General features: G+C 48.2%; 3 protein-coding genes across 17 annotated transcripts; 1 reads left to right on the top strand and 2 right to left on the bottom strand.

Annotated features, from left to right (window-relative positions):
* Positions 1-4,228: 4,228 nt before the first annotated feature.
* Positions 4,229-31,787, bottom strand: Adprhl1 (ADP-ribosylhydrolase like 1). The gene is made up of 8 exons (XM_075986206.1): positions 31,468-31,787; positions 26,660-26,824; positions 23,872-23,997; positions 23,328-23,468; positions 20,554-20,681; positions 20,296-20,428; positions 19,591-19,744; positions 4,229-8,830 (listed from the first exon to the last, which is right to left on the bottom strand). The coding sequence occupies exons 1-8, from the start codon at positions 31,676-31,678 to the stop codon at positions 4,336-4,338; spliced, it is 5,553 nt and encodes a 1,850-aa protein (XP_075842321.1). The 5' UTR covers positions 31,679-31,787; the 3' UTR covers positions 4,229-4,335.
* A 1,739-nt stretch (positions 31,788-33,526) lies between these two features.
* On the bottom strand, positions 33,527-55,030 carry Dcun1d2 (defective in cullin neddylation 1 domain containing 2). Of its 5 annotated transcripts, none has more exons than XM_075986221.1 (7): positions 54,904-55,030; positions 50,363-50,579; positions 46,240-46,408; positions 42,351-42,481; positions 38,823-38,905; positions 36,465-36,561; positions 33,527-35,512 (listed from the first exon to the last, which is right to left on the bottom strand). In XM_075986221.1, the coding sequence occupies exons 1-7, from the start codon at positions 54,904-54,906 to the stop codon at positions 35,433-35,435; spliced, it is 780 nt and encodes a 259-aa protein (XP_075842336.1). In that variant the 5' UTR covers positions 54,907-55,030; the 3' UTR covers positions 33,527-35,432. The 5 variants fall into 5 exon arrangements, with proteins under 5 accessions (XP_075842336.1, XP_075842335.1, XP_075842338.1 ...); XM_075986220.1 differs by lacking the exon at positions 54,904-55,030 and adding an exon at positions 54,877-54,897; XM_075986223.1 differs by lacking the exon at positions 54,904-55,030 and adding an exon at positions 54,354-54,578.
* A 143-nt stretch (positions 55,031-55,173) lies between these two features.
* Slc9d1 (solute carrier family 9 member D1) lies at positions 55,174-94,680 on the top strand. Of its 11 annotated transcripts, none has more exons than XM_075986215.1 (16): positions 55,174-55,475; positions 55,770-55,890; positions 58,538-58,649; positions 60,226-60,384; positions 61,174-61,689; positions 62,277-62,456; positions 64,634-64,825; positions 65,723-65,851; positions 68,648-68,740; positions 75,004-75,190; positions 80,616-80,733; positions 82,711-82,906; positions 90,338-90,488; positions 91,069-91,148; positions 93,093-93,242; positions 94,044-94,680. In XM_075986215.1, exons 5-16 carry the CDS (start codon positions 61,246-61,248, stop codon positions 94,155-94,157), a joined length of 2,034 nt encoding a protein of 677 aa, XP_075842330.1. In that variant the 5' UTR covers positions 55,174-55,475; positions 55,770-55,890; positions 58,538-58,649; positions 60,226-60,384; positions 61,174-61,245; the 3' UTR covers positions 94,158-94,680. The 11 variants fall into 11 exon arrangements, with proteins under 11 accessions (XP_075842330.1, XP_075842322.1, XP_075842329.1 ...); XM_075986208.1 differs by having other exon boundaries at positions 55,272-55,475; positions 80,613-80,733; XM_075986217.1 differs by having other exon boundaries at positions 55,272-55,475; positions 55,770-55,868.
* Positions 94,681-107,829: the final 13,149 nt, after the last annotated feature.

Consider the following 107,829-nt stretch of genomic DNA (forward strand, 5'->3'; position numbering starts at 1 on the left):
GGAGAGGGAGCAAAGAGCCTTAGTCAGTGAGGTCTCTAGACAGATCCAGGGAAGATCCTGGGATGGATTTGTGCCATGTACTGCACCCCCGTGTCTGTGCTCTGTGCGCTGGCACCCAGTTCACGAGCTTTGAGCAAGGGGGCTGGAGGTTAAAATACACAGACACACACAGACAGAGAGATAGCGACACGGGTCACCCTTGAATTCCCCCAAGAATGCCCCCTTTATTGTGTTCAGGGGCAGATTATATAGAGATAGCCACACCCCAGCCAAACCCACCAGAAACCACTCTCCTGCCATCAGGAACTCCCGAAGGTCTCGTGCTCAGAGCAGTTGTAGGCACTTAGATCAGGGGAAAACAAGAAACTCGGGATCTGGGGTCTCATTGCTCCCAACAGATTTGCTCTTCTTCCCCAGAACATGCTGAGGGCTTTTCTTCCTACACGTGGCATGTCTGGACAGAGCCTCCATCCCTGCTGACCTGGTGCCAATATACCATGGAGTTGCTCATTCCATGCACAGCCCAGGCTTTGCCCTGCTGCGTTTTCTCCTCCCTTCATGGCTACTTACTACATGACGCGCCTGTGAGCACACCCAACGGTAAGTAAGAATTGCGTTGCTGTGGTCCACTTTATGCATAGAGCTCATCAGAGTGTCACAGATTGGCGGGAGGCTTGAGGCCCTTCTCTCCCCTGCTGGCAGTTGGTGCCTGCTTGTCTCAGAACTCTGAGAATTAGAAGGTTGCAGCCAGTCTCCTAGGCCACTGAGCTCACCATCGAGATCTGGGATAAAACCGGACTCTCTGAACATGGCGGACAATGAGGGCTGATGAGAAGCCAAGGACAATGGCACTGGGTTTTGATCCTACTTCATGTTCTGGCTTTGTGGGAGCCTAGCCAGTTTGGATGCTCACCTTCCTAGACCTGGATGGAGGGGGGAGGACCTTGGACTTTCCACAGGGCAGGGAACACTGACTGCTGTTCAGACTGGAGAGGGAGGGGGAGAGGAGTGGGGGGAGGGGGAGAGGAGTGGGAGGAGGCGGAAATTTTTTTTTCAATAAAAAAAGGAATAAAAAAGAAAAAATATAATATAAATAAATAGATATTAAATTAAAAAAAAAGAGAGATCTCAAACTCCCAGAACATTCATTAGATAAGGTGCTGTGTCCTGAATCAGCAGGAGAGCACCTTGGGAGGAGGGTTATGCTAGAGTAGCCTGAAGACTATGCCTCCCTGGAGTGCCAGCCTATGGGAAAAAGGGCAGGGATTTCTATGACCAGGGTCTTAAAAAAATCAGTCTTGTGCCAAATCCATTTCTTTCTTTCTTCCTTTCTTTCCTTTCTTTCCTTCCTTCCTTCCTTCCTTCCTTCCTTCTTTCTTTCTTTCTTTCTTTCTTTCTTTCTTTCTTTCTTTCTTTCTTTCTTTCTTAACTTTTCTCTATGCAGGCGTCCCTTTCTACAGAGTTTAAAACTTTCATTTTCTCACTGTGGAGGTGGCATACGCCTTTAATCCCAGCACTCGGGAAGCAGAGGCAGTCGGATCTCTGTGACTTTGAGCCGGACCAGGTCAAAAAAAGTGCACACATAAACGAGATATATAGACTATAATAGGAAATACAATTTATTTCCTTTTACAAAATTCCAGCTATACAATGTTAGTACAGATTCAAATGAAACCATATAACAAAAATATTTTTTCTGATTAATCCATTTCAGAGTCTTTATATACAAAGAAGGATAGAAACAAACTTAGTAGGTAGTCATGGGTTGATACATAGCTAAAATGGCATCTTTGACTAGAAGAATTGGTGGTGTTGACTCTGCCCAATTCTGAGAGTGACATGCCCGGGGAGCGTCTTACCCAGTGCAGTGTCTGCTGGCGGGCCGTATAGCATGTATCTGCTGGGCTCACTCACCAGCTGTCCTCCCTGGGCTGCAGGTCTGTGAATGCCTTGAGAGCCTGCAGCAGGGCGTGAACGGATGAGTGGCTCCTGTACCTTAAATCACCTGATGAATTAGGAGCTGAAATAAGTGGTTTTTAAAATCTGGATCTTACGCACACCATCTTAGGTCTCGGTTGTTCCCCACCTAGGACAACAGTCTGCCTGACAGACACCGCAATGAACTGTCTGCTGACCGGGTTTAGGCTTGGCAGTGGGGACTTGCCCTAATTTCAACTAGAACCATATCAAATTGCTCACAGCCTTCCTGAACACCGGGCAGAGCTGTGTCACCCTTGGCCTAAAGGCACAGGTGACTTCACAGAGGCTATGTGACCACTGGGGGGACAGGCTGACCATCCTGTGGTACCTGCAAGGGTCCTGCTTATGACCTTACTTGCCCCCTCATCACAACTTCCAGGCCTGTTTAAAGATCGCAGGAGGGAAAGTGCTTACTCTTTTTTGTAAAAGTACTCCATCTGAAAACCAAACCAATGAACAAAAGCCTTCAGCAAAGTCCTGTTACTGATGCTTTTCAGAGGGATGCCCTTTGAGCACGCAATGTTTATCTTCTCTGTCTCTCATGCTTTTTATCAAATATCATCTCATGTCCTTTGTGGAACAAAGCATATAATGAAAGAAAACAAGTAAATTGGTTTTGTACCTGTCTGGTGGGAGACAGCCAAACCTGGGCACTTCAAGGTTTATGGCCATTGCCCACCTCCGTGGCCATCCCTGGTGTGTGCAGATCTTGTTGATAACTCGGAAAGGGCTCACAGGAGCTCTGTGGCCTCCACTGGGACCACACCCACCCTCGTGTCTCACAGCTCTTAGGAGCTAGCCTCACAGAGACTCTGGGTAGGGGATTATTGCACCCTGTAGCTCCATGCACCCCCCCAATATTGGCTGAGCTTGAAAAACCAAGTCAAGGCATCTATCTCCTCAGGACCCAGGATATGGGGGATGACCCCAGGGTGGAACACAAAGGGGCACTGCTCTGTGTTCAGGAAATAAATGTACCCCTGTAACTTCAGCAAAGGCTCATGAAAGGGGAGAGGAGGAGCCCTGCCCCTACAAGGGGAGCACTGAGATCACTACACAAAAACCTGGCACTTTCTGCCTGATTAGCGGCTCAGGTTCCCATGCAATGGCCCATTTGTCCACTCAAGTGTCCCTGAGCTGGGTTGGGGACACCCACACTCAGCCTCCTCAGGGATAGGACAGGACTTTCTTGTTGTGGATATTTGCGTTAGAAAACAACGGAAGTTCCAGAGGCTAGAGAACCCTCTCCAGAGTAGGGAAAGGCTTCTAGGGAATTTCTCAGTTGTACAGAAAGCAAACAGCAAGTCTCCAAAGGGCAGTCCAGGAAATCATCACTCAAAGGAGAGCATTCTGGGATCTTGATCACCACCTTGGCTTTTCTGCGGTTCTGTGGTGCGTAGGGCATCCCCACAGGTCAGGGGGCATGGCGGCCAGAGCTTGAAGAGGTGCACACTGCTCGTATGTGTGACATGGACACACGCAAGGGGTGGTCTGGAAACTGAAAGTTGTAATGAAAACGACGCTGAGCAGTGTTGCGACAACTGACTGTCCCCATCCTCATATACCTCAGGATAGCAAACATTCCAGACAGAAAGGCCGTCAGCAGCTGCAAACTGGACTCCTGTGCAGCTTGGCCAACAGCAGGATGGGAGAGTTGCTTCGTGAATCCCACTAGGGAAGCTAGGCCGTCACCGTGACAGTAGAAGTGACAGTGTTTTTATCACCGCCCAGTTCTAAACAAAAGCGTGCTTGGAACTGTGTGTCTCACATCAACAATGGGACAGGCTCTGGTGACTCCTGGTGGTCGCCTCTCCTGACGTCTGCTGAAGGGAAAAGCCAGTCTGTGACCCCACGTCTGCCTGCTGTAATCAGCAGGCCTCTGGCACCAGCTTAGAGTGGAACATGTCGTGGCAAGCATTGCTCTTGCCACATATGTGAGGTTTAGGACATAGGTCATGTGTTATAGGTCACAGGCACTGAATTTTGATGGTAGGCAGGGTCATAGTTGGGAAGCTCTGGGGAGCAGAGGACCAGAGAGCAGCCCATGACTCTGATCTTTCCTCTGCCAAGACAGGAGTGAGTGTGCTGTATTCTCCAAGTCACGGTGCTGGTCAAACACCGCAAGGGCCTGTGAGAGCAACGGGCCACAGCCAGCCTTGGACAGCTGATGTCTTCCTCATTCTAAGAAGCCTCGCAGCTTCTTTGAACACGGGCAAGCACCAGCCGTGTGCATCTCCAGAATTAGTTCATGTAAAGTGAGAGAAAACAGGGGAAGCTAGTATCTGCATTCTCTCTGCAGGGGATGCTCAAAGTCGCGTTCATTTGGAGACAAGCATGTTGGCTCCACGTGAGTCCTCACTTTGGGGGCTCAGAGGTATCACTGGCCCTGAGGACTGTAGGCCTAAAGGACAGCTCGAAGGCTTTCTGGTCCCTGAAGCTTTGGGCACGGTATTTTGCAAAGTGCACCGACCTGTGATGCCTGTGGTCCGATAGGTCTTTTTCTGCCCTAGGGGCATTTGGGGAGCCAGACTGGGCAAGGGTTTGGAAGAGCGGTTGGCTCCCAGCATTAGATGCGAGCCAGGGAGAGTTATCTGCTGTGTCGAGGGAACAGACTGTGGTCCTGCTTCCAGCCAAGGACTGGCCTTCTTGGGGTAGGTGCAGGACACCTAGGCTTTGCTGACTGCCGAGGATGGGGTCCACACTTGGAGGCTCCCCACCTGAGCCAGCAGTGGGTACTTCTTCAGGTGTACTCTCGGATTGTCCCCAGGCCTGAGGTACTGGCTGGCTGGCCTGTCCCTGACTCTGGGTTTGTTTCTGCATAGGCAGACCACAAGGCTCCCTCGGGTTCCCTGGGGTGGCTTTGTCAGCCTGAAGGCTGTCTCCTTGAGTTGGACTCCTTTCCTGCCTCCCCAGTGGTCCCAGGGGATGCTCCTGACCCCTGTTCCTGTGCCAGCTGGGACTCTCTTCCGTTGGAATCTTTCTGTTCCCTACTAGGTCCTGAGAAGCCCATGCTTCTTCATGAGGCTCTGCCACACACAGCACATCAGGCTGTCCAGTTTGGTGTAATCTTGAATGCCCTGTACCAGCTACCTCTGATCCAAGGTGACTCTGTGGCCTACCCATGTCCCTCTGGGTTGGGAGACTCTCTTTGGCTTCCCTTCCCAAGCCTTTTGCCTGGAGTCCAGACTTGTGCTCTGCCTTCTGGGTGAGGATAGGGGACTCTGGACCATAGGCTGGCACCACCTGCCTGGTCTCCCCCTTTGACGCTGGCCTTAGAGGGTGCATAGGGGAGTGTGCTTCTCCACACAAGTGTTCTCTCTCAGGGGACCTCCTGTCCAGGTCCTGTTGGCCCACAGGGAGCAGTTGTGAGTGGCCCAGAGACTTCTGTGGTCTTGGGGATGTTATGCTCTCTGTGGCTGTAATTTTGTTCTCTCTATCTGAACTGCTTCTCCTCAGTGCTGGCTCACTTGAAACACTTGGCAGAGACTCAATCGGCACGGGGCAGGAAACTGCAGCTTCCGCAGGCTGAACAGCCAGGGCTGCCGCCATGAGGAGGTGGCTCTGCACCGTGTCTTTGGAGATGCTTCCTTCAGTGGCTCTACTCTCATCCTTTAGGGAGCTGCTTGATACCAAAGGATGGCTGCTGGATTTTTGTGTTTTCTTGTCTTTGTAGTCCTGGACACTAGCAGACCATGGCATTGTCTTGTTTTCAGGCCTTTGTGTACCATCCTGGCCATCACCGACCCATGCTGTCTTCTTGGGCTCAGTGTCTTGGGTACCATCTGCTTGTGGCATTATCTTGTATTTAGTATCCTGGGTACCACCTGACTGTGATGTTACCTTCTGACTAGGGTTTTGGGCATTACCTGTCCATACGGTTGTTTTGTGTTTAGCATTTTGGGTATCGCCCGTCAGTGATACTTCCTTGTCTTCAGGGTCCTGGGCACTGCGTGGCTGTGGTGTTATCTTTTGTTCATCATCCTGGGTACCACCTGGCCATAGTGTCACCTGTTTAGTGCCTTGAGTACTATCTTGCTGTAGTGTTGTCTTGTGTTCAACATTCTGGGTACCACTGGGCCTTGGTGCTGTCTTGTGCTTAGTCTCCTGGGAAGTACCTGGATGTGGCGCTGTGTTGGGCTCAGCATCCTGGCAAACATGTGGCTGTAGTTTCAGCTTGTGTGCCTTGTTTTGGGCTCCACTTGCCAATGACGGTGGCTTGTGTTTAATATCTTGGGCACCACTTGTCTGTGGCAGTTTCTTGTGATCAGCATCCTTGGAGTAACCCATATGTGGTATTACCTTGTGTTCAGCATCCTTGGAATCACCCGTATGTGGTATTGTCTTGTATTCAGCATCCTTGGAGTCTCCCATATGTGGTATTGTCTTGTGTTCAGCATCCTTGGAGTCTCCCGTATGTGGTACTGTCTTGTGTTCAGCATCCTTGGAGTCACCCGTATGTGGTACTGTCTTGTGTTCAGCATCCTTGGAGTCACCCGTATGTGGTATTGTTTTGTGTTCAGCATCCTTGGAGTCACCCGTATGTGGTATTGTCTTGTGTTCAGTGTCTTGAGCACCAGCTGACCATGCTATGATCTTGTATTCAGGGTTCTGGGTACCACTTGGTTGTGGTACTGTAAGACCAGTGACAGTCCCTATAGCTGCCACCTCCCCAGAGGCTTGGATACTTGTAACAGGCTGTTTATCTAATGCAGACTGGTTGTTACTGCCCAAATCACTGCTGATGTTTTCCTGAGTGATGCTTGGGGGTGAAGCCGAATTGTTCGGGGGCCCTCTGCACTCTTTCTGCCCAAGCTGGATGTTCTTGCTTAATGCTATAGAACTCTCGGGCTTTGCACAGTCCTGAGGTGACACCAGCACTGTGGGGGACACCCCCTGCTGGAGGCCAGAGGCTGAGCTGGTGCCCACTCCTGCATATCGTCCCCCAACAGTGGGATGACTTGAGGTGCCATGGCTAGTGGTAGGGGCTTCCTGTGACTCTGGACATAGATGCCTTTCCCTGTTGAGGTCAGAGATGTTCTCCTCTGAAGAGCCACCGCACTCCCCGAGGTCCCGTGACTCCTCAAGGGCGTGGTTTTTCTCTATTCCACCAGGAAAGGATTTCGAAGGAATTGGAATTAGGAACACCTGTGAGGCATCACCATCCGCATGGGTGTCATCTCTTACGTCTTCCTGGTGTCCACCTTCCGCCGCAGGCTGGGGACTCCCTGGCCTCCCACAGGGTTGGCTCAATATTGTTGGGGCCTGGGAACCCCTCCTGTCCTCATTCACAGCGGAAAACGCTGTTTCTTTATTTTCAGTCCTCTCCTCTCCTCTCAGAACCTGAGAATGATTGTCTTCGTGACTCGTCGCATGTTGCAGGGGCCCAGAGGAAGCAGGCATTTCGTGAACGACAGGAAGCTGTACTGTTATCTGTGGAGACTTGATGGAGGGTTGTGCCCGTCGCTCAGCCTGGACCGCTAAAGGGGCTAGGAAGGGGACCTGTGACACTGCCTCCTCTTCCGGCAGGTGCCTCTGGATGGCAAAGAAGGGCTCTCTTTCTGAGCCTGAAGGTGTCCTTTCTTCTTCATCCTCGGAGCTGTACACAGTCATAGTGATTTCAGGGGTCTCTCCTATGTCATCCTCCACTCCCTGGGTGCCAGTTGCCACCTCCTGTGTGCTGGGCTCTGCTGTTCTGTCCTTCTCGACTATGGCAGTATCTCTGGAGCTGTCTAGTCCAGGTGGGGACAATGCCGGTATATAGCCAGGCAGGGCCTGGCCTTTGGTAGGCATGCCAGAGAAATCCGTGTTCACACCCACATGACTATCCACACAAGTCACTGCCTGGGACACTGAGGACTTTAATTGTTCCTGGTGCTCCTTGTTCATGAGTCCTGGTGATTTGTTTCCTCTGGGTTCCAGGTTTTCTGTGTCAGAGGACATGACGTTTTCTCCAGTGGGCCAACGTCTGGACTCCGCGTGACTAAGTTTTGCACAATGGGACAACCAACTCTGGGGGCTGCAGACAATGGTGGCAATGCTGAGGGCTGGCAGGGGCTCAGCTGTGCAGGCCAGAAACCGGGCAGGGGGAGTTCTGGTACAGCTGGTCGCCATGGTGGCTATGTGGAGGACCCGCACCTGTGGCCTGTGCTCTTTCTTCTTCTGTAGGCTCTTGCTCTTCCGTCCTTCCCTGTGCAGGGGCAACACCCCAGCCTCTGAGTGCAGGCAGCCGCTCTGCTCAAATCTTTCTCTCAGCTTGGAGAGGATGGAGCTCCGGCCCACAATCCGCGGCAGGAGGCCCCTGGCAGCTCCAGGCCGCTGGGCAGGGGGCTTCTGGCGTTCCTCTTTCTCCTTAGCTTCCTTCTCCTCTGCAGCCAAGAACTTCTTCAGGATGTTTTTTACAGTGTTCTTCCCGCTCGAGGGGCTCCACCTCGGCTTCTCACTGCTTGGGGTCCTCTGGCTGGCACCGTTGGCTCCTTCCTTGGACTTTTCTAAGAGCTTGTTGATAGTGGCGTTTACAAAACTTTTACCAGGTCCTTGCTTGTCTTTGGAGATCAGCCGGCCCACTTCCCGGGTCTTCTTGAGGTGGGGTTCCCGGCCGGTGCCCATGAACTTAGCCTGTAGAAGCTGGAACCGTGTGGGTCTCCGGCCCATGTCTTGGAGTTGGGATGGGCGGTTGGCCCCAGTTGCTTTGTTTTCTGCCTTCTGGGGTCCATCTTCCCTGTCCAAGACATAAAGCAGGAGGCTGTTGAGGAGGTTGCGGGCTGCCTCGTCACAGGTCCTGCTGATCTTCTTCTTCAGGGTCTGCGAGTCCATGGCCCTCTTCTCTCGGAAAATCTTGTTGTTCTTGGAGCTGTAGGAAAACAAACAAAAAATTAAAAAAAAAACAATGGTCACATATTTTATTGTTAATTTTGAAAGATTACTCTTTTTCTTTTTGTTTTTTCTAGACAGGGTTTCTCTGTGTAACAGTTCTGACTGTCCTGAAATTCACTTCATAGACCAGGCTGGACTTGAACTCACAGAGACCCACCTGCCTCTGCCTCCCCAGTGCTGGGATTCAAGGTGTGCACCTCCACTGCCCGGCTGAAAGATTCCTCTGATCCTGGTTAGTTTTATGTCACCTTGGCACACCTGATAGGAAGGGGTCTCGATTGAATAACATAGGCTGTAGGCAGGCAAATCTACCGGGCATTTTAGTGATTGATGGGGGGAGAGCCCACCCCATTGTGAGTGGTGCTGCCCCTGGGCTGCTGGTCCTGGCTTCTATTAAAATAAACAAGAGCAAGAAATGAGGAGCAGCCCCAGTAAGAGTACATTAGCAGCACACCTTCATGGCTTCTGCATCAGCTCCTGCCTCCAGGTTCCTGCCCTGACTTCCTTAGACAAGGACACTGCTGAGGAAGCCTAAGCCTAATGAGCCCCCCTCTCCTGCCCCCGCCAAGCTGTTCTGGTCATGGTGTTTCATCACAGCTAAGTCAGCATCAGAGCCCCTGGAGGACCCTGGGGCTGGTTCTCAGGAGTCAGGTCCTATTGGGGCTGATCTGGGACAAGGAGGCGCTCTCCACGCCTGAGACCGGCATGCACTGGGAGAACTGACATAGAAATAGGGGTATTAAACAAGAGCTGCGTGGTGAACACTCCCAAAGCCTCTGGGGTGTGAGTAAGCACGGCCCACGGCAATGACCACAGGGTAAAAATAACTAGCCTAAGTAGCAACTGTGCCGTACACCACCAAGAACGCTATTGTTCTGAGTAATCAGGACACGGAGGCCAATCCTGCCCACCAGGAAGCGGCTGCTCTGTCTCCTTGCAGAGTAAACCAATCCTGTGGCAGCCCCAACACTCCCTTAGGCCCCGAGTGGCCTGTTTCGGAGTTGAGAAGACAGCAGACTCAGAGCTCAGGCTCGTCCCTGTGACAACTGGGTGTCACGGTCCTGCTTGCCTGGTCTGTCTCCCATCCAGATGGCCTGTGGACACGTCTCTCCAGACTCATCTGGTCACCCGTGGAAGATGCCCTGGTGGAGAGAGACCTCCTTTCACCGGAGGGGGCTCACCCTCCTCGGATAGCATTGGCAGAGAGATTCTTGGGGGTCTGTGCTCCCTGCAAAGCCATCTGTGTGTCTTCACAGCTGTAGAGGGAATGGGGCGGGGGTGGGGCTGGCTATGTGCCGCCTCTGGGCTTGAGGGGATCTGTGCACAGATGCATGTGTGTGAGGGGGTCCTAGATCTCCAGCCTCTCAGGTAAGACGGTGCTGTCTTGGGTGTGGCTTAGTTTTAGTTGTGGGTGGCATTTCTTCCTTTCCCAGGGCATTTGGGAACTGACCATGAGGTCATAAACTTCTACATCTCAGGGTTGGCTTTTGTCAGCTGCCTAGATACAAGCTTCTGTCTGGATATCTTGGGTCACACAGGCACACTGCATGCCTATGAACTAAGCCCTTAGACCCCAAATTCCTCCTCCTATTAATCATGCCCCTTGGGCACACAGGAGCCTTCTTGGCTCATGCTCCCTACAGCCACTGGGCCCTACAGCTTTAAGACGTGTCAGACTGTCACTGGCTCCAGGAATCATTCCCCGCCCCTCTTTCAGGCTTGCCTGCCTCACATGCACACAACTGAACCTGACAGCCAACAGTGTCCATGCTCTTGATGGCCATAGGCCACATGACCAGAATCCTCCACTGCCGGCCACACCCGGTAGCCTCTGCTCGTCTTGGCTACTCTTTGTGCTGTCCTGAGGACAACATCATCTCCCATCCACTTGCCCTAGACTGGGTACCGTCACACCTTTCCTATGTTGTCCTTCTTGGGCCACCATCCTCTGTGGGTCTGGTTTCAGGATGTACCCACAGTTCCATTATGAGTACCAGCACATAGGATCTCAAGTGGGGCTTGGAACCCAGCACAGGCTGAGTTCACACATGGGCAATGACAAATTCCATACCCTCCAGCAGGGTCTGGACTGGCCTATACACACTTCACTAAACAGTCTCCAGGAGCAGCTTAGCAATTAGCACTACCAGCTCCCAACTAGGTGCCCCACACCGGGCCACAAGAGTTCCCAGGAGCCACAGAGCCTGTGGAGACATGGAGGTCTTGCTCCCCAGGCCTGGGATGCAGATAAACTCACCTGGCTCAGTGCTGTGAAGAAGCTCAAAGGGCCTGTGTACCTGCTTGGAGCTTTGTGGTCATACAGTTTGTGAGGCCAGCTAGGCTATTTCAACTGTCTTAACGACTTCTCAGGTGAGTCATTGCGATGACTGAAATAACCATGCTGATGACAGGGAGCGAAGATATTCTGACTGACTGACTAAAGGCCACGAGCCCAACCACGCAGGGCACTGAGTATCATTCCCAAGTTCCTCTGCCTGAGCCCATGCTCTAAAGGGAGACATGAGAAACCCAGCTGGCATTAACTGTCCAGCTTCTCCCACCACAGAAGGGATGATGTAGCCTCTCCACATGCCCCATGCCAGGGTTCCACACTGCCTTCTGCTCTGGGTAGGCAGGACACTTTTGGGGAGGCTTGCCAAGTCTCCTTAGATCAAGAGAGTTAGCGTGTCTAAACGCAGCTTGGCTGTCTGGGCCCAAGCCATGCACATCCCATGTTAGCAGCCAGCACATGGCCAAGGTGCTGCCCAACAGCTCATCACCTGCTCATCACCAGGGACCAACACTTGAGGCCACTTGCGGCCTTCGGCCTGACTTCTTCGGCAGACACGGAAAGGGGATTTAGCTAGCAGCTCTGGGTGGAGTCTTACAAGGTTCCTCAAAGCTCCCACGATAATCTCAGGTGTTTTCATTCAGGCAGACACTTTCCTAAGGGTTATGAGCCAGGATTAGCAGATTAGAGCAGGTACTTAAGTTCTTTTCTGGTGGGCTACACTGTGGCCCTGTCACACCGTGGCCCTCACTCCGTGACCTTCACTCTGTGGCCGTGTCATGCTGTGGCCCTGTCATGCCGTAGACCTACAGCAGGAGAAGGTGTCTGCATTGTAAATGAGGAATAAAGGGGGCTTTCACAGCTCACTCCAATCAGTCAAAATTGTGTTTAACAATCATTATTAACCAAAATTTCTTCTTTTGTGTAAATCTCTCTCTGCTTAGCATCCCTCAGGCCATGCACTGTGGCATGAGTGAGCTTCTGTCCTCTTCTGGACCCTGGCTTTCATGTTCTCCCAACTTTTGGCAGGTACAAGGTGACGAAGAAAGCCTCAGGAAATAAAATTCTGGCCCCGCATCACCTTGAGATCTTTGCTTTCAGTTCATCTGCCTGAGGCATTCTGTCCTTGAAACAGCTTGTGCCAGGCCCTCAGGGCGATTGCAAGCACCCCACAGCTGCTCCCTAGCACTTCCTCAAGATAACCTGTCACTGCGGGACCACTGAGTTCCTGGTGCGATTCTAAGAGACATTCTATTTCTACCCACAAGCCCCTAATGCAACAAAAGCTTCATGTGGAGGAAGTTTGTTTTCTCTTCCACTTCACTCCAGTGCCCACAAAGGTCCCAGCATGAGGGCCAGCCTTGGCAGACGCCTGTGGATGGAGTGGTGAGGCCCCTGTAGATACCTGGCTCACCTGGCTCTGTGAGGCCACTGCAAGCGGCCTCTGGGCCAGCCCCTTCTACCCCTCTGCTCCCCTTGCTCCAGTGCCAGCCTACGGATCTGTTTCCTCCCTGGCAGTGTAGCTTCCCTCTCCCCTGGCAAGCTGCTGCCCACCCTCCAGAGACATTTCACTTCAGGGCCCCTCTCAAGGTGTCAGTCCTAGCTGTGAGCCCTATGCCACAATCCTCAGGAGATTTCTCTGTGCTCTGTCTCTTGAGGTCCACGCTATCTCTTGTGGTGTCCTCCCACCCACCCCAGTTCAGAGCCGCTGGTACCTCTGGCTTAATCTATGCCAGAACATTCCAGCATCCTCACACTCATACTGAAGGCCCAGGATAGCTTGTGGGGGCCTTGTGCTGCCCGTGTGAGACACTCTGCTCAGTGGCAGTGTGTAGACAAGACTAAGCCCATTTTCCACATCCCTGAGGTACTTGGATGAGCTGTAGAGGCTGGCCCAGGATGGAACAGAATCTTCCCCTCCATGGCCAACACAAACAGGAGACCCATAAACCTTCCTAATTTAGGCATCAATAGCAGGCAGGCAAGGTCATTTGGAAGGGAGACTGGACAATCATCTTAGGACACACCCAGTCTGCTCAGTCCTAAGGAATGCCACCAACACGACTTTTACTGAAGACAGAGGACAACAGACCTCAAGCCCAGCCTTGGGTCAGTCCAATTCCTCATCAGCTATGACCAGTAGAGTCTCATTGGGCTGCCCCATAGTCAGGGGCTATGCCAGGGTCACTGGCCTCTGCTCTGAGCATTCTCTGGCAGAGAGTGCTCCTCTGCCTCAGTGGCCTTGCCTGAGCAGTGTCTGGTCATCAAGCAAGGCACCCACACAGGGACTTTCGGTGCTGTGTAGTCCTGATCAACTTCCGCGGACTGATAACCATCTGTCTCGAGGGCCCGGTTCCCGAGCCAGTGACCAAGGGCTCTGTATGCAACTGCCAAGTTAGACTTAGAGGAGAGACGCAATGCAGCTTCATTTTTACTTTTTATAAGTGAGATTGCACTCTGATTTTCAGGTTCTCTTGGGATGGAACCTACCCAGGGCCTCGTGTTTCCTAGGTATGCACTCTGCTACTGAGCTACGCTCAGTCCACTAAGACTGGTTTTATTAATAATGGGGCCTTTTAAAGTGGAGATTCTGATATGTTACTAGCAGGTCTAATGTTAGGTTTATGAATGATGAAAACCATATCTCTAAGAGAACGAGTACTTTCCAAACAACCCAGAAGACCCAGTGAGGGATTCAGGGGGAGTGTCTGTGAGATGCTCCGTGTCACTGTTCCAGGATGAACCATGGAGCCAGTGTTAGTCTTGCCTGTTGCCTGTCATCTGTAAACTCACAGTAACAGTGACTACTGTCCAGGGGAGCTCTGCAGTAGATATGTGCTGACTTCTGTCCTTTGTGCAACTGGGTGGCTATGGCTGGAATCCTGAATCGGAATCTGTATGTCAGTGCTATCCTAGAATAGGCTTGTCTCTAGATTGATGGTTGGTTGCCTTGGTCATGGGGGCCCTGCTATTGCACTTGGGTTCAACATGTGTGGCTATAGGTGTGATAGATCAGTGTCTGGTCATCAGGCTGTGAGGGACAGAGGACAGCCATCACCTGGGTTGAGGAATATTACTCTGTAGACAGACAGCTACTGCATCGTGCTGCTTTGGAGAGCCTGTGGCAGGTGAAGGGCTGAGAGTAGACACGGGCGAGCAGGTTCCTGACCTCTGTGTGGTGAGGATGTGGCACAGAGAAGTAAATTAAAAGGGGCCGTGGTGAGACAATCGGCAAGCTGTAGAACATAAACCATCATAGTATTTCAGAGTAGCGTGCTAGTACACAGGACATCAGAATTCTAGCCAGGCCAGCCCTTCTGATTTATGGTGGTGAGAGAAGAACATGCTTGTTCAGAAAATTCATGAAAACATTTATGACAAAAAAAAATAAGGACACAGTTTGAGGTTTGTTAAGAGGTTCAGAAAAAATGTATGTGTGTCTGTCTCTGTGTATCTCTGCATCTGTGTGTCTCTGTAGCTGTGTCTCTGTGGCTTTCTCTCTCTCTCTCTCTCTTTCTCTCTCTGAGATAGTTCTCACTTTGTAGCCAAAGCTAGCTAGCCTAGAACTTACTCTTCAGGCTGGACTCAAATTTGTGGTGATCCTCCTGGATTAGCCTCTCAAGAACTGAAATTATAGGTGTGACCCACCACACCTGGCTTTAAAAACACATTTGAAATCCTCTGGGGCCAGACATGACAGTGTACATCTGTCGTCCAGGTCCTCAGGAGGTGGAGGCTGGAAGATTGTGATTTTGAGGGCAGTTTGGGTTTGAGAACTTATCTCAAAAAGAGGGAGAAAAGAAAGGAGGCAGGGAGGGAGGAAAGATTGACTTGAAAACAATCAAGATAGGGCATGAGAAACAAAAGCATAAAGTCAGGCTGTAAGAAGAGGGAGTCAAGGACGCTGATTACACCACGGGGCCTGAGAGGGTTTCAGAGCTTCCTCGGGCTTTGGGGTGAGCGCTGTGGAGGTAGATGCTCTCCAAGTTGGCACTACCAGGACTGCTAGTCATGAGCCCAAGGAAGAGGGAAGTGGTCCTGAGTGACACCCCACAGGAATCGTGGGAGGGCGAGTAGATGTGGCCCAAAGGGTCATGTAAGAGGCTCTGATTTGGGGGCCACCTCCTCTGGCCTTAAGACAATCGCAAAAGACTTAAAGACAAGTAAGTCTGTGGTGAACTCAGCATGACATTCAGGACAAAGTCAGAGCTCCGTGCACTGGTGGCCGTGCTTTCTATAACACTGGTCTCTTATTTATGATGTGGCCACCTGAGGGTGTGAGCCCCCACTTTCATACCCACAACAATTCTTTATTTAGAACATTCGGAGTGGTCTCTCAACTTATTTCTATTTAACAGGGACACATAAATTAGCCCGGATCAGTTTTAACATTAAAGAGGTAATGCTAGCTCAATGACCTAAAAGACATTTCCAGCCTAACAGAATATTTGGGGTGGATTTTAATGATGGAGATTTTAATCAGACATTCGAATTGAGCATCAGATTAGACATTTTCAGGGTTTTCCACCCACATTCAAGCCCGGGGCACTGGTCCATCAGGCCATGCTCTCGGCCTGCCCTCCAGGAAGGGGAGGCTATGAGAGGCGCAGAGGCCACCTGGGCCGGGAGCAGAGCAAAAAGTGTGGCTTGTCACACTGGATTTAAGCTCCTCTGACTGCTCCGTCCCAAGGGAGACCCTCTGGTCTCTACAGCCTGGATCTCTAGCCTGCAAACAGGCTCACCAACGCTACCGACCTCATGGAAAGCCTGGATTAAGGGAAGTTCATGCTCAGCAGTAGGAGCTGTTATTACCGCGAGACTGGGAAAGCCAGGCACCAAAACAGAGCTGCAGCTCAGCTGGCATTTGGCTGAACTCCGCCTGTGAGTCATAAAGGGGTATTTGAACCTGGGGCTACATAAGTTTTGCCAGTTGTCTCGTTTGTTGTTGGTTTTTATTTTCCATCCAAGATGGGGTCTTGCCCTGTAGCTCTGGTTTTGTACCAGCTGTATAGCTATGGCTGTCCTCAAACTTGTGATCCTCCTGCCTCTGCCTCCAAAGGACTGATATTATGAGTGTTTACCATTGCCACATGCATAAGAATCTAATTTTGTCAATCTCCGAGGAGTCTGTCATCTTGTCTAGCTGACTTACTCCCACCAAGTGTTAGAAAGGAATGGCGTCCATAATGCCCACCTCTTATCTGGCTTTCAGATATAAAAACCTTGGAAAAATGATTTCAAATATAAATGAAGGACCTTGGGTTGGGGTTATGGCTCAGTGATAGAGCACTTAGCTAGCCCTGGCCTTGGTTCTCTCTCCACCATGTGCTCTTTCTCTCTGTGTTTCTCTGTCTCCAGAGATTTTAGGGAAATGAATCTAAATTAACCTGAATTCTAGACCTTGTGTCTCCTGACCAGCCTTGTCCTTATGATACACATTCCTCTTTTGGGAACACGGCTCTCTGCTGGGAAGCCACAGCACAAGTTCACATATGTTCTTGAGAACACACAGGATCATTCTGGACATTTGCTTCTCAGTCTCAGCCCCAGATTCAGCTCACATGCCCACGCCTCTAGACCAACAGAGGGTGCTTGCCCTTGGTTTAGGCAGAGAACGGCACCGAAGGTTACAGCCATGACCCACACTTTTCTGTAAGTCACCCCAGTTTGTCACCCAGGCATAAGAAACACCGATCCCTCTGAAATCTAATGTGCAGATGTGTGACCTTGTGTGTGGGCCCCACACCAGCTGAAGTGGGCACATGACGCTTAGTCTAAAGTACAGTGCCTGCAAGGAGAGCTTGTTCCTCACTCCAAGGATAAAACTAGGGGACAAGAAAACATTGCCTGTGCCACAATTTCAGAACTAGGAAAGGAAAGTAGACATCCTAGGATGAAACACGGCTTCCTGCGCTACCTGTAGGGATGAATTTGCTCGTACAAGAGATGCAGAAGACTGAGTGAACCAGAAGGATCCGAGTCTGAGACCATCCTCACATACACAGTAAAATCCTATCTCAATGAAACAAAACAAGAATATGAACAGCATAACTGGGGGTGGTGGCTCCTTTAATTTCAGGAGGCAGAAGCAGACAGATATCTGTTCGTGTTCTAGGTTAGCCAGGGCTATGTATGACCCTTTCTTGAAACAAAAAACAAATGAACAGAAAAGCCACAACAATCTAAGATTCAGTTCAGCTCTGAGTAGATGAACTATGACATACTTATCCCGTGGAGGACCAGTTGGAATGTGTATATGTACACTCTCATGCATACATGAAGATAGACTGATAAGCCATGTTAGTGGGAAAAGCCAGGAGCAAGGGTGTACATATACAGCTACTCTAATCCTTTGTATGGTAGGAATCAGGTATACACAGCACACGTGTACACGTATGCCCTCCCTATATGCAATACTGATAGATCCAGAGGAAAATTCTGGCAGGATGCATAAGAAATGAACTGGGCTCAGAAGTTTGGGGAGATCGTGTCTCCTACATGCCACCGTTCAACAGTACCTGAGTCCTGAGGCTCTGTGTGCACAGCACGCCTGTGCTCAGAACAAAGCCAGCTAGCATCACGTGTCTAGCAGGGGATGCTGGCCCAGCCACTGCCATCCAGGCTTGCACTGAACCTTTCGGGGCTGCATTTATCTGTCATGGGAATACGAAACTGGGGGGCATTGATAACAAGTCTGCGGATTTCACTCTAGTTCAGGCTTTCTAATTCATCATTACTTTGTAAATTCCTGATTCTTACTTACAGAGGACCAGTAGTGAATAAGATGGAGCCCATGCAGGCCTCCACCCTAAACTACTGTACACACGCTGCTTATCGGGGCCACTTTTCTGCACCAAGGACAGAGACAGGAGAGGCCACCTTCAGGGTAAGGCCACCAGGGACAGGAGGGTGCTCTTCAAAATGCCAAGTGTGCTTATCTAGGGAAAGCTCCATCTTACCGCACCCCAGCAGGGTTTATTTTCCCGAGGGAATTTCCGTTAATTCTCATCCATTGCTTTGGGCTGCTTAGGCAGCAGAGTGGAAGTAGATAACGCACGGTTTCCCCCTTATCTGTCGCTCTGTTCCTGGTCAGTAAGCGTGTTAGTTTAGTTATTGTTCAGTACCCAGAAGCAAACGACACACATGTACATACACATATGCACAGACGCATGCACACGCACAACCTGCTCAGTGCTGGACACCAAAGATCTGAGCACCGTATAACTCTACTCTTCCCTCTGGGACAATAACTACGATGCCCCAGACATGCCTGGGACTGAGGAAGAAGAAACAAGGTACCCAGGACAGAGCAACCTCAGAAGTCTTAACACATCACTGAGCCTGTGCCAGCGGCCTGAAGTCACTTGTCCTACTGTCTGTTTGGACACCTTATCACAGAGGAGAAGAGACACATTACCATCTTGCATTCAACCATCCCATGGAAGCACGTGAGACCCATAGAGAATTTGCATTCTAGAACCTGTGCAGTTTCCACAGATGAAGGTTTTCCGCCCTAGCTCTTCCCCAGGCAGAGCTTCCAGGGGCCTCACCGGCTTCTCACTGCAAAGAGCCTTGGCTCTCCTCAGAGACAACACAGCACCAATAAGAAGGGCCCAGACCTGCTGCCCAGGCCCAGCACCAGCCATCTGGTCAACAGTGGCTGGCTTCGTACTGGTCACTCACTGAGAAAAACCCATGTCAAGCCATGGTTGTAACAGGAGCCTGTGACCACCTCCCCTATACTCCCAGCTAACCCCTCCTGGGGAGCCTCCGTGGAACAGGACACGGTGGCCGGAGACTTCCTCCTACATGGATCTAACCCACCAAGAGGAAGATGCGGCATGTGGCACAGGAAGTCAGCTCCTGCCCGACTAGTGACTAGAACACGGCAAGCAGGCTGAACGACCGCTTTGGGTACATCCTGAAGCCACCGAGGGTCTCTACTCGGAGGCACAGACACATCTGCCTACTGAAGAGCGATGCCCACCTCACAGTGTGCCAGGGGGCAGCAGGGAGAAATACATAGCCAGGCAGCAGGAAAGACCAAGGAAGGCTCTCAAACGGAGGGCCATGGCTGTTAGTGTCGTTCACGCAGGTGAACAAGGAGCACCAGGTTTGGGGCAGAATAAAATACACCAATTGTCCAGAGACAGCTTGTCACCGAGCGTCTGGAGGTTTGTGTGCAGCAAACCAAAGGCATTGGCAGCTCTGTGCCAGGCTTCAGAGAGGGTGAGGAAAAACATTCTCTTAGGACAAACAATGTATTTTATATAGCAAACAGGGTTTGGAACTGGAGGGGAAAGTTACAGTGGAATTATGGTCCGGGAGGCATGTGTTCCTGTGTGGACACAGCACACGTGTGTACCCTTTCCTAAGGGAGGCTCCAAGTCTGAGCCTGGACAGCTACGGGCTGCCCTCTGGGAGGGGAAATGGCAGAAACACTTTACTTTTCTTCTGTGGACAGGCGGTGCAGGGCTGTGCCCAAGTCTTCTAGTCTGTCTTTGTGCTCCAGTTCCTGGTACAAGCCCCTTGGAACACTGGCCAGGCCGTGCAGCAACCCGAACAGGCAGCCAGCGATTGCCCCCGTGGCTCCGCTCTCACCTGGAACGGCAAACAAATGACGAGGCTGATGCCTACCTCCCGGCCCCAGCAGAGCTCCACAAACACAGGGCTCACTAGTGTCATAACCCACACCCACGCAGCTCCATTTGTTGTCGAGAGTGGGGGCCACCAGGGGACAATGGGCCTCAGGAGGAGAAGCATTTCACCCAGACCCAGGAAGCTCGCTCTAAAATGCCGCGGCTTTGTGCGGGCTATAGAACTGCAGGGGAGCGGGGGAGCCTGTGTCACAGGGTGGAGGGAAACCTGCCAGCTCTGAGTGAGCAGCTGGAAAGAGAAGAGTCCCTGCACCTGGTCACTGTCCTTCCGACAGTGGTCACCCGTGAGACCGGCAGGCTTGTGGGCCACACCAAAGTATGTTACTGCGACCGTATCTATGTCCCTGATGTTGTACATGGATGGTGATCAGAGACTCCAGAGGCCTGTGTTCCAGGTCTGTGGCTGAAGCCCTTGTCTGTGGACCCTAATCACCGAGAAGTGCTCCAGGGCTTCGTACCTTCTGGAAGTATCCACCACAGAGGAGGGCATCTTACCTCCGTGAAACATGGCTCGCTGGCACAGCTCTGTCCAGTTGTTCCCTGCACCAAGGAGGGCATCGTAGGCTATCATGGGGGCATCATGGCCGCGCCGTCCCCCTCGGCCTTCTGAGCTCCACTTCTTGTATGTCTGAAGAGAACTGTGGGTCAGTGTGTGTCCAGCAAAAGATCCATGCCCACCCCTGTGGCTGCCGTCCACCCACCAGCCTTGTTCACTTGCCCATGGAGCACAGGCTATCCCAGGGCTGGACTTACCTTGTCTCGCTCTTCTGCATCGTAGTTGCCAGGGAAGGTGGCTTTGTTCTCTGTTTCTTCACTGATTTTTCTTTCCTCCAGATAAAACTGCCATTTTGCTTCGAAGTAAAACCAGTGCTCTTGGTACTCTAGGTGCAAGCACAGAGTAGGAGGGTTGAGGGCACCTGGTGGAGGTAGGCACGGGGACGGGGGAGGCAGGCAGTGCCTTCTCCCCGCTGAGGGTGTGGGGGATGGAGTGCCTGTGCCATGATAGGTGTGGCTGCTTCCAACAGTAGCGCAGAAGATGGGGAGGAGGCAGAACAGTGCCCGGGTTATTTCACTGCTCTCTAAAGCAGAAAGTGGTCACAGGACAATTATGAATTCATAATTGTAATTAATTAGGTCTGGAGATGTAGCCCGGGGTTAAGAGCGCTTGCCTAGCATGCATAAGACACTGAAAAGAAAAGAAAAACAAAGAAAGCCCCCAAACTAAAGAAACCCAGAAACCCAAAGCCAAATCAACAGGGAATTCTGTGTTTTACTTAGCTTAAATCTGGACCTGCACAGTAAGGGGGGAAGTTTTGTTATTACTGATAGTCTGAAACCCAAGCCGCAAGGAAACTGCAGCACCTCTGGCTGGCGCATCAGATGAGGAGGGCACTGGCTGGGCAGTGGCCAGCAGCCACTCATCCTACAGATGACCAAGCCCTCTGCAGCCTTGGAGCAGCAGGAAATGACGGTGCCTGCTCTAGAAGGGTGACAGCTTGTCTCCCCCTGGAGGCAACAGAGGATAGGGACTGCCTTTAGGGGTGGTAAGGTCTGGGGGACAAAGCCCAGGATAGCGATCTAGACCCTATTTTCTGTCTATGGCTGGACAGCCGAGAGCAGAGGACAGAGCAGAGAGAGTAAAGGGCTATGGGGGCCGGAGCGGGGCAGCGGCGAGCAGATGCTGCAGCAGAGAAGCCAGGAGGTGCTGGGACAGTTTCTCTCACTAGCATATTGGAATTCTGGACCTGCTGGGCTTCACAAAGTTGAAGTACTGCCTGTTTGAATACCACTAAAGGCAAAACACCTGTGTGGGGCAGCACCGCCTGCCTCTACCCAGGGAGCAGGTGAGAGCAGCTAGGCAGGGAGATTTTCAGACCCAGAACCCCTTAGAGAGGGAGCTCCAGGGGATGCTCTCCAAGGATGTTTACAGAACAACACTTTTTGGGTGAACTTAGGTTCTGTTGAAAGTTATTTCTAAGGAGCTCCTAAAACTAGTTAAGCAAACTTAAAATCAAACAGACACAACAGGACTGTTTCTCCGGGGTCACCTCCCAGAGAGAGTCAAGTCCTCAGATCTTCCGGAAGCGAACTCTGTTCTCAGGTTCATGCCCTCATGGATGGCATACCTGAAAAATAACCACCCGGGTTCTGGAGTCCTGGGGTGTTCCCTAGCAGTATGAATGCTGTGTTGTAAGGGTCTGCTCTATCATAGTAAGTGTCTTCCAGTCTTGGGGGGCATCTGGTGACCCTGCTCAGAAGAGAGAAACAGCCCGCTGGCTGTAGGCAGCATTGGGGGACCTTCAGGGGACATCAAAGTCCATTTGAGACAGAGGGACCAGGGAATGATGGCTTAAACTAAGCAAAAATAAATGCAATAAATGTCGTGTCGAGGCCAAGCAAGCGATGGACAGGCAGTTCAGAGATGAGCTAGCTAGGATTCCCGGCACCACCCGGTAAGCCCAATTTCCTCCAGTGCTGAGGCCAAGTGGCTGTCCTCCTGTGTGTTATGTGTCCTTGTAAAGTTGTTCTGGAATCCTCTAGAACATGCCCCCTCCCCCATCTTGCGGTGACTTTGACGTGACTCTTGGAACTGTCCAAGAGTCATTCGGCTTCAGGCCGCTTTGGAGGGCAGTAGCCTTGGCCCTAGGTTCACCCCCTCCCTTCTTTCAGAACACCCTGGAGGGCTTATTTTAGAACGTTTACTCCCACTTAGGTGCACAGCAGGACACGTGGGGCCACCTGCGCTGCCCACTCACACGCATCTCCCTTAGAGTGGAGAACGGCATGGGGTAAGAGGGTCTTCCATATACTCTGTGATGTGGGGAGCGAGCCCTGAGTTTTCTGGTCCTGCACTGGGCTCCTGCATCTGTATCTATGGCTACCGCACAGCACCTCCGAGTAAAGTGGGGGAGGGTGGGATATACTTTGCTGCTTTCGCGCCCTAACCCTGGAAGCCGTAGTGCATCCAGGACTTTTGAGTAACAGACTGACCATGCCCACTAGGTGACAGGCTCTGGGTTAACAAGGGCAATGGGAACTGTGGGGATACATGCCTTTGGTGGTCTCTGGGGACGCATGACACGGGGATCCATCTTGGTACAGATGGAAGTGTGTGGCACGGATGCATCTCTTTGGTTAAGTACAGGCTAGGGTGGGGCTGTGTAAAATGTAGGGGCAATGCATTCCTCTATGAAGGCAGAGACAGTTCTCGGTCACACTAGACACTTGGTGTCAGCTTGGAGCTGTGGAAGGTGTGGGTGTCTTAGAGACCTCAAGCTACTGGGGAAGAAGCCACGCGTGTGGCTGTGTTTCTCCCTGAGGTCCTGGTACCATTCGGAGCAGGTGTCTGCCCTTGGCCAAGTGAGGACGGTTGCGAAGTCAGATCTTCGCTTACTGACTGAGGGCTTCTCCAGGCATTGCCTTTGGTTGAGCACCTAGAGCTTCTGTGCAGCTGGTGCAAGACTTGGTGAAACATGAGCATATGTGCTTTGGGCAAGTGGGAAGCAGGGGCAGGAAGCCAGGCTCACCTGCCATGTGCCGGATGGTCTTCCTGCAGTACTCCTCAGCCAGCGGGACTGCCTTCAGCATATCTCTTCCCCATTGTACAAGGGGCTTTCCTTGTACTGCGTAGGAGGCGAACAGAGCAGTGCACAGGGACCCAAGGAAACCTGGAGGGTGGGGGAAAGAGAGGGACAGCTGTCACCTGGGCCAGGGGCTTTCGAGTCCAAACACCAACCCCAGAGCTGTGAGCTCTGCTTCTTCTCTCTGCATAAGAGGTGAGACGCTCATCTTTCCAGGACTGCTACAGGACCTAGATATTAAGAGGAGAAGCATAGGCCAGGCCATGGAGAAGGGCAGGAGCCCATAGTACTGATTGGCACCTACTTAGACTAGAGTCCAGCTTCCCATCAAGATCCACACCTCTCTTTTGCTCTGCCATGTATGATACAGGAATGATGAGAATTCTCCCCCTCGTGTCGTCTCTCTAACATGGCCACACTTAGTGACAATCCTGTTTCCAAGGGGAACATCATCCTAACAGGATCCATGCCCGTCCGGTACTCGCTTTACCTGTGGGATGGTTGTGGGTCATTCTACCGCACTCAATACTGACTTCAACAAGGGTCTCCAGCCGGCCTGGCTTCCAGTACCGCATCCCGATGCACATTGCTTTAGTGGCAGCTCCAAACCCCGAACCTAAATGGGTGATAGACACCTGAATTCAGGTTTGCCCCCAAAACCCCGAACCTAAATGGGTGATAGACACCTGAATTCAGGTTTGCCCCCAAAACCCCGAACCTAAATGGGTGATAGACACCTGAATTCAGGTTTGCCTCCAAAACCCCGAACCTAAATGGGTGATAGACACCTGAATTCAGGTTTGCCCCCAAAACCCCGAACCTAAATGGGTGATAGACACCTGAATTCAGGTTTGCCCCCAAAACCCCGAACCTAAATGGGTGATAGACACCTGAATTCAGGTTTGCCCCCAATAGCCCCTGGAAGTCCAGCATTCCTGATTCCTAAAGTACAAGGTTTAGGTAACTACATGCCATTAGAATATCATTAAATGAGTAAACAATTAACACCGCCCCCAATCCCAGACAAAAGAAAAAGAGATCTATGGGTCAGGTTGCAAGAAAGTGGAGTTATTTAACCCTGACAATGGGCTTTCTCTTGATCCCCAGTAGGATCATAATGCGTGTCTATTGGGGAATCTCAGAAGCAGCGTTGAACCAGATATGACTGCTTCCTCCAGTCTTCCCTTTCTCCCTCTTTTCCTTCCTTCATTCCTCTTTTGGAAAACAGAGTTTGGTTACATAGCCACTGTTCCTGGGAACTTTTTTCTTTAAAAACAGTGTCATTCAGTCACAAGTGACAGAGAGTCCTCTGCTGGCCTCCTTGGGCACTCCACATATGCCATGCACTTCCATACAAGACACTAATTTTCTTTATTTCTGATGTCAAGGCTCTCTCCTCTCTCTCTCTCTCCCTCCCTCCCTCCCTCCCTCCCTCCCTCTCCCTCTCCCTCTCCCTCTCTCCCTTTCCTTCTCTCTCTTTTGAAACAGGGTTTCTCTGTGTAGTCCTGGCTGTCCTAGAACTGGCTTTGTACACCAGGCTGGCCTTGAACTCACAGAGATCTGCCTGCCTCTGCCTCCCAAGTGCTGAGATTAAAGGCGTGCACCACCACTGCCTGGTCCTCTCTACTCTCTTTTGTGAAGTTTCCTGTATGCACACTCTATGAACTCTCTCCATGTACACTATGGAAAAGATGTAGTGGACTAGTTAGAATCTTGTTTTTTTTTTTTTGTTTGTTTGGTTGGATTTTCTGAGACAGGGTTTCTCTGTGTACCTTTCGAGCCTGTCCTGGAACTCACTCTGTAGACCAGGCTGGCCTCGAACTCTCAGAGATCTGCCTACCTCTGCATCCCGAGTGCGGGGATTAAAGGTGTGCGCCACTGTCACCCAGCAGAATCTGTTTTTTGTTTGTTTGGTGTGTTTTCACCAGTCCACAGTGGAGAATTTCCACCCCAGCACACTGAGCTACCTCATTCTTTTAAGCAGCTACACAGCATTCCACCGTGTAGCTGTGCAGTTAACTTTCCCATTCTCTTTCTGAGACGCCAAGCTGCTTCCAGGTTTTTGCTGGTACAAATGATGATGCCGAGGGTCATCCGCATACACACGCTTCTGAGCATTTGCTTTAGTGTATTGTCATTATGGGTCTTTAAGACTTTTAGAAGAAGAATATCAGACCAGGAGGCATTGCCATTCAATAGTCTTCCTGGTTGGTAGTTATGATGGTCAATTTTAATTGTCAATGAGATACAATCCAGGATAACCTGGAAAGAGTCTCAGTGAGGGACTGTCTACTTTGGGCTGGTTTATGGGCGTATCTTTGGGGTTGGTCTTAGCTAAGTTAATTGATGTGGGAAGACCCAGTCCACCGTTTACAGCATCGTTCCTAGTCAGGGGGTCCTGAACATTTAGAAGCGGAGAAATCAAGCTAAGGTAAGCAAGCAAGCAAATAGGCATACATGTATTTCTCTCTGCATTTGACTGTGTGATTGGCTGATTAAAGTTCCTGCCTTGAGTTCTCCGTAAAGGCAGGCTATAACAGAACTGTTTTTTTAAAAAATCAAAGTAGCAGAAGTGAAACTAGAAGAAAAGTCCTGTTACACCCGCTTAAACTGCTCTTGGTAGTGACATGCTTCTACCTGTTCAAATGATCTCTCCTGCTGGTAACAGCTACATACACTTCTCCTGTTGTACCTTCTACTGCACCTGCCTACCTGGGGTTTCAGAGCAGCTGACCTGGTCTTTCCTGTGCTCTGTGGCTCCCGTGCCCTTCAGGGCATCCCAGGAACTACCTCTGCTGTTTGGGAAGAGTGAGTGAGCCCAGGTCCCCAGACTGATGGAGCTGGAGAGGGGGCTGAGAGCCGTGGCACCCACACTGCAACATGTCCACTCTGCCCCCTTTCAGGATAAATGCAGGGCAGTGGTTTTCCTATTCTTCAGGGGTACTAGGAGAAGGGCCAGCAGGGGAGGGGAGGCTCCTGTGTGGAGAGCTGGGGCTGCCTGTGTGCTGCACTCCGTGAACACAGATGGCACTTCTTACTAAATATAGGCTTCAAGCAAAGGCAGAGGAGAATATCCCTTAAAGTAAACTGTGGTGGATAACAAAAACCCCTCTGTGGACAGTGTCTTTAACAGATGTGCAAGCAGGCAGGGCTGGCTGACAAGGGGATGCCCTGCCTGTCGAAGAATTTGATTCCAGACATATGGGGATGCTACGATAGCACCCACACTGGCACCCAAGGTCCCTAACAGCAGCTCTGTGAACAGAAAGCTGTCTGACCCTTTTCACTGAAGGGCGTATGCCAGGCGAGGAGGTAGTTATCTGGCTTCAGCTGCGAGCAGCCCTCGATAGTGGAAGGGTCTGGCCGATGTTCCGTGAGCTTCTCCACGGTCTCCACGTAGCGCTTTACCATCTCACGGTACAGGTCATCCAGGCACCAGTAGTCTGTGGGGGAAGGGGTGGGGACAGATTCAGTGAGGGTGGAAAGTGGGGGTGCTGGGCATGGGAACAGCTTCCATTGGTGGCAAGGATGCACCAGTGTGCTTAGAGCAGAAAGTCTGGTGACTGCACAGCTGCCTGGCTGCATTTTAGACTGTAGCAGACCATTGCTCCTAGTCTGGTTGTCTTGGCGTTTCTATGGCTGTGAAGAGACACCATGACCACGGCAACTCTTATAAAAGAAAACACTTTATTGTGGAGGCTCAGGACATCACCATCGTGGTAGGACATGGCAGTGTGCAGGCAGACATGGTGCTGGAGAGGTAGTTTCGAGGCAACAGGAAGTGAACTGAGTGTCACACTGAGTGAAACTTGAGCAAAGGAGACCTCAAAGCCCCCCCCCCACTGCAGTGACACACTTCCTCTGACAAGGCCACACCTCCTAGTAGTAACACTCCTTTTGGGGGCCATTTTCTTCCAAACCACCACACTGGTGTCCTGAGAGTCGAGGGAACACCTACCACCCTCATTTTCACTAGTGGTTTTGTCCACTCAGAACAAACTACGTCACGCTACACTATGCACAGCAGTAGCCTCACTGACCTGGAGGGACACCAGGTGACAGGGTGATCCCACTGAGCTCCAGCTCCCACCACCCCCTTGGGAAACCCAGGCTCTATGTGGCTGTTACTGCCAAGCTGTGCCTTGCTCCCTTCAAGTGTGTTTGGGAGACCAGAAGGGGTCAAGCCCCTGAAGGTCATGAGCCACTGGGGGTGAGAAGAACTAGTCTGTACTGAGCATCTGCCTTTGGCCAGCACGGGGCCTGGCCCGCCTCTCCTTCATGAATAGCCGTTGTTTTCTCCAGGAAGACTCTTTGCCTGACTAGAGCTGATGGGTGCTGACTGCAAAGCCAGAGTTTTGCTCACTAAATTAATCCACAGACAAAGGCCACACACACCCAGACTGTGGAGGCCGGAGTGCTTGATCCTCTGGAGAGCAGGCCATAGTTCAGATGCCCAGTGAACATGAGGGTGGTGCTTTCCCCTGCCCTCTCTCATGGCCACCAGCGGTTTTCATCCTTTGTCAAAGCTGCACTCAGGATGGAGAAGTGCCTTTAGGAGACAACCACTGGCCCTTTTGTGGCCACGGGTGACCCGTCTTTGTTGAGGGTTGGGTGGCAAGAGACGAATGGGGCATGGCGAGGGGCTGGTGACCCTGCTCCAGAGAAGAGCAGGCTGGAAACCTCAGACTCCTTGTTGCCGGGAGAAGTGAAGTACCCGGCACAATTGCTCCCTGCCCTATCGGGAGCAGAGCCGCTTAGCCACAGCTGTGGGCTCCTGGAGAATGAACCTTTCTCCCATGCTGCCCTCGGTGCCCCTGGAATGGAGGTAGCCCTGCTGTTCTTCTTCCTCTAGGGCCCATGCCTAGCTTGGAACTGGGACAGGAGAAGATGGGCAGAACTTTGTTTGGGAGGAGGGAGTGTCACATGTTCCAGCCAGGCTTCTTGCGGCAACCCTACAGGAATAAAATTAGCTTCATCTGCCTGCAAACCCCTGCTGGGAGGCAGGACCTGTGCCTGGCCAGGTTGCTGGTGAAGCCACAGCATCTGGCACTGATTCTCCAGGGCTATCTGCTTACCGACGGCAGTGTCCCCTCCATCCTGGCAGCCCAGGCCTCTCCAAGTCCTCTAAAACAATGATAAGGCCAGATACCACAAAATCTCTGCCTTCGACTGTAACCGAGCTTTTCCAGAGTAAGAAAGGTCTATAAAAATCCAACACCCTGATCTGACTGCTACAGTCCTCTCCCTACCTCCCTATCCATCCTGTAAGTCAGTTTAGAAAACTGGCCAGCAGCTCTCAACCGACCTTATGAGATATATATATAGCAAAACGCCATGGTCTTGAAGTAAAATACCTATATATAGGTTGCATCCTCCTTCTCTCCCCCTGGCTCTGACCTGTGTCTGCTCTAACTCTATCTCAGCTGTCAGAGTCCCTGAAAGGAAGAGAAGGAGCAGGCCTGGTGCACCCTTATCCTGCTGGTCTCAGGTTCCTTGTAGGCTGTACACCGAGACACTTCCTGCCCCTTCCCCTCCCTGCCTTGCTGATTGGCCCTGGCAGTCAACAATCAGCCAAAATCGCTCCCCCCAGTGGCATAAAATCATCTAGAGTCCCGACCCCAGCCTGGTGGCCGAGCACCACTGGGCACCTCATCCTGTGGCTCTGTTTGACTCCCGCAGCCACAAGGGTTTTAAGGAGCAGGGATGTGAGCACCCCACTGCTTTCCTAGGCTCAGCAGCAGCTGGCAGGAATGTGGAGCTGGATGCCTGAGCCCTGGAGCAAATGGTCCTGAGATGAGCCACACTCAGAGCCTGGTGTGACTGCCCATGCTCACTAGACGTTCACCTGGTGAGATGAAGTCACTCAGTCTTTGCACTCCTGTGTGAGGAGCAGCACTACCAACAGGTTTTGTAGGCTCTGCCTTTGTTTCTGCTCTCATGTCCTGAATGTCACACACTGCCCCTGAATGGGCTGTGGCCAGTGGTGGCAGCTAAGCCATGGCTTGTAGACTGCATCGCCATTGCTGGGTGATGGAATCACGAGTGACACTTGTTTAAATACGCCAAGAGGGGTCCCACTCTGGGAAGCAGGCCACAATAAACAGGCAGTGGGCAGGGGCTGCAAAGAGTTGTGCCTACCATTAGTCGGATGGTAGCCCCTAAAGTGGGCTACAATTGCGAAAAACTGGGCTGTTTCAAGTCAAAACCTCGAGTTTAAGTGAGCAGGGGAAAAAGTGCTTTGTGTCTAGAGCCACAGTTCTCAGCCTTCCTAAAGCTGCTACCCCTCATGTTATGGTGACCCCCAACCTTAAAATTATTATAGTCCATTACTATAATTTTGCTACTGTTATGAATCATAGTTTAAATTTCCAATATGCAAGATGGTCTTAGGCAACCCCTGTGAAAGGGTCATTTGATCTCCAAAGGGGATACAACCCACAGGTTGATAACCTCTGATCTATAGGATTGACTAAGGGGGTATTCAACAAGTGTTTTCTTATGACCTACAATGAGAGGCCATAACAGGGCACAACATAGAAACACATGCTTGGTACTCCTGGTGACTGGCAGGGAGGCTCACCTCTTCCTCAGAAAGCCAAACCAAACCAAACCAAAAAACCAATGCTGCAAAATGATCCAAACCTTGCTAAATATGCATACTTCATCTTGAGTTGACTTTGGTCCATCGATCTAATCCCAAGTACTCTGTGCCATTACACAGGGCCTGCCTGTATCAGGGGCTCTCAGAGGAAGCCCCAGAGACAGACACGGTCCTAGCACTCTGCACTCACACACAGAACACCCATCAGAACTGAGCACAGACAAGGACCTTGATGTGGCTGTGCAGAAGTGTCTACACAGCACTGGGGGAGCAGAGGCATCTACACAGTACCAGGGGAGCAAATGTCAGGAGAAAGTACTGACTGCAGTTTTGATGGAAAAGTCATGCTCTCCTGAGGTTGTGAGCCATGGTGGGCTCTGAGCTGTAATACTGACTACAAAGGCACACAAGTATGACCAAAAATATCAGAAGAAATAAACACTTGGAATCCAAAAACTTTTAAGACCCCAAACAATGTTTTACTACTTCACATACGGCGATGCTGTATCGTACCGCGATAGGCTTTACTTTTCCCCTAGTTACTCAGGGGCTAGCTGATGAGATTCCTATACAGTGATGGCAGAATCCATAAATACTTGGATTCCATAATTATACTCACTCAGAAAGATGCTTCACCACTTCAAGAGGCTGTGATACCATATCTTATCAACGGGCTTCAGTTCTATTTAGGGACGTGACATTGGTGGCATTCCTATACAGTGACCACAGAACTAAGCTGAGCATGTTCACGACAGAAGAGCAGAATGGTGAATGCAAAAGTGAGATCTGTTGGCTTAACTGCTGCCCTCAGACCTTCATTTTGCAATGATGGCTATCAGACCTGCAGGACATTAGCACACCCTGCACAGGAAGGACACACTATGTTTGTATATGTACTATTCTCGGAAATATATGTAACGTCTTGTTGATCTTAGCACTGACCTGCTCCTAGCTGAACACTTGCTCTCCTGTATCCAAATTACTCTTTCTTATAACATTTACACATAAACAATGTCTAAACTGAATAGCTCGGATGGATATTTTAACCTTAATTATTTGGAACCAAGATGCAACCCCAAATTTCAAGCTGGATAAGTATTCTTTTGTAGTAGATTTAGAACAAGACACCTCATCCTTTACAGCTAGAACCTTTGCCTGTGCTCGGCCCCCAGATCTGCTCCCAGAGGCTTGCTTGTGGTGCAACAGCAGAAACAAGGGGAAGTTGCTCTTTAGAATCTGGAGTTTAATCATCTGTGAAACGCTGCTGTCCCCAAAGACATACAGGAGAAACATGACCTGCTGCCTGTCAGGCTCCAGGTCTCTGGTGGAGATTAAATCACCAGCTTCAGCAGCAGTGTCAGGTAACATGGGGCACCAAGCACTCCCTTCAAGGTTCCTGGTGCTGGTTTGTCATCAACACGGGAAGCCACACACCCGTCTTTCTACCCCAGCGCACCTGGGGCAGAGTATGCCCATCAGTCCTACCTGTGGTGAGGGCCTCGGCCGTTGCCATGTGCATGATGGTGTTGTCACTCACTGGCCACTTTCCAGGCGACAGCACAAGGCTGTCCAGTCCCCCAGTCTTTTGCAGCTCCTCCTGGATTGAGCCTAAAGCACTGTTCTCCCTGCAGACGTTCCCATAGCCGAGTGCATCACCGACACCCCCCAACAACATCGCAGCCTTGAACTTCTCCATCTTAGAAGGTGACTCTTCTCAGGCTGCAGCTGCCTTTGTCCCTTCCTGGCCAACCTTAGCCAGCCTGGCTGACATTTATAGTGGTCATTGTATCACCATCCAGCACTCTCCTTCTCTGCCTTGGCAGGTGGCACCAATGAGATAAAGCTCTGAGCTCACCACGTGGGAGCTGTTTGGACTGGTTCTCCAGCAAGGGAGCCTGCTGGCGCAGGTCCACACCCCAGCCGCTCAGAGCCCTGGAGCAGTGCTACTGGGTCAGCTCCTTGATGGTATGCGGCCCCTGCAGGCAAGGAGGTGCATGTCACGATGTGAACATTGCTGCCCCATCTTTGCCATCTGCTCTGCCCCATCTTCAAATAGCATTCATCTCGCCATTACCTAATACATTACTAGTGGCCCCCTTTTATCTGCCCTCTTTCACTCAGAATAATGTTGCGATACATCCATTGTAGTTTTGTGTTTAGAAACTTTTCTGATTATAACATTGGGAGGGCTGTGGGAGCAGCACCATGATAGAGCTATTACCTGGTGTACATGAGGCCCTTGGTTGGATCTTCGGCACTATAAAAAAAAAGTCATGAAAGGAAAGTTTAGAAGATGTAGCCCTCCTAACTCCAATGAAGAAATATGATTTTACATTTTCTTTCTTTCTTTTCTTTTTTTTTGGGGGGGGGGGTTTCAAGACAGGGTTTCTCTGTGGCTTTGGTGCCTGTCCTGGAACTAGCTCTTGTAGACCAGGCTGGTCTCGAACTCACAGAGATCCACCTGCCTCTGCCTCCCAAGTGCTGGGATTAGAGGCGTGCGCCACCACCGCCCGGGCATGATTTCACATTTTCGTGTCCAGCAAAGGGCTCCAGTGCTTGGCTTTAGAGTGGCGCGTGTCTCGGCAAGTGTGGTGAAATCTGGTTATGCCACCTCAAGCTTCATGTTGTAAACAATCCTGCCTGCTCGTGGAATTATTAACTAATATAAGGCTGGGTAGGGTATACTTTATAAAGCCAGGGCTCTTGGTTTGAAATGAACTTGGAGGATGGGCACCTCCCTATTCTCTCTCAAGCACAAACCCTGCAGCCACTGACCCCAGCTGGCCCTCCTATGATCTGGTCTGCCACACCCAGAATGGGCAGGGGGCCACATGGGCTTAAATACAACTGGTAAGAACTTTGGTGTGTAGCAAGCTGCATTTCCTGCAGGCACAAGTCTCAGTCGGAAGCAACCCCTCAAAACCAGGATGTATATGGTTCCCATGGAAGCCAAACAGTAGGAGCAGGCAACAGACAGCCACCCACTTCAGGTAGACGGAGCTAAGCCGGAGACTCAGGGAGAGGAACTTGGTTAAGGATGTTTGGGAACTTCCACAGTATTTGTCTATCTGATACTCGTTCAGAAGCCTCCTGTTACAGGGTGCTAGACACAGCAACAGGCCCTTGAGGAGCTCTCCCTCTGTGCCCAGAGCATCGAGTTCAGGACGCACTGAACATAAACTAACAACACTGCACCCGTATGGCTTAGATAGCGACGATGTTGGCTGTTCTGGAATGCCTGGCAGGTACCAAGTGGGGCAGATTATATGCATTTCTTAAACCTGCTGTGTTTGGCAAACGTGTTTTAAACATAATTATGGCTCTACTGGTATACCGATGTGCCACACATCCAGCATATTGTCCTGAGACAGAGACCCAGACAAACGAAGCTGTCTCCAATACACTCATTTGCCTGGTGAGGTGTTAGAGGCAGTGTGGCCAAGGGTTTGCTACAGGGGGCCTTTCTGCTTGTCCAAGCCGAAGACCAGGGCCTTGATGTGCACAGGAAGGTATCTGTGCAACTGAGAACAAAGGACACACAACACCAGGGAAAATACTTTATTTACTATTTCTCAAGTTTTCAGCGTTTTTGTTACATGCGCAGTTCAAGTGTAAATGATGGAACCGAAAGCACAGTTCTTTGAAAAGCCTTCATCAGTTACTAGTGCATCACAGCCTACTGACAATCCCATAGAATCGAAAATTTTAAAGTTACGTTTATTTATTTAATTTGTTGTGGAAGTACATGTGTGTGTAGGGGGAATACATGCATTTCATGGCACATGTGTGGAGTCGGTGCTCTCCTTCCACCATGTGGCTCCCAGGGATTGAACTCGGGTTGTCAGGCTAGGCAGCATGTGCCTTAGTCTGCTGAGTCCTATCGCTGGTCTTCCTGAAGAATTTTAAATCTTAAAAATAATAGTGTATTGCAGACCTTCAGAATTTAGTTATTTGTACCCATAAATCTCTCCAAACAGAGGTTATCTATATGTCAGGAACCCACAAAGCCTGGAAGGCTACTTTGTTTTCCAGGTTTCCGTTAAGTTAGTTTGGTTACATACACTCTCAAAGATGCCCCAGTTGTCCCTTTTACGGACCTGCGTAGACAGGTCACTAGATGTCACCTCACACGGTGAGGGTTGGCTTTGTGGAGACTGGTCTCCTGTCCCAATTCGCCATTGCCTCTGTGAGACCCGTCCACCGTCAACAGTCCATCTCACTGTAGGGCACACAAGCTGCTTCCTAAGTCAGGAGCATGTCCCATCACAGAAGCCACCACAACAGAACGCTTTCTGCATATAGGCATTTGGCCAATTCCCCATCCTGAAGTGGGCCCAGCATATCTGCTCCATGGCCACGCTGTAGGCTGGGCAGCAAGGCACGCTTGTGACACCAAGTCTTGGCAAGTGTGAGGTAGGGTCGGCACAGTGATGTTCAAAGCTTAACACCAGATGAGCGGTCGGTATCCAGGCCCTCCATGCCTGTGTGCACGAGGGGATCTTGAGCAGATAAACACCAGAAAGACAGTGACACGGTGCAGTCCCATGGTGCAGACAAATGAGGCGGAGGCTTTGTGGGTAGACGCTTTCGGATGATTTGTGTTTTTGCTTCCAAATGCATATGGCTATCCAAGGGCTGGACACTGGGCACTGAAGACATTATAGACAGGTGAAGGGAACCAGTGCATTGATTTGTAAATCTAATTCATCACTCAAAAAGAAGTATTTCTCATGGAAAAATGTCCTTTTAAATATAATAAAATATATTAAAAAAATAAGAAACTTCTCAGGAGGCAGCATCCAGGCCTAATAATCATAACCTTATTAGAAGTAAAACAGGCCCGGCAGCTTGTAAACAGTGTGAAATGGACCTGCTGGACTCCATCCTGCGCCATCCCTGTGCAAACTGCAACAATGTCTTCTAGAGAAAATAAAACAGAGTATCTAGTAAATCTAGAGACTTGATAATTCAGAACTATCAATCTTGAATACCAAGATTAAAAGCAGTAGGCTCTCTGGAAAGGCTGTCTTCATCAGGGTCGCTTCTGACAGCTTGGACTGGTGAGAAGACACACCGTTCCGAGGACACGGATGCTATTTTGAGGCATAATTACAACGTGATTCCACAGCCTTGGAAACCGCTGGTGCTCACCTTCACAGCGTGAACTGAACTGCATGCTCTCAGCCCTGCCAACAGGTTCTAAGCTGCTCTCTGTAAAGGCATGCATGCAGGCGGCTCCTAAAGCAACAGCTCTGACGACACGTCCCTAACTTCCTGAGGAGTTTCTTGGTTCCTACGCGGCAGCCGCAACAGCCTTTAAGCGGAGTAAGGATTTGTTTCATGAATGGACGAGGAAGACTTCTGAAGTCAGCAACAAGTGCACACAGCAACCAACCCGGGTGTCTCATTCGGGATCCGGCTCATCTTACCCTCCATCTAGATGGCTTTGCTTAGAAAGGGCGGCGCTTCCCACCCGTGACTACTGGTCGCGCATATTCTACAAAGTCATCTATGAGAACAGGCCAGGCTCCTGAAGGAAAACAAACAGATTTTTAAAATAAGTCTTAGAGCAGTATTTTATATGAAAAATATTCTTCCCCCAATTCTATCACCTAAAGAACCAAACAATCTGAAGCTTACGCAGCCTGCATCTGATCAAATGACTCAGTTCTGCTGCTCCAGGAAGTAGGGTCAGAGAGCGGTGGGGGTGATGGCCTTGAGACCACAGTCCCACTGCCTGGGCCTACAAGGTGGCCTCTCAGGCCTCAGCCAGTTTATGGGCAGTCAGAACCCGCTGACTGGGAATAGGAATAAACGGACCCACTGCTTCCTAGGGGCCAAGGAACATTCCCCTTCGCCATGGGCGTTCCTTCTCTGGCTCCTCACCAGACTCCCCAGCCTACCAGGGGCAGGGCACCCGGGCTCACATGGATCCTCTGGCAGCACTGGCCGCCTCGCAAGCTAGCTGTTTTTACCAGGGACAGTTATGGTTCCTGAGAACCAAGCTGTCTACCGTCAGCTATTCCTTCCTTTACACAAGAAGCATTCATTAGGTGTTTGGTATGAGTTGGGCACTGTACTAAGTGTAGAGGACACAGAAGGGAGGGACAGGACATGAACTGGATGCTGTTAGCTACAGGGTAACATGCCACAAGGCATGAGGAGTAAAGGGAAGACTAGCTGCCAGGACCAGGCCTTGCTCAGGGAGCAGTGCTACTCTATGGGAGGACTTAACTGTTTCTAGTGTGGGGTTCCCTGGCATTAGGGGGAATATGCAGACTTATGGTAACATCTCCAGTCATCCTAACCAGGTTTTATGTCGTTCTAGAAGCTGACAAGGAAGTCAGTCATTATCTATCCCCATGGGTGGGTGACCCTTCTGGGTTGGTGTCTGTCCCTCACTCTGGAGGTGGTCCATTAGGCATCCACAGGTGTGAGCATCTCTGGTAACCCTCTGAAGTCAGTCCTACAACTTCTAGTACCTTCTTCATCGTAGTTAGACAAATCATCCGCAATCATGTTTCCAAAATCTAGGAGGAGGTTCCAAGTGTCCCTGGGAATTGATCGTTTGTGGTGCTCCTAATATAGAAGAGAAAGACATCCACCAGGTTAAGGTTCAATCGGTTTGGGCACACTGCCTTAGCAAGGGGTCCTCCTCAGCGTGACGAGGGGCATGGATTCACAACTAAAAGTAATAGTCCCTCAGAGCAACCGGATGTGCTGTGTGCCGAAGTCCAAATAAAGAGTACTGATGTACTTTAAAATATTAAAATTACATATTCCTGTCTGGTCAGATAGAAGGCCAGTCCTTCCCACTCCCCTAAGCCTGTTCAGAAACGACGCAGGAAGACGTGGAGTCCCATTTCTACTTATCTTATTTCCTCATGTTTGTATTTCTATATATCAAGTATTTCTCGAATGGGATGAGATAATTATCTAAAAATATCTTTGTTACTCAATATTCCAGGTATATCACAAACATGGAGACTAATATGATGACTGTACCACAGAAAGGCAAGTTCTGGGGCAAAGCCGGGCCTCCGTGGCTCCTGTATCCACCAGCTCTCGCCTCACCTACAAAAGAACCCGTTCCCTTGAACTTAACACAACACGCCAGCTTTTACATGCCAATACATGCACGTAACATAAAGAGCTTCTATACTTGCTATGTGCGAATGCTATCATTAAATTTTTTCCCATTTATTTCTACACATGTGCATAGGTCAGAGGACATTTTGTGGGGGGGGACTGGGGGTCAGTTCTCTCCTTCCACTGTTTAGGTTCTAGGATCAAACTCCGGTCATGGGACTTGGTGGCTGCTACCCTTATCAGCTGAGCCATCTTGCCTGGCCTTGTCTTGTACCTTTATTTTTTTTGAAGCCTGTTTATTTATTAACTTTATTCTTCATATAGTATATTATGACATCAACTGCTGGACTGTCAGTGGTTTTTACAGTTTGTTCCTCCGCCAGCTGACACGGCGATCTCTGGGGAAATACTCTCATCTTTAACAGTCTTCCCATCGGTCGTGCTGCATGTGTTCTAACACTCTGCGGACTCCATGATGTGCTAGCACCTTCTTACTTCTGCACGCATGGCTGTGGAGGCCTCTGGACAATGTCCCATAATTTTGGGTGTAACCAAGAGATGAGAACCTGGTGAAATAGGCCAGTAATCCTAGATACTTAGTAGGTTAGACTGGAAGATCCCAAGTTCAGGGCTCCTTGACCTCAGCAAGACCATGCCTCAAACACGAAGGGAACCGGGGATGGAGTTCACTTGTAGAACACCTGTCTAGCATGCAGGAGGCTGCAGGCTCCATCCCAAGGAAGAACTGGGCATTGCTTTGTCAACACCGAACATTCTATAAGTAACATGACATAGGATGGGATGAGCCCTTGACATGAACGTTCCCAGGCCACTAAGACAGGGCTTGGTCTCCCCAGGCCACACTCGCGACTGCTATCACTAAAGAAATTGAGGCACGTAGAAGCAATATGCGCAAGGCCACAATCTTGCCCATGGCTGAGCAGGGTGCATGCCAGCTGGGGTCACAGATAGAGAAGAGGAGGGGTGTGCCCAGTCCGGCCACAGGGTGTGCTGTGGGAAGTGTGACCTTCTTTGATGGATGTGACAGTGTGGAAGGTCTGGGTATCTCTGCTGTCCCCAGGACCATCTTTTGTGGCTCCAGGACATTCTTCTCACTTCCGATAGCTCACAACTAACCTGGCTGTTCCACAATACAGGCTCCAGCACAGCCACAATGTCGTCCTCACCGTACCCTACAAAAGCCTCCTGTTCATCTTGTGTGTGGGCAGAAGAGATTACAGACATATACGATGGCTAGGGCACCTCTAGACAAGACCTGGTCCACACTCTAGAGTGCAGAGCAGTGTGCAACGAGTGTGAGCTGACATCAGCTATATGCTGACTGACAACATTCTAGAAAAAGTAGCTGTGTAGAGAAGAGCCTTGGAGCAGTTTCCACCAGCAGCTCTCCACTGCTGTGCTGCGGCATTCGGCAAGTAGTTAATCTGTGCAGCTGGCCTGATGTCTGAATGCCTGTATAATCATATTTTAATCAGATGCCTGCATTCAGTCTTAGCATTTTATTTATCTATTTGGTTACTTACTTATTTTGAGACACAATCTCACTATGTAGCCCAGGCTGGCCAGGAGCCCACTATGTAGATCAGGCTTGAACTCACAGAGATCCACCTGATCTTACCCTCCTGAGTTCTGGGATTAAAGCGTGTACTCCTATGCAGGGCCCAGGCCTTAGCATTTTAAATAAAAGAAACTTCTCAATTGGGCACACAAGGCAAGAAACAGTCACTTACCAGCAGAAATGTGTTCCAAAGATCTAAAAATTTAAACCTTCCAGACAATACTAACTTCCAATATGCAACAGCCATTTCTAAATCTGTCAGAGAGAAATGGGAGTGGGGGAGAAAGAGGGAGGAAGGGAAGGAGAGGGAGGGAGGGACAAAGGGGGAGAGAGAGAGAGAGAGAGGGATTGATTAATAAATCAGTCTTCTGTTCTATGGGATAAAAACAATTATTGGCAGCCTTACCCAATCTCTACACAGTGTTTCTGGAAATGCCATGTAATCTAACTCTATGAACCCGAGGAAGTTCCTTAGGCAGCACGTGTGTATTATTTGGACTTGCAAGCAGCTGCCCCCAGTTAACCAGTTCTGGAGACTTGCATTCCCCGTGTATCAGACTTAACCGCCTGATCCAGTCTATTACTACTATTAGCATACATCATTTATTCAAAAAGTAGGCCACTGCCATTTCCAAGGGAAGAGCTGAAAATTAAAGGACCCATTTAGAAGGGAGGGATCGGTTTTCTCCAGCAGACTTGTCTCATGGTCGTGTACACCTCGACAGATTGAGCTGTCTCAGAACTACCTGATCCACAAGCAAACTGCACAGCCTAAGGACCCTGAATTTCTCACTGCACAGTTAAGACAGATTTCTGCATATAGAGAAAACTATTCACTACTACACAGTTAGTAAAAATTTAGGTTATTTATCAATCAAAGCCTATTTCCTCTCCCTCAACCAGAAGACGGTGATACTTCACCATTCTGAAGCAAATCTACACTGTAAGGTTCATCTTAAAGCTGTGTATTTCATGGAACCCGAGGGCTGGGTTTCAGAAGGCTCTGGGACAGACTCTCCAGAGTTTTTTGGGAATAGCTGTCTACTCCCTGCTCGCTGTAAACGAGAGCTTTTAGTACCTTCTTCTTACATGCTAGAAGCAGCAGGCCTATCTCTAAGCCCATTTTAATCCTGATGAATACTCCTCACCAGAGGCAATAAAAAGACAGCTATGCTGAAATAATCTCCGAATTACATTTCTGCATGTATGTCAGATAGAGATATGCGAGAAGCAGATCCACAACTATATTAAGGACACAGATTAGCATAAATACGAAATCCACAAAGAAGCACTTTTCAAGACTTTCTCCTGAATCTGGTTTGATCCCACCTGGAGGAAAAGTATTGATGCCACTGCTCCAAGTTGAGCTGACCATTACTAACACTAATGAGCTAGAGACGAATGGCTAGTGACCAACGGTGAATAGGACGGTTATTCGGTTATTCCCTGTGGGCTTACAGGGTATGCTGCAGGTCTGATCCGTCCTAAGCACCCTGGAGTCACCATGGAAAGGAGCAAGTCAGAGAGGTCCAATCATGGCGTGTGGAGGGCTTGCTAGGCCTTACCTATGGGACCCGCAGTGTAAGGCTAAGACGATTAGTCTTGTCCTGCTTCTAAGTCTACATCCTTATCCCTTAGGAAGGACATTAAGTGAGATCTAGAGTCAACTCATCTTAATGATGTAAAGCGCTCACACTGGGAAATGGAGGCGAACCTGAGGAGGAAAGGAAAATAAAGTTTTATGGCATACTTTAGAATCTAGTTGCGTCTGGGTTAGCGTTGGTCCTAGAACCCTTCTTATAAATAAAGTACCTCACACGGACGTTCATGAGTTACATGACCTTAAAGTGAAAGTACACATTTCCAACATTTAATATGCCTCTGCAAAAAATGTCCGGCTATCCAAGTGAGCTTGGGCCGTTTGCAGAATAAGTACAAACTTCTCAAACAGCAAACTTTGAGACTGAAATCAGGGGCCATAGTTACTCTGTAATGAGAATGTTTGGCATCAATTTTTTCTCAATGTAAAAAGTCCATTTCGTGATTAAGAAAATGCTAGTAGGCACTGGGCGGTGCTGGCGCACACCATTAATCCCAGCACTCAGGAGGCAGAGGCAGGCAGATCTCTGTGAGTTCGAGGCCAGCCTGGTCTACAAGAGCGAGTTCCAGGACAGGCTCCAAAACTACAGAGAAACCCTGCCTTGAAAAACAAAAACAAACAAAAAACCAAAACAAAACATAAAAGAAAAAAGAAAATGCTAGAAAGCAAGGCTAGTTAGAATCACACATGCAATGTTCCGCTTGACAAAGCAGCCTCTGTTCAGGAAGAAAATAGCTAGTTAGTATGAAACCTTATTTCCTCAAAGTCAAGGTTCTCAGAGCTCACCGACTTCAGATGGCAGTCAGCATGAACTCACCTAAGTTTCCACATCACAACAAAGCACCACACTGAGGTGCAGCTCAGCAGCCGAGTACTCACCCTAGTGTGTGTGAGGCTCTGTGTACAAACACAGGAGCAAGCACATGTGTGTTCCTGCATGCGTGTGCGCACACATACAAACATACCCCCCCAAAAAAGCCTAATTACATCTTTGTGTTGCCAGAAGGCTTTTCTGCATCTCCCTGCTCCCACTGCACGAGTTTCTCTACACCCTTAGCTCCCACAGCCACTTAGGAAATAACCACTCTGAGGCTTACTATCAGCTACAATTGTTTTGCCAATGTCTTTCATACTGGCTAGTTCTAACTACTGAATTAACCCATTTCTATACATCTGTGTATTGCCACTGGCTTACCAGTGAGGCACGTTACTCCTTCAGCAGCTGTGTGGTGTCTCCTCGACTCCGCCCACTCTCTCTCTCTCTCTATCTTTGTTTGAACTTCCCACCTAGTTTTACTGTTAAGCCATTGGCTAAAACAGCTTTATTCATCAACCAACAAAAGCAACACATATACAGAAGGACATCCCACATCATCCTAGCTGAGATTAACTGTCTGCTGAGTACAAAATGAGGAGCCGTTGCACAAGCATGTGGTGGTAGAACAGGTGCACCATGCAGGCTTCCGCCCGTCTGCGTCACAGCCCTTTCTAACTCCCTATGTAGAGTTCAGTCCGCTCTGTTACTGCCTCTGTGCCAATTTTATCTTCTAAACATTCCTTCTAACACGTAAGAGGTTTCACAAAAATACACAAGGCCTTTTACAAAGTCCAGGCAAGTCATTGTAGGTTGATACGGATTCTTCTTAGGAGGAAACAAGCCAGAAATAAGCCAGTACTCAGATGCAGAACTAAATAAAACCCCCAATAAATCAAAACCTCGGACTGAAATTTTCAGCTATGCTTCCCAGACGTGCACATCTGCAGTGAAGCACGAGTGGGATTGCACAGCTCTGGGAGGAGCGGCGATGAGGTGTGGGACACAGCAGAGCCGGCAGAGCCACCACGCGGAGGACAAGCCCCCAACACTCAGAGATAACGGGAAACACAAAGCAGTTCGCATTTCAAATTTAAAACATTTATATTTGGAAGCCAAGAGACATTCTCAAGTGATATTTCCAGTTACATGAGAACAAAGTGGAACAGAGAACCTAAGAGACAGCACCGTCATGGCTGTCTGTCAGTCTGCTGGAATTCCGCTGATTCTGTGCACATACAACAGGACTCAGATGGGCACCTTGCAATCCTGGAGTTCATACTCACCTAAACCCTTCTGCCCAGGGTTCTTGGCGAAGGTGAAGGTGAACTGGTAAAAGTCTTTAAACTTGGCCGAGTCCTTAAGCTCTTGTTCCAGTCTGGGAAGAAGAGCTTTCAGCTTCTCTGTGCTGTCACACCTGCGACGACAGAGAAGCTTGTTACTTGCCACCTGCCTGTCCAGCGTTCCTCATCTCCCAGGTTCCCTTACGATGCTATAAAGATCAAGTAGCTGTCGAGCTGCGGCAACACTGAGGCCTCTGGCTGTGCACGCTGAACGCGTGAAAGGACGGCATGTGCTGTTTGTCTGCTTGTTTTTTTTTTTTTTTTTGAGACAGGGTTTCTCTGTGGAGCCTAGTCCTGGAACTCACTCTGTAGACCAGGCTCACTTCAAACTCAAAGATCCGCCTGCCTCTTCCTCCTGAGTTCTGGGATTCTACCTGGTGGTATGGGCTGCTAAGTCAGGAAAAACAAAATTGTGGGGGGCTGGAGAGATGGCTCAGCGGTTAAGAGCATTGCCTGCTCTTCCAAAGGTCCTGAGTTCAATTCCCAGCAACCACATGGTGGCTTACAACCATCTGTAATGAGGTCTGGTGCCCTCTTCTGGCATGCAGGCATACACACAGACAGAACATCGTATATATAATAAATAAATAAATAATCAAAATTGTGTCCTGTCCAGAGCAAGGCCAAGTGAGGTGGCTCAGGGACAAGATGCAGAGTCCACGTTTATTCACTGACCATGAAACTGGGAGCCCCTGTCAGCCTGGGCCATTGCCACCAATGCGCTGCATTGCTTAAGCATTTAACATTAACTGTAGCAAGTTCAGTCTGAAACAGCCAGGTGTTAAAAAACCTGTTTCATTTTGGCGTTTTAAACCAGCCTTTCTATGTAGTCCTGGCTGTCCTGGAACTCACTGGGCAAATCAGGCTGGTTTCGAACCCACAGAAATCCACCTGCCTCTGCCTTCCCAGTGCTGCAATTAAAGGGGTGCACCACCTTGCCCAGGCTGTATTGTTTTAAAGATTAGTTTTCCTCTAAAAAGACAATCACCTTTAAAACCAGCAATCAGCCTGGGCTGGGGTGTGGCTCTGCAGTAGAGGGCTTGCCTACTATAAGTCGGCCCTGGACTCCATCCCCAGCTCTGTAAAACAAAACAGACAAAAAGCCCCCAGACATAAAACAATCCCAAAACACCTCAGTAAAAATATTAATTGTTCTTTAAGGCATAAATGTGGAGCAGCGAAACGAATTGGTCTATTTTGCTTCAACTGTCCAACAGGGAACAGAGTAAGAATGGTACTCAACCACTTATCCAAGGTGTGCTTTAATCTAAGGAAGACAAACTGGAGGAAGTCCTACCGCTCCCAGACTATCCACTATTCCACACCCTTATGGGATGTGCACAAATGCAGTCGACTCCCGTTGGTGACCACATGCCCCGGGCACCACCTCCAGGTAGCACAGCTGAGCGGCAGGCACCCAGGTCCACAGAGGCTGAGCACTTCCCCTCTGGAGAGGCGGAGCCCACTCTCTTGTTCTTCTAGCTCTACCACCCTGACAGCACTGCTATACCCTGGAGCTCGACAAAAACGTGAACTCACGCTGTTTCGTGCCTGGTCTTTTGGCCTACATCATGTGTGAGGTTCATCCTGAGGTGTGTGCAGATACAATTCAGTCATTGCCTTTGTCATAGGACTCATAAGTATGTAATTTATAGAACATACTGATAGTGATTTTCTTATCACAAGAAATGCTGTTAGCATTTCTACACACGCAGCCTGAGCACACGTGAACACACTTCTCTCTAGGCGTGTCACTGGGAGAAGCAGAGTCAGTTGTTGGGGACAACTTTACAGGCTTTCAGTTGCAATGAGCCATGGAATCATTAATTAATCAGCCTCGTTTCACAAAGTCAACCCATCAGAGTCAGGGACTCTGTATTGGAGATTAGGCCAAGATGCAAGGCATATTGGAATTACTGCCTTGTGAATAAAGTGGCTGTTTCTTGAGATAGATTTCTCTGTAGTTTATCCCTACCTGTTACAAATTTAGGACTTACCCCCACAGTTCAGCACTATTTGATCATTTTACTGGGCACGATTTCCCCTATGCATTTGGGGTTTACTGATTACCTCCCCTAGCTATGTGTGAAAACAGTCTCAGTCAAGAAACCTGCTTCCACTACCAGGTCTCTCTTTCTTTCTTCAGTGTAAACATGGAGATCTGCCTTCCTGCAATTATATTTATTGTCAGTGTGCTGGGTCCAGGAAAAAGCATTCCATTTAAGACATTCCCAGACATCAAAGGACATAGCTGTTGATTCATAGCTTCTCAAACAGAAAAAATAAGCACCTGACTTATAGATAAGGAAAGCAACGACCTTAAACTAACCTCGCATTAAAAGAGCCCTAACTCCTCACCTCATCTCCATCTCAGTCTACTGATAATCTGAGTTCAGGAGATTTACTGCCCGTCTTTCACTCTGAGGAAAAATAACTAATCATCAACCCACAGCCCGGAGGAAGACAAACTTCCACTGGCACCTCTGATAGGCATCAAGCCCCAGATCTGATCATTTAGAGGTTTGAGTCTCCTCCTTGTTTCAACCGCTTAGAGTAAATGGTGTAAAACTTCAGATCTAAAAGTCCCTTAGAGCTTGCAACATTTGGGAAAAGTGCTAACGGACCAAGGGCCATAAACTGCCCTTGTCTGTGTACTGGAGTTGCCTGGTTACTCTCTGTGCCTGCAAGATTTTGAGGGTCTTTATAGCTGGGTAAGAACAAGGAGAGTTAGCAGAAGCTGGAGCAGAAGTTGGAGCAGAAGTGTCCCAGAAATCAGCAGCTAGGAAAATGGAGAGGAAAAAGAATGTAGCAGAGAATTGGAATGGAAATTAGAACTGAGACAGAGAATTGGAGCTAAGAAATTATACAGTTAGGACAGAAGAATTAGAAGAGACATCCTGAGGAAGAATTGTGTGTGTGTGTTCATTTGTTTCTCCCCTCAGATCCCCTTAGTCATTTTTCCTTTGCTGGCTGTGGCGCTTTAGCTGAACCTTGAAGGGTCTGAGGGGCGGGTACCCCAAAGAACCCTGTTTTTCAGCAACTCAAAACACTGACTCTGAAGTATCAACAGCGAATGAGAGAGTCAGAAATGTCAGCAAGGGGAACAAGTTGGCCTTTATACAACCTCACAAAGCAGTTCATAAGTTTAGCAATTAAAAGGTTATTTTTGTTGGGCATTTTCATTTATTCTGTGTCACATCTGCTAAACGAGCAACATCTGAAGTCATTAATCCTAACTCTGTTAGGCAGAATAAAGAAACAAAAACCAAAATGGTATTATTTTATTAGCATTTAATACAACCACATAAGAAATTATATATTCAGTACAAAAATGAGTGGTTAAAAATTTTACCCTGCTATTATTCACTGTTAATTCAAACTTGGAAGAATATTTGTTTTAAAATTTTAGACTTTATTTTTAGTAATTTAAATTATGCATGTGTGCATGAGCACACAATTGTGTATATATGCATGCATGTATGCAGATACCAGAAGAGGCCAAAGGGGTCAGATCCTCTAGAGCCTGAGTTACAAGCCGTGGATGTGAACCAGCTGACAGGGGTGCTGGGAACTGAACTATGGCCTCTGCCAGTAGTGCAAGTTCTTAACCACTGAGCCATCTCCTCCCCAATGGAAGGAAAATTTTAAGTTTAAAGAATAAGAAGATTTAATGTGAGTAAAGATAGTAGAAGAAAACCTGAGTCTGAAAGGATACTGAAGGCTTATAATACACAAAGAAAGTGCACGTATATGAAATTAGGATTTGTAAGTGGTTGAAAAATGATCTAAGTAACTTTCCTTCTGAAAAGTTTAAAATGAGAAATTTACTTACCCCAGCTCTGTCATGCCATCCACAAATTCCTTTTTGCTAAATTCACATTGAGTGGCAGCCCTGAACTTCCATGCTACGACCAAAACGCTAATACTGGCAGGGTCCAGGTTCAAATCGTCACAGAACTGCTGGATCCCATCAACTCCGATTTTATTTTCATCCTGTGGGTCTGTTGTTAAAATTGGGGGGGGGGAACATCATACTACATTGAAAAGCAATCCTAAAATAGCTTGTTAGAATCATACTATATCATACAGTTCTATCAAGTATTTCAGTCACACCAGTCAGTGAACAACCATTTTCTATTAAGTATGAAATAAATACAGAGAGTTAAAAATCTATCCAGAAAACAGTTCATCCTTAACATCTAGAAAGAAGACTGAAACTCTTGTAAAGAGATGTCATCATTAAGAATTAATTTAAAGGCTGAGCACAATCTCAGGCAGGAATGCTTGCATGGTGTGCTTGAGGCCCTGGGTTCTAACATCAATACAGGAAAACTAAAACCAAAGCCAAAACTCTGTTTAACTTCCAGCCGAGGACGAAGCTATGTAGTGGAGACTTGCTCCACGTGGGCACACATGCTGTGGGTTTATCTCAGTTCAGACTCTGGAGAACGGAGGGAAGGGAAATAAGAGTGCTCACAATTCTGCCAAGGCAAAAGCGATTGGTTTTCTTTATAAGTAATTTCATTTGCTAGCTTCAATGTGTTGGGAGCTATAGATCCTTGGCCCCTTGACTTTCTTTGCCTGCAGCTGCTCTGAGCACAAGACCCTGATGGCAGGCTGATGAAGCCACTGCTGAAAGATCCCGAGAGTTGGGCATGGCTAAGGATCCCTATATAAGCTGCCCCTGAGCACAGTAAAGGGGGATTGGCATTCTTGTAACAAGGATGACCCATGTCCGCGTCTGTGTCTCTCTCTCTGTGTCTCTATGTGTTTCTAAGTCTCCAGTCCAGTTCCTGGCTCGAGCATTAGTCCTGTAGTGGCATGGGCGCTACAGGACAGTACAGGACCATTTGGAGTGTCGGTTCCTCTGGAACTGGAATTACAAAGGGTTGTGAATTACCACATAGATACTGGGAACCAAATTCCAGTCCTCTGTAATTCAGCAAGTGTTCTAGCTGCTGAGCTGTTCCTCCAACCCCAGCATCTTACCTCTTACATAAGATCTCTGAGCCTGAGCTTGCAGTGTGATGCTTTGGCTATATTCTCTGGCTAGTGAGCCCCTGGGACCCAGCTGTGTCTACTCTCCTGGGAGTGGAGTTACCGGCATGTGTCTCCACACTCAGCTTTTTTTTTTTTTTTTGGTTTTTCGAGACAGGGTTTCTCTGTAGCTTTGGAGCCTGTCCTGGGACTCCCTTTGTAGACCAGGCTGGCCTCGAACTCACAGAGATCCGCCTGCCTCTGCCTCCCGAGTGCTGGGATTACAGGCGTGCGCCACCACCGCCCGGCTCACACTCAGCTTTTATGTGGGTGCTGAGGATCTGAACTCAGGTCCTCATGCTTGGACAGTAAGTCCTTGGCAGCTCTCCAGCCCTACCTCTACTCTAAATGATACCCCTGCTGTCTTTTGAGATAGGGTTGTGTTGTGGATCCCAGGCTTGCCTTGAATTTGCAGCAATTCTCTTGCCTCAGCTTCCCAAGTCCTGGGATATACCATGGTGACCAACAGCAAAGAAAAATTGATGACACAAATGAAATTAATAAAACCAGACATCTTTCTAATTGTATTATACGTGGAGTAACCCTCTCCATGCTTATGGGACAAAAGGCCTATTAAAAACCAAACAAAACCAATAAAAACCCCTGCCTCAGCCTTAACAGAGAGCATTTTGGGAAAAATGCATTCACAGGTACAGCACGGCTGAAACAGTAGCCTGCAAAGCCCTGCTGGACATCCTCAGCATGCACAGAACAGGGACTGAGGGGTGAGGTGAAGGATGGCGACTCCTTCCCTCATCTCCAGCCTCTCTGCTAAGGAGAGTGGACTCTAGAACTACACACAAGGAGGAGGCGTCTGGGTCTTTGCTGCTCGTTCACCAGCATCACCCGTGTGCCCGTCCACCAGCATCACCCGTGTGCCCGTCCACCAGCATCACCCGTGCTCCCCGTCCACCAGCATCACCCGTATCTCCTTGTCCACCAGCATCACCCGTGTGCCCGTCCACCAGCATCACCCGTGTGCCCATCCACCAGCATCACCCGTGTGCCCGTCCACCAGCATCACCCGTGCTCCTCGTCCACCAGCATCACCCGTGCTCCTCGTCCACCAGCATCACCCGTGTGCCCGTCCACCAGCATCACCCGTGTGCTCCTCATCCACCAGCATCCCCCGTGTGCCCGTCCACCAGCATCCCCCGTGTGCCCGTCCACCAGCATCCCCCGTGTGCCCGTCCACCAGCATCACCCGTATCTCCTCGTCCACCAGCATCACCCGTATCTCCTCGTCCACCAGCATCACCCGTATCTCCTCGTCCACCAGCATCACCCGTGTGCCCATCCACCAGCATCACCCGTGTGCCCATCCACCAGTATCACCCGTGTGCCCGTCCACCAGCATCACCCGTGTGCCCGTCCACCAGCATCACCCGTATCTCCTCGTCCACCAGCATCACCCGTATCTCCTCGTCCACCAGCATCATCTGTGTGCCCATCCACCAGCATCACCCGTGTGCCCATCCACCAGCATCACCCGTGTGCCCGTCCACCAGCATCACCCGTGTGCCCGTCCACCAGCATCACCCGTATCTCCTCGTCCACCAGCATCACCCGTATCTCCTCGTCCACCAGCATCACCCGTATCTCCTCGTCCACCAGCATCACCCGTATCTCCTCGTCCACCAGCATCACCCGTGTGCCCATCCACCAGCATCACCCGTGTGCCCATCCACCAGTATCACCCGTGTGCCCGTCCACCAGCATCACCCGTGTGCCCGTCCACCAGCATCACCCGTATCTCCTCGTCCACCAGCATCACCCGTATCTCCTCGTCCACCAGCATCATCTGTGTGCCCATCCACCAGCATCACCCGTGTGCCCATCCACCAGCATCACCCGTGTGCCCGTCCACCAGCATCACCCGTGTGCCCGTCCACCAGCATCACCCGTATCTCCTCGTCCACCAGCATCACCCGTATCTCCTCGTCCACCAGCATCACCCGTATCTCCTCGTCCACCAGCATCACCCGTGTGCCCATCCACCAGCATCACCCGTATCTCCTCGTCCACCAGCATCACCCGTATCTCCTCGTCCACCAGCATCACCCGTATCTCCTCGTCCACCAGCATCACCCGTATCTCCTCGTCCACCAGCATCACCCGTATCTCCTCGTCCACCAGCATCACCCGTGTGCCCGTCCACCAGCATCACCCGTATCTCCTCGTCCACCAGCATCACCCGTATCTCCTCGTCCACCAGCATCACCCGTATCTCCTCGTCCACCAGCATCACCCGTATCTCCTCGTCCACCAGCATCACCCGTGTGCCCATCTACCAGCATCACCCGTGTGCTCATCCACCAGCATCACCCGTGTGCTCATCCACCAGCATCACCCGTGTGCCCGTCCACCAGCATCACCCGTGTGCCCATCCACCAGCATCACCCGTATCTCCTCGTCCACCAGCATCACCCGTGTGCCCATCCACCAGCATCACCCGTGTGCTCATCCACCAGCATCACCCGTGTGCTCATCCACCAGCATCACCCGTATCTCCTCGTCCACCAGCATCACCCGTGTGCCCGTCCACCAGCATCACCCGTATCTCCTCGTCCACCAGCATCACCCGTATCTCCTCGTCCACCAGCATCACCCGTATCTCCTCGTCCACCAGCATCACCCGTATCTCCTCGTCCACCAGCATCACCCGTGTGCCCATCCACCAGCATCACCCGTATCTCCTCGTCCACCAGCATCACCCGTATCTCCCCGTCCACCAGCATCACCCGTGTGCTCATCCACCAGCATCACCCGTGTCCCACCCACCAGCATCACCCGTGTGCTCATCCACCAGCATCACCCGTGTGCCCATCCACCAGCATCACCCGTGTGCTCATCCACTACCATCATCCGAGATGCGCACTACAGCGTTTGGTTGGCTTTGCTGCCATTGTACCCCTTACCTTTGTACCTGCCATAGAGCTGCTCCAGTTTCTTCTGGTCCACCGTGCTCTTCATAGACTCTCGGTGGAACGCCTCTGGGTTTTGGAAGAAACTGTCTGTAGCCTCATCTAGTTTCCACTCATTCTGTGTCAGGCAGTAGATGGCAGTTTTCTCGCTAGCTTGTGTGCATGCCATGAACTGGCGGACTTTGTCCTTCTGAGTTGATTTAAGTTTATGCTTTGGGATGAAAACAAAAAGGTGGGAAAACCAATGAATCCATGGTTGCTCGGCTTTGATTCTTTGTTTTTGTTTTGTTTTTTGAGACAGGGTTTTACTGTGTAGCTCTGGCTGTCCTGAAACTTACTTTGTAGTCCAGCCTGGCCTTAAACTCACAGAGATCCACCTGCTACTGTCTCCTGTGCGCTGGGACTAAAGGCGTGCGTCATCACCACATGGCATACGTCTATTTTTACATTTTACACCTACATTTTAACTGGATTTATTTTTCTTGTTGGACCCAACTTTCAGAATAGCAGGGACTAAAACCTTGCTCTTCATCAGTCAAAAGACTGCATAGTCTTCTGAAAATGGAAATGAAAGCAACTCTACAGTAATAAATATATAAAAGTTTAACCAAAAGTTGATGAAAATCAACCTTTTATAGACAATATACTATAAGCCAGGAGTGGAGATGCACATGAGTAATCCCAGAACTTGGGAGCCAGAGACAGGAGAACTATGAATGAGTTCAAGGCCAGCCTCTATGCAATGAGCTCTAAGGTAGCCAGGGGCTATACTGGGAGTCCTGTCTATAAAAAGTGAATAAATAAATTAGCAAGCGAGCCAAGTATGGTGGTGCATACCTTTAATTGCAGCACATGGGAAGCAGAGGCAGGAGGATATTCAGAGGCCAATCTGGTCTACACAGAAAGTTCCAGGCCAGCCAGGACTACGAAGTGAGTCTGTCTTAAAAAAGAAAAAAAAAAAAAACCAAAAAAGAAAAGCATGTTCCCTTTGTATAAAATATTGCCCCCCTTCCCCCTTAAAACATTAGCACAATATCTCAGTAATACGCATCTGGTACCCTGCCAACAACACGGGGACTTGATGCTATCCCAGGGCCCCCCCTGCAGAATCAGGAGCTTTCATTAAGTTCGGGCTCCAGTGAATACTGAGGAAATAGACAGTTTGGAAGCACTATTGTTTTAAGGCTTTTCTTAGTTTAGGAGCAGAACGGTGCTGATGGAAACACACAAATAACTAAGCGCTACACTGGAGGAAATTACAAAGGGCCACAAGGGAGCACACAAACCGTGAGATGAAAAGTGGGACAGAGGCTGTGGGGAGCAGGAATAGCACTGCTGAGGAACGGCACTATATATAGTCCGCAGCCAAAGAGTGCATCTGCATGCTTGCTGACCAGCACAGCCACGCCTCTAAGGTAACTCAGGGAAAGCAACACCAGAAGTGATGAGCTCATTTCTAGAAATCAAAACAGACTCCATAATAAACAGTTTCTTTCTTTATTCAGTAGAACTGGGGATCAAACCCGGGATCTCATGCACACTAGGAAAGTGCCAAGCTACAGTGGTCTGTCACCAGTCCTGAGGATTCTTTTTTTTTTTAAACAAGAAGTTTTAAACAATAATAAGGGAACAATTTTTACTTAAGAGGACTGCACTTTTCTTGTTCAAATAAAGATGAGACTTTATAGTAGTAACAGAATAAATTTTAACTTACAGAAATACATAATGAATAGCAAGGTGCAGATGAAGAAATAAAGGGGGGGAGGCAGGAAAGGGATTAAAACAAAGACATGCATACCATGTACAAGAGCTGAAAATGGGCTGAAAAGCAGGCTCCAAGCCGCTAGCTGCCACAGCAAAGAAGAAAACGGAAGTAGGTTAGGAAAATCTGGTGCCCATAAAAGCCAGAAGAGTGTGACAGATCCCCTGCAATTGGAGTTAAAGACAGTTGTGAGCCGCCACATGGGTGCTAAAAACCAAACTCGGGTCCTCTTAACTGCTGAGCCATTTCTCCAGCCCCAATAATAAATGTTTTTAAAAACCAATAATCCACAGCTAAATCTAAAAAGTGTTTGCTTTGCATTTAAAACCAGGTGGTGGTGGCGTATGCCTTTAATCCCATCACTTGGGAGGCAGAGGCAGTAGGATCTCTGTGAGTTCGAGGTCAGCCTGGTCTACAGAGTGAGTTCCAGGACAGCCAGAGCTTCACAGAGAACATCTGTCTTGAAAAACCAAAAAGAAAAAACAAACAAACAAAAACAAACAAGCAAACAAAAAAACAGCTAAGAGAACTCAGGTCCAATGGGAAGGTGAATTGGTAATAATTTTCTTAAGAAAAATGGCTTATAAACTAAAAATTTACAGGAAAATAAAAGAGCTCCAAGTCCATCCATGTAAGCAGATGAGAAATCCATGCCAAGGTCTACTTAGGCAAGTGACTTTAGATAAAGTTTAGCATGTCCCGGGAACCAAAGTCCTAGAGGACATTTTCTATGTCTCATTATTTTATTGTTTAAAATGCACAGATTTTTATTTTTTATATTTATTTATTTATTATATATACAATATTCTGTCTGTGTGTATGTCTACAGGCCAGAAGAGGGCACCAGACCTCATTACAGATGGTTGTGAGCCACCATGTGGTTGCCGGGAATTGAACTCAGGACCTTTGAAAGAGCAGGCAATGCTCTTAACCTCTGAGCCATCTCTCCAGCCCTGCACAGATTTTTTTTTTTTAGTGCAAGTTGTTTACAATTACTTAGTGTGTGTGTGTGTGTGTGTGTGTGTGTGTGTGTGTGTGTGTGTGTGTGTTAGGGTTAGGGTGAGTGTGTAGGTCAGAAAACAACTTGTATTGTTGGTTTTACTTATTCACCATCTGGATTCCAGGATTCCAGGGATTGAACTCAGGTCATTGGGCTTGGTGGCAATTACTCTTAACGGCAGAGCCATCACTTCAGCCTGGACTGGTAAGTGTTAATTAACCCTTTTGCTCGATTAAATTACAATAAAGCATTTCATTTTAAGAAAACCATCTCAAGAAGAGATGTATGGAGCTCCTTCAGGGACAACCTTTTGGGTGAGTTCTCTGCCCAATGTTTTCAATGGCTCATCTGCCTCACTCTTCACAAGTTTCCAAACTACATTTACAGTAGCCCACTGAGAAAGTGCCTGAAGTCACTGACCAGTGTTTCCATAGTCTCCCAGAGCTCAGCACAGTGCCTCACACACAACCGCAGCTGCTCAGAATCATTTCAGCAAGGGATAATCGATCAGATATACAGAAAGCAGGACAAGTGGACCTTTTGAACAGCGGAGGCTGGCATGGAAAAGGACAGGGGACCTGAACAGTGGAAGCGGGAATGAAAAAGCTTCAAACGCTTTATGTGTTACCTTGTGTACAATAAGGCACAATTTAGGCACACGGGTGCTTCGATATAAGATTTTTAAAAAAATCTGTAAAATGTCCTTCCGGAGGCACCTCCTCTTAGGCTCACAGGACAACCATTTGATCACATAAATTTGTGGCCCACTTTAGGTTGACTGTGCTTTTGCAGGTCCAGGCCTGGAGAGTGGGTCCTTAAATCCAACCGCTTCCAGATTTTCAGCCTCCCAGTTAAGGGCACAGGCATGGGGGGCTTGGCCGCTGGCTCTGCTAGCCGCTGGTCAGGAGAGTCTTTCGGCTGCTCTTCTCAATTATTTCTTGGTTTCTGGGTTCGTACCTTCTAGTTTTCCAGCCTCACCCTTCTCAGTATCCATTCCATCCCCTCTTGCCTCCCTAAGAGGCTCTCCCAAAGAACCCTGTGCTTTCCTTTGCACAAACTCCAAGACAAGCAGACATCGCTCTAGTAACAGAGACAAAACTTGTCTCCCTGGGTTTCCATCCGCCCGCAGCCTCTCAGAGCATGGCTACCCCAAATCCAAGGAAAGGGGTTGTCAGGTGCCCCTCCCGCCTGTGCACAGATCTTCTAGGCTAACCCTCCTCTACCTCGGCGTCCTGCCAGTCTCTCCCATCTCCAGGATCCCCAGCCTGATCTTGGCTTTGGAAAAGAGCGAGCAATTGGTGACATCCATTCCCGGCGCCAGCTGCGCGGATCGCAAACCATCCTCACCCCGCAGAGTCAGGCGCCTGCACCACCTCCCCGGGATAGCCTCCTTCCCTCTCTTCCAGAAACCTTCGCGGACGAACAGCTGGCAGAGCTCAGCCAGCTCCGCCCCCCGTCGGCGTTACTGCGCACTTCGACGCGGGTTGGCTCCGCCCATCAGGCAGGTGTCACCCGTCGCACTCACAGCCCCGTCCCGCCCTCTGGTCAGGGCAGCACTGGGCCGATCAGGAGCCTTTGCCCTCCCAGAGACCCAACCGGGCTCCCCACACCTACAGGCAGAGCCATGCCTCTCCAAGTCAACCGTGTCCCTCCCTCAGCGCTCCTACGGGGACACCCGGCCTCCTCCGCCCAATGATCCCGAAGCCAGCACAGAGCAGTGACCTCCGCGCCCGCCTCTGGCCGCACCTGCCAAGCGCAGACGCTGCCACCTACCATGCTCCCCAACGCTGCCGAAGCGGCTTCAATTTTCTGCGCAAGCGCACGCCGCTTTCCTCTGCGCGGGCGACCGTCGCCGCTGCTAGCAGCAGGTTTTCTGCGCAGGCGCACTATACTGACGTTCACTTTGGCCGGCTGGGACGCTAACTCTGTCTCCCGTTCTCCTAGTGCAGTGTAGACAGGCGCCCTTCCGGCCTGACGCTCGGCGTTTTGGACAAACCGTGACCTCTCTTTCGGAGGCTATTGCTGTTTTCTGGCTCTTAGGTTACACACTCACTGGAAGGAGACAAGCTGTAGAAACTACTGTTCCCGGCATGCACAGCGCCGTGCAAAGGCCGACGGAGCTGTCCACCGGCAGCTTGCTTAAAGGGGCCGCGACTACTTTTCAGCAGCACGTCAGAAGAGCCTGAAGTAAAAAGAGGGCGGTGCCGTCCTCCGTGTCCTGGACCCACGCCCACGAAAGGGATGTGGGCAGGCCCACGTCTGTCCTGCTGGCTGCGCCAGGAAGCTCCCGATCGGAGACTGTGATGCTGAGGTCTCAGGTCCAGGGAGCGGCCTCCTCCATTGGGGTGAGCTCTGCGATTGCGGGACTCCTGTCCTGAGACTGGTACACCGGGGTCCCTTTCCGGAGAACTCAATCCTGGGGACTCCTACCCGGGGATCCTTCACGGTTTGTCTCTTCCAAAGGGGGAGTGTTCCCTCGGGGGCTGCCTTTGTTTCCTTTCCTGTGGGGGGCTCCTTCCCGGGAAGTTACCTTTCCAGTGATTTCTTTTCTGGGGGTGGGGAGGGGCTCCTCTTCTCAAGACTTCACCTAGACTCGAGGATTTAGCTCCCCGAGGTACTGAGACAACCTCTTTTTAAAGGTATACCTGGAGACGGACCCCCCAAGATTGTCTTGAGGAAGAGTGCGGTGCAGGAAGTGCGGTGTCCCGCAACACTTGGAAGCTTATACAGCCTGAGAGGTGTAGTCAACAAGCAACTAAGGTTTACACATTACTCAAGGAGTCCTAGTTCTTAGTTTGGGTGTAGGATTTGTGTGTGTGTGTGTGTGTGTGTGTGTGTGTGTGTGTAACCAATCAAGTCTGTTGAAAGTGACTTGGAAGGTCTCTGTAGCACAGTAGGTTTAACCTCTGGCTCCAGCCTTTTGCCAACTCTTAAAAGGAGGGTAGGACCGCATATACCCTAGCGCCTTCGTTTTCAGCATCTAGCTTGGCTATGTGGGGCACAGAGTAGATTTGCTTACACGGAGAAATATTTGCTGCCCACGAAAGGGCCTCGTTCTTCACAGTCTCTGTCTCCTCCTTGGCTTCCCTAACAAGAGAAAGAACAAACACAGGCAGCTGACTAGCGAGTAGGTTCCGTCTCCTTTCTTTGTGTACTTGAGTTGGAACGTCCTGAACAAAGTAGCTATTTGAACCTTTTGTACACCACCAAGAAGCTATGGTTCATGACATCTTATTCCTCTTCCATATTATGTTTTGTTCTTTTTCCAAAGTAGTTTCAAGGATTGGTCTACTAGTGAAATGCTTCTCTCCCCTGCCTAATAATTTCACACAGTACTTTTTTCACTTTTAAAAATTTCTTTTAAAAGGAAGACAAACTATCTTTTTCATTATATATGCCAATCCCAGTTCCCACTCCCTCCCCTCCTCCCATTCTCTCCACCTGCCCTTCCCCCATCCACTCCTCAGAGAGGGTAAGGCACGATGCTTTGGGAAAGGTCCAGTGCCCTCCCTACTGTATCTAGGCTGAGGAAGGTATCCATCCAAAGAGAATAGGTTCCCAAAAAGCGAGTACATGCAGTAGGGATAAATCCTGGTGTCACTGCCAGGGCCCCACTGTCTGCCCCAGCCATGCAACTGTCACCACATTCAGAGGGACTAGTTTGGACCTATGCTGAGCCCTTCCCTGTCTGGCTGGAGTTGGTGAGCTCCCATTAGCTCAGGTAGACTGTCTCAGTTGGTGTCCTCATCATGGTCTTGACCTCTTTGCCCATATTCTCACTCCTCCCACTCTACAACTGAACTTTGAGAGCTCAGTCCAGTGCTCCGATGCAGGTCTCTGCCTCTGTTTCCATCAGTTGCTGGATGTAGGTTCTATGGTGACATTTAAGATATTCATCAGTCTGACTACAGGGCAAGGCCAGTTCGGGCCCCCTCTCCTCTATTGCTTAGGGCCTTAGCTGGGGTCATCCTTGTGGATTCCTGGGAATTTCTCTAGTGCCAGGTTTCTTGCTAGCTCTATAATGGCTCCCTCAATCAAAATATCTCTTTCCTCGCTCTCCTCTCTGTCCTTCCTCCATCTGACTATCCCATTCCCCCAAGTTCTCCTCCCCACTCTTTTTCTCCCCTCATCTTCCCTTTCCAGCCTCCCTATTCCCCCAACCCCGTGCTCCCAATTTTGTCAGGTGATCTTGTCTATTTCGACTTTCCAGGTAGATCTATGTATATTTTTCTTAGGGTTCACCTTGTTACATAGCTTCTCTAGAATTAGGAACTATAGGCTCACTTCATTGAACTATAGGCTTCTTTGTTTACAGCCAGTGTCCACTTAGGAGTGAGTTCATACCATAGTCCTCTTTTTGGGTCTGGGCTACCTCACTCAGAATGTTGTTTTCTAGTTCCATCCATTAGTGTGCAGATTTCAAGACGTCATTGTTTTGACCAATGAGTAGTACTCTAATGCTCACACAATGCTTTAAAACTCTCCTCAGGGCTCATGAGAATTATCCTGTCATTTACTTCCTCTTTCTTGTTTTCTAATTCTTGTAGTCCTTAGGTATGAATTCGTAGACTTTGTCTTTGCCAACTATCTGTTGTGTGTATATGGGGTATAAGTGCCCCTTTCAAGTGTCCTTTAGAATTTAAAATAAATTTTGCTGTTGGTAGAGTACACTTTTAATCCCAGCACTTGGGAGGCAGAGACAGCTCTGTGAGCTTGAGGTCAGCCAGGGCTACATATTGAGACTGTCTCAAAAAATAAGTAAACAGATAAATAATAAATATAGTTGAGCACATGTCCTCGTGGCACGATTGAGCATTCCTTTGAATATATACCCCAAAGTGGTATTACTGGGTCTTGAGGAAGGTTGTTTCCTAGTATTCTGAGAAATCGCCACACTGACATCCAAAGGGGTTGCACCAGCTTGCATTCCCACCAGCAATGCAGATGTGTTCTCTTTTCCCCACAACCTCTCCAGCATAAGTTGTCATCAGTGTTTTTTTATCTTGGCCATTTTTACAGGTATAAGATGGAATTTCAGAGTTGTTTTGATTTGCATTTCTCTGATGACTAAAGGTGTTGAACATTTTCTTAAGTGTCTTTCAGCCATTTTTGATTCTGTTGAGAGTTCTCTGTTTAGGTCTGTACTCCATTTTTTATTGGATTACGTGATCTTTTGGTGTCCAATTTCTTGAGTTCTTTGTATATTTTGGAGATCAGGCCTCTGTCTGATGTGGGGTTAGTGAAGATCTTTTCCCATTCTGTAGGCTGTCATTTTGTCTTGTTGACCGTGTCCTTTGCTTTACAGAAGCTTTTCAGTTTCAGGAGGTCCCATTTATTAATTTCCAACTCAGTTTTAAGACTGATAAGAAAAACTAGGTGAAGCAGATCCTTCCCTTGTTCTCTCTAGGAGCAGCATTTTGCCCTCTGGGCTGTATACTAGCAGGAAGTTGTCAGCAGTCACATTTGGGATGTTGTTCAGTTGCCTGCTGTGGAGAGTGGTTCAGCTGTGCGAGCCCCAGGTGAGTAAGTGTGTGTAAGCATCTTTGCCCTCGTCTGTTCAGGCCTGTCTAGCTCTTGGGAGTCCCTCCTACTCCTTTTAGCAGCCATTGCCACCACCTCCTGCTCCTAACGCTAAGGACCACTCACCCACGCGGCCTTCCTGCCACGCTGCCATTTTGAGAACGCTAGGTGGACTTTACAGTGTTTTGTCTTTGGGGGATCTCTCCACCCAGTGTTGTGATCTGTCCAAGCTGTTGTATGTGGCTGTTCAGTATTGCAGAAAACCAGAGAGTCTTTCCATTTTATTATTGTCATTATTGCTTTTGGGGGAAAATGTGTTCTTATGTAACCCCGGCTGTCCTCAGACTTTCTATGTAGTTCACAGTGACCTTGAGCTCCTGGCTTTTCTGCCTTAGTTCAGCTTCCTGAGTATTGGGATTGCAAGTGTACACCATCCCACCTGCCATCAAAATGTCTTTTTAAGCAATTAAAAATAGCAGCATACTAAAAATGTTTACTAATTTACTAAATTTTAAAAAAATACTATATAAAATATATAGGGTCTTGTAGGCAGATTTGAAGGTAAAATAAAATGAACTTAGGAAAAAGGTGCCATATTTTATGGGTGTCTAGATAATTTCAATCATGTTTATGTTATAAGTATCTTTTATGAAAAATATTCCTGTTTGCACAACTGAATCCTCAAAAAGTTGTTATAAAAAGTAACTCTCAGCCGGGCGATGGTGGCGCACGCCTTTAGTCCCAGCACTCGGAGGCAGAGGTAGGCGGATCTCTGTGAGTTCGAGACCAGCCTGGTCTACAGAGCTAGTTCCAGGACAGGCTCCAAAGCCACAGAGAAACCCTGTCTCGAAAAACCAAAAAAAAAAAAAAAAAAAGTAACTCTCTCCTGTATGAACTGGAGGATGACTGATTTTAGGGACCTGGTTGGGGAAGGAAGCAGAAATGAGTGCAATACGCCCTTCTCACACACACTGCCTCCTGAGGCGTGAGATCTATAAAATAGTCACATTTGGAGATCTTGATGTGTGTGATGAGTGACGGGAAGCGAAAATGAAGGATCCCAAGTTCCTGCCCTAGTTCTGGAGAAGCCCCGGTGTGCCCTTGTAAAGCGGGACTACGCCCCTTAGGAGCAGGAGGAGGGCAGCAGGAAGCATAGAGGTTACAGATCCGGTTTATTGCCATGTAGGAGGAAATAGTCAGTTTGCTTGTGAGTTGGTCACCCGGGTGGGTAAAGCTGTGTTGATACTGGCACAGAGTAAAGCTATCGAAGCAGTGAGTTCTTTCTCCATACGTCTCTAGCCAGCCTGAGCAGCCAGACTGCTCAAGTCCTGCTGAAACCTGACAGTTGGCTTTCAGTTACAACGTGGTCTTTTCTTGGTGATTTCGATTGTTTGATTAGCTAAAATCATCTGAGAGAAGGAAGCCTCAATTAAGAAAATGTCTCAGTTGTACAAACATTAATATTTTTCTGTCCTTGTGACCAGGGTCCATGTCCAGCCGGTTCCATGGGTGACTCTTAGAGTTTAACTCACCGGATCTATCTAATCTTTGTTTCTGATTTGGTCTGTTTTTCAGCCTCCAAGGTCATTCCTTCTCAGGGACCATTACTGAGCACCGCAGCCACCAGCTTCTAAGACACTGCTGTCACCTGCCTTGGGCAGCGTCTTCTTGTCGTCTCAGCTGCACCTGGCACCAAGACCTCCCCACGCCCCAAAACGAGACATCAGAAACCAGGTTCTCTGTTCTTTTTGCCAAACACTGATATGTGGTGTTAGTCTCCCTTCAGAGGAAAGGAGGATGAGCCTGAGTCTCAGTGGTGGAAAAGGTTTGAACCTTTGGTCAAATCCTTGAGTTCCAGGAGCGTCAGACTCTGGAATGTCTGCTTCATTAACTACGGCTGACCTGGGAAAACTGACAATACTCCCCAAGGCTCCAGAAAGCAAACAGAGTGGCTAAGCATGCCACTCAGCACCTCCAAAGACAGTGGCTTCCCGTGTGATGGGAAAGTTGATTTTTTTCTTCTGCTTTTTTTTTCTGAGATAGGGTTTCTCTCTGTAGTCCTGGCTGTCTTGGAACTCACTCTGTAGACCAGACTGGCCTCAAATTCACGAAACTCCGCCTGCCTCCGCCTCCTGAGTTCCGGGATCAAAGGCGTGCAGCACCACTGCCCAGCAACACGTGGTTCCTCTTGAGTGGACAGGTTCTGTCTATCACACGTGTCAGTTTATGAAGCTGTATGATTTACTTACTGCACTAGTTGTTGGCTTGTTTCGAGACAAGACATTCTGTGGTGTAGACTGGCCTTGAGCTCCCAGCTGAATCTTCTTTTTCCCTCTCCTACTTGCTGGGATTACAGGCGTGTGACATGACTGCCTAGCAGGGCTGTTTTCAGCTTTTAAAGTCGTCTCTAAAGTCGAGGAAGCTCCTTCACTCGCCACTTATGGTGCTTTAACATTCAGTGTTTGGTTGTAATCTGAATACAATAGTTCAGAGGTTGATGTAATGTCTTATCTGTTTCTTCAGCTGAGAATGTGCCTGTAAGATGCAAGCTGGATGTAGCAGAAGGCCCTGCACCCCGCCTCTCGTCCTTGGACCATGAAGGTCCTGGATGAGAGCCTCTTCTGGATGCTGCTTCCGTTCTTTCACCTGATAGCCAGCGCTGCCGAGCACGAGGAGGTCGCGAAGCATGCCATCAAGTTACACCGCGGGAAGGGGGCCACCGCCACCCAGAGGAAGCAGTGGGTCCTGGACAGCTGCCGGAGGCTCACCGGGCTCCTGCGGCAGAAGAATGTTGTGCTAAACAAACTGAAGAGTGCCATCCGAGCAGTGGAGAAGGACGCCACACTCTCGGGGGAGGAGAAGCTCTTCCAGGTGCACACTTTCGAGATCTTCCAGAAAGAACTGAATGAGAGTGAGAACTCTGTCTTCCAGGCCATCTATGGATTGCAGAGAGCCCTGCAGGGGGATTACAGAGATGTGGTCAACATGAAGGAGAGCAGCAAGCAACGGCTGGAGGCTTTGAGAGAGGCTGCCATTAAGGTCAGCTTCCAATCTGGGGGGAACCTGCTTTGTCTAGGGATCTGGCAGGGATGGGAAATTGGGGTGGGGTGACACACAAAATTAGGAGGGCTAGCTGGAGGGAACCTTTCTCACAGCCCTGTTTGTGCCATCATTGCTTCCAGAAGGCACCTACCAATGTCATGTAAATCTTAGTGTTCAGCTCAGACTGACTGGGATCGGATTGTATGCTACCTGTAAACTCAGAAAGTAGCTAAATATCCGTGCTTGGCACTACGATGCTTGCGGCGTTGCTGTGCTCAGCACATGGTTTGCTGTTAGCAGAGGACCTCCATGGGTGGTGAGCAAGCCTGCTTAGGATGCTTCTTTGCTGTTTCCTTGTTGCTTGCCCTGCATGTTTTTTTTTGCTGTAAGCTCAGTGTATATATATGAGAAGGTAAGAATGTTTGACTCCCTCTGCTGGTCAGAGTTAGAGTTGCACCTGTACAGATGGCCCCTTGACCTAGAAAACTTGTAGGTCTAATCCAGATCAGAGCCCTTAGTGGACGTGAGGAAGTCATAGCCTGGTGTAAACCCTCACCAGATCTTCAATTCTTACAAATCGTTAGGAAGAGACAGAGTATGTGGAACTCCTTGCTGCAGAAAAACACCAAGTGGAAGCCCTTAAAAACATGCAACATCAAAACAAGAGTCTGTCCATGCTCGACGAGATTCTTGAAGACGTGAGGAAAGCTGCGGACCGTTTGGAGGAGGAGATAGAGGAGCATGCCTTCGACGACAATAAATCAGTAAGCAGCACTCCAGGTGACTTCTCCGCCTGCTAAGCCGTTATGATCTCATGGGCCCTGGCGTGCTCAAGATGCTCACATGTGCATCTTAGGGAAGCTGAGGATGAGAGGGTACACTAAAACACCTCTGTGCCACATCAGAATTCATGTGGCACGTCCTCAGAAGTGAGCTAGCTAGCCTGCTTTCTCTTGTAACAATTGCAATCACTCCCATATGAATGACTTATCTCAGGCCCCAGCTTTACCACTCAGCTTGGGTTGGGGCTCGAGACTCGGGATTTGGGGTGGTTGAGTTTTTTGTGCTTATCTACTGGGGCATCTGTTAAATTCTGCAAAAGACAGGATTATAGCAGAAATAGGATTTAGGCTTCTCATTTGTCCGATGTTGAGATCATAAAGGAAAATTCATACTGATGCCAAGAATTGTGGGTCTTGGGGAACCTATAAACTGTTATAGGCTGAAAACAAATCAGAGTAAATGCCAGTGCGTGGGGAGAATAGAAAACAGGGAGGGAAAGGGGCGCTTAGTTCATTCTGGGTTCGGAGAAGAGCTCTAAGGTTTTTCTAGAGCTGCAAATATTTGGAAGAATATACCATAAATCAAGGATGTTTGGAAGTAGCATAAGTCCTAATATTTTTACCTCTAAATTCTTTAGTTGAAAAATTCCTTAATTCTGGCTAATGGATGTTATTGGGTTTGTTTGTTTGGTTTGTTGGAAGTATGGCGTATTGAAGCCAGGGATGTGCACATTGCTAGAAAAGTACCGTACCCCTGGATCACACACCCAGCGCCGTGCCCCTGGATCACACACCCAGCGCCGTGCCCCTGGATCACACACCCAGCGCCATACCCCGGGATCACACACCCAGCTTCGTACCCCTGGATCACACACCCAGCTCCCTACCCCTGGATCACACCCCCAGCTTCGTACCCCTGGATCACATACCCAGCTTCGTACCCCTGGATCACACACCCAGCTCCCTACCCCTGGATCACACACCCAGTGCCATACCCCGGGATCACACACCCAGTGCCATACCCCGGGATCACACACCCAGCGCCATACCCCTGGATCACACACCCAGTGCTATACCCCGGGATCACACACCCAGCGCCATACCCCTGGATCACACACCCAGTGCTGTGCCCCTGGATCACACACCCAGTGCCATACCCCGGGATCACACACCCAGCGCCATACCCCAGGATCACATACCCAGTGCCGTGCCCCTGGGATCACACACCCAGTGCTATACCCCGGGATCACACACCCAGTGCTATACCCCGGGATCACACACCCAGTTCCGTACCCTTGGATCACACACCCAGCGCTGTGCCCCTGGATCCCACACCCAGTGCTATACCCCGGGATCACACACCCATTGCCGTGCCCCTGGATCACACACCCAGTGCCATACCCCGGGATCACACACCCAGCGCCATACCCCGGGATCACATACCCAGTGCCGTGCCCCTGGGATCACACACCCAGTGCTATACCCCGGGATCACACACCCAGTGCTATACCCCGGGATCACACACCCAGTGCTATACCCCGGGATCACACACCCAGTTCCGTACCCTTGGATCACACACCCAGTGCCATACCCCGGGATCACACACCCAGCGCCATACCCTGGGATCACACACCCAGCGCCGTGCCCCTGGATCCCACACCCAGCGCCGTGCCCCTGGATCCCACACCCAGCGCCATACCCCGGGATCACACACCCAGCGCCGTGCCCCTGGATCCCACACCCAGTGCCATACCCCGGGATCACACACCCAGCGCCGTGCCCCTGGATCACACACCCAGCGCCGTGCCCCTGGATCACACACCCAGCGCCATGCCCCTAGATCACACACCCAGCGCCATGCCCCTGGATCACACGTCTGGCCTTCTCACTTTTATTTATTGTGAGATGGAATCTTGTCAACTTGCCTATACCCCCCCCCCCCTTGAATTCACTCAGTAGTCCAGGTAGTTCTTGAACTTTAAATCCTGTGCCTCCCTGCACAAGATGGGATTACAGATCCTGGCTCCAGACTTAGCATCATTGATCTCTTTGTCACAGGACACTAAAACATTTCGGTTACTCTTTCAGTCTTGTATTCTTTAAATGCTGATGTGAAAGCCCTTAATTCTAATTATATATAATATTGATTATGCTTCCAGGTCAAGGGAGTCAACTTTGAGGCGGTTCTGAGAGTGGAGGAAGAGGAGGCCAGTTCCAAGCAGAATATCACAAAGCGGGAAGTGGAGGATGGCCTGGGCCTCAGCATGCTTATCGATTCCCAGAACAACCAGTATATTCTGACCAAGCCTCGGGATTCCACTATCCCGCGTGCGGACCACCACTTCATAAAGGCAAGCCGTAGCCATCAGCCTGGGGCTGGCCAGCAAGGTTGAGCCATCTCCTGCCTCAGACCGGATGCCAACCTTCTTGCTGTCAAAGGCTCCACCTGATCACTCCCCTGTTCTCTGAGAAGCCTTCCTTGTCTTCTTTTCTTTTGTTGAGGTTGGGCTGACACTATGAAGCCTGGGCTGGCCTGGAGCAGTTTGGTCTGAGTTCTCACCAGGCCTCCTGCCTTAGCCTCCCAAGTGCTAGGATTACAGGCAGACAGCACCACATTTGAGTTTCAAGCAGCCTGTCTTGATTGGGCAGACAAGACAGGATGCCCAGGGGCTCTGCCCAGCTCACGGCAGGTGTTGCTGTCCGTGGCTATGACTGAACTGTCCTAGAGCTGATTCCCCAGCTGACACCATCAGTTCCCTCCATGGAGGTTGGGGGCCCTCTGAAAAGTTCTCTTCCCCTCCTCTTGTGATGAATAAATAATTTCTATGAAATATTGGAGGCTGGATAAATACCCCACCCCAAGTCTCACTCACCTGGGGGCCCCAGCACCACGCTGGATCTTACTGTATCACTTACCGAGTAGTGAGAAACCCAAGGTATCATGAATTAAATGTGAGCTCTTAGGGCCCTGGGGCCAGAACACTCAATGGGATTCAAGTGTTCTTGGATCCTAGAATATTTTTAGAGATCTTGAACAAACAGACCAACCCGTTCAGAGTTGAACCTCATCTCTTAGAGCACAGTTTAGGGTTCTCAGCGTCTGTGAGACATCAGGAGTGAGAGCTCGCCCTCTGACTCTCTTCACTCGGTTTGTATTCTCGCGGGATGAGATGAAATCAACGCTCTCCATCCCGTTCCCCCTCACAGCCCACCAGCCTGTGTTTATTATTGTTTTCTTTCTGTGTTAGGACATTGTGACCATAGGAATGCTGTCCTTACCTTGTGGCTGGCTGTGTACAACAATAGGCTTGCCTACCATGTTTGGGTATATAATCTGTGGTGTGCTTCTGGGGCCTTCAGGACTAAACAGTATTAAGGTAAGAATAATTCTCACTGTTTTAGTGTCTAATAAGGTGCATGAAACAGATCTGAGCTCAGTCACTGAAGATACCACTCTAAGATGTCTTCGATGCTTACTTTAATCCACGGGAAGACTGCATTTCTTGGGGCAAGAGGACTTTATGATAGGCCGTCTGTCTCTTTAAATTATGCTAACATTAAAAATTGCATTTCTGGTGATATGATGGCCGGGGTTGTCCAGACTAACATTCAGACCATAAATCAACTGGAAATGTTGATCTCAGTGTAATTTTATGCAGTTCCTGTGGTTTGGGGAGATGGCTGAAGTCCCAGTCTCAAGAGTCAGTAGACCTGAAGCCATCTCAGGAGCAGGGTGATTGATCCCTGTCATAAGGAAATAAACACACTTCCGGCAGCAAAGAAAGGGTTCCTGGTCATTTTTGAGTACGTCACTTAAGTGTACTTGGTGGTGGTGGAGTGACAATGGGAAGAGGCTGCTCAGAGTGGGTGCTGTTAGTTTATTGTGAGGGAACAGTCCAGGAGAGCACAGGACCAGCCTCAGAACCCTCCTCATTTCACTAAGACACCCTGAGAGAGTGGAAGGAGGCAGTGCGCAGGGCTCTGTGGGGCACTCTAGTCCACAGTTCTCAGGAAGGACGCAGTGCGCAGGGCTCTCTGGTGCACTCTAGTCCACAGTTCTCAGGAAGGACGCAGGGGCCCCGTGGGGCGCTCTAGTCCACAGTTCTCAGGAAGGACGCAGGGGCCCCGTGGGACGCTCTAGTCCACAGTTCTCAGGGCTCTCTGGTGCACTCTAGTCCACAGTTCTCAGGAAGGACGCAGGGGCCCCGTGGGGCGCTCTAGTCCACAGTTCTCAGGGCTCTCTGGTGCACTCTAGTCCACAGTTCTCAGGAAGGACGCAGTGCGCAGGGGCCCCGTGGGGCGCTCTAGTCCACAGTTCTCAGGAAGGACGCAGGGGCCCCGTGGGGTGCTCTAGTCCACAGTTCTTAGGAAGGACTCAGTGCACAGGGGCCCCATAGGGCGCTCTAGCCCACAGTTCTCAGGAAGGACGCAGTGCAGTGCGCAGGGCCCTGTGGGGCGCTCTAGTCCACAGTTCTCAGGAAGGACGCAGTGCGCACGGGCCCCGTGGGGCGCTCTAGTCCACAGTTCTCAGGAAGGACGCAGGAGCCCCGTGGGGTGCTCTAGTCCACAGTTCTTAGGAAGGACTCAGTGCACAGGGGCCCCATAGGGCGCTCTAGCCCACAGTTCTCAGGAAGGACGCAGTGCAGTGCGCAGGGCCCTGTGGGGCGCTCTAGTCCACAGTTGTTGAACTGGGTCAGAAGAGCTCAGTGACTTCATGCCGAAGACTGATCTGAACAGTAAATGATCTTTGGCCAGGAAAAGGGCTGTCTGCCTAGCTGCTCAGACTCCGAGCCTGCTGCCTTCTAGGAAAAAATAACCTGATGTGGTGGAGGTAGCCCTCCGTCCCGGGAGGGTCTCAAAGGCTTCACAGCACAGTGAACTGTGCTCCAGGTTCATATTCTGCCCAAATGTTTCCACCGACTTAGAACAGTATAGTAAGATTAAGGAGAAAATCCCTCTGCCGCATCCCTTTCCCATCTAGAGTGTCGAGGGTAAAAGCAAGCACACAGGAGCAGAGATCTCATAAACTGCCAGGTCAGAGTAACTGGGCCACACAACACCTCTGTACTGCGGGTACTCAATTACCTGTACCACAAGAAGTGTTGTGATTCTGAGTAAAGATCCAAGAGCATGCTAGTTAAAAGTGGGGCATGGGTCAGCAGGACCAGACCAGTAACATTTCCCTCTAGGAGCTTGATAGGCTTTCATTGTTGAGAAATGGAGGTTTAAGTGTATTCTTTTGGCATCGTAACGATGATCTGACTCAGAAAAGGGAAGAGAAATAAAAAGAAAATAGGAGTAAAGTAAGGAGGCATAAAAACAAGAAGATGTCAAGGAAATAACATCTGGCTGGACAGTAAGTGGACAGGTTCCCTACGGAAAGATAGACTTGATGGCATACAGACAAGAGCATGGTGAACGAGGTGCGGTAAACGTAGAGCAGTAAGAAAGGCTGAAGGCAAAAGGTGTAGATAAACACCGAGCAGGGGTGCTGCAATCTTGGTTCATGCTGGGTTCAGGACGGCATGGGGACTCAGGAACTGTACCAACCACATGAACACCTTAAAAAATTAAAACCTAAATATATCATCCTGTTTCTTTTCGTTTAGTATGACAGTATTAAAAACAACTGACAAATGAGCCAAGAAAGAGAGACACCAGATTACATAACAGAATCTCTGGGATGTGGCCAAATAGGGGGATTCACTTCATGAGAAAACCTTCGCTACTTAGACATGCTCATATCCAAACAAGTCAGGGTGAATTGGTCTTAAACTCTGCCTGTTGCTTGTCCGTGTGTGTGTGTGTGTGTGTGTTGAGAAAAGGAGTAGCAAAGACAGAAGTGACCATGTATTTGAAAGTCAGTGAACCCCACAGCTGCTTCTCAATAGAAACTATAATGAAAATAAATATTTCTCTAGCAAATCTAGAAAGTGTGTGCGTGTATGCATGTGCGTGTGTGTGTATGTATGCATGCATGTACAAGCACAGGCAGGAAGTCAAAAAGATCTCCGATATAAGGGAAATTCACATAATTCATTTTTTTTTTAAAAAAAATGGTTTTTTTGGTGGGGGTGGAGGGCCGGGGAATACCCTCCATAGTCAGCATGTGTTCTTTTGTTAATATGTGCTAAGTAAAGAAAGCACCCAATAATAAGCTTCCTTGTTCTCAGTCCATTGTACAGGTGGAGACACTGGGAGAATTCGGGGTCTTCTTCACCCTGTTTCTTGTCGGCTTAGAGTTTTCTCCGGAAAAGCTGAGGAAGGTAAGGACCCGACCCCTCTGCCGTTGCCTGGGGGCAGCTAGGTTTACTCACTTTTTTTTTTTTAACTCACATAGAGTCTGCTTGGCTATTAAGTGTCTGTTTTTTTTTTAACTAATTTCTTAAAAAATAATAGTTAAGAATAAGTGAATTTAATTTAGTTTGATACTTTTTTAAGATAATAAATTTGAAAATGTCAAAACTTAGTGAGTGGGATGAATTTTCACATGGCTTTGTATGGGTCCCTCTAGGGAAATGTGAAACCGAGGGTGAAATATGATAGAGACTTAATATGCAGTGTATTTCTCTAGAAGAATGTTCCTAAGATGGAAAATAAATTAGAGATTTTTACCTCAAAAACAAGGGAAATAACTTCTTTTTGTTGTTGTTGTTTTGTTTTTTTCAAGACAAGGTTTCTGTGTATAACAGTCCTGGCTGTCCTGGAACTTACTCTGTAGCCCAGGCTGGCCTTGAACTCACAGAGATCCACCTGCCTCTGCCTCCCAAGTGCCTGGATTGGGGGGGGAGGGAATAGCTTCCTAAAAATTGAAGGTGTTAGGGAATAAAACGAGTACTATTGGAGACCTGGTTTGGTGCTCCATATCCCCAGTTCTAGTATTTAGAAAGTAGAGATCCCTGGCCTTGCTGGCCAGCTAGTTTACCCTAATCATCCCCCAGGACAGGGAAAGACCCTGTCTCCAACAGGTGGTCAGACAGTACAATGACCGAGCATGTGTCCCCTGTTCACTGCATGTATGTGCTGTGCACACACACACACACACACACACACACACACACACACACACACATTCGCTGCCTCTCCCTCTTCCCAACTTGCACACTCATATGTACACAAATTTACCAACAAAGGAGTTTTAACTCCTCATGTTTAAGAAATGTTGGAGGTAGGTATGGTGGCACCTAACCTAATCCCTGCACTCAGGACGCAGGAGCAGGTGAATCTCCATGAGTTCAAGGCTAGCCCACTCTACATAGTAAGTTCCGGGCCAGTTAGGACTACATAGTGAGACCCTGTCTCAAAACAATAAGAAAAATAAACAAAACAGGACAGCTGGGGACTGGTGCAATGGTGCAGCATGTACAAGGGATTGCCACCAACCCTGACCACCAGAATTTAATCTCCAGGACCCACACTGTGGAAGGAGAAGATCAGCTCCTGCAAGGTGTCCTCCAGTCCACCTAGGCAGCCTGTGGCACTTCCCCACAAATCAGTACATGTTAGAAGATGCTGTAAATGATGTGAATAAGTAATGGCTAACCAGCAGCCTAACTGCCTGATGGAACGTTAGGTAGCCATGAAACACTAGAGTATAGAAACAAGGAAAATGTTTGTTATAGCCCTCACCCTCAGCAAAACTGGGGGCTGGCGAGATGGCTCAGTGGCTGAAGCTGTGGCTCAGTAGCTGAAGAGATGGCTCAGTGGTTAAAGTGATGGCTCAGTGGCTGAAGAGATGGCTCAGTGGTTAAAGAGATGGCTCAGTGGTTAAAGAGATGGCTCAGTTGCTGAAGCTGTGGCTCAGTGGTTAAAGAGATGGCTCAGTGGTTAAAGAGATGGCTCAGTGGTTAAAGAGATGGCTCAGTGGTTAAAGAGATGGCTCAGTGACTGAAGCGGTGGCCTTTGAGAGGGTTCCAGCCTGGGCTGCATACAGTCAGAAGTGATATGGAAAGAAAGCATATTACACAATAGCAGTGTAAAGAGGCAAGCACACACAGGAGACAACGGGACAGCCGTGGTTGCACCCTTCTCTGTTTTTCAAATTTTCTACAGAACTTCTTAAAAAAAAAAAAACCAAGACACATTTATTTCTGGAGGCTTTTTAAAAGTCTATTTTGTTCATATTTGCTCCCTCCCCCATCTCCGCCCATATCTACCTCCACTCCCCTAACCCACAATTTTGTGTGTCTCTCTCTGGTTTTTATTCTTTGAGAGGTTCAAGTTCATATAATACATTTTGATCATATTCAGGCCCCCAACTCTTCCCAGATCTGCCTGCCCAAATTGGGTCTGTTTTATTTTTTAACCTGTAAATACAAATTTATGCTCCCTAAATATCCTGGGATGTATGGTCTTCAGATGGAGCACGGTCATCTTATAAGGGGCTGCAGTCTTAGAAAAAGCCGTCTCTCCCTCTCCCATCAGTGAGCTGTTGCCATCCGTGCCGGAGCTAGGGGTGTGATTGTGTGCCTGTCTCTATACGGGGATTTTATCTGGCTCGGGCTTGTATCCGCTTTGTGCCTGCTGTCACAGCTGTGGTGTCAAGATGTTTCTCTGTAGCCATCCACTGCCTCTGGCTCTTATACTCTTTGACACTTCCTTCTAAGGTGGTCCCTGAGCCTTGGGAAAGGAGCTGCGGTATACGTGCTCCCTTTAGGGCTCTGCAGAGACTGCACCCTGCAGTCTCTCATTCTCTGCTCTTTGGCCAGTGGTGGGTCTCTGCGTTACTAACCATCTCCTGCATTTAGAATATGCTCAGGTGATCTGCGGGTATAATGCTGAGTCATTAGGAGTCAGTTTAATGCTATGTTCATTTACCAGAACAGCAGTGCTAGTTCCCCCTCTGGAGCCTATGTCCCATCAGGCCATAGGTTCTTGGCTCAGTGATGGTGCCAAGTTTGGGTTTCACCTTGTGCATCGGGGCTTGCATCCAAGCAAGAGGTGGTTGGTTACTCCCATAATGTTTATGCCGCTATTGCACCGGTGGGCATGTCTTGCCAAACCAGTCACTGCCGTGGCTTGCATGACTGACAGCTGGTTATGATTAATCATTCCTTTTTTCCTCCAGTAGCCTGCACGGCACCTTGTAGTGCTATGAAAGGGTTTTTGTTGCTGTTGTTCCTGAGATTCCCCATAGACTCTTGATAGAACCTGATATTCATTATGTAGCCCAGGGTTGCCTTAACATTGTGGCAATCCTCCTGCCTCTGCCTCCTATGTACTGGAATTACAAATGTGTTCGCCCACTCCTAGCTGTCTGCTTTTCTTTCTTTCTTCCTTCCTTTCTTTCCTTTTTAAAACTTTGCTGAAAGCTCTGTTAATCTGTCTTATCTCACCGCCTGCATCTTCTGAGGAGTTCTGAGCTGTTAGTGCTGTCTTCCAGGGAATCTGTCTGATTCACCACCTGCTTCTTCTGAGGAGTTCTGAGCTGTTAGTGCTGTCTTCCAGGAAATCTGTCTGATCTCACTGCCTGCATCTTCTGAGGAGTTCTGAGCTGTGTTAGTGCCGTCTTCCAGGGACTCTGTCTGATCTCACTGCTTGCTTCTTCTGAGGAGTTCTGAGCTATTAGTGCCATCTTGCAGGGACTTTGGTCTCTTCGTGTGCTTCTGATAAACCACAGATGTTAATTTCTAAACTCCAAGTTCAAAGAAAATTAACCATTTTTCTAGATCCTAAATTTTAAAAAAGGCCCCATTTTTCCTATGAATTCTCTTGAGGAACATGGGGTAGGGAGGGAATAAGCTGGGTAGAGGGATTTCTGGAGTGCCCAGCCGTGTTAGTGTAAGCCAGGCCCAGCCATCACAGGTGCCATCTTGGGCAGGCTTCATGGGAACACATGCCTTCTGTTTCCAAGTACACTGGCTCGTCTGGGATTGTATAATTAAAGACATTCAGTGCAAACAGTGCAATTCATGGAAAGCAAGGCAGGTAAAGTTCTGTTCCTCTATAACGAGCCAAAAGACCTTCTGCAGGGCTTTGACCCTCCTGGATGTCAGTTGGGACATCATCTGTAGTGGAGAATTTTGTTAATGTTTTCCCTGGTTTCCATAATTAAATTTGTGTCTGTAGTGCCCAAGGGTCATGGTGAGAGATTCTGTGACATTGCTAGCATCGTGGCTGTGAGCACTGTAAAGGCAGCTTGTGGTTGGTAGAAAACATCTGATAGTGTTTTCCGAAATGGTAGCAGTTTCTGGACACCCTCTGGGGACTCTGAATCCTCAGATTAGAAACAGCCAGAGTTCCTGGGGTCTAGAAGAGCTTCCTAGTATGGCAGAGAATGCAGTCTCCCTACGTTGAGTGCCCATCCCTGCTGACTGCTTAGTCTGGGTTCTTGAACTTGCCAGGACCTTTCTCACTTTCCTGCTTTGAAATCGACTTAAATTGTTCTCTTTGTTCTGAGACACTGGTCTGACTGTAGTTAGGGCTGGCCTTGACCTCAGATCCTCCCTAGTGCTGGGATTACAGGCTCGTGCTGCTGACCCCTTTGAACCAACCGTTGTTTGTTTTTATCTTCAGTTCATCGGTTACTACCTCTCTCCAAATAAATTATGAATCATAGGGAGCCAGAGTTGTTTTCTTCTCTTATCTTCTGCTCTCCTAGCAGGTTCTTGCTCTGCACCCGTGGTGTTCAGCCCCTTTGCAGCTGTGGGCATGGTGCATTAAGCCCCGCTGTATTGCTTGACTTTAGGGTTTCAGAGGATGTGCCTTGAAGAAAGAGAAACCTAACCAGCCTGTGGGGCTGGTACCCAGCTGTCTGGGGATTACAGCTATTGTGGGAAGTTTGCCAATCTGAGCTTCCTAATTCCTCTTTGTAGGAATCATCTGGGGATAAAGCCCACATGGTCTGGCCCAGGGTGAGCTATAGGCTGCATTTCAAATGAATTCTGGGCCCCATGCTAACTGGAAACGTCTGACTGACCCCACTTGTGCCTGAGCTGTGCCCCCTCCGCACCCCCCCCCCAGGCAATCCACGTGCTGGAGAAGTGCTGGAGATGGTCTCCTCTCACAGGGATCCCAGAGTCCTTCTGTCTCAGAGATCATTGAGTCTCACTGTTCCTCCCTCCAGATGTAGAAATGAAGCTGTAGAGTGTGTTCCTGAGTTCATGGCTAGTGATTGACAGATGCAGTCTTCAACTCCAGGCCGTTTCAAAAGCCAGCTCAGCAGTTCAGCCTCATGAATTCAGGGCAGTTACTCCTGTGAACACGGTTGGCAGTTTTTGGTTTTTTTTTTGTTTTGTTTTTTAAACAGTCTCACCAACCCTCAAACGGCCTGGAGTGCCTCTGTTCGTGGCAGGAGTGTTAAGAAGGGAGTTTGCTCCAGAGCACCACTGTGCCTGCCAAGCACAGGATTGGAGAGAAAGGGCCTCTGGGCATCTGGAACCAGCCTGGGGCTGCCCATCCCTACCCATAACTGGGCATTGTGGGCACTCAGCTGAGTGCTCAGGTGACAGGAGTTGGAAATCTCAGTCCCTAACTTTGGAGCATGTCCACCTTCCTATTTCCAGAAGAATGAAATTGTTACCCAGCAGTAGGGCAGGGATGCAAAGGTCCCAGGCTGCAAAGCATCCACAGGAGAGCCATAGAAGGCTAGCCCTGTAGAAAACCTCTGTTGGCCTCCGCCTCATGGCTCCACAGGGCAGAGGCAGGTGGATCTCTGACTTCAAGGCCAGTACAGAGTGAGTTCCAGGACAGCCAAGGCTACACAGAGAAATCTTGTCTCAAAAAACAAACAAACAGTGTTTATACATATACTAGAGGGAACAGAGAAGTCACATGTATAAATGACCCATAGTCAATGTTTCATATTGTGGGTTCTGCATACATGGACTCAGCCACTGCAAAATGAACATATTTAGAAACAGGTATTTCTATATTGAATATACAATAGGTTTGTTTTGTCATTAATTCCCTTATTAATACAATATAAATATTTGCATAGCCTTTATATTGTATTGAGACTTATAAGTCATCTAGAGATGACTTAAAATCTACAGGAGGGCATGAGTATTGCCCCTTTTTAATAGGAAGATTTGAGCAGAGTTGGAGAAATGGCTCAGTGGTTAAAAGCACTGGCTGTTCTTCCAGAGGACCTAGGCTCAGTTCTCAGCACCCACATGGCAGCTCACAAGCTTCTGTAATTCCAATACTCAGGGGACCTGACACGCTCTTCTGGGCTCCATGGGCATCAGGCATGAATATGGTGCATTGACAAACACGCAGACAAAATTCCCATATACATAAAAATAAATAAATAAAATTTTAAAATAAAAGACTTAAGCATCAGAGAATTTCAGTATCTTGTATTTGGTGGGGGTAAGGGAGCCATATCCAATCTCCAGGGATACTGTGAGATGCTCGTACTTAGTGTCTGTGCCTGAGTGTGTTGCAACCTGGGATGTGTGTTTTCTATGTCTGAGTATATGGGCCGTGAGTTCCTTCTTTCCTGAAATATCAGTTCTCCGCTCTGGCCCTAGTCCAGAGATGGGCTCTTGTCCCTGGAATGTGCATGAATCTATGTGTTCTTTTCAAGGTGTGGAAGATATCCTTACAAGGACCTTGTTACATGACACTACTGATGATTGCCTTTGGCTTATGGTGGGGACACCTTCTGCGGATCAGACCCACCCAGAGTGTCTTCATTTCCACCTGTTTGTCCTTATCAAGCACACCCCTGGTATCCAGGTTCCTCATGGGCAGTGCCCGGGGTGATAAAGAAGGTAGGTAAGCAGCATGTTCTAAGTATGTGCGTAGCTAATGTTCTTGCGCAGCTCACCTGCAGACTCATGACTGGAGGCCTGCGAGGATGAACTGTGAGCCCTCCTTCACAGGACTGTTCAGCTGTTAGTGGCTCCTCAGGTACATGATCAGCCCTTCAAGGGGCTATTCTGCTGCTGACGTCAGTGCCTCCATGCGTTCTGCTGGGTTAAAAGGAGCACCCATTGCGTGCTCATGTGCTTATCATCGCTAGAGAGCTAGAAAGAAACCAGGCCAGGACCAGAAGACCACACAGCTACAGCACAGTGTGTGGAGCCTGTGGAGGTGGTAGCTTATGAAGGCGCCCATGTTCTTGTTGGTCTTTTTAATTGTAGCAGCACGAGGCGCTCACACAATTGGTGAAGTTTTCTGTGAAACCAGAGCCTTTCAGCAGTGACAAAACCGTTCTCGGCTCGGTTTGTTCTCTATGTGTGTGAACTGTGGTCCTCTCTGAGTCGCTGCTTGGGGTGGTGAGACCAGAGCAGCACGGAGCAGTCACAAGAGGCCTTAGAGTCAAGCTCCGCGTCTTTGGCAGCGATAACATTTCACGGGGACGTCGGTGTTTGATTCTTACTTACTTAGTTACTTCGTGAGTAACTCACGAGGCCAAAATGCCATGGTAACATCAATTGATGCCTTGAATACATCTGGATTAGAAGAGGAACTGTAAAAAAACAAAACAAAACAACAACAAAAAAAGGCATGGCTAACTCCTCTAGTGAGATTCAAACTGCTGTACTGGGCATAGAGCTGCCCCCTAGCCTCCTGAACTCTAATCTGGGTGGAGCTCTGGAGAACCAATGGAACTGTCCCCAACACTTGTAGTATGACCTGGGGGTAAGGGGTTTCTCACTGGTGAAAGAGAAAACTGCAGATCCTGTGAGACCTGTGGGCTCATGGGGTATAGGTGTGACATTTTCTCGGGTGACGCATCTTGCTGTCACTACCGTAGTGGCCACATCAATGGGGATCCAGCAGACAGGTCCAGTATCCCTGTGGATATCATCCCAGGTATCACTGGGATACAGAGCTAGGGACACAGGCAGAGAAGGCAGGGCAAGCAATGAAGTACGAAGTGTCTTCTGACTGGTGGCCTGCATGTGAAGAAGTCTGCTTCCAGAAAGGACTGCTGTCAGCCTCTGTCTGTGAGTCCCTCCTTCACAAGAGTATTTACTAGATCATACTGGCACTATCGAGTACCTGAGAACCTAAACAAAGGTCACGTCTGTAATTAGATCACATTCCAAAAGCTTAGAACAGGCAAGAAACCTTTAGATGCAGAAGAGATGGAAAGTCTGACCTGTGTGTAGGAGAAGTTGCAGAAAGTGGCTGGTGGTTTTCCAGACCTGGAGGAAGACAGGAAGCTTGGGTTTGAAGTACGGCTCTAAAACTGAATGGGAAAATTGAAGTTTGCCCTAGTCATGTCATCTCTAGTCCAAGGAGGCCTCAACACTCAACGGTATAGACAAGTGGCCCAATAGCACGTGCCTTCTCTGTACCATGAGGTCATGTCAAAAGACGGAACACCTGGGAGAACAGGTCACAGATGCAGAGATGTGACCGAGGGCAGGGCTGGTGACATCGTCCTATCCCACACTATAGGATAACAAGAGTAGAGGGTCCAGAGGGCTGGGGAGCATGCCAGGGAAACAGTGAGGAGCATGAGATTTTCAGACCTGGACTACTGGGGACTGCTTAGCAAGGAGGCTGGTTTTGCTTCATTTTAAAGTTCACAAAGGTCACACCAAAACCATAGGAAAGGTCAAAGGACGTGCTGCTGTTGGTTCGTTTGGCAGGGATGCTGATACCCTGAGGACTGTAGACTATAGCAAGCAGTTCATAGTTTATCGTGTTAGGAAGGTGGTGCCCCTGCACTGTCATGAGATGTGATGGAGGAAGAGGGGCCGTGACTGGGAATAGAGCTCCATTGGTAGAGCACTCACCTAGAATGCATGAGGACTTGGGCTCAATCCCCAGTACTGCGTGAACCAGGCAGAGTCGACTGGGCCTGTAATCCCTGCACTTGGGTGGGAGAGGCAGGGGTGTCACAAGTTCAAGATCATTTTCAGCCATGTAGGCAAGCCTGGGCTAAAGATCTTGTCGTCGTCTTCTTCTTCTTCTTCTTCTTCTTCTTCTTCTTCTTCTTCTTCTTCTTCTTCTTCTTCTTCTTCTTCTTCTTCTTCTTCTTCTTCTGTTTTAATGTATAGTAGTAATAAAATATAAAAGAAATTTGGGGAATCTCTCAAAAGGTGTGTGCTACCCTTGAGTAAGAAAAAAACATACTGCAGCATTCCTGAAGATTAATCAGGGAATTTGTCTGTGGTCATGGATAAAAAGGCCTAATCTATGAGATGTTATTTCTCCTTGAATTTGTAAACTCACAGCAACTTCAGATTCATTAGAGGCCAAGAGACTGGAATGGCCCTTGAGGACTAAGTGAGGAGAGGCTGGGGAGATGGTTCAGTGAGTAAGAGCATCTGCTGTTCTAGCAGAGGACTGGGATTCGGTTCTCAGCACCTACATAGCAGCTCATACATGCCCTTCTCTTTAGCTTCAGTTCCAGGGGATCCAGTGACCTCTTCAGGCTTCCTAGGGTGCTGTGTGCACAGGGCACAGATACATATACACAGGCAAACCACTCACATACATAAAGTAAACATAATAAATACATTTGAAAACTATTGAGTGACGAGCCCTCCAGATGACAGGACTCCCTGTGGCTGTGACAAGGTAGTAGAGCCTTGCCACAAGCACTTGTGGAACTGAACAGCTGGCCCAGGTGCTCCAGGTATGTTGGAGGAATTGGGGAGTCACTGATGAGAACAGCTGCCCTGTTGGAAAGGATGGAACCAGAGCCCTTCCCTGACCTGGAAAAAGCAAGCTCACATGACTCAGCAGCAGCACATGAGGAGCGGAGCTTGAGAGCTACTGAAGGGGAGAGAGACCATAGTCCAGAGACCCAAGACCGTAGTGTCCACTCCCTAAAGTAAAAAACGCTGACCCCAAAGGAAGACAATGAGAGAGAGCTGTGAGCACAGTAAAACATAGACTGGGCATGGTGGTGCACACCTTTAATGTCAGCACTCGGGAGGCAGAGGCAGGTGGATCTCTGTGAGTTCAAGGCCAGCTTGGTCTACAGAGTGAGTTCCATGACAGCCAGGGCTACACAGAGGAACTCTGTTGCAAAACCCCAAATAAATAATAAATGAGCACAGGCCAGGGACAACTTTGGCTCACTCTGCAAAATAGTTTGTTTTAGTTACCCTCCTTGTTGCTGTGGCAGAAATAACCCTGACAAAAGCAACCCAGGCAAGGAAGGGTTTATTTTCACTCACGGTTTTGGGGAGTCGAGGTATCAAGAACTTGATATAGCTGGTTTGTCTGCAGTAAGGAAGAAAGTGCAATGGTGCAATGAATGCGCCAGCTCAGTTCCCTTTGTCCTGTTGGCAGTGTAGGACCCAACCTGAGAAATGGCTCCGCCCACATTTGGAGCCAGTCCTGCCTCCACCTCTTCAAGATAATCTTCACAGGCATGGCAAGAGGCTAGCCTCATCTAAATAGTCTCCTTACAGGTGTGTCTAGCAGGTGTCCCTCACGTGGCTCTCCATCCTTGTCAGGTTGACAACAATGTAAGCATCCCCGGGCCCAGAGCAGGAACCTCTGTAAGGCCCTACAAATTGCTGCCCACGGGAAATTATCAGAACACACCTTGTGGGAGCAGACACCCGGGTGAATAATTACAAAGATTCTACTTCTTGTGAGCACCCTAGAGAGACATGCTAATACCACCACGGTGCCATTTCCCATTGTCCTTTGGAGTGGAGGAGGAGGTGCTGTTCTGCTCTTGTTTTGTTTTGAGACAGCATCTCAAAATGTAGCCCAGGCTGCCCTCAGACTCGCTGTCTTCCTGCTGTATGTCGACTTTAACTAGCCTTGATAGAATGTCAAGTCTCAGGAGCCTCTGCACTCTAAGTGGACCCAATGACTTTGGAGAATGATTTCAAAAGAGAAAATTCTCTTTCTAACTATATGCCCTAAAAGAGTCTTATAAAAGAATATTAAAGACAGAATTACTTTCAATAACAAAAATCACTAATAATGTAAGTGTTCAATCATAGACCAGACAATGCCATTAGTAGCATAGTCACTGGGATACTGTGAAACCTATCGGAGCTAGTCTCAGGATCAGAGGAGACGCAGAGATGCAGCGCATGTCTGTGTTGATCCAATGTCAAGTTGGAAAACAAGAACTTTCACCCCAGCAGCCCAAAGAGACATCTGAATGATGAACCGGGTGTGGAGAGGGGAGGGCTTGCGACAGCAGCAGCAGCTGGGAAGACCGCAGCCCATGCCACTGCGCATCCTGTGCCGCTCTGTTTTGCTCCATCCACAGGTTTTGCAATTGCTTGTAAGAACAAGAGGTAACCGCTAAGGTGGAAATGCAATCTGTAGTTCTGCTTTACTGCATGTTTAGGAAGAGCCCCTTCCTGTAGACGGACATGCCAGGGGAGGCGGAGGGGGAGGGACTTGCTCTGGTGGTTTGCAGAATGTGGGAACCTGCCACCTGAAGGGCTGAGTCTGGCTTGTTAGGGGCCGAGGGTAAGGACAGAGAGCTCCTGTTCCCATTATCCAAGCATGTCGTCTTGTTTGCCACAGTGTCTTTTGGTAATGGCATTTTGCTATAATTATATTAATAGCAAGCCATAGAAATCAGGTATTTTGGTGATTTTCTTTATAAAATGTTTTTAGGGCAATGGTGTACACTTGTAGTGCCAGCTACCTGGAAGACTGGGGCAGGAGGATTATTTGAGCCTACGAGCCAGGCTGGGCAACATAGTGAAAGCTGCCCATACCCATCTCAAGCAAAACTAGTAAAAAAAAAAAACGTCTTTGAGAGCAAACATTGATTTTAAAGGTTATAACCCTTTTAAGGTTTGTCTTGAGATAGGCCTCGTAATTATGTTGCTCAGGATGGCCCCAAACTCTTGTGCTAACAGGGTCCTTCTGCCTCGGCCTTGCAGTAGTTAGGCCTACAAGTGTGCCCCACCTACTGCTCCAAAGAGACTTGAAAGTCGTTTTTACTTAAGTTCTGAAGATTTTGTGAATTATTTTGAAAATATGTTAAGTCCTGTGATATTTCTTGCTTTAACTTTACTATTGTGCAGGTGTATGAGCATGTGCCGTGGTGTGCTTGTGGAGCTCAGACAGCAACTTTGTGGAGGCAGCTCCCCTCCCCCCTTGCCATGGGCTCTGGACACTGGATTCGGGTTGACAGACATGTGTGGCAATTGCCTATGCCCGCTGGGTAGTCACAGTGCCCCAGGGCCTTGGTTTGGACTGGGCACTGCGTCACTAAGCCTTGGTTCTGAGTAGCTGTCTCACCAGCAGGTGACATTGACTACAGCACAGTGCTGCTTGGCATGCTGGTGATGCAGGACGTGCAGCTGGGGCTCTTCATTGCTGTCATGCCCACACTCATCCAGGCCGGAGCCAGCACGTCTTCCAAGTAAGCATCCGTATCATGTGCTTGTCTAACTTAAAGTCGTTTGTTTATAAAAATGTTGCACAAGACCAGGTGGTGATGGTGCAACCCTGTATTCCCAGCACTCGGGAGGCAGAGGCAGGCAGATCTCTCATCTCTGAGTTCGAGGCCAGCTGGTCTACTGAGGGCGTTCCTGGATAGCCATGGCAACACAGAGAAACCCTGTGTCAAAAGAACAAAACAAAACAAAAAAGCTACACAATACCTTTCCCAGTGTGGTCTCTAACTCATGTCATATGTGTCCTGAGCATAGCCTGTGGTGACACCACCAGGCTGATCCTGGCTTTGTTGTCTACCAGCTCCTGGACTGGAAGATTACACAACCTCACTGCTCCCCTCTGTGGTTATGGAGTGGAACGGTAACTCACCTGTTCTAAGGCAATTGGAGGCTTTAGTGAGTCAGTAGGTGTACATGTCCAGGGTAGCCTTGGGAAAGCAGTGATCTATATACATAGATGTACATAGATAAATGCATAGACATATGTCTTTGCATGTGTGCCATGCCCTGTGGTGATGTAGAAGAGACGTTGGGTGGATGTCAACTGCTGTGTCCTTCATTCTTTTCATTCTTCCCCACAAACAGCCCAAGCCTACTCAGCCCTTGCTTGGTCCGTATGAAAGGAAAAGTCAACTAAAAATTAACTTGACCAAAAAACCTTTGGTTATGTTACAAGTCCAGCTGGCCTCCAGGAATGGCAGAAAGAATATAAGCACAGATGAAAAATATAGGGAGCCTTACAGAATTAGGAAGGTGGAGAGAAAGACAGTAGACACACTCTAACTGACTCTTATAAACTGTGCTTATCTCCTGTAGACGTGTAGAGTCCTTCTGACTCTAGCTTTATTATATAGCATCTCCAGAGACCAAAAGCTGTCAGTTGAGACTGTGTGTGTGCATGTGTGTACATGTGTGCATCTATGTATGGTGTGTATGTGGGGGGCTCTACATGAATGTATGTGGATAATGTGTATGCGTGTGTGTGTGTACATGTGTGTGAATGTGTGCATCTGTGTATGGTGTGTGTATATGTGTATGTGTGTACATGAATGTATGCTTATGGTGTGTGTGTGTGTGTGCAGTGTACTCATGGGGCGTGCATGCTGAGGAGGATATCAGGTGTCCCACTTTATGACTCTGCCTCATTCCCTTCAGGCAAGGCCTCTCACTGAATCTGGTGCTAAACTGGTACCAGCAAGCCCCAGGCTCCCCCATTTCCGACCCCCACAGCACAGGGGTTTTGAGCATGCATGTGGCCATATTCAGCTCTTTTTGGTTGCTGTTACTGTTTGAGACAGGGTCTTACTGTGTAGCTTTGGCTTACCTGGAATTTGCTATGTAGACCAGGCTGGCCTCAAACTCCCAGAGATCTACCTGCCTCTACTTCTTGATTAAAAGGATTAAAAGCGTGCATGACCACACCTGGCCTTTTTTTTTTTAATGGGTGTCAGGTATTTGAGCTCAGATCTTCATGTTTGTGGAGCAAATGCTTTCATCCACTGGTGTCTCCCCAGTTCTGGTGTTCTCTTAAACTTCCTAAAAAACTTATTTCTCAGCAGAGCAGTGGTGGCACATGCCTTTAATTCCAGTACTAGGGAGGCAGAGGCCTGCAGATCTCTGTGAGTTTAAGGCCAGCCTAGTCAAGAAGTGAGTTCCAGGACAGGCTCCAAAGCTACACAGAGAAACCCTGTCTCAACAAAACAACAACAAAACCAAACTTATTGACTCCAAAGCAGAGATCCCAAAACAATCCACATTTGAGGCATATGACTTAATTTTCTAAGTTAATGTAATATATAGATTGTATTTTAGCATTTAAAAACAAACTGTGTATGATTCAGTCATTTACCTTGTAACATGTTAAAGAAAATATTTTCAGATGATTTATAGACCTTAAAGGCCTATATTTGGAGGTGAAATGCCATCCTCTCTTTTCTTTCTAGCGTTATCATGGAAGCGCTGCGGATCCTGTTTCTGATTGGACAGACCCTCTTTTCGCTGGCTGCCATTTTCCTTTTATGTCTGATCATAAAGACTTACCTCATAGGCCCGTACTACCGAAAACTGCACGTGGAGAGCAAAGGGAACAAAGAAATCCTGATCCTAGGAGTGTCTGCTTTCATCTTTCTGATGCTGACGGTAATCCTCAAGTATCTGTAGTTCCTGTGGCCCTGTGTGCGATCTGTCTCACTGGAGGAGCGTTTAAAGCATTGACACTTGGAATGTTTATCTCACACACACAGTTTATCCTACCGTGACTGAACCTTTGATCATTACCAACCACTTTGGAGAAATATGATTTGTGAGCGCTGCATTTATTTTGTTTGTGTTTCGAGACAGGGTTTACATTTTTAAAAACAGACGTGTATTCATGAAAAGGCACAGACACACATGACTATCTTAAGCTTCACACAACTTTGCATTCAAAATAGCAGATCAAGTTTCAAACCATTTTTTATTTTTTTCTGGTGAGATGAGCTAGTTAATGGTGTGACTTCTGTTGCCATAAAGAGGACTTTCAAACAGATCCATGTATGCATTTGAAAGAGAGCAAGGGGACGGGTATGAGAGGGCTTAGAAGGAAGCAAGGAGGGAAATAATATCATCTTAAAGAATAAAAGAAGTGAAAATGTGGGGCTGGAGAGATGGCTCAAGGGTTAAGAGCACTGACTGTTATTCCAGAGGACCTGAGTTCAATTCCCAGCACCCACATGGTGGTTCACAACCATCTGTAATGAGAGATCTGGTTCCCTCTTCTGGTCTGCGGGTATACATGCAAGCAGAACACTATACCTAATAAATAAATACATCTTTTAAAAAAAGACTTAAAAAATAAAGTAAGACAAACCAGATTTGTGTTAGAAAGTAGACTTCTCTTGAGAGAGTGGGGGAAGGTCAGGGGCATCCTTAAGTAGCCTAAATAGCAAGGCGGAATTGCCACACACCTCCACCGTGTTGCTCAGCAGCCGTGCAACCTGGCACTTACCCCAGAAAAGTGAAGGTGGACGTTCACTCAGAAACTCGTGAATGTTCATGGCCAAATCCAGTGTGATTGTTCTTCAGGGTGAGTAGTAAGACGCTGTGGTCTACAGGGCCGGGGAGATGGTTCTGTTGTTAAAGTGTTGGCCTTGAAAGCAAGAGGTCCTGAGCTTGGGTCCCCAGACCCACTGCAAAACCCAGGCAGTGACAAGGTCCTGTAATCCAAAAGTGACGTATTGTGGGGCAGGGGCAGGGGCAGGGGCAGGGGCAGGGGCAGAAGCGACCCTGGGCTTGCTTGCCATGCAGTCTAGCTACACACCCTGTCTCCAAAAATGAATACATAAAAGCAAAGCAAGAGGGAGTGTGGTTGGATAAGCACCTGAAGTTGACCTCTGGCCTTCATAAGTGCACATGCACACACATCAACATGCATGCACTAAATAAACAAGGAGAAATTATGGCATATCCATAGCAGGTAATGCTGTCCTACAGTAAAACTGTTGTCCCCACAAAGCCCAGGGAGCCATGCAGAGCGAAGGAGCCATTCTTCAAAGGCTGTATATGGCTGAGTGAATTCGTTTGTATAGTACTCATTAAATAGCAGTTTCAGAAATTAAGGAAGGAAGTGAGTGCTAGGGGTTGGGAAAGGCTGGCAGGTAGCCTGGCCACACCGCTAAGCGAGACAGGACACTGCCCTGAGGAACCTGTTCCTCTTCCACCGAATCTGTCCTGAGATTAAAGGTTTCATTGTTTTAGAAAGTAAATTAGCAAATTCTTTCTTTATGTGTGGGAAGCACACATTTGCTTCTGCTCATGATAACTATAATTATTTCAAGAATGTTACTTATTTAAAATTTCTCCTGTTTTGCCTATTCCAGACTATTTTCTTTTTGAAAGTAACCGCCAGCAAAGTTGTCTTGTCTGTGGGGTCAGTGTTGCCTTCCCCAGGGATACAGCAGCCAGAGTGACTGTCCCCCGGCTCTCCTTGGTTTCTTCCTCTATTCACTCCACAGCCTTTGTTGGGCACCCACTGTCAGTGCTGGGTGTTAGGACGTGCTGGCCTTTTGTACATCAGATGCTCCCACAGTGCTTGTCATTGCTGCTGCTGCTGCTGCAGTTAGTGGTGATGCGAGCGAGCTGCTGTTTGTTATCCCCACGGTTTTACTCCTGGATTTCATTTCTTTAATTGCTGGTCACCTTCCCCGCTGTCTTCTCTGTCCAAAGCCTAATCTGTGACATTGAGACTGATGGGAGCCGGGTTCATCCACACCCTCCCCACACTTGGTGTTGTCTGTGTTTGACCTTAGCGTTTCTGTTTTGTGTGTTTGCGTACACATATGCAGTGGGCTCCCTTTTCCTCGGAGCTGCTGAGTCAGCTCTCCTTTTACGTGATGCAAGACACCTGGGATGCGCTCTGGGCTATGCCTCAGTGTGGTCTGCTTGTTTCTCTATGGAACCAGTAATTTTCTTACTCATTTGTAGCCTTTAAAAATATTTTTTTTAGGTTTTTTTTGTCTCAATAAAAAAGCAGCTATGAAATTTATGTAACATAACCTTCACATTTAAACATCTTACTGTGTGATTTGGTGGTTCCCAGAATGCTTCAGTACTGTGCCATTATGGCCGCTTGTCAGTGGACTTGCTGCTTCCCCATCCCTATCAGCACTGGTCCACTGTCCGTCACTGTGGACCTGCTGCTGCTTCCCCATCCCTATCAGCACTGGTCCACTGTCCATCACTGTTGACCTGCTGCTTCCCCATCCCTATCAGCACTGGTCCACTGTCTGTCACTGTGGACTTGCTGCTGCTTCCCCATCCCTATCAGCACTGGTCCACTGTCCGTCACTGTGGACCTGCTGCTTCCCCATCCCTATCAGCACTGGTCCACTGTCTGTCACTGTGGACCTGCTGCTGCTTCCCCATCCCTATCAGCACTGGTCCACTGTCCATCACTGTGGACCTGCTGCTGCTTCCCCATCCCTATCAGCACTGGTCCACTGTCCATCACTGTGGACCTGCTGCTGCTTCCCCATCCCTATCAGCACTGGTCCACTGTCCATCACTGTGGACCTGCTGCTGCTTCCCCATCCCTATCAGCACTGGTCCACTGTCCATCACTGTGGACCTGCTGCTGCTTCCCCATCCCTATCAGCACTGGTCCACTGTCCGTCACTGTGGACTTGCTGCTGCTTCTTGGCATGTTTATATAAACTGGATCAGACACCACGTGGCTGTTATCATCTGGCTTCTTCCGGCCTGATGCCTTCAGGTCCACTGTAGAATGTGCCAGCGCTTGTGTCCATATGGTTGCACAGTGTTCTGTGTCACGTCCATGTTTGCTAATGTGTTCTGATCCTGGCTTGCTCTTAATGGCAGTTTTTAATAAACCGAGGTTCTTAATTTCAATATAACCCAACAAGCAAGTGTTTTCTTTATAGCTAGCACCTGCTGTTTTCTGTATGGATGTGTAGATGTTTGCTACTCTGGGCTCATGAAGATGTTCTGTAGTGTCTTCTGCAAGTGTCGTTGCTCCGCTTTTCTCCTTTAGATCTACAGTCCACCTGGGGTATGAGTTCAGTCTGTGGTATGAGGTTTCTCACGGGTATAAAAGAATCTTTGTCCATTGCTTTGTAGGGTAGCCTTGCCAGAATCCAAGTAGCTGTGTTATGTATTTGTATGTGCAAGTGTTTGAATTCATTCTTGTACCTTTGTATGAGGTATACGTGTGTACGTGTGCGCTTTTGTAAATACAAGTGAATAGTGTATGTGTTGTAATAATTGGAGCTGCGGGGCTGCGTCCCCGGCACCCTGCCGCCCCCACGGCTAGCTTTACTTGAAATAATTATACGGAAACTGTATTCTTTTAAACACCGCTTGGCCCATTTCTATCTAGCCTCTTCTAGGCTAGCTCTCACACCTGGACTAGCCCATTTTTAATAATCTGCTGTAGCCCACCAGCTGGCTTACCAGGAATGATCTTAACCTGCATCTGCCTGGAGTGGAAAAATCATGGCGACTCTCTGACTCACCTTCTTTCTCCCAGCCTTCTGTTCTGTTTACTCCACCCACCTAAGGGTGGGCCTATCAAATGGGCCTAGCAGTTTCTTTATTTCTTAACCAATGAAATCAACAGATTGATATATGACACTCCCCCATCACTTCCCCTTTTTCTGTTTAAACAAAAAAGAAAGGCTTTAACTTTAACATAGTAAAATTACATATAGCAAAACAGTTATTAAGCAAGAATCACAGTTACAATATTTATATCTATTTTATCTTTTATCATAACAATGGAAAACTATAACTACCTATCCATTCTTCAACTCCATCAAAGACTCCAGAAGGATATAATATTACCTAAGTCCAAAGCTCTAGAAATGACAGAGACATCTTGCTGCCTGTACAGTCACCCAAAGTTTCTCTGTACTGTTGGGGCAGCCATCTTCAGCCTTCAGGCCCATAGTATCCAGCAGACATTTCCATGAAGCAGATAATTTCAAAGACAGTTCAGTCACTATCTGCTGTGTCCTGCAGAATGTCTCGCAGACTCTTTCATGAGTCATGAACCCCGAAAGACCGTCTCACCTTTAGGCAAGTTCAGCAGTCCTCTCTCTGCGGGTTCTCTGTGTCCATTTTATGCAACAGTCCAGGCAAGAGCAGTTTTTTGCCCAAATGGCTATCAAACTCCATAAGGATCCTCTTCAATGCCCATCTTCCTCTCGAAGTAGATTGGTGCTGCCAGGAGCAGATATGTCTCATTGCCATGAAAAGTCCTAAGTTATTAAAATATTTTAAATGCCATATTCTGCAGCCTTTGAGAGATATGAAGAATGCCTATCTGAAATATATCTCTATATATCTAGAAAATCTAAGTAACATGACTACAAACTTGACTATTATTTATGATTATCCATCAACAACCTATATTTCCTAATTATACATTATATTTTAAAAATGAACTACACAATCACAACACCTTATTCAAGATCAGAAATACATATACATATAACAAAATTGGCCTTAAAATCCACACCAATGCAAATTATTCATACCTATATCATTTCCCCTTTAAATGTAAAAGAACATTTATAAACAATATTTTGGGAACATGGGCGCAGTTTTTTCTCTCCAAACTGCTTCCTGCTGAATGGGGGCGTTGTTAATTAGGTTTTTCATGGTATAACCTGTGTGTTAGTTTCATCTCAGTTGGCAGTTGAGCGAAGCAATTTTCTGAAGATGTTCACAACAACCTTTCAGGAGGGCGTGGTCTATCATACCAAATTGGAATAGAAGAAATCCACAGGGTCTGGTCCTCTGTGAAAACAAAAGAAGACCCTCTCCAAAGCATCATATTCTTAAACCCAAATTTTGAAATCGTAATACTTTTATATCCATTCTGGTTTAGCTTGGCAGCCCATGTAATGAAATGTCTCTCTGTACTTAGCTCCTTAACAGTCAAAAATTTTAAAGAAAACACAATGTACATAATCCAGACTTTCTGTGAATTTTCCATTTTTATGTGGCTTATTTTTACTTTATTTCTCTTAATCTATAACTATCTGTACTCTGTCTCTTTAAAGACTTTACTTTTTTTTTAAACCATTAACTTTATTCTCTATATTCTTTTTCTTCTCTCTCTCAAGCCTACATACATTCATCCAACAGTGTGGTCTTTTATGTCTGAATCTGTTTTATTGTGAATCTGTAACATTTTTTTACTATCCAGGAGCATTTCTTAAAATGTTAAGCACTTCTTAAAAACTTAAGTTGCGCCACATAGGGGTAATACGGTACTGCCTGTTTCCTGCGGAGTCTAAACCTTAACTGTGCTGTTTTTATGGTAATTACGGTAATTCTTGCCTGAGACCAGCACAGTTCATCTTGGTGGAGTGGAGCAGCTCCTGCCTCAGAGCCATTTGGTGCCCCTGAGCCACACACAGTTCCAGGCACACAGCGGTCCACATTGCCATCAAGCAATCCGTAGACCTTTACTCCAAATGCTCCATTGAAAAGCTCTGTCTCCCATAGGGGCCAGACAGAGATCGCAATGGCGGCACAGCCCAGAAAGCGGCGGTTTAAAACTTAACCTGCATCTGCCTGGAGTGGAAAAAACTCTCTGACTCAGCTTCTTTCTCCCAGCCTTCTGTTCTGTTTACTCCACCCACCTAAGGGTGGGCCTATCAAATGGGCCTAGCAGTTTCTTTATTTCTTAACCAATAAAATCAACAGATTGATATATGACACTCCCCCATCAGTGTATGTATACTATCTATGTATATGTACATAGTTATGTGCGTTTCTATTGGTTGATGTGTATATTTCCTTTGCTCATGCAAAGTGCTTATGCAAGGGTGGGGTGTTACTTTGATTTGCTACTGCTCGCCTGTTAATCCGTGACTGCTCTCACACTGTTTTGTAGCTTGGCATCCAGTAGCATCCTGACCCAACTTTGGTTCTGTATCAGGATAATCGTAGCTTTATTTGTGATTTCTTCCACTTCCTTGTAAGTTTTCAGGTCTGGCCTTCATCTTTCATGCATGCGTTAAGTCTCACTAGCATTCCTAAATCTGTCTATTATTTGAGGGGATATTGACATTTTCCTGGTGCAGAGTGTTTGCATTCTCACTGTTGGGATCTTCTGGTACCCCAGTGGCATCTTGTGTTGGGTACAAAGGTTCTGCCATTTTGTGAACCTGTGTCTTGATGTTTAATGGTGTTTTTGATGTCATTGTAAGTGGTACTTCTTTTAAAAAAATGTTTTGTATTGGACTGTTGCTATTTCCTATAGTTTTAAAGTATCTTTGTGGTTGTTCTGTTGGGGATGTCCCAGAAGCCAGTCTTGAGCTCTGTGTGTAACGGGGCAAGGTTAAATGGATGACCATCCATTCCGTCTGACCTTCTCATCCTCTCTGCGGTGGGAGCTTTCTCTGTACTCTGTCAATGTCGTCACCTGCTGGTGGTTGTCCGCCTACTATGAGGTTTGAGGTCAGTTACAGGAATCGTTTTAGTGCTAAAGTCTGGCTCTTTCCTGATGCAGATAAAAAATGTACAACCTTTATTCAAAATAAAGGTTGGTGTGGCTGGAGAGATGGCTTAGCAGTTAGAAGCACTGGCTGCTCTTCCAAAGGACCAGGATTCAATTCCCAACACCCACATGGCAGCTTACAGCTGTCTCTAATAGTTCCAGGGTACCCAATACTCTCACACAGACAGACATGCAGGCAGACCACCAATACATATAAAATTTTAAAAATTTAGAACTGAAATAAAGATTGGAAAATACCCTTATTTAAAAATATTACAGTGGTCTACATAAGTGACTGTTTAAAATATTAATTTTTTTCTCCCCAAGTGTGGTTAATTCAACCAATGTTAGTCTCTTGTGTAAGGTATCTCTGGCCACTCATGGGCCCTCCTGGAGCTGCATATAGGAACCTGCGTCTCTGGGTGGCACTTGGATACTAGCCATTCTTGGTGTGCACTGTGGTTCTTGTATTGGGTTGAAGAGTATCAGGGTGTGAGCAGTCTCTGGCAGTGAGCAGACTGGGCAGTACGTGTTTTCCTTAATGAAGCTGAGTCCCTCATCCTCAGGTCACAGAGCTGCTGGACGTCTCTATGGAGCTCGGCTGCTTCCTGGCTGGAGCACTGGTCTCTTCTCAGGGGCACATGGTCACAGAGGAGATCGTGGCTTACATCGAGCCTATCCGAGACTTCCTGGCCATCATTTTCTTCGCATCCATAGGTATTCCTCTCAATGCTGCAATTCCTTTGATACGCATGTGAGACCCATTTGTATGGCTGTATATAAATATGCTTTTCTAGAGTCTGAGGAAAGACTTACTTTAAAATAGGGAAAATGGACAAAAAAAAAAAGGTCAAGAATTAGCTGGTTGTTCGTCAGGTTTCATCAGTGCGATGGGAGGTACCTAGGGCAAGGCCTGCTCCCTGGTTTCTTCCTGTGTGAGCCAAGTGAGGAATGACGAAGACTGTGTAGTTGTGGGACATTTCCTGACCCTTCCTGTGGCTGCCGTGCACACACTCAAGCTGTGTGTGCGCTAGTCCCTAGTCCAGAAGGAGTGCTGGGTCCTGTGCCGACCTGGGAGTTTCGTGCATTCTCTGCGGGTGTGGCCCAATGGAGGAGGGCTGCTGGGCCTCTTTCTTTCCCCAGAAGAGGGAGAGGGTTTTGCCAAAGCACTCAGAAGGACTTGGGTTTCAGTTAAGTCTTCCGTAAGAGCAAGCTTAACGAGTAAGACAGAGTTGTAGACTTGTAGCCGAGAGATGGCTGGAGCCTGCTCTGAAGTCTCTGTCTCTGTCTCCCACAGGGCTCCATGTCTTCCCCACCTTTGTGATCTATGAGTTGACTGTGCTGGTGTTCCTCACCCTGTCTGTGGTCGTCATGAAGGTATGAAGTGAGGCTGGCTCTTAGCACTCAGAGCTGGTGAAGTCCACACTGCTCTGTTGCTCACTACACAGCAGAGCACTTCCCATTGGCCCTCGTTTCCAGCCAGTCACTGCCTAAGTCCTGCAGAGCCCCAGTGACACTTGTGGCTCCCAGAGACACTCCCACCCACGCCCTTGGCAGGCCCAAGGAGGCAGGTCTGGGCCAGTGGTTTAGATGGTAGGATGATGTGTTGTTTCAGAATTGAGGTGTTGGGAATTAGCAGAAGCCAGGTTGGGGAGCATCTTTCTGGGTCAACAGGCTTGTTGTGGTTAAGTCTGAGGAGCCGCCATTGTCTCCTTCCTGATTGGAGGTATGTTTCAGCATACAGGAAATCCAATGGGCACTGCTAAATGCCCATCCTCATGACCACAAATTACTGTGTGACCTGAACTGGTGTCTAAGTCACAATGTGACTGCCTGTTTAGCAGTATTTGGCGAGTTGCTAGTTCTGAACTGCGTGCCACTTCCAGGCTTTTCTCATATATGGAATGAACCTCTGTCTTGAGTGCTTACTATTTAATGCTGTTGATTCAGTTTGAAGGGGGAAGGCTTATTTTCTATCACTGAATCCAAACTTTTTATTTTGCCTTCTTGTTCTATATGGATTTAAGACAGTTTCTATTTATTTGGTGCCTTCTGGCTATAGCGATATTTCATTTGTATTTTAATAAATAAAGTTTGCCTGAAGTTCAGAGAGTAAAACAGCCACACTGATCAGCCTTACAGACCAGGCAGTGGTGACACACACCTTTAATCCCACTAGCCACACTAGTTTGCCATAGAAACCTGTAAGTAGAGACTGCTCATTTGTTTCCAGGTGGCCAAGATCTAAATAATCACATAGAAACCATATTAATTACAACACTGTTTGGCCTATTAGCTCAGGCTTCTTATTAACTAACTCTTATATCTCAACGCATTTTTATTATTTTATATTTTACCATGAGGCTCGTGGTTTGTCACCTCTTGTTTATTGATCTGCTACATGGCATCTGCCTCCTTTGGCAGCTACATTGTAGTAGGAGGAGGCTGCTTGTTGGTTTCCGGCCGCCCTGATAGCTTAGCCCCAAAATAATCACACAGAAACTGTATTAATTAAATCATTGCTTGGCCCATTAGTTCTAGCTTCTTATGGCTAACTCTTATATCTTAATACATCTCCATAATCTGTGCATCATCACGAGTTCGTGGCCTACCAGCAAAGTTTCGGCACATCTGTCTCCAATGGCTGTGCCATGGCTTCTCCCTGACTCCACCCTTCTTCCTCCCAGCATACAGCCTAGCTTTCCCTGCCTCGTTCTGTTCTTCCCTGCCATAGGCTCAAAGCAGTTCTTTATTCATTAACCAATAAAAGCAACATACAAACAGAAGGACCTCCCGCATCACTATATGGCGTCTCCTCGACTCCACCTACTCTCTCTATATATCCCTTCCATTCTGGCTATATTCTGCTCCGCCATAGGCCAAAGCAACTTTATTCATTAATCAATAAAAGCAATACATATGCAGAAGGACATCCCACATCAGAAACTGGGCTGTAGTGGTACACATCTTTAATCCCAGCCCTAGAGAGGAATATAAGATGGGAAGAGACAGCTCTCACACACAGTCTCATTCTGAAATCCCTGGAGGCAGGATCGCCATTTCAGACTGAAATAGAGGAAAGAGCCAGTGGCTGGCTGTTTTGCTTTTCTGACCTTCAGGTTGAACCCCAATTTCTGTGTCTGGGTTTTTATTAATTGTGCTATATCTGATTATTTAACATGCTGCTGCGTGCACTTTCCTACTTGATTTGTGGCTAGAAACAATGGTAGCCACTGATGTTCTCCATCTCGGTTCTGGTTTATGAGAGTCGTTTTGTCTGCCTTTGGTCGTGAATAGTGATGTGATAAGCCATTCTTACAGTTTGTGTTGGCAGTGCTGGTATTGTCTCTCATCTTGCCACGGAGCAGCCAGTACATCAAGTGGATTGTATCAGCGGGACTGGCACAGGTCAGCGAGTTCTCCTTCGTTCTGGGGAGTCGAGCACGAAGAGCGGGCATCATCTCAAGAGAGGTGAGAGTCAGTAAGTTCACAGGCGTGACAGTCCTGTGGAGCACATCGAATGCTTCAGTGCAAGCATTTCTAGCAAAGAGTGAACACTCCCCAACTCCCACTGTGCTGACTTGGGAGTCCAGGCACACCAGGCCTCTGGGACAGCAGCATACTCTCAGTGGGCTCTGAGCTGGCCTGGAAGGAAGCTGGACCTGGCTGCTTCCTTCTGGTTTAAGGTGTTGAAATTCTTAGGTGAAAATAGCTAGTTAATCCCTGCCATCATCTTTTCGGCTTGATCTTAGCCCAAAGGCCAGGAAGTGATGTCACTGTCTTTTACAGTAATTATAATTAGCAGGCTGAGGAGAAGTGGGCTGTTATCTGGAGCCTACAATAGAAGCTCCTAGGGAAGCACAGGAAGCCTGCAGAGCATCTAGAGACCAGTGGTTGTCCCTGTGTAAGGAGTGTGAGGAGGTGGCAGTGTAAGGGCCATGGTAGAGGCCTGTCCACTGAATGAGGCATCACTGAAGCTGACACAGGGCTGCACCATGGGAAGAGCGTGGTCACCTTCAGGCTAGCAAAGAAACCAGGCTGCTACCCTGGAATTTACGAGACCTCACCACAGCGTTCCATCAGTGGTTAAATCCCAGTTGTTTCCACTGCAAATGTCCTCCCCCCCCCCCCACTACTTCCTCTTTCTGTAAAGATGGGTAAGCTCTGCCACTCAGTGGGACCATGTGCTATTCAGTGTGCCCTCTGAAACCACAGAACGTCCTGTAGTCACCTTCCGGAACCCCCGTGACTGTGCCCATTGATCTGTTGCAGGTGTACCTCCTTATTCTAAGCGTGACCACACTTAGCCTCCTACTTGCCCCAGTGCTGTGGAAAGCGGCCATTACAAAGTGTGTGCCAAGACCAGAGAGGAGGTCAAGTCTCTGACAGCGCCAGATGATGAGGGACTGGACTGTGGGGCGGGGTCCTCCTTGGGGGGTTGTGAGTCCTGAGATGGTCTGTTGCTGCTCCCTCTTGCCAGCCTTCCATCAGAGACAGCAGCAGCAGCAAGGAAGAGCCAGTGTCCTCGTGTTTGCTTGCATTCAAAACCTCTCCCGTCGTGTTTCTCCGGAGTAATTTATTTGCCGTCAGTCAGTTATGTACAGAGTTTTAACACTGCATTTTACAATCACCTGAACTGTTTGCCTGGATGTGCCTTTTTTTTTAAATGAAGATTATTAACTTCCTATTGTTAATTCATCAGCTCATGAGTTTTTGGTAAAGAAGAATTAGAAAGACTTTTTTATTTATTGTACAATTATAATCTGTTGGTCAAATATTTGTTATTGAGCATAATGGTGATAAGAGATTTTAATTTTATTTTTGAGCTTAGATGCTTACTTTTGATCTTTAAAGACTTGCTGCTTTCTTGTCACCTGTAACTATTTTAAATAAAACATTTTCATGCTGATTTTTATTAGTTTTACCTTTAAAACATTTGATTTTGAATCATAAGAATATGCATTCTTAAATAAAAACTATTTATGATCAGGGCATAATTATTTGAAACTTACTAAGAATCTCATTTTTAAGTTATATTTTTGTGTTGAACTAATTATTGCACAAAACCTAGCCAATGTTTTTTAATTTTAGACTTGCTTATGTGTATGAGTGTTTGCTGCATGTATGTATGTTATTTGTATGAATGCATGTGCACCATGTGTGTCCTGATGCCTGAGGAGGTCAGAAGAAGGGGGTTAGATACCGTGGAACTAGAGTTATGGATGATCGTGAGCCACTGTGTGGGTGCTGGGAATAGAACCAGGGTCCTCTACAAGAGCAACAAATGTTCTTAACTACTGAGCCATCTTTCTGGCCCCATCAGACATTTTTTTTTAAACATATGTCATCATATAGTTCTTAAAGGCCAAACGAGTGCATTAAAAAATTTTTAAGTTCCAACTTTGGAATTTGACTAGCATATTTTAGTTGTCGGGTGCCCTAGACATGAAGACCTGGCCCTGGCCAGAGCTTCCCTAAGGGGCTATTCAGTCTCTCCATGACTGTAGCACAGACCCGTGGCTGGATAATCTCCAGAACTGTAACTTGGACTCTTAGTTTTAGGTGCTGGGAAGCACAGGATCAAGGGAGGAAGGCTCTGTCCCTTCTGGGAGGGTTCCCTGGGGTTACATGCTGCATAGGGGATTTCAAGGAGGGACGGGTAGCAGAGAGAGAGCCCACTCCCAGAACTTTATATCGTAATTAGTACAGCCTGGAGGGTGGGTCCTCCCTGATTGAAACTTCCTTGGATCCCACCTCCCAACACTGTATTAGGAATTAAGCTTGTTAATACCTGAACTTTGGGTACAGAGCCATTCACACATACTAGATACTTTAATTTTCACTTGCATATATTTTCTTAGTTACAAATATATATACTGTAGAACACAGCTGTTACTTTTTAACAAGAATTTCTCCATAAATACTGGTTCTAAGATCAGGATGAATAGACTGTCATACTCTGAGGTAGAGGGACAGACTATTAGGTGTGATTATGTATTACGTATGCATATTGTGGATTATAGCCACATAAATTAAACCTTTAAAGTCAGTTGAAGTAGACTGCATCTTCTCTAAGTGGCAACCAATATAAACAGGGGATTTTAGAAAACAGTGTTGCTTTTCTTTCTAAGTGGCATCAGATTGCTGAATCCACCCCCACCCCGTGTGCTTAGGATGTGCTAAAGGAGCAAGCAGGTGCAGTAGCTGGTACAAGTGACTAGAACGTTTTGTGACATCTGAAGAAGGCAAAGGTTGCTTGGAGAGACTGACTGGGAAGGGGCAGTGCCAGAGGTCCAGAAGAGAGAACAGAGAGGTCATCCTCACTGTCTTCCAAGAGCTTGGTCATCAGCTGCCGGGCCTCAGTGCTTCAGAAGAAAATGCATCCATGGGCTTTGCTGTGGCAAACACTGCTCCTCTAGCTACAGGTGTGGGGGCGCATACATTCAAGTCCTCCAGTTGCAGGTACGGGGGTGCATTGTCCAAGTCCTCCAGCTACAGGTGTGGGGGCGCATGCATCCAAGTCCTCCAGTTGCAGGTATGGGGGTGCATGTGTCCAAGTCCTCCAGTTACAGGTGTGGGGCTACATGCATCCAAGTCCTCCAGTTACAGGTGTGGGGGTGCATGCATCCAAGAGCCTACATTTGCAGGAGATGGGGTGGTGGTAGGGGAGGACATTATGTTTGGCTCCCCTAGCCTTCATTACCTTGGCATAGCCTACATGCTACACACTGATCAAGACAGGGCTGCATGGATTCAGAGTGGGAAATTTCTTCCTGTCACCCACTGGGGCAGCCCTTGATTAGCTGAAGGGATGGAGCTGGCTCACTGGCCTTCTTGAAGTTGGTTCTAGAAAATCCAAGGCTCTTGGAGCACTTGGAGACCCCGCTAAGAAGACGAAGGGAAGAGAGGTGTGTGTAGAAAGGTCTGGGAGGAGCTGACTTCAGAATGGAATGTAGGGGAAAGAAGAGGGCTGTAGGCACATTCCTACCATGTCCATGACCCCTCAGAAAGGACTCCATGTTCTGGGGGGGGGATGACAGATGGGGCTGCAGCTCCTCTAGGTAGGGAGGAGGACTCTGGCCTGGAGAGACAAACACAAGGCACAACATTCAGGGATTTCTCCTACCTGGCTGGACTGGGCAGGTCCCTGTTTTTGGAGGATAGAAAGGATACTACTGTACATGAGAAGAAGTGGAAGTGAGGGACAGATCGGTCACCTAAGGGGATTTACTGTGTGATGATGTCACAGAGAAGCAGGACAATGGGCACAGAATGTCCCAACTGAACACAGAGAGCATCTGATTTAAAATTCCCCTATCCTGATGGTGCTGAACTTGTATTGGGAACTCTTTTTTCCCAAAAATGTGCTCTTGAAAGGTAGACTATAGTTACATTACAGAGTTAAGAGGTCGACGAGGTAAGTGTCAACTCGCCCAGAGCATGGTGGGCAGCCTGAAAGTGGTGGTTCACTGAAAAGGGTCAGTTTCTGTGACTGGCAGCAACCAAGCCAGCTCTAGCCCCGCAGCTCTGGCTGTATCTCAGCCAGTGCTCACTTAGTACCATGGAGAACATGGTGATCCCGCAAGGTTGTCAGCTTTCACTTCATTGCTCATTTCACCCAATTGACCATTGGTCTGTTTGATTCAAAAAGTGCAAGGGACTGCACTGTGGGAGCTAAATCTCAGGGTTGGATGACAATTGTCTCCATTCTTGGGACATTTCCAACATTTCCAAATAGATAGTTTTGGGTGGGTTCCCCGGACCCCAGCACGCACACACACATGCACGCACAGACGCACTCAAGCATGCGCACACACATATGCACAGAGGAACAAATTGATCTGGAAGTTCACCTGAGCCTAGTTTCCTGCTCCTCATTCCCTTTCACATCTCTCACAATACAAAAAAACAGTGAGCGCACAATATAAGAATTTCTTATTTATTTAGTTATTTGCTTGACATTTTCCTGCAGTGGTTTTTACCTTTGAGACTATATAAATATGACCTCGCTGTTGCTGCCCAGGATAGGTGTCAAGTAGAACAGTGATTTCTATTTTCAACTCTTCAAGCATGCATTTGACCCAATTATCAGGTCTGAAATACATTTATGTTTGCTTGTTAGGAGAAAATCTAATCTGGAAGCCTCATCTTGCAGTCCTTCCCCATAGTACAGTGTTCTTGTCATCTGTATTCTCTCTGAGCCAGCTATCATTTGTACCGAATATCCACAAAAAAGGACTTAACTTCCTTCCAAAGAAGGTTTGGAGTTTGTGCTAAAGCCAAGTGCAAGTCACCATCCAACCCAGCAGCTGTCACAGTTCCCCACGTGCACTGAGGACTGTGTTCACAGAACAATCTGCGAATGGTGCAGATTTTCATAACGGCCCAAACTCAGCCCAGAACCTGCAGTGAGTCAATAATCTGTGCTGCATCTAGAGAATGGAGCATGCGTTACTAAAAAATTAAAAACCATCAATTGCAGAAATACCTAAGATAATCTGTGCTGCATCTAGAGAATGGAGCATGCGTTACTAAAAAAAATGAAAAATCAAATTGCAGAAATATCTAAGATAATCTGTGCTGCATCTAGAGAATGGAGCATGCGTCACTAAAAAAATTAAAAATCATCAATTGCAGAAATACCTAAGAGAACTTTAAATGGTATCAAGTGAAGAAATCGCTCTCACAAAACAAAAGTTTGAACAGATTGGCAAGTTTTAGCAAAAAATGCTGAGACTCTTTATTGAGACACCATGGAACCTATAGGATAGTTTAAGGATGATGGCCAACTTCACAACATTGAGTCTCCAAATCCATCAGTGTGATTTCTATTCAGATTTTGATTTTGACTTTTTCAAAACAATGTTTCATATTTTTTGAATCGATGGAATTTTGCAAATCTGAACTAATTTTTAATGAGATTCCTTTTGCATTATTATAAACTATACTTAAAATATGCTTCCAGTAGATTATTGTTATGTAGAGATGAAGGTATTTATTTATATGTTAATTCGTTACAGCAGGGTAGGAGCCCAGGGGCTCATGTATGCTTGGCAAGTGCTCCCACCGGAGTTGTGCTCTGGCTGCCTGGATGCATCTTGTATCCACAGACACTGCTAAATCTACTGTAAAAAGAAAAAAAAACTGCAATAGATTTCTTGATTTCCCACATGATGTGCAATCATCATCTGAGGATCAATAAGTCTTCCTAGGCAACACGTGTGCCTTTCAGGTTCTTTTCCTTGCCTTTTTTTTAAAATTTTTTTAAATTTATTTATTTATTAAAGATTTCTGTCTCTTCCTCGCCACCGCCTCCCATTTCCCTCCCCCTCCCCCAATCAAGTCCCCCTCCCTCCTCAGCCTGAAGAGCAATCAGGGTTCCCTGCCCTGTGGGAAGTCCAAGGAACCCCCACCTCCATCTAGGTCAAGTAAGTTGAGCATCCAAACTGCCCAGGCTCCTACAAAGCCAGTGCATGCAGTAGGATCAGAAACCCATTGCCACTGTTCTTGAGTTCTCAGTAGTCCTCATTGTCCGCTATGTTCAGAGAGTCCGGTTTTATCCCAGGCTTTTTCAGACCCAGGCCTGCTGGCCTTGGTGAGTTCCCAATAGAACATCCCCATTGTCTCAGTGTGTGGGTGCACCCCTTGAGGTCCTGAGTTCCTTGCTCTTGCTCTCTCTCCTTCTGCTCCTGATTTGGACCTTGAGATTTCAGTCCGGTGCTCCAATGTGGGTCTCTGTCTCTGTCTCCTTTCATCGCCCAATGAAGGTTAATATTCAGGAGGATGCCTATATGTTTTTCTTTGGGTTCTCCTTATTTAGCTTCTCTAGGATCACTAATTATAGGCTCAATGTCCTTTGTTTATGCCTAGAAACCAAATATGAGTGAGTACATCCCATGTTCCTCTTTTTGGGTCTGGCTTACCTCACTCAGGATAGTGTTTTCTATTTCCATCCATTTGCATGCAAAATTCAAGAAGCCCTTGTTTTTTTACTTCTGAGTAGTACTCTAATATGTATATATTCCATACTTTCTTCATCCATTCTTCCATTGAAGGGCATCTAGGTTGTTTCCAGGTTCTGGCTATTACAAATAATGCTGCTATGAACATCGTAGAGCATGTACTTTTGTTGTATGATAAGGCCTCTCTTGGGTATATTCCCAAGAGTGGTATTGCTGGGTCCAGGGGTAAGTTGATCCCGAATTTCCTGAGAAACCGCCACACTGCTTTCCAAAGTGGTTGCACAAGTTTGCATTCCCACCAGCAATGGATGAGTGTACCCCCTTTCCCTTGCCTTTTGAAATGCTTTTGGTAGGCTGTCCCCACCGTGTTGGTGTGGGTGCATGGCGGACCCAGGAGTGAGAGCGTGGCATGCCAGGGTGCAGGGTGTGCAGAAGGGAGTCAGAGGACACCTCCAGGAAGCTGTTCCCTCCTTCCACTGTGGTAAGCCAGGGTCTCCCTGGTTGTTTCCATTGCTCTCACCCTTTCTACCGAGATGACCCTGCCTGTGAGCTTCTCGGTGATTTTCTTCTCTCTTCCTGCCCCATCTCACTGCTGGAGTGCTGGGATTACAGACACAGGTCGCTGCGTCTGGCTTTTGGGGTTCTGGGGATTGAACTCATGGAGTTAGGCTTGTGCATGGTAACATTTTTACCCACTAAGCCATATTGCCCACCCCTTTTTCTTGTCTTCTGCACTGTTTAGGATTTCCTGATTTATGCTGTAAAGAAGAGGTTGAATCATAAAATATCCATATTTCTCTCTCTCTCTCTCTCTCTTTCTCTCCTCTTTGGTTTTTGAGATAGGTTTCTCTGTGTAGCCCTGGCTGTCCTGGAACTTGCTTTGTAGACCGGGCTGGCCTCGAACTCACAGAGATCCGTCTGCCTCTGCCTCTCAGGTCCTGAGACTAAAGGCATGCGCTATCACCGTGCTCTGTGCTGAAGCTTATCATTTTAAGCGTACAAATTCTTAGTGTTGATTTACAACATTGCATGAACATTACTATCATCTGTCCCTAAAACATTGTCGTCGTTGCAAACAGAAACTCTGCGATTACAAGGAATGACTACATGCTTCTTATTACCAACAGTGCTGGTAGCTACCCTGCCTTTACCAATGCTAGCCTATGCTGGTAGACTCACAATGCTTGTCTGGCTTATTTTACCATATAATGTTTTTAAGTTCCATTCCTAGGGTAGCATGTGTCAGAACCCATTACTTTATGTGGCTGAATGTAGTCTATATGTACATATATCCCATTTTGTTTATCCATTCTTCAATGACAGGGCTATCTTTTGTACACCCAGGATAAATTTCAAATAGTCATTATTTGATGAAAGACATGAATCTATATGCTACAAATGCCTGAAACTCAAGGAACTCCATATAGTGTAAACTCAAAAGACAAAAGCAAATAGATAATATTTAAATCATCAAGAGAGAAGTGATTTGTCCCCAACTAGTAACCTTCATAGGCTTGGCATCTCATTAGAACATGGCGAACAGAAGGCCGCAAGTTGGCATATCTCAAGTTCTGAAAGAAAAACAAAACAAAACTTGTCAATCAAGAGCTCTATAGTTGGCAAAGCTGATGATCTTCAAAAGCAAGGGACGTGGTGGCTGGAGAGAGATGCTTCATTGGTTAAGAACACTCCTTGCTTTCTCAGAGAACTGGAGAGCCCCTGGTGGCTCACGATTATCTGCTACTCCAGCTCTGAGGATACCAGATCCTCTTCTGACCTCTGCAGGGACCTGCACACATGTACACAGGCACACATGTACACAGGCACACATGTACACATGTACACAGACACACGTGAACACAGACACACATGTACACAGGCATGCATGTGCATAGGAACACATGTACACAGGCACACATGTACACAGGAACACATGTACACAGGAACACATGTACACAGGAACACAGGCGCACATGTACACAGGAACACATGTACACAGGCATGCATGTACACAGGAACACATGTACACAGATGCACATGTACACAGGAACATGTGTACACAGGAACACATGTACACAGGCATGCATGTACACAGGAACACATGTACACAGGCATGCATGTACACAGGAACACATGTACACAGATGCACATGTACACAGGAACATGTGTACACAGGAACACATGTACACAGGCATGCATGTACACAGGAACACATGTACACAGGCATGCATGTACACAGGAACACAGGCGCACATGTACACAGGAGCACGTGTACACAGGAACACATGTACACAGGCATGCATGTACACAGGCACACATGTACACAGGCGCACATGTACACAGGAGCACATGTACACAGGAACACATGTACACAGGCATGCATGTACACAGGAACACATGTACACAGGCATGCGTGTACACATGTACACAGGCGCACGTGTACACAGGAACACATGTACACAGGCATGCATGTACATAGGAACACATGTACACAGGCACACATGTACACAGGCACACATGTACACAGGCATGCATGTACACAGGAACACATGTACACAGGAACACATGTACACAGGAACACATGTACACAGGCACACGTGTACACAGGAACACATGTACACAGGCATGCATGTACACAGGAACACATGTACACAGGCATGCATGTACACATGTACACAGGCACACGTGTACACAGGAACACATGTACACAGGAACACATGTACACAGGCATACATGTACACAGGAACACATGTACACAGGCACACGTGTACACAGGAACACATGTACACAGGCACACGTGTACACAGGAACACATGTACACAGGCATGCATGTACACAGGAACACATGTACACAGGAACACATGTACACAGGCACACGTGTACACAGGAACACATGTACACAGGCACGCATGTACACAGGAACACATGTACACAGGCATGCATGTACACAGGCATGCATGTACACATGTACACAGATGCACATGTACACAAGCGCACATGTACACAGGAACACATGTACACAGATGCACATGTACACAGGCGCACATGTACACAGGTGCACATGTACACAGGAACACATGTACACAGGCGCACATGTACACAGGCATGCATGTACACATGTACACAGATGCACATGTACACAGGCGCACATGTACACAGGCGCACATGTACACAAAAACTTTAAAAATAAAAAGGAGGTAGATGATAGGACACTCTTCAGATTAAAGATAAAAATGCTGAGGAACTTTGTGCCTTGTTTTTGTTCTTTTGTTTGTTTGGTTACTTTGGTTTTTCAAGGCAGGCTTTCTCTGTGTAGTCCTGAATGGCCCTGGAACTCAGGAATCCACCTGCCTTTGCCTCCTGAGTTCTGGGGTTAAAGACTTATCACCACCTCCCAGCATGGCTTGGTGTTTTTAATTTAAAAATTTATGTTTGGGTGTTTTGCCCATCATGTATCTCTGTATGTGCGCCACACGAACGCCTGATGCTCACGATGGTCAGAAGGGGGCACTGAATTCCCTGGAACTGGAGCTACAGATAGTTGTGAGCCACCATATGGGTGCTGGGAATGGAACCCGGGTCCTCTGGAAAAGCAGCAGTGCTCTTAACTCCCAAGCCATCTCTCCAGTCTCAGGTGGTTTGATTTTTAATTTCATTTCTTTTGAGATGGATGGTCTGAAGCCCAGGTCAGTCTGGAAATCACTTTGTAGCTCAGACTGGCCTTGAACTCATGACAATCCTCTTGCCTCAAACTCCAAATGCGAGAATTTTGGGTGTGGACCATCATATGTGGCTTCTACTCTTTTTCTAATAGAACTTAGAAGAGAAATGCATAAAGTAAATATGAATTTGCTAGTGAGCAAAACGTATAAAACACAAATCAGCAGAATGATAAAAAAAAATAGATCCCAGTATGTACGGACGATAAAAGATCTGGGGGCTGAAACTGAAAGGGGGGGCAATGTCAGAGCAAACAAGCAGAGGATGAGAGTGATTGCACCAACATTAAGACAGTTGCACCTCACCTCAACATTGTCACGGAAGACATGATGTCAAAGGGTCAGCTGCTCTAAGAGCTGATTCGCCTAGATAATGTAACACTTATAAAGAAAGTACCAAACACCACAGCTCCCAAGTAGAGAAAATGGAGCAGAAGGGCAAGGCGCACAGTCTTAGAATACCACGTCCACGTTTTTGTTGCTTGCTTCGGTATCGAAGATAACAACTAGCCTGATGAATGAAGCAATCGACTGGACCCATCAAGCTGGTACGGCTCACACCTCACAGGAGCCGAAATGACAGAATTGTTCTCAAATCACAGGGAATGTTCTTTCAGAGAGGGCAGGGTCCACTTTCCTGATAACTTTCCCTGTAGTTTGTGGTATAAACAGTACGGATTGGTGAGCTCCAGACATCTACCTGACTCTTCTCCATCCCTGGTCCAACTTACAAATCTGTGTCCTCCGGTATGGCAGTGTTTCTCAACCTGTGGGTTGTGACCTGTTGGGGGGAGGGTCGAATGACCTTGTCTCAGGGGTCGCCGAAGACTATCCTACATTTCAGGTTTGTGCATTGACGATTCATAACAGTAGCAATATTACAGTTGTGAAGTAGTCGTGGGGGTCACCACAACCTGAAGAACTGTATTAAGGGGTCGCAGCGTTAGGAAGGCTGAGAACCACTGATGTTACGGCTTTTCGTGTGGATTCCGGGGATCTAAACTCAGGTCCTCATGCCTCTATACCCACTGAACTGTCTCCTCAGCACCCAGGATGTAAAGTCTGTCAATGCGACTGGCTTAGGAAATGCCTAGATTATTAATGAAGCACACCTCCGGGAATGTGTCGGGGCATTTCCAGACATCCGAGGGCTCTGACATGGTCAGTGGGTTAATCCCTCAGTGAAGTCACCGCATCGAGAGGAGGCAAAACACAGGAGGTGGGGCCTAGCTAGGGAGTAGGTCACTGAGACATGTCCTTTGGGTTGCTCTCATCTTGACTCCTTTCTGTATCCCTGTTGTGTAACATGCTGTGAAAAAGAACACCTACTCATCCCCGATGGAGAACCAGGCACAGAGCAAAATGAGGTTCCCACCATTGTGCAGCTCTGTGAAGCAGGGAATTTTATGGGTGTTACTGCAGGCATACGAGTGAGGGTTACTTACAGGAGCAGAAATGACTCTGAAGGGGGCAGGGAGGGTTTTGTGCTCACAGGACATGCACTAGTGGGACCTGGAATGTTAAACACAAGGGTTATTCCTTCCAGGGAAGAAATGCAAAACCTGTTTTACACCCAGAAGGCTGGAGTGGACGTGTTTTCTATCTAGCCGGCTGACCTTTGCACAATTGGCGTGGTCAAAGACTTTCTGGCACCAGGCCCTCCTCCAGACCCTTCTCATAAACAGGTTTTTCTTAGTCAACCCATGGAGCCCATCTTTAGGAAGGTGTCACGTGTAGTCTATAGCACCCATCTTTAGGAAGGTGTCACATACAGTCTATAGAACCCATCTTTAGGAAGGTGTCACGTGTAGTCTATAGAACCCATCTTTAGGAAGGTGTCACGTGTAGTCTATAGAACCCACCATTAGGGAGAAGTCACATGTACCTTGCAGAGAGTTTTGTTATCACATCTGCTCTGTATTTAGCTGGCTTTGTTCCTCAAAGAGATTTAGACATGCTTTGTTGTGCGCATGGGACTGAGTTAATCTTCACAAGAAAAGTTTTCAGCAAATCGTGCTGTGTGTAAATATGCCAAAATGAAGCAACTCGGAATCAGACTCGGCTACCGAGTCATGTCAAGCTGATCTGCCCTCACCTCTGTGCTACCTGTGAAGATCGTGGAACTCCCTGCATGCCCCAAAGACAGCTGCACCAGCAAGGCCCACCCCAGAAACAACTCACGGCAACTGGAAACCTAGAGCCCACCGCACAACTTGCAGGCATCTTAAAGGCTGAAATGTGTATTTTCCTGCAGCTCTGTTGGTCATCGTCTCTTCCAGACGGCTGGGCTTGTCTGAGTTGTCTCTTAGAAGTCCATATTTCTTAGCATCTGGTTTCAGGGACTTCCTGAGGCTCTGGAGTTGTTTACTTCCTGACTTTTTTTTTTTAAGATTTATTATTTTGTGTGCATATGTGTGTGTGTGTGTGTGTGTGTGTGTTGCCTGAACATGTGCACCATATGTATGTCTGGTTCCTAGAGGCCAGTAGAGGGTGCCAGATCTCCTAGACCTAGAATTACAGATGGTTATTAACTGCCACGTGGGTTCTAGGAACCAAAGCCCAGTCCTCTGCAAGAACAGCAAGTGCTTGTAACTGTGGAGCCATCTCTCCAGCCCCTACTTCTTGAGTTTTACGGCCCCTCCCTTCAGAACGTTAGGGATCTTCTCCCTGGATGGAAACGCTATACAACAATCCAGTTTCACTCTCTGCGTCCTGGGGGTGTGGGTGACGAACAGCTCTCCTCTGCTGCATTCTTCTTCCACCGTGGTGTCCTATACACGTATTTGGGGCCAAATGACCATAAACTGAAACTTTGGAAACCATGCCAAAATACATCTTCCCTCACTTAAGCCAATTGTCCCTCTGGTATTTTTGTCACAGTGAAGACAACAGGAGAGTATACCTCACTTGAAGTCCACTTGCTATACCGCTTCCTGGTTCCTCAGCATCCAAGAAACAGGTCTGTCTATCACACCTTAGAAGCAAAAATCAGGAAATGAGTCCATCTTGATGCCTCCCCCAAACCACCCATTTCATGCCTGCTTTCTCTGGCTCCACTGTTCAGCCTGGTCACCACCAGTTTCCAGTTCCTTTCAATTTGGTTTCCAGAAGGCTGGGAGGACCATCTGCATCCCATGGTGACTTGAGCTGATGGCTCTCTGAAACAACTGCCCGCAGAAGGCTGCTGTCATGCAAAGTCACTCCATGTAGTTAGGAAATCAGCCCTTGTTAAATATACACGGGAGGCGGGTGCCACTTCCCATTGTAGAGACCAGGGTGGTGGCTTTCTTTTATTTTCCTGTTTCCTGGGGGCTGGGAGGGGTGCTGGAGAATGGGAGGACTCCCAGCCATTTGAAGGCTTTCATGCATGAGTTCAATTCTGGCACGCAGAACCCATGGTAATTAAATGCCTGACAGCTTAAGAAGGTGGGGCTTAGCCGAAGTGGTAGGAGCAGGTGTAGTCAGCATGAAGGTGGTTAATTGTAAAGCCATGGAAAACAGGGGTGTCCAGTAATAATATGTTGCGTATTACTGAGGGAGGCCTTTGGTCTGTGCTTCTCAAAGCTCCTCACAGATGTTAATTAGTCCAGCTCTTGGTACAGCTCTGACCCCTGTATTACTAATCAGCTGGCTGGGGTCATTCTGCCTTACCCAGATACACATGATCGGGCAAGGAGATGATTCCCAGTGCTAGTAATCCCGGCCCTTACATGCCCAGAGTTTATGGGACGGACTGGCAGATCCAGAGGCTTACGAGTCTGCCCGCTGAAAGCCAAGGGCCTATTGCTCCAGGCTTTAGAAGCCAGAGGCTTGCGGCTCAATATATTGAAGTCAGAGTATTCTGGGCTTTACCCACCTGTAGTCACACTTGGCAGCTCCTGGAATCCTGAGTGTCCATCAGCAACGGGCAGCGGCTATGTGATTATCGTTGCGGCTTTCAATCCTAGAGAAAGACCGTTACCCCTTAAGGGTTGGTGGCTCCCTGGAACTCTTCCAGTGGCTGGTACCCCATTTCCCTCCTCTGCCTCGCTATCACCTCCTTCAGTCCTGCTGTCTCCTGTCTCCACCACCAGTGTATGCTGTTGCTCTGGCCCCATTCTCTCTCTGGAGCTCTTCAGAGCCCCCTTGCGACTGCCAGTGCTTCACTGATGTGTTTGTCATATTACTAGTCTAGCTTGCATTAAAAAAAAGTGTACCATCACTCGAGAGACGTTTTTATTGGACAAAAGATTCACCCAACTTACTGAAAAAAAGGTGAGCGGAATAGCCTGTTTATATAGCCAGGAATGGGGCGTGGCGAAGATTCCTGCACCAGTCACAGTCCTTCTGCTGGACCACTAAAAGAAATGCTCCCTATACTCCCAACCCCTGTGTCCT

This window comes from Microtus pennsylvanicus, chromosome 9, assembly GCF_037038515.1.
Source record: "Microtus pennsylvanicus isolate mMicPen1 chromosome 9, mMicPen1.hap1, whole genome shotgun sequence".
In the NCBI taxonomy this organism is placed as follows: Eukaryota; Metazoa; Chordata; class Mammalia; order Rodentia; family Cricetidae; genus Microtus; species Microtus pennsylvanicus.

Bases quoted from the DNA above. Each gene is read 5' to 3' on its own strand.
- Adprhl1 (XM_075986206.1), bottom strand. From the start codon at position 31,678: ATGGAGAAGTTCAAGGCTGCGATGTTGTTGGGGGGTGTCGGTGATGCA. The intron at 26,825-31,467 runs GTAGGACTGATG...CTTCCCCCACAG, and splicing joins GGCCGAGGCCCTCACCACAG to ACTACTGGTGCCTGGATGAC. The intron at 8,831-19,590 runs GTAAAGTGTTTC...GTTTTCCTACAG, and splicing joins CGCCTGTCCACAGAAGAAAA to CTCCAAGAACAACAAGATTT.
- Slc9d1 (XM_075986207.1), top strand. From the start codon at position 61,246: ATGAAGGTCCTGGATGAGAGCCTCTTCTGGATGCTGCTTCCGTTCTTT. The intron at 61,690-62,276 runs GTCAGCTTCCAA...ACAAATCGTTAG, and splicing joins TGAGAGAGGCTGCCATTAAG to GAAGAGACAGAGTATGTGGA. The intron at 75,191-80,612 runs GTAGGTAAGCAG...CTGTCTCACCAG, and splicing joins TGCCCGGGGTGATAAAGAAG to CAGGTGACATTGACTACAGC.
- Dcun1d2 (XM_075986221.1), bottom strand. The intron at 46,409-50,362 runs GTAAGGGGTACA...TTTTAACAACAG, and splicing joins GCTCTATGGCAGGTACAAAG to ACCCACAGGATGAAAATAAA. The intron at 35,513-36,464 runs GTACTAGAAGTT...GTTTTCCTTCAG, and splicing joins GTCTAACTACGATGAAGAAG to GAGCCTGGCCTGTTCTCATA.